At 38.5% G+C, this 125,194-nt stretch overlaps 1 protein-coding gene across 1 annotated transcript; it reads right to left on the bottom strand.

Moving 5' to 3' along the window:
* Positions 1–9,407: 9,407 nt before the first annotated feature.
* Positions 9,408–103,212, bottom strand: LOC139690769 (uncharacterized). The gene is made up of 13 exons (XM_071588316.1): positions 103,045–103,212; positions 80,484–80,606; positions 67,036–67,197; positions 54,853–55,276; positions 47,597–47,836; positions 47,377–47,397; positions 39,677–39,713; positions 39,389–39,505; positions 27,760–27,913; positions 19,519–19,658; positions 16,150–16,286; positions 15,859–15,966; positions 9,408–9,664 (listed from the first exon to the last, which is right to left on the bottom strand). The coding sequence occupies exons 1-12, from the start codon at positions 103,210–103,212 to the stop codon at positions 15,860–15,862; spliced, it is 1,830 nt and encodes a 609-aa protein (XP_071444417.1). The 3' UTR covers positions 9,408–9,664; position 15,859.
* Positions 103,213–125,194: the final 21,982 nt, after the last annotated feature.

The following is a 125,194-nucleotide window of genomic DNA, read 5'->3' as shown; positions in this document are numbered from 1 at the left end:
TTTAGTAGATAATATAAATAATAAAACATCTTATCTCATTAGGTGAAACCAGTGTTTTGATTAGCAAAAGAGATGTTTTTGTAAATGAGAGAAAACACCTATTGTTAAAAGTTAGAATCTTGAAGAGCTAAAACAATTCTTATAGTAATTTGACTGACATCACCATGGGTTCTTAGAAATATGGTTCTTTTATATATATATATGTATTTAATTTTCATTACAAGTTTTTTATGCCATTAAGGTAAACTGGGACTATTCACTTTGATGCATTAGAGCTAAATTATCGATTAAAAGTCAATTAAAAAGTAGGGTACATTCGCTATGTAAGTATATGATAGGGTAGGAAGGCTGTATGTGTTTCAACCAATAATTATGGATCACTTGAAATAATGTGCTTGACGTGAGATCTTTTAAAGTTTTCCAGAACCATAAACATAAAATGCATGACTTGATGACTGTGTATGTTGACTGGAGGTAAACTATAAGTTTTAGATGTATTAGATTTTACGACATGTATTCAATATATTTGGTACCATATATGAAAGGTTTGTAAATAAACCATTCAAATCACTTGGGATATGCAATGTTCACCGAGGGATTCAAAGAAACAAATAGGTATGTGAACGTAATTTATTCTTCAAAACTTTCTCAATGAACAAATGTCACGCATGCCATATATGTGAGTTAAAATTTGTGAATAACATGCATCATGCATGTGCAATTTGAATTGTAGAGGAATCTACCGATAACATTTTGGTGTACTGTAAAACTGAAGAGGTAGTGTAGGTTTACCGACTGGATGGATAACAATCAAGAGTGACTTGCTAGTAACTATTAATTTCATAAAATGAGTCTATTCCAATTTAACTCAGACAAAAATCAAAACTGAAATTCTTTGCAAATGAGAGAATGAATCGAGCTTATTTTGAAATCAAAAATGGGAAAGAAACTGGATACTAGATGCATTGGAGGATTCACTTCATATTATTTTGGGGTGATGTCCATAACAATTGTAGATCACATTTTCACAGAGAAAAAAAAAATCTGCTTTAGAAATTTCGCATTAGTATACTCCTAGAAACTTGGCCTAGGATGATAATTTTCAATACATAATTAGGAGTATACATTATTATCTATGTTGCAAAACTTTCAATCCTTCATAACAAAACTGTAACCTTGCTCCTGTTCTGAAAAAGGAACAATTGCAAAAGCACAGGTTTGGCTACACCTTTTAAGCACAATTTCCACCTCTAAATATTGAAACATTTAAAAATCAGATCAAATGACAGTACATTAAATAGATATTAATGAATGCAGAAGTAGCTGTCATGCAATAATTCTTTTTGTTTTAAAAAATGAATAGTGCATTGAGGTGACATTCATTTATGCATTTACTTGGTTATTAAAACTGTTGTCATGTTGAAACAAATGTTGTAAAATGGTATTTCATAAGAAATTTTGGAAGCATTAAGGACAAGGATGACAGCGGTGAAAAGGTATACTCAAGATCTTTTTTACATAATTTCCTTTTTTATCTTATCCATGGAAATAATAGCAAGAGCATTGGCTTCATGCCAACAACTAAAATTTGAAATTTCAACAGCAATAACTATTGTGAGGTCCTTGGAAAATGTTTTCAATCTTTTTATGATGCTAGTATTATTGACATAGGTAGTAGCTGTATGCATGTGTGATCATTTAAATCATTAATATGCACTTTTAACATAGAAAGTAAGCATCAGATTTCTCTCAAATAGAACAGTTGAGGATTACTTTATTGATTACTTTATTGGCAGCAATCAGACTGTAAGCAGTTGGTATTCCCTTTGATATTTCATTTTTCAAAATACTTAGATAATTTTAGTTTTTGAAAATATTTCTGTTTGTTTGGTAGATTGCAAAGTCAGCCACTAGTATTATATTTTACTCTTTCATTATATAAGCTTAGATCTTTATGGCTTGAAGTATGTATAAGAATTTTTTATTGTAGAGGCATGCTTCTCTTGCATTTCCATATCTTGGACTACAGAATATTTATTCTGATTAGTTTTTAAAATACCTCAATCATTCAGCAGAATTTCCATATTTGTATTAACAATGCAATAATCTCTCGTAAAACTGATGAAACAGACTTTTTATTAAAACTGACCCAAGCAAACAATAGAAAAGCATATAAATTTTAAATGGAGGACTTTATGTAGGGTCACATCAGATCTTTGATTGCTTGGATTCCCTCTGCTCTTTTCATGTAATTATAAAAACATATTAATGATTTAAGGAGGAGTTGTGAACTGCTTATTTTCAATTCATATGTTTGAGTACAAGCAATTTATATAATTAGAATGAAAATGACATAAAATCATACTTTCAATCATCAAAAACAATGCAGAATAGACAGTTCCATGATACATTTGATGACATCTATAATTTTAGGAATTCTTATCTACACCATGACATTCTCATCTGTACCCTCATGGGTGTGTTATACCAGATTGAGAAGCATGGTTTAAAACCATTTCCTGTTTTGCTAACCATTTAAAGCCATGATTACTTAATATAATCCTCTCATTATTTTCTTCCAGCTTTATATCTGGGGCTCACAGATTATTGCTGGGGAGAAATTGGAGGGTCTAATAGCTTCTACTTCAGCTACACTACAATTTACTTACGGCTGCATACAAACTACTTATATATTACATTATTCTTATTATCATCACATTAATAAATATGCATCATGGATCTGTTATATTTAAACCACAAACACTCACTCCATTTAAGAAGGGATTGAATACTTTTGTAAATACCAAATATTAATTCATGTTCCACTAGGTCTTACGTTGAACTAGTGCCACTTTTGAGGGGTTAAACATATAATTGAGATGCAATTAAGTAAAGAAGTGAATAAGGTTGACAATTTTGGTAGATTCCAGAGTGAGGGGTCCAAATGTGAAGCTGGTACCAGCCACTGAATGCTGTGATTGCTCAAAACAACAAAATCATCTCTCTTGGAAGAACTCCTCCAATACATTTGACCCATTTCCATGTTTACTAACTTAAGAACCTTAATGATGACAAATAAGAAAACATTACTGCATATTTCTTCTTAAGCCATTGAGAAAAAGTTTAATTTCTTAGTTCCGAGAGTACTTAATGCATCATGGAATAATGGATTGAATTTTTTAGTATTCAATACCATTAATATATTATATTTTAGAAATTCCTTTGCAGTATAGTCCATAAGCTTAGAGATTATTAGCTTTGCTTTCTATTTTAGCTTATTATTCAATTAACATTGAGAAACAAGGTATTAAGGTTGGGTAGTTTCTCCACATTGCAAAAACAAGAGCTGTACATTCTTAGATCAACTAAACTGCACTTACAACAACTGCAATATTCAAAGTTGAGAATAATAAGTTGAGAGGAATTTTATGTTGTGAGCACAGGTGATTTAATTACTCACAATCAAGCAAATAATTTATTATCCATATGTTAAAAATTAAAAGATAAATCTCTGAAATCTATGTGGTAAGGGAAATTTTAATGATGACTAAAGGTTAGATAAATTTTATCACAGATATTTTTCCGAGATTGAAATTTAGATCAATGTGTATTCTGATGCCACTTCATAGGTACCTCTAAAATGGTCACTTTTGGTAACCGTGGTGGGTTACAAATGATATATTTTTGTTAATTGACAGACAAGTATGTTCATCATGCGTTTAAAGACATATATCATTAGATTGAATCAATGTTGATGAAAAATTCATTTTCCAAGCTCAATACTCTCTAAACTCATGGTGCAAAAACTACTGATTATTTTTCTATGAGTATTGTTAGTCAATTGAGCCACACAAGTATTAGCTTCAAATTTTACTTTGAATTTGCAGTGTTACTGCTACAGTATTTCTGCAGAGTCCCAATTAAGACTGTGATAAAATCACAGCAAGTGATATATACCTAATATCCAAAACATTCTCTTTAATTGACATATTATTAAACCAGTCTTGACTTGAAAACAAGGCAAAATATTAAAAAGGCTAAAAGCATCAGTGCATTTAAATAATTTTTTACTGCATGGGTATCCTATGAAGAATAAATGAAGAATTACGATATGGATGCTTTATGGAGCTTATACAATGAAGCCTCTATAGCACTCAATGTTTTAAATATATATATGAATATACAACTGAACTGATGTTGGAAAAATGAATACCTACTTAATATAGGAACCATTAATTTTGAAAAAAATAAATTCCACTTAAGCTCTATTTTAAAAATCTGCAAAACATTCTTGTGTCATAATTTCTTCTGAATAACTCGAAAAGAACACCTTATTCAAAATTTTGCTGAAGATATCAAGGCTCTAATCATAAATATTGCGTGAACTATATACAGATATGGATGAAAATGAAAGAAACTTTTCTAAAAGGCACCACAATGTGGGTAAAATAAAAAAATATCTATGAATTTATGATAATGCAATTATTTACCATTACTATCATTAACATGTAAAGAAGAATGTGGCGATTTTTTATTCTAAGAAAATATGTAAATCTTAAAAATTCTGCAATCAGTCAAAAACAGAGACACGGTTTTTATAGCTGCTCTTGAAGGGCTATCGTAAAAATGATTTTATGGGTATCACATAAGCATTTCCAAGTTTTCCATCATTAGCACTGCATCATTACTTGTTAGAAGTGCTTTTTGGCCTGGCTAAATGTTAAGAATTTCAATTTTGTAAACCTCAGCAAAGAGATTCTTTATTATGCAGGCAACATGAAATGTATTTAATTCAATAAACATATTCCAAGGCTTGTGAGTGTTTACAAAAATGACTGTGGTCTTTTATATTATTTCATACCTAAATGACCTAATACAATAATGATAAAATTTCGAGTCACATTTCACTTTCATTATATCACTAGGATAAATATTTTGTACATTAAGAATAAGTTCACAATGGAAAATATCTATTTAACATTAATTATAACGTGTAAATACTTTGGCTAAAGTCTGAAAAGAAAATGGTGGCTTCTTCAAAAAAATCATTTGACAGAAATTTGGATTGTTGGAATGCATATGTGTCCTCCCAACTTAGGTCGCTGAATTCCTTATCAGGTAGGTAATCCATCCATTCAATCATAAAAGGTATAACGTTGCTAGGGTCTCAGTTTCATATGCATGCACAGATGAGATGGACTATAGTAAGTGGGGTTATTCAGGGTCGTCATCAAAGAAAATATGTTTTAGTAAAATAATCCATCTAGAAATCATCCCTTATCCAGCTCTAGTTTGAGGATAAAAATTATATCAGAAAAAACATCAACAAAGGTATAGTAACTAAACATTATAATTGTATGCTTAAATTCAGCAAGTTCTTGATTCAAGTCACCCTGATTTGTATCACCTTGATATAATGAAAATCTTCAAAGCACTAAAATGTGTGTCAAAATTACAATTTCAATTAAATCCAGCTTAGGGTTTATTCTTAGGTGTACAAGTTGAGCCTCTCAGGAGGCTATGCTCATTATGAATCAAGAATTCAGTTTATGATGGAATTTTTTTCTTACATTAAAACCAGAATGTATTTTAGGTGAAAATAGTAAAAAATACATGTATAAATTATCATGCATTAAAATTTAACACTGAATTTTTGGGACTTATATACTATGAATCAAATACCTTGATCCACTTTAGTAAGGAATTGGGAGAGAGTAGAGTCATCTTCCTCTCAGAAAAATATAAAGGAAGGTGTAATGATTCGATAATGTACACATGTGTTATATAATATACATATGTCTTTTACCCATTTCTTTGGAAAGAATATCCATTTCCTTAAAAGTTATAGTGCATTTTTTTCTTTGGTTCCTTGTAATTCCCATGCCAAGGCTCGCAGCATAAAAGTAACTTTGAAATCATAAGATAATTCTCTCAAGTTCTGGTGGCTATGATAACACAATGGTTAAGAGGAGTTAGTTAGGTGTACTGTGTTGAAAATAATCTCAATTGTTTCCATTGATATCAGTAGATTATTAAATATTTTTAATTAGTCAACATTGGAAAAATAAAAAAATGAATCTTTGTGTTTGTTCCTCTGTTTACCTACTTCATTTTTAGAGATTCTACAGCCTCTTAATTCCTTAAGACCCCTTTCGGCAGCAACTGCTGTGCAAATTTTGCTTATTTGTGCAATAATGCAAGAAATGTAAAATTGGAAATCAAAAGGTATAGTGCCAACAATTTTTACTCCACAAATCACTTTATCCTGCTTTAAGGACATCATTATCTTCGTCTTTATCATTTACCTACAGGACAAATATCTCTTACTAATGGCCTACTTAAATCGTTTTATATTTATGCCATGTGGAAGATATCAGACCTTGATGCTTCTTAATGTTCATTTCAATATATTTACACACATTCATAAATATGACTATTGAACCAACAACTATATTTTATTTTTTAAACAATAAATAGAATTGACCATTTGTAAAGGACACCATGGCATCTCGGATAGTTTTTATTTTTAACTTTTAGTTAAATTTAACCATCCATAAGGCTCATTTGTGGAAAAAATAAAGTATGTACATATATTAACTTTCAAATAATTATAAAAACTGATGAGAGATTTGGTTGAAAATATTTTGCAAAAAGTTTTTTTTTGATTACTCTAGGCTTCTATAATAGAATTACAATATGAAAAATACATTAATATCATGTTGAGTAATGCTTAATGAATTAATTATTTAATATCATGGAACATCTAAAAAATTAAATATTAATCCTTTCACCTCTCTTCACCCAGAAGAAGTGGCTAAAAAATAAGATCAAAATATAATTAGTGCTAAAAATATTACGGGGGATTTTCTCCTACAAGGGGATTGCAATGAGTGGCTCTATTTTGGAAGAGTAATTAAACCTATACTTATGCAATAATGACATAGGGAAATTAAAGTTCACAACAATTGTATACATGTGAATCATCCTCTATGACAGGAGATTGTCACAATTATGAGTGTCACTTAAATTTGAATCAGTGTTGCATAGAGTCACATTGGACGGGGTTCACTGTACTTGCCATATCTTAGTACACCTACTTTAAACCATTTCCTCCAAATTCATTTTTCATCATGTCTAATGTCACCCTTATTGTCCACAGTTATGTATAAGTTGCAGGGTTATATGTTTACTGGAAAAACTATGGTATTATTAAGCAAAATACCTCATAACTTTAGGCATTATCAATAGACATTAACCTCAGAAATTTAAGCTTGGGAAAGAGACAACAACATAGAATGACCAGTCAATGGAAGGAAATACTTTAATTCAAGCTCTTCCTTGTGATTATGAACAATATTTCCTAAAACAAATATCTTTTTACAAATAACTATTTTATATAATAATTGACAACCAGGACTTGTCATTAATGTCAAAGACAGTATCAAAATTGATGAATTGATGTCAGCACAGGAGGAAACTCTATGAAAGCACTAATAAAGACACAATTATGGTTTACTCCTTATGAATGTAGCCACTTAACTAATTTACACAATTTTCCAAATTTCTTTTGCCAATTTTGAGGAGGGAACTTTAGAGGGAAGACTTTATCAAAAATTTCTGGAAGCATGTAAAATTTTAATGAACTGACTCACCCCTAATATACTGAATCAGACGTGGGATAGATATAAGTGAATCATATGATTATATTTGATGTTACACTGAGTGCATAATATACATATGCTGTAGAATAAAAATCAAATGAACTTACAATTTTTAGCAATGAGCAACAGTATCTGATTTCTTAATAATCAAGACTGGACCTAGACATCACTAAAGATGGTATTCTCCTCTCGATTTAACAACATAACCAAGATGGGAAATTTTATGTATCATGTGTAAATTCAAAAATCAAAATTTTATGCATAGTGATGTGAATTAGGATGATATCTTTTTATTTCATTTTTATCTATCATCAATTATTTTTAGAGAAATGGAGATAGTTAAAGTTAGATGATAGGTATATATTCTTTAACATGACAGTTGACAAGAACATGTTATGAAAATAGACTTCAAAAATGATCAAAGTATGTGTAACACTGGCACCAGATATACATATATGTTTTTTATGTATGTATGTATATATATATATATATATATATATATATATATATATATATATATATATATATATATATATATATATATATATATATATATATATATACCCACACACACATACACACAAGCCCATTGAGAATTGAATGTCCCTATCAAAACAATGTTCAATAGCTATATATGCATTCTATTGTGACAAGAGATAGCCATTAATTACAAGGTTGATTTAAATATTAAGCCTGGAAGTGTGGACAGTGATGACATTTTGTGTAACAGTCACTGAATGAAGGCATTAAAAGTAAAACTCTATGCATATTGACAGTAAATTTTATTACTATGGCATACACATGCAAAAATGCTTTGGTGAGTTATTAAATGCTGAATGCATGTTTGTACTAAAGAAAGGGTAATCAGGAATCACTACTACCACATCTCCAAGAAAAATAGACCACCATTAACATCGGTATGGTAATTTTCTTACCAAGGAGCCACATTGCATTTTAGGGACTGCTAAGCATCAAAAGTCCCAAATTTAAAATACTGGGTACACTTAAGCATGCATGCACGAGAATTTTATTGACTTTTCAAATGTCATCATATCTTATACTTCAGTCCTTCTCGAATTTGGGCACATTAAATGTAACTGTGAACAGAATCCCTGCAATGTTAGCTGCTATGGACTTTAATTTAATGCCACCATTTTGTCACTGACCATTTTCATGAAATGGTATTGGTCCTTATTTCATTCAATGAGTGGTTGATCTTGAAGAGAAATAAGCAAAAGAAGAAACTTCAAGGCTGTTACAATGAAGTGGGTTGGGAAAATTGGCAGGTAATGGTTCAAATGTGTAATTAAATTTTATGATATCTCATTATAGTAAAAAGGCAAGTGTATTGGACATCATTATCTAATGATTGACATAACTTCAAATGGATAAAACAATTATGAGATTAGTTTCAATTGTTTTGTATTTTATTTGCTTTAGAAAAGCTTAGGTATATAAAAATTGTGCTCATAAAAAGGCAGAGACATACTCCAAAGTGTTGATGTAGTATTGAATGCAATATATGAAGATGTTGTTGATTAGCAAAACATACATTAAAGAGATGGAGTTGGTCCCAAGACAGAGGAAGATTTGCATTGATAAAAAAGAGAAAATATAGGGTGGATTCATATTACTTCAATGTACACTTTCAATGCTATTTTCCAAGCTCAATGTACAAGAAGTACCTAACAGAATAAGACATAATTAAAATCTGCACAAAATGATTACACATATGTACAAGTCTTTTATGAGTTACCGAAATTGCTCGGATTTAGCTAAGAAGTCAACTTTCTTGATCTTGCCTTTTGGTGTTGACTCTTCTGTGGAGTTCAGCTTGAAAGCATCATTTTTCTTTGCTTTTGATTCATCTTGAAAGAGCATACTTCCAATGCCGCTTCGCTCACTACTTCCTGCTCCTTTCCCAGTATGGATGTGTCCCAGAGAGGCAAATGAGCACACTAAGGCTGCTAACCTGGATAGCAGTTCACGAAGCGGATTCCGGCCTAAAAACAAAATGCTTGTGTGGAGTTATAATTGAAAGTTGGTCCATATTCACTTATTCACAAGTCATGCCATTTTTGCATGCAAAAAATTTCCCTGAATATGCTATACATATGAATTTAAAGGTATGACTATGGTTTATTTTAGCAGATTACCCTACTTTATGTACATTTTTTTGGCTATTAAATTGAGGAGCCATGAATAAGTTACTTTGTGTAAAAGCAGTTCATCTCAGCATATAAACCATAAGCACAGTAATTAACCTGAAGGTCAGTTTGGTAGGCGATGGAGTAGTAGATGGAATGTAGATTGCCCAGTACCAAGCCCGACAGCATGTATTCAATTTATGCATCAGGGTAGAAAGGCCAGTTTCTTTCCCTGTGCTAGCTATGGCTTCCCAGGAAGATCTGGTATCTGAAAAATCACACAGCTTGGGTGGAGCTGAAGGTGCTCAAAGACTTGCCAGGGAATTGAACCCAGACCCTCCGGTCAGTAGTCCAATACTCTACCCCTGAACTACTGCGACCCACTCTAAGCAAACGCAACACAAAAAAGTTTGATTAAGATTATTTTGGAATTATTTATTTCTGGCAATGATGAAGAGTATGCTAATCTATTGTTTTTCAATGATGAGAAATCAGTTGAGGGAAATACCCCCTTTCCAATCAACCTCAGTCTTTTATGAGGGCACATTTGTGGTCTGTCTCAAAACTAAATAGAAAAAATCTGGGGAAAAAAAATGTATTGCAGATCACATTTCAAATCAATAAAATTCTTCAAAATAGCACCAATGTGAATAGACACACTGATGCCAGCACCTTTGCCACTTTTGGTATATTTATTGAATGGCCTCAACAGGAACCTATTTCAGGCACCTCATCACAGCCTTATGACATTATCCAGCATTCCAAAATGGGTACGTTTCAAGCTACTTTTTATTCTTGAGAACAAATAGAAGTTCAGCAGGGCCATATTGGGACTATATGTCACTTTCATAGTGGTCCAAGAGGTCACATGAGATTGTCATATGAGAAAGCCCTCTGATCTTGTAACAGCACCTTGGGGATCATCTTGGCATGCACCTTTTTCATGGCTAAACCTTCAGTAAGAATATGATGGACTGTGGTTTTCAGAATCTTGCAATCATCTGAAAACATTATTACACTAAGGTATCAATTGGGATAGAGCATGTCTCTTACTTTTTCCACATTTTTGTTGCATTGTTTTTTTGATAGACGTCCAGAGCATTCTTTGTTGTCAACCTCCTCTCTACCCTTCTGGAACACCTTGTGCCAGCAGAAAACCATTCCTTGGGACATTGCTTCATCTCTGTAAGCATCCTTAACCATACTCATAGTCTTTCAAAGTAATTTTCTGAGCTTGACACAAAATTTTATTGAGTATTGTTGGTCCATGGAGTTTAGCATTGTACATTCATGATATGAGCCTCAAACAGGGGTCCAGTCTAGGAGCCATCTGTACGCTGTAACAACTAACTGCTGATATAGGTTTCATTGCTTTCCCAAGACCTCCCATTACCTTTCCTGCCACAAATTCTCCACTCCAGATATCCTTGTTGGCAGGAAAATAATCATTTTACTTACAACGTTAGGTACAGGCCCTGTCCCTAAGGTTGCATCTTTGAACCAATTAAAATTAGTAGGTAGCCTTTTTGCTGGTATCATGTCCATAGATGACTTTTGATGTTAATGAACTTTTCATATTAAAGTATAAACTCATTGTTTCTAAGCTCTCTGGGTTTTATATAACTCTTCCAAAGAGTCAACATGCTTATGATAAAGTTTAATTTACCATTGACTTGAAAATAGCTTGTCCATACTTGCCTCTGATGATAGCTTGTCTATAGATAGATTGCTTCCTCTGGCAAAAGATTTTACTAGGAATTTTGTCATAAAATAGAGTTATTCTTTATTTCTCACACCTATTAGCATTGAGGAATAAATAGAACCATCTTATTTACAGAGAAAATTATTTTTATCCTGTTTTACATAGATATGTATGAATGTGGCATGATATTGATAGCTGCTGTGAGTTTTCAGTTCTTCGTAGTGAGAAAAAGCAATTCTGGGAGATTTAAATATGAAAGTAAAGCCAGCAGTGAGATCATTGTCCAGTAATTTTGCTTCACAAAACTATTTTATACGGTTTACTACACACATTCCTTTTTTAACATGACAAAAATTCTATGATTTTATTTAAAAAAAGATTACTTTGTTTTAATGGAGATATGTCTCCATTGACAAAAGGCATCCACTGATATAAAGGTTAGTTTTACATATGAGAGGGTGAATTAATTTCTAAAATAACAATACAATACCAAGGCATGGTTAATATTGCATTAACCATACCTTGGCAAAGTTCCTGAACACATGATAAGTTACATATAAATTGTGGACACAATATGTAAGGAAATATTACAGTATTGTCTGACATGTATGTGCTACAATTTTCGATCCCATTACACCTTCTGCAGTTTACCACCTTACTGGAACTCAATGCCACTATATCACACTGTACCACAGTTTTTAATATTGATGAAAATTCAGCAATTGATGTTTTTAACTGATGGGAGCCATCACACTGGTTAGTTTTTTTTGAACTAGGTACGTCTCATTGGATTCAAATTGAATGTAATTAGAATGAGAAAACATTTGACTGAAATCCTCAATACAATAAATACTCTTCAAGTAGATATTAAGAGCCATGCAGCTAAAAAAATATAGTTAGTTGAAAATTAATATTGAGCATAATTTACTTAAATACTGAATTTTTGTAACTTAATACTTGAAAAGAGTATTGTGAATAATTCAAGAGTGTCATATCGATTTTTAGTAACAATATTTATCTGATGTTATAACTGGTGTCATAATATAAATTGATATAGTGAATGAGGGAGGATCAGTGAATTTATTGCAGAAAATAAGAGTAGATTGGAGGGATGGGAGACTTATCTGCAAGCTGCATATACCTCAGACTGCTCAGGGGTGAGTGGCAGAAGGAGAGTCTAGATGGGAAGTGTTGGGAAGAAGAATAAGACAGGGGTGTCTATTATCACCTGTGCTTTTCAATGTACATGTAGAGGAAATGGTGAAAGAGGCACCAAGAAAACTGGAGATCAGAATGAAAGCTGGTGGGGAATTCATACAATCAATTAAGTTTGCTGATGATCAAGCTTTAGTTTATCAGCCAGTCAATAGATTGCAAAGTATTGCTGATTGCATTGGAAAGCCAGTGAGATAGGAATGGGATGAGAATAAATGTGAATAAAATGAATTTTATGCAGTTTTCCAGAAAGGGAAAGGCTAAGTTAAACATCAAAATAAGAGTTCATAAACTAGCACAGGCAAAACAATCAACTTATCCCAGAAGTGTCCTGGACAAAAATAGTCAAAATAGTAGGGGGGACCATAATAGTATAGAAAAATTTCGTTTGGCTGAGAAGCTAACACGAGGAGAGAAATCATGACAGGACTATTGAGTTATGATGCTAAGGAAAGGTTCGTTAAAACTTAGATGTGAAACATGGTTTTGTATGGCATGGAGACATCATCATTGAAGTAAGACGATAGGCATAGTTTGAATTGTGGGTATGGAGACATATGGAAAAGATGAAATGAAAAATGAAAAGAAAGGAAAACAAATGAGGATGTGCATGGTGGGGAAGAGAGTGGATTGTCAGGAGAAATCCAAAGAAGGCAAGAAAGAGGGATGTTGAGTAATTTGATTGGCAATGGGATGTTGAAGACTGTGCTAGAGGGGAGAATGTAAGGTAAACAAGGAAGAGGCAGGAATAGGATAGGGATTTCGGATGGAATGAAGGGAGGAAGGAAATATGCAGAATTGAAGAACCGTTTAGCAGCTTGTGTCCATCCAAGACCTATCTTAACTAGTAGATTACCGATATTAATAATATATTCATGCTGAGAACAGTAATCATTACCATAAGTAATAATGAACCCTTGCCTTATCAGAAAAAGTGTTTATATGGCCTCATGCTTACCATGAAAGTATTTCAAATAATTAATTATGCTTTTCATCAAAAATATCTTAATAAATTTATCTATGTAAGTACAATTTCAGTAAATTTATATATAGATCAGAATGAAGAATATGCACCCCTATACATATATGTAATATATATATATATATATATATATATGTATATGTATATGTATATATATATATATATATATATATATATATATATATATATATATATATATATATATATATATATATATATGTGTGTGTATATGTATATATATATATATGTATATATATGTGTATATATATATGTGTATATATATATATATATATATATATATGTGTGTGTGTGTGTGTGTGTGTATGTATATATACATATATGTATGTTTCTACATATATACACATATATATACACACACACACACAACACTCCCTTTGATAAATAATATAGTGTATCCATCTTAGCATCCCTCCCACCCTCTGACCCTCCACTGAAACTCAAAACAATGGAACAGGCATTCATCTGGCTACTGGATTACTGGCATTGCCCGGGTTTTTTTATTAGACATTAATTACCCCGATCTTCACATATTTTCATCTTCCCTCTGCCCCCAACACCTTCCATATTATCCCCATCTTCTAAAAATCCCCCTCCTAACTCTTCCCCTCCCAACTTTTTCCCACACAAACCTTTCCCTAACTTCCCTTTTCATCCAGCATTTCCAGCCCTTTATATACCTCAGTTCTGTCCTTCTCGTCCTTGGTAAAGGAGGCGCGGACCACAGAAAGTTTGAAACCTAGTGAGTTTATTTTCTTTTTTTGTGCGTTTTTGTGTTTTTATCTTGGTTCACTGGTGCTAACTTCATATAAATTATTATTCACGTCCTTGAGACTTTCATAAAAGTGTTACATATATGATATACACACAGGTACATGTATATGTCGTTTAGTGATGTAGCAAAATGTGTAAACACATGAGGTCATGTGTAATGGTCTTTCTCTCCATTCTAAGACCAAGAAGAGCTTCAATAAATATCATTCAACTTTTAGCAAGTTAAGTTATATTATCATCTATTTGTAGCCGAAAGTTGTTTCCCTTAAGAATTTTCAATTTCCCCAAATGTTTCAGGTTAACTTGGTGGGAATGCAAAAATTTACTATTTCTTTTAGATAAAAATCCTCAGAATAGTTTCGTGCTTGGCAGAGTAAGAGCCTTATAGTTTTTGGAAATGATTATGTACAAAAAATATCTTGTAGTTAGGCATTATTAGCACATTTTGTATCATTTATACTTTTTTAAATGTAAATAATTTATTGACAAAATTTAAAAATGTATGCAACAAATGTATATAATTAAATTTTTTGGCAAATTTTACATTAATGACTACTTATTCCATTGAATTTTCTCTCTTATATTATCACAACTATTGTTTTCTCTTTTAATTGTACCATGTGTTTTGTCGCTTATTATATTGTTGTACCCTCATAAAATGTGCCATATATTTTTGAGCAAGGTGAGTGTACACTTAAATTCGGTCTAAGGTGGCTGATAATATTAACTACTGTATGAAAAGAATATTATGTACCATGTTATACATGATATACGAATAACGTAATACATAACATTATGTATTATGTTTTACATATTATTCAAAGCTATTTTCATCGAATTAATTGTTATTTATGGTAATGTCTGGAGAGTTATGATAAATATTTCTATTCATGAGGATTGCTCTTTGAAGCACAGTTTACAGGTTTACGTTAACTCTCCATTCCCAGTTCAAACTCATATTTTCAGGAGGAAGTATGAGTATTTGTCACAATTTTACACTTACGTGCAAGTTTTGGAGAATGATATGTGCACCACTCTGCGCGGGTCATTTTTTGGTGCTGGAGTTGAGCACGCTCCTATACTCTGTTGCATACTATTAGAGTGCGCCTTTTACGGTAGTTGTCATTTGCCACAGTTGCATTTAAATAATACATGCCCCATCATTCTAGATGGCGTAATAACCTGCTCTCGTATTTCTAGAATGAATCCTTATGTTTCAAGGTAAAGGGGGCGGATTTTGTCATCTATTTGCTAGATTTCACCGCGTCTATGCGTGCCTTATTATTTATTACCAGTTTCATCCTCTCCCACCATGCGAGGTTCTCATGACGGGAGGGGGGGGGGGCGAGAGTGCCTCACCTCATGCGTACTCCGTGTCAGTGGAGAGGGAGCGGTCACCGAGGGAGTAGGCCCGGCCTCCGCCACCCCCTTCCTCGTCGTAATACTCCTCGTCGTCGTCCTCTTCGCCTTCCAGAGGGCCCACCCCACCGCCTCCACCCTCTCCGCCGCACAACCGCCTCCTCCGGCTCCGATGGCTCCGGGATCTCCCGCCGCCCATCATACTGCCGCCACCTCCCACACCAATCCCTCCACCCCCGCCTCCTCCGTTGCCCTCCTCGCCCTCGCCCACGCCGCGGCGCGCGTAGTCGCCCAACTCCTGCGACGGCGAGGCCAGCTCGTCTGGATATGAGGAGCCCCTCGAGTGCGCGTATGCGATGCTCTTCTGATAGCTGAACAGTTGACGCTCGAGGCTGTAGTTTTCAGCCTGCAGGGCGCTGATCTCCCGCCTGTCGGGATCGGATATTTAAGTTAGACCAGATACCCGTCTGCCTAAACGCGCTGGCTGACACGCCGTTCTCCTTTACCACGAGCATTAAATGCAGGTATCGTAAAAGTTGGCAATGGGAACGATGGTTAGCACCGAAGTAGGAAACTTGAAATGGTGAGGGTAAAATTTTTGACTGTGACCATAAGAGGAATATAAACAAAGAAATGCAAAAAAATCTGTCGAAAATAGATAAAAGAGAGAAATTCCAATATTTTCGAAACAAAGACACTAGTGAAGTTCCCAAAATTATGATGATAGTATTTATCTAATATGAACACGGATAAAAGTTTTTTGCTAGTTAATATTTGCATAGCTAGCATTCAGTGAACAAAATGGCATCAAAATTTAGTGAAAATAAAGGTGTCGTTATACTGCACAAGCAAAAGATTAAGGTCATTTCACTATCTTAATTTATATTTTCTTTGTAGAAACTGAATGTGACGCCTCGAAGGGCGAAGACAAGTTAGTTATAAGGCGATTTAAATGAATGAACATTTGTGATTTGGATGTGAAAATAGTTACAAAGGAAATGAAATTTGATGGTTATACTCTGAGTCAATTCCTGCATTGAAAACCTCCATGCTCTCAAAATTTCACTTCTACAATACTTGGTCTGAAATCCATCTTCAATGACCCATGGGGGTATGTATGCCATATTTATGTAGGTGTTTCTTCAGGACTCCAGTCAAAAAAACTTCTTGCTTATCATAAATCCGTCTTCATTTGGACGAATTACGCATCACCTATGGTAAATGCAGAATATAAAAAAATCGAAAATTAAATTTTCGCGGAAAAGCGATATATTAGAAAGTAAACTGGATGGCTAATGATCTGAGAGTTTTCCGTGTTTCCGGTTCTCTCCCTAATTCGTATTCTAAAAGTCTGATATTCTTAACACTAACATTAGTTTCCTGAAACATTTGCAATACAGCACTACACATATGACTTACAGCAATGCATAGCTTTCAGGATATGAGCGCAGCTGCTTTCACGGGATTCATTTGTCCCAATGCATTTTAAGGATCACGAGATTTTAATCACAAGCCCATCGACTTGAAGCTTGTTTTATTCTACACGGCACAATATTAAAGTGAGATTTTAATATGATTAACAATTCATGAGATTTGAGAGTTAAAAAGTCGAACCAATTTTTGGGCATCGGGACTACAGTCTTGTTTTTGCCGAACTGTGATTTAAGAATTACGGTTACGTGGTTTTGAGTAGTAGTAGTTTTTAGGGGAGGCGACCGACTGCTGAGGTCATTTGCGCCATAGGGGATGGACAGGAAAAAATGAAGGGCGGAGAGAAACCCGGCGTCGGCAGTCGGACGGCGTACTCACTCGAAGTGCCCCCCACAAAGCACCTCAAGTAGGGATCGAGATATCTCTGAAAAATATTCAACACCGCCGGGATTTGAACCCGGGCACTCTGGGTGGGAAGCCAGTACATTAGCCCCCGCACCATCTCGATCCCCAGTGGTTTTGATGCGAAGAATATGCATCAATCTCAATGTGTGTTAATATACGTCGTTAGTAGCACCCAAGGATTCTACCTCGAACTAGATAACGTTAAGAAACTTGAGATTGCATGAAATATTTTATTTTGGATTTCATAAATCCTGAAATAATTACAGGATAAGAACTCTTTCATTTTAGACTGCTTACTAAATTTAGTTCTGTTTATAGGAATAGCCTTGATAGATCCCAAATTATGAAAAAATATCCGTTTCTTTCTCTGGTTAAGATTACATCGGCCACAGTTTTTCGCGTCACTATATTATTATTTAGATTACACATTAATAATTGTAAGTTTGCAGAACTTCAACGATGAAAGTATAGACTAAATATTCCGAATTTAATGCGAAGCTGGTGTAACCCTCTGAAGGAAAAATCAAACCCGATTAATACGTTGTTTCTTCCAAAAATCTATTCCCATAGCAAATCCTTACTCAATATCTCTCTTGAACACGATTTACGATCGCAATAAAAAATAAATCTCATGTTTAAAAGAGGCTACCAATATTTGAAGCGTAGATGCACAGCCACGCTGATTATATCAATTTCCAAGTTAAATAATAAAATGAGTTTGAGGAGGTATAATACGAGCTGTCTCTTAGTTGTAACTACTTAAAGTGGATTGGAAAGTGTGTGTTGGACGCTAGGACAACAGTATTTCATCACGTTGCATTCCGGTGAGAGAGTATTGAGATTCCATATAGAGAGAATGGCACATATAAGCTTTAGAGATGACTTACCAAGTTCTGCACCACGTCCGTCTGAACATGAAGGGGGAGGAGAAGAGTGAAAAATTCAGCCCACTCAATGACGAGGGGATTTTAGTAAATCCAAAGTTAATTGCTTAAAGCTTTGGTGGAGTGATCGAGGCTAACGAGAGAGGTTTCCTAAAAAAGACAGATGAACTTTTCGTTGCATTTTGCTTCCACGCTGTAAACTCCCTCAACTCCCGAACTCGACACTAAATTTGTCATTTTGCCTCGTCGGTGATTGATGACTGCCGCAGGGGGAAAGTTCGTGCATTCTGCGCTCCTAACTGTGGAATATGCGCAGCAACTTATCATTTAACTTCCAATCGAAGCAAATTAATGGCGCCAATATGTGACAATCTGGTTTTATGAACGTTATTCTAATTTAGTTTAGTTGCCAGTTTGGGTTTAGCGCCTTCATCAACGTGGCGTTAAATAAATTTACGGACAGAGAGGTTAGGAAGTTTCCGGCATATTTCAAGTTCACACAAACAAGGATGAAAATGGAACTATATCAGGGATACTTACGAGTTAAAATAAACTAAGTATGGTTATTGAAACAAATAATGTTTCCATATTTTATTTAGATCTAATTTCTATACAGAATTTCCTCAAGACTTATTTATTTCTTCAGAAAGTTTGGTGAAAGAGTTATTATGAACTCCACGGGGGGTAATACTTTCTTTTCATCTCGAAAATGGAAAATGTATGACTATTTGCAAGATATTGGGAGCTAAAAAAATTCTAATTTTATAGAGCTTCAATCCCAGTTAGGAGAAAATTATACACTTGAATGAAAAGCTATTTTATTACTAGCCATTCAGAGATATGATGGGGCTCATCGAAGAAAACCGAAGTTCTTAAACTCCGGGCCCGTGCCGGAAGGCAAAAGGAGGGCACTGGTGCATGACCACCTTCCTCTACTTGCCTCATTTGGTGGTTGTGGATTCGGGAGACGTCGTCGTACTTGTGATATGTCGCCTGGAACAGCAGGTGGCACTCGCCCCACTCCACCCGCACCCTCACCTGCCCCTTCTCCGTCAAGTAAGGGCAGTCTGGCTCGCGCATCTGTTTTTGGAAAGGGAAGATAATTAGACTTTCGAATTAGGAATTTTAACTTTTCGACGCAAATTAAGACCTGTACTGGATGTTTATTTGACAAGAGTTATTTTTTATGTTTCAATACTTGCAATAATATTTAAAATGTATGTCATTATGGTTGGATGATATTGACTATAAGAACAACGCGAGAGATGTACCTTGATTGAGAGTTGTGCGTGGGGACGGATACGTCCGCGTTTCACCTTGGTTACTTAATTAAACGCTAAATACGACTTTTGTACATCTTTTAAGCCGAGCTTAAGTTGCTCAATCATGAAGGAGAGCGAGCTTCTATTCTATTCAAAATGCGATATAGTTAAGAAAAACCACAATAATCAATCCGAAGGTTAAATCTGAACTTAGGGTTGACCTCATCCCATATTAAGCCCGACAGTGTGTTGGATTTACACGTAAGGGAAGGAGAGGAGGTTTCTATACCTGTGTCGCCTGTGCTTTCCCAAAAAGAACCGTTAACATAAAGTTATTTGTCTGGTGAAGCTGAGGTTTTCCAGTACTACCCGGGTTTGAACCCAGGCCATTAGACAGACAAATAGATAGGTTATACCACGAAAGGCATAAGGTAGTGGATAGTAATAGAAAGATAATATTATGCTCTGTAGGTGATAAAGTATTTTCTCTGTGTTAACAACACATTGAGACAATTTATGTGTATGTAATAATTTAAGGTTAACTCGTTTGATGCTAGCACCACTCTTTCTTTGATATCAAATAATGCATCCAGAGATATTCTCAATTACGAAAGTCTTCCGGAGCGAGTTTTAATACAGTACATCTGCCGGTAAAACGTCTTTGGGGAAGGCACCTCACTCAGCTTTATTACCAGAAGATGACAGCCATTGAGCCGAGACAAAATGCATCTCATCAAGCCCAGCCAGGCTCCAACAAACCGGCCATTCCGAGCGAGAGAGTGTCGGTTGACAACGAAAGTTTTTGTGGACACGGATATCCGAGAGCGCCGTGCCAAGTTATCGCGGAACCTAGGGTCTTTTGGAACACTTTGAACCCGCGAGAGATAACGCTCACGCTCCCCATAATGCCTCAACACGGGTATTTGCAGAAGGATTTCAGGTGCGCGGAATACTCAACCCACACGGGAAGAAGGCGAAGTTGAGATGCAAATGGTGGCGGCCACAACTTCGTTCGCTCCGCAGATGGTGATACCCTTTAATGTCAATCCGTGCTTCAAAAAAAAAAGCAACTCTTCTCCCCATCCCTCGACCGAATCACTTCCCCACTCATCCCCACAGGACCCCATCCCTCTCCCCTCCTCACTTCGCCCATCCCGTGCCTCCCTGAGGGCACTTCAGGAACCTTTCTTCTCCGACCCTTCCACCCCTCGCCCGCTCCCTGACCCTGAGGGACGATCCCCGGGCCCTCCACCTACGGCTTCCCTCCCTCCCTAAACCCTCCTCCCCCCAACTGACCACCTACCGTTCCTTTTCGACTAAAACCCTCCTGCTGCCGCCCTTTGCCGACCGGCGCCGACCTCCATCCTATCTCTCTCTCTCACCTTCCGTGAGAGAGAGAGATAGAGAGAGGGAGTGAGAGGGAATGAAAGAGAGAGGGAGAGAGAAAAGAGATCCTCCTCGTCGGCATCCTCCGTTTGTATGAGGTGGCGAGGAGAGGGGAGTGCGAAGGAGGGAATCGGGAGATGTGAGAGGTTGATGGAATGGCGGTGGCAAGAAGGGACGGACGGGCGGGTGCGATCGGCTGTGATCTCCCGAGCAGAGCAATGGCGGGAGGATTTCTCCTGAATAAAAATAAATTGGAATTGTGGGGACAAGGAGGGGATGGGGGGGGGAGAGAAAGGATTAGGAGCCTTGAAGCGATGCCTTGAGGAGAGGGAGGTAACACGGGCTCCTCCCGCAAACATCGGGGCGCACACGTGTGGGCGCGCGCGCCGACCAGCCGAGATGGCGAAGGACGCTCGACGCTTGGGGGGATGGGGGCGCATAATCGAAATCGAGTGATGCGTATCTCTCCATCTCGGACAAGGGGGGAGGGAGGAGATGGGTCCGTCTCTATTTTTGGCGGGAGGAAAGTCAAACAAAGGGCAGCGGGGTCGACTAAAATTAACCGCCCTGCCCGATTTGAAGCAAGTGCTCTCGCCATGCTTTAGGAGGGGACCCGCGGAAGAGCCGTGCCCTTCAGAGCTCAATATTTGCGGGTTTGACTCTCTGGCTTTTTTTCCGAGGCCGTCTCCGTCTTGCGTGGCCTGGGACCGTTATTGATGTAAATAATATTGAGTTAAGAACGAAATGAGGTGCTAGGGACGGCAGCAAGAAGACGAGCAGAGTGAAGAGGAATAACACAAATCTCGGTTTTATCGCGAATTAAAATCATTACAGAACTTGTGGTTATTAAAAATGAAAATCCACAACTTTATTTGAGCCGTTTTCATGTGGTCGCGATGATATTTTTGCTGATCCGATTAAAACAATTATTGAATGGAAAATTAAGAAGATAAGCCAATCAAACAAAACTGACTGCGTATTTTGTGAATTAAATCATTTAATTATTAATTCTGATCAAATTACATCAGCATAATGAGAATTAAACCAAATTTTTGTGGGATGCGCATGAGCATAGCATTTAAATGTTATCACCTTAAAATACAAATATAACACAAGAGGGGATTTTAAAATGTTAGCCAGTGGTTGACCATTAACTGTGCGACGTAATTTGGGAAGATTTTGGACTCTCCGAAGTGATGTTCCACTACATATCCTAAATTGATTTACGTTAGCCTCTCCTATCATAAGGTTTTCACCACAAACGACCCGGTGAAAATCTAATGATAAGAGGGACGAATGTGGGTAGTTTGCTAAGCAAATATACACTGCGAGACTGATCACTCTGCTGAGTTGGGCCATAGTGTTAAATTTATGAGCGGTAGCTTAACTCTTGACCTTTCCCCCGGGAAATTGTTTCATTCAGCTTGAATAATGTTAGGTGCTAACTTTAAGATATTATATGTACTGCTTTACCATTGGGTAGCGTAATTTGGTGACATATAAGTATATTATGGGTTCATTAATGACAATGAATGAGGAATTGAAAAGCAGATTAACGTAGTTTGTTAAATATTACGTGATAATAGGGCAATACGCCTATCTAATATATTTATATATGCAATTGATATTACATTTAAACTACATAATCGCGCGACAAAAGGAATGATGCTTTATCCCGTGCATTTTGAAGGCATCCGAATAAATTCGAAAGTCAAATTGTTGGAATCTACGGAAAAATGCGTTGCTGTCAAAAGAAGCATTAAAAAGGAGAAATATCGGGGAAAAATATCATTATTGACGGGAATCTCGTTTGGTTCCGGTTATAACGAACGCTTTTGAAGTGGGAGTCGGGGTTTTAACAAGATATTCGAAATGGGGAACCCCGAGGAAAAGTATTGGAAACATTTTGATGGAGGTGATTGCATCCGGGATGCTATAACTGCGGCTGTCCCCTCAGGCTTCTTAGATATGCAAATCAAAGGATTTCAAAACCGAGCGCACGAGGGAAATCATCCCGGGGAAAATGCCAAAATCGATGGAAAACGGGAGTAAATCAAAAACTCTGTGTGGCCAAGGAATAAAAAATTATGATGAAGGTAATACCCAGTCGTTCAGGAGACAGAGGAGATGCATTGCTCCCTTAGAAGCACCTCGACCAGCGATTTGTGACGGTGGGACGTGAAAAAAAGGACGCTAAGTCTCCTCCCTCTTGGAGATAGACAAAGAGAGGAGTGGGAGAAGGGTGGGAAAGAAATATTGCTCTTCGGCATCGGGAAGAAGAACGGCGGAAGTATGAAACTTCCTCTCGTGCCGCAGATAAGAGGAATGTTTTCGAAAGAAAAAGTACTCCCCCCAACTACCCCCTTGCCCACGCCCAAACCCTCTTCCTTCAACCAACCCCCACCTGAAAAGTTTGGCGTCCCGGTCAGTCTTTCGGGGGCGGGCAAGCATGTTGGGAGGGGGGTGCGAGAGGCAGAGGATATCATCCACGGACCCAGAGCACCTGGCACCTGTTCGGAGAAAGGAGGAGGGGGTTAGGGTGGAGAGTTTGCGATCAGAGAACAGGGTTGGGGGAGGCGCGAGAGAGGTGGGGTCGTGGCCGCGGCTTCAAAGTCTCTCGTATAGGACTTGCAAGCGAAAGAGAGAGAGAGACGGGGAGATTCGATCAGGGGGAAAAGGAGGGAGGAGGGGGGAAGGTTGGGTGGATTGAGTGGATGGTTGGTGGAACTCCATATTTTTGTGAATCAAATCACATCCCGAATCATCGATCTGGTTCGAGGGAGAGGGGGAGAGAGAGAGAGAAAAAGGGGGGATCCCGAAACTTGGCCGAGACTTTCTCTCTCTCCCATATCTCTTCTCTCTTCATCCTACGTCCGTGATCCTCTTCACCCGCTCAGACACTCCCCCCTCAAAACTAACCCCCACTCCCTACTTCTCCCCTTTCATCCATCCGCATTCCCTCGAGCCGATGCAACGAACCAATCCTCCTTACCCCTTCACCTAACTCCCGCTTCCCCCTTCCTCCCCCCGCGACCCCCACGTTCTACTTTATACGCGTCTAATCTCTTTCTTTCTACCCCCCACCCATTCTCTCTCTCCCACCGTCTTCTCGTTTCACGGGGATTTTGGGAAGTGATCGCGGTGATGTCTGCGTTGTTTTTCCTAAAGGGGACGATACTCCACTCCTCCTTCCCTTTTCCCTTCACTCCACTTTGCTTCCCCTCCCGCCCCCATCCAGAGGGCTCACCCTTCACCTGTTCCCGTGCAAACCGCCGCCGTCCGAAAGATCCAAAGACACCCAAGAAAGATTCTTCGATACACGTTACATCCATGCTTTCAAGATGGGAACATTTCTGAAAAATTCGATGCTGTCTGAAGGTGAATGGCCGCGGTAATTGGAGTACTCAATTGTTCTCTGATTTGGAGAGGTTAGGAGTAGGGATAGGCTTAACAGGAAATATCTCATTCTTGATACGGTCCCAATAATGACTGAAGTGCTGAGTACTGAAGTACCATGGTGGTATAAAATATCCCCTTCCCGAGCATCTCTTCTCTAGATCTTGGCTTTAATTATGTGGCAAAATATCACCTCTGCAAGTGCTTGTACACATAGGATATGAATTTAATTTGTTGTATTTAATACATTTTTAATTACTTGCAAACTACACAATAAATGGAAGTAACAATGGTACAAATAGATATTATGAATCTTATTTGAAATACCAAATCAGGAATAATTGTGTCCCAGGGAATTCAAAAACTATCCTTTGAAGTTTTCTCCTTAGGTGCGTTCGGAGTTTTATTCCATGGTGTGACGGAAATGCATTTTATAGGTACAATTGAAATATATTTAAATTGCTTTAGAATATAATGGGCTACGTATGCCATCATACGTACTTCATCACCGTCACACGCATTATAATTCATTTCCTTGTAACTCTAAGATACTACTTTCATCAAATTATTAGCCAGTAGAATAACTTCATCTGGCCATAGAACATGCTTGATGAAAAGCAACCCACCATGAAAATTCACGGTGCCTTTGAAGGTCCCTTTTTTGCTCAGGTTTTCCTTCTACTCCTGGTAAAAGCTCGAGCGTTTTAGAAGAAAGGGAGCGAGAATATTTACCGAAAAAACTATAAAAATGGCTTTCTGCCGTCTACACGTTTTCTCGCGGAGGCGTTCCTCTGTGGGTGCATCGTTTTTGCACTGTGAGGGGGCTGCTTCCTCCAAGCTTCCGAGAGATGCCCCAAAAACGTAAAAAAGTTTAAAAATGAAATTTGCCGAGCCTGCCAGGCTCACAGAGGCGATCACCTACGAGTGCACACTGGAATCATCGCACGAAGCGAGAAGTTGTGCGGGAATTCGTTCCGAGGCGAGGAGGGCCCGGGGGAAGACGGTGCCGAGGCGGACCACTTGGGTCGGCCTGACCCACCACGTGGCTCTCTCTCTTCGACCGCCGTCGCCACGGAACATCAAAGGGAATCTTTGTTATCCCTTCAAGAGGGTGGTGGAGTGGTGTGTGATGGGAGATGCGGGTGGGGGGGTAACCACGATTGGGGTACCGGACGAGCGATTTGAAGGGGAAGGGGGTCTCAAAGTGATAGTACCCACCACCCCTTGCGTCCCCTTCCATTACAACCCGCCACCTATGGAAGAAAATCAGAAAATATACGGAAGACGAAAGAGAAGGTAGGGGTCGTGAAAAATGTGGAAAACTCGAAAGGCCTTCCTCGGGTGAATACAGATGTATCTGCGTGGGTGGAGGTGGAGAAGGAGGAGCATATTAATCTCCGAGGGATGGAAGGACTTGAAAGCGAGAATTATCCACGGGCGGACGATTAGCGTGGTGGATCTGCAGGACGTAAGCTCTGCTCACTTCGTTTAACGTATTATGAGGGACTGGTCATCCGGGCATCTCCACTCCTCACCGACGGCGTGGTTCCTAGGGGGTGGGACGGAGGCTAAGGATGGGTGGGTTTCTGGGTAGAAGCCACGTCGGACCCTACGGGAATGGGCGGTTGGGTGGGTGTTTGGGGGGGCGCGGTTGTAGGGGGAGAGGCTGAGGAAGGTCGGCCGGGCGTTGCGGCACCATTCCCATATCCACTCACCGTGGAGAGACTCACAGCAGGGGTTTCTTGAAGTCGTGGGAGGGGGGTAAGGGTTACTCGGGAGGGAGGTGTGAAACAGCGTGCTTGGGCAGAGGGAAACTTCCCGGGGCAAAAACACAGTTATTTACGCCCGGAGGAATGAGCGGCAGGGAGGAGGTCAGCGTGGAATCTTTAATGTTCCATCTCTGAATCCACCGGCTTCCGATGAAAGTTTAAGCCAGATCAAAACCGGGCAACGCGAAAGCGGGCATGTTTTTGTTTAGTTCACTCATGAATGGAAACTCTCCGGATGTAAGGGAGCGCTAGAACAAAGCGTGCCTCGTCATTTCCCAGAAGCGGGCGAACGCGAGCTATTATTGATGTAGAACATGAAGAGCCCAAATCAACTCTCCCATTAAAGTTTTTATCGAAAAATCAGGGGAGCAAACTGTGGTGTAGTGCAGGAGGTTTTTTTGTTCCCTCAGGAAAAGATGAAGACTTTTTTTTACCTATTATGGGTGGGGCGTAAAATATATGTGCAATAAATTGAAGTAATTAATGCATACTGCGTGCGGCGTCAGAAATAGAGCATGGAATGGTAGAGACATAAAATAAACTCGCAAAAGACGCAGTTTTTCCCATTAAAAAGTAGTTTTTAATCTACTTTGGACGGTATATAAATATCAATGCAGCCCATAGAGTAGTTACCTGAGGGGAAAAAAATCATATATATATATATATATATATATATATATATATATATATCATGAATTATAAAACGTGAATAATACGTCAGGAAAGCGGAACCTGCACGTAAAAAACTAACACCGAACAAATTACTAGCCATTTATTAAACATTCATGCAAGTTTTCTTCAGTTGGAATATTATAGTTCGTAACGTATTAAAATTCAGGGACAATTAAGTGTTACCTGCGAAGGGGGATAAAACATTTAAAACAATGACCAGCGAAAGTACTTTTACCAAAACACGGAACGTGAATGGGCATAAATTAAATGCTTCCCGTTGAATTTTTCCCGAACTTTACGGCGTGCACGAGTATGTGGGTGTGTGTGTGCTTACAAAAACGGGAAACGAAAAGTTTTCGGTTTGATCCCCCTTTGGCGTGTCCGGAATTTTTCACCGGAAGCAGGGGGATTACTAGAGTTTTAATGGGGAGAAGAGTGCAGGGGTCCCTCGGATGAACGGGCGGAGGCCTGCCCAGGTGTGGCGCCGAATGCCCCCCACCCCCACACGATTGCAACAGGGGAATGGAGGGTCGTGGGGTGTCATTCCCACCAATCCTCCTTCCCCACGACCAAGTCCCAAACTTCCCCTTGCCCCTCGCGATCGACCTCTCCCCCCCACCCACCCTACCCTGCCCTTACCCCAATTTCACGACATACACACACACACGCGCGCGCGCGCACGAGGAAGTGCCTTACCTCTTTCACCGGAATGTCGGTCTCCATAATTATCCCCTCGTCGGACACGTCCTGCGCGTAGTAGTGGCTGAATGGACCGCCTGGAAGAGCCACAGGTTCAACCATCCCCGATTTGTGGTGTAATCGGAGCAAGTACGCCGTCCAGCAAACGTATCTGTTGGGAGAAAAAGCTTCGTATCATTCACGAGCCGACGTGACTCTCGTGCGAGCGGGGAACGACACTCCCGCCTCCTTCACAGAGTGCACGCGATACATATGATATCATGCATCTAACAAAATGAGCTGTGATAACTTCCCTTGGGCTGGCCAACTCTATGCCATCGCCTATTATGTGTCCTGCCTACGCGTCGCGGAGGCATTTCTAATTTATTGGAATAAAAATAACGCAAATATTACATATACTTGAATTTTTCTTGAAATAATGAAAAGACCAGAAATATAAAAAAATATTGTGGCCATAAAAAAGAACGTTTGAAAAGTGTTTAAAGAAGAATGGTCAATAATAGGAATAGAATTTTTCCACTCACTCTGTGCAAATAAATGAAGCTTATTACGAATAATAATAAATGCAACGTCAAGTATGAATACCATGGTTTCAGGCTTCACCTCATGGAAGTTTTATTTATACATAATAATAGAAGGAACCATACATATTTTACTGGAAATTTAATAACAGAACTTCTGTGAGAATATGCTTTATTCCTCTTATTTTTATGGATTAAATATATTTTAGTCAAGAGAAACTACACAAATAATCATCTTTTATAATATTCACCGATGAATTAAGACATGCAACTTGTTTCGTATCAATTATTACTGCAGGATAACAAACTTATAACAGTTGGTACATTCAAACGTTTTATCATTTAAAATTTAAAGTAATACATTTAATTTCAATATAATATCTTTGACTGAATGTTATGTTGTATTAAATATTTGATAAATAAAAACCTTTAAATCTTCAAGTGTCAGTTTAGTCTGCTGGCGCTTGTATGATACAAAAACAAAGCACTCACGGAAAAAGTTTTCCCTTAATAGAAGTCGTATGTGCCCCTCCATAAACAAAACGAAAATGCTTTCATTGGAATAGACCCTGAAACATTCACCGATAAAACCACACACTAGACGATACAAAAAAGGTTCAGTGGAAATATTGATGCAAATGCTTGTACAACGGCTTGATGCACCTGATCTTTATTCTATCCGGACGCGAAAATGGCTACACATTTTTTACAACACGGCAAGGAACACCACATCGTTACTTTGATAGACGACCCAGTTTCAAGCACATAACAGGAGCCTAGGCATATGAACCCCGAGCATAAGGCTATATCCTATTAATTTTTTCATGAGGTCCGGCGCAACGTCGGTATTCGGCGTAAAAAAAAAGTTTTGCGATAAACACGGCAGTGAGGAAGGGAGAGAGGAAGCAGCTGAGAGATGGGAGTGGAAATTGTTTGCGACGGAGAAAGATATACATTTACGTACATAGTATACATTAAAATCACTATTAAACATACACAAATAAAAAATTTCCTATATTATATAAATAAAAATAAAATAAATAAATAAATATATATATATGTATATATATATATCATATATATAGTATATGCACATACACACGTGTATATATACATAAATACACATACATAGATTTTGTGACATGATTCTGATTCTTCGTTCGACTAAGACGCACGACCGTCGAAAATGTAGGGTAAAATTATGTATGCATGTATATTAGCGTCCCTTTTAGTTGTGTTTATGCTTTAATTGTGATCATAATACGCATACTATATGCATAGGTTTTCAATGAGGTGTTCACGCCCGATAATGTCCAGAGCTGAAATTACGATAACAAAAAATCAGGTAGAATTGAATCATAAATTATTTTTTTTTCAATTAGACCTTGTTTATTTTACAAACAATTCATCCTGAGAAAGTGCACAGTTTGTAACGAAACAAATAGTTGGAAATACCAAAGTTCATATTTGATAATACCGTAATGTGAATAACTGTAAGCGACGCATTAAGCTGGTGCACCAACTATTCAAAGGGATGAAAATACAAACCCCTCAACGTGCGCACAATACCCGTGCACACAATAGACTTGCATTTAGACAAACACTCCGTTCTTAAGCGCTCCATTGTTTCAAAATATAGATCAGGAAGACAGCTGTAAAATTCAAAGTTGCCAAATTTATCTGTTCTCAAAAAAAAACTTGAGAGACTTTTATTCCCGTTTCTACTGGATACCAGCAGCTTTGTACATTATTATAATATGACCTTGTCTTTTTATACCTTAACCTCTGACCACCCAACCACATCCAATAGGGTTACGTAAAACCAGGGTTCATAACATGATCGTCTATATACAATAAAGAACACTTCGATGATAACGGCACTATGAAAATGGAACTATCGCAGAAGTAGAAGGGTAAACTTTTCTATACAATTAGAGAACAGTACACGAGTCACTTTAAAAGGGTTTCATTCACTCTAAGCTATTTGTAGTGACATTTTTAGGTTGACATGGCGTGAAGCAAATTAATTGTAATGCCAAAACCAGCTCCACATGTAAGATTTACCTAAGTTCTTTATCATGTACCTACTCTCTTTCCGTTTAGTTTAAATGCTTGCATCTATTTACAGTGCATTTAAATAACTTCTCAACTTTAAGAAGACCAGTTCCCTATATCTGGATTAGGCATTAGCCTATTTCACATAAATACCGGGATTATATGAAATCATCTATGTTATTTTTATTCAGTTTTTTAAAATATTAATATATTTTTAATCTCTCGATAACCTTTCCTACTTGCTGCAAAAAATGTAGCTCTGATAATTTTTTCCAGGATCCAGATAAGACTTACCTGAATTTAGGATTTATTATTATCACTACGATTAGAAGTCACCCTGACACCCGCATCGACGTGGATCATTGAAAAGGTTGAATCGTATACTTTTTATGAATCCATGGGTCAATGAGTTACTCTTTCCTCCCGCCTCTCCTAATTTTTAATGCCCGGGATTGCCTTGGTTCACCCGATGACCGTGGTGCTGGTGGTATGGTGGCTGCCCAAAAAAAGCCTTGACGGGGATTTTAGTGTGTCCCAACGATCAATTTACTGCACGGCAATGAAAAAAAAACTCGCCATGGAAGTTGGAATGGGTTTCCTCTTTCCAGGAATCGTTTATCGTATTTCACAACGTTTAGGGCCAGCAGGGACACGAACGACTTGAGACATATGACGGAGTGACGCAAAGAGAACATATTTCTCGAGATTCTCCGCCCCTAATAAACGAGATTATTTCCTCTGGAGGAGAATGCTCTGGGGTTTATTTTCTCACCGTATGCCTTTTTCTCATAAAAAAATTACAATTACGAAGTCTGGAGTGAAAACACAACACAGTAGTTTACACCCACACGTAGGGAGATCTGCTCGTAACTTTGAAATCCATCGACAAATACACCGCGTTAGAATCACTCTGGAAGGGGTATTTACTACATACAATAAATAAAACTTAAGGAAAGAAGACTAACCTTTTGACATTAACTTTAATTTTAAGTCGAAAAGAACGTCTTCAAAATAACGTGGCCCATTTTGATCGCAAGAATAATTCCCTCCTCAGAGTTAAGTTCGGATTTCCACCACTGGGCAGTTTCTTTTGAGAGCCCACATTCACATTGATCATCGCTGGAATGACATGCTGACAGCAGACATAAAAAAAATATTTAACAGATTCTGTCTTCCGCTTTTCGCCTAAGGATTTTGCGACGTAACGTAAATTTCCAGAAGGATTTTCTTGTCTCATACACGAGGAGGACGACAGAGCATTTGACGTTTTCAATCCTCGGGAGTTCGGTCCTGGTGGTAAGGAAGTAAGCCAAGAGGCTCCGAAGACGCACTCTGTTTGCATGATGAAGTGGCAAGTTGCCAAGGGATAATCTAGGAATGAGTGGAATGGACTCGTTTGCAAGAGCGTGCATGGAAAACAGCGCTGCTTAGAGGCGCGCAGCCAAGAGGGGGAGGAGCGGGCGAGGAGGGAGAAGACGCTCTCACCCTCGGATCCATGAAACTTGCCCGGCATTCTAAGACCATTTCTGTGCCAACGAAATTTGAGAAAAATCATTATTTTGTAAAAGTCGTCGGACGTTTTGCAGCCAAGCCATCGCTCACCACGTGAAAACAGTCATTTTTTTCGTGCAGACTATAACGTAACTTTCTAAAGGTCAATGACCGGCCCAAAATTCGTTCGTCAGCCTCGTCTGAACCTTACCGCGCCTCCGAGATGCGGATCGCGGATTTTATAAGTTCACGTTCACGTAAATAGCTACTCTGGAGCACAGTTTTCTGACCGGTGCTCGGCAAAAAATGAATAACTTAATCAATTTTCTTAATTATTCCGATAAAAATAGATATCGAATTTGAGTAAAAGCTTGCGAAAAGATGAGCAAAAGTATTTGCTATGAGGATAATTATATTTCTGAACGGTGAACAGTGATTGACACTTAAACGGCAAACTGTGATAAACTTGTACTTCGAATCATCGGTATTCAAACTCAAAGATTTATTCTTGCAGCCCTACACTCATCATCCTTCATCATTTCAACTCCCTAATAGGTCTTTTGACCGGGATCCCCTCTTTACTTTGCCCAGGAATTTGTCTCTTGACCTTTCTCGTGGGGCCTTCCCTTGTATTACGGCCCTCGCAAATCCATTATTTCTCAAGCTACCCTCAGACAATATGGCTGGTTCTTCTTTTCCCCGCAGTAAAACCCGCATGCACGCATTTAGGTATTTGTCCTGATGCTTCCACGAGTCATGGATTTTCACCAGAGACCAAAAATCTGCTCGAGGAGTGTTTCCACGCCGTTATTTCCGTTTTTTATTTTCCTCCACGGAAAAGTGTTTACGAACTGAAGAGCCTTTTTTTTTAGAGTGTGAGCACAACTTTAGCGCCGCAGTCATTATTGGCCGTCCCGCAGTCGCATTATGTTCTCCATCGTTACGGTGTTTGCGTAAAATCTCCGAGCGGCCGGGGAAAACTTAAAACCCATAGGTAATCGTCCAATGCACGTGTCTCTCCTCGTTTCCCATCCACCCCCCTCTCTACCGCCAGGAATGATAAACATGCGCTCCGCATTCCCAAAGTTTGGTGTAATTCCGCATCAAATCTTCCTGCCTTCCGCAGAAGACTCGGCAACCCCTATCGATTTTTGCTAGTCGGGTCCGAAACTCACGGAAAATCACCTGCACTTTGGAAAGTAAAAAAAAATCATTTTTAAGCAAAAGATGCAGATGGGGAAAGGGTGGAACTGATGGTCAGAACTCCGGGAGCAGACGTAAAAAAATAGAATTGTTGACACTGATAAGGCGCGTGGTACTTTCTGCCCGGGTAGGAAACTTGGTCTTTGAGGGAAGAAGTGCGTATGGACTGATGAGTTTTGAGATGGAAGAAAAACAAATAGTTATTCGCAGGGACTGAGAAAATGAGAAAGTTTGTTGAGGAGATTATAATAAGACAGAATGAGGAGACACTGAGAGGGATTTGAATCCTGTTCTGGCAGCGTATATCACGTAACCTTGGCAGCGGAAAGAAATAAATCCCTATGCAGGTTTTCGGACAGAATGTAGAGGATGCTGACTCCTAGGAGGAAATAATACTGGTAGTGGTAGCATATGACAAAAGATTCTCACTTTATGGAAGAATTCAATAAGCTCAAAAGGCAGGGGATATTGTTTTCTGGAACCGTGGGCGCTTAATGTAAATAGACTGAGGAACGTGGTTAGATAAACTCCAGAGGATAAAGAAAATGCTAATGGCCATTTGAGGAAAATTCTTCCAATGGCATCCTCTGCTGTCGGCTGTGCGAGGGGCCCAACGCGTTGAATTCTCTAGCCTCATCTCATGAACGTTTCACGAGGTCAATTTCTCCTCCTCCCCTTGAAGGGCTTTTTTCGCCGGATATGAAACGGCTCAGCGAGCCAGCCGGCTGGAGCCCTCATTTCGGTGGAGGCTCAAAGCGTGAGAATGGACTTTACTCACCCCGACCCTCCTCCTCATTCTCTATGCCTCCTTTTCTTTCGCAAAATTTTCCTCAGCCGGAAGATTCTTTTTTCGGCGGGATCGCGAAATTACTCGAGTAATGGCCGTATATCCATTTTTTTCCTACCGAGAAATGGGCGCGCGAAAATCTCCGCGATTACCTGGGTTAATGCGGCGTGTGTGCTCTCCATTGGGATTTCCCGAAGCCTCGTGGATGCGCGTTTAAACTGCTCCTACAACGATCTCACACCGGGGGGGACCATATCGCGTACATGTGCCTGTCCCCCAGATTCCCAATGGGCTCTCGAAAACCAGATGTCTCCGGTTAAATTTAGTCCAAACGATTAGCGCCGCCTTTTTATCATTTTAGAGCGTAGCTCCAGTCGTGTTCAAGCGCGGATCGATGAAAAATATCTGTGCTATCGGCTATCTCGACCCATCGTCGTCGTCAAATACCACCATTAGAATCAGCGCCACTATGTAATGTCAGACCTGCTAAATTGGCAATAAGCGTCTCGTACCAAGTACTATTTGCCCTGATAGGCACGATTAGTATAATCTATAGTGGGACTTAAGAGCCAAGAATTATCTATAAGAAAATTGATTTCGAAATATATGAAGGTCTAAATATTTGAATGAGGGAGGGAAGAACAGGAGTGGGGCAAAGATCGGTCTTAAGAAAATAGAAAAAATTCCAAAAGACTCGGAGGATTCCTAATCCATCGAACTTAACTGATAATCAATACGTAATCGAAATATCATTTACTAATTAGATCATTATTATAATCCATAATTGTCATTTTATTTTTCCATATTTTAAGTGATTATCGATTACAAAATCCACGGATTTATTCTCTTGGAGCATGTCAAGTTGAACGGTATAATTTTCACTTTTAGTTAACCTACCAAAGTACATCATTTAAGCAGTGTACCACCCAAGATCCTTGATTGAAAGTAAAAGGTTTTTCCAAATTTGCATTCATATATTCTGATCTGCACATCAACCGTTTGGAAATAAAACTTCTATCCTATCGTTATGTAATAATTGTATACCTAATATGACTGATAAATATATTTTTTAATTTAAACATAACTCCCCAGTTTTTCTCATTCAGGTTATTAATTTACATCCTGAGTTATAATCGATTCCCGTTATTAAAAAACCTGAGCTGTTTGGAAATCCTAGGCCTATAGTAAACAGTTAAGTGCGGTGTAATGCAATATGGCGACTTTATTCAAAGAACTACGGGAGATGCCGAGACAGTTTCTTAATGGATTCATCCACTAATTTGCATCGAAATACAGGCATTTAACAGTGCAATAATCATTCACCTTGACCGGGAGTTGAACCCGCATACTCTCGATTTCTAGTCGATTGTTTTAAACAAATCGAGAGATTTGTGCTCGAACCCTGGTCAGTACAAGAGTGAACAGTTGAAACACAAAATACGAAAAGAAAAGGCAAGGATTAAATGGGAGATAATTAAGAAGTGAGAGGAGGAAACGGGCGAAAGAGATGGAAATAGAAGAACATACAAACGGTATCGACCAGAAGAGGTATGAAGTGAGAAAAGGTCGATGTTTTGAAGAAACGTACACGTATAGTAGAAAAAATGGCACTATACAAGAAGGAGAAATAACTATTAGAAGATAAAAATGGACCAAAAAACTATACGAACTCTAAGGGCTCATGCAAGAACGTTCGTAATGGGACCAAAAGAAATTCAGGGGGGGGGGGAGGTGAAAAAAGTACAGGAAAGAACCTCATGGTAAAGGAATTACACAAGTGATCTAAGATGGAGAGAGCAAATGTGCCCGGGATGAGAATATCTTTGGTCCCAGGACACTAGATGGCATGATAGAAAAGGCACCTTGGGAAATTAAGGGATACAAGGAGCTGGAAACGGTAATCTCCACAGAACTACTTAAGGGTTTGAAGGAAAATGGAGAGATGAGCTTTTTTCATACTTACTCGGAGAATTCATGAGTAAGGTGCCTGAGCTGAAAGCTCCATTTGGTAAGTTATAATCCATGATCCCGATCCCAAAAAAAGTAAAGCAGCTCTTTGTGGGGAGTGTAAGACCACAAATATAATTTCGCTCTCCGAAAAGATAGTAATCAGAATTATTTTCAATAAAGAGCAGGAAAATACTGCATTGATGAACATCAGTTTGAGTTGAATGGGGAAGGGGGACGCCTAATGTTATTAAATAAGAAGAACATTAATAGAAAGTGATAAAAAATGTTACAAAGGTGTCCTTGCTCGCTTATGGAGTTTGAGATGGGGGTTGACTAAGTAGAGTGGATAAAATAAATGAAAGAATTGAGGAATATAGAAGTAGAATGGAGGAAAAGGAGACTCATTCGAAACATCCATATTAATCAGACTACACGAGCAAGGGTCACAGACGGAGAATTGGAATGGATAGTGATAGGTAGGGGAATAAGGCAGGATTGCCAGGTATCACCCCTTATTTTCCTCTCACAGTCTCATGAAATTATGGAAGCCATGGAAAGAGCTTTAAATAAAGTTGAGTGCATGCAGGGAGCTTATTATGTCAGCCAAAGTTACGGATGATGGAGTTTAGTTAGCCCGTTATTCAGTGAATGTATCAGTTGTTGAGCACTTTAAAGCACCGATATTTGAAGTTAGAGGTGAAGATACAATTTTACAAAACAAAAACCAATGAGAAATACGATTCATTTTGGACGAGATGAATGGGAGAACATGTATATAAACACACATATGATTATATATACGTATATGTACAAGTATATATATATATATATGTGTGTGTATATATATGTATGTATGTATACATATGTATACCAAACATATGTATGTATGAATATATATATATATATATATATATATATATATATATATATATATATATATATATATATATATATGTATATATATTGATTATATGGAAACACTCACACGAGCAGTATAATTTTGGGACGGCACAATCGAACACCAATAAAATAGTAACACTTAAAAGGACACTCATACGGTAAATTGTTTAAGCTTTCGGCCTTCTCCGAGGTCTTCTTCAAGTAAGACTGAAAATATCTATAATTTCAGTCTTACTTGAAGAAGGCCTCTCAGAGGGCCGAAAGCTCAAACAATTTACCGTGTGAGTGTTCTTTTAAATGTTGCTATTCTTTTCTACTTGTGTTATATTGTGTCATCCCATTATATATATATATATATATATATATATATATATATATATATATATATATATATATATATATATATACACATACATTAACATACACATATATATCCATACATAATGTATATATATAATAATGGTGGAATATGGGTCAACTGATTTCAGGAATGAAGACTCTACGAGTATATAATATACTCTACGCATGTAACCTAATCTACGAGGTATCTCATAATAAGGAAATATAAGGCAAACGCAGTTCAGGCTGGGTGGAAGTGCTTTCTAAACCAAGAGAAACGAGTAATTAATGGTATAGCGATGGATTGTAAAACCCACTTTTAAACGGGAGCTTATGTATAATGACGCGGAATATACATGGAACGAAATTATGTAGGATTTTTGAAAAAATCTCTGGGCTTTTAGCCACTTATATGAGGACGCATTTTGAGAATTAACATGTATCCCTTTTAAATTTTAAATGGATAAAGGAAGAGGAAGAGATAGCGTGAGGTATGTTAACGTGAAAGGACCAGAAATCACTATAATAACAGTTATACTGCCCTGAACGAGAGATTTATATCCACCACCTAAACCTCAATTGTCACTTGACTTTGCAATGCTTCGGGATTTTTGGCCAAGGAATGCAGGATTCATATTTTTTGCATCGTAATGTAAGGTGAATTGATTAGTTTTCAAGATTGTACCCGGTGTGAAAAAATGTTCCTATTCGGATTAGAATTAGAATTATTACTATTACAAAACGAAAATTAATATTGTATTCATACATTTTTGAGTCCCCACCAACAACGGTAGTCATTTTTTCATGCCGCAGCGCAGGATGAAGCGGAAAAATAACACTCATATGAGAGCGTAGTTTTGATTTAAGGACACAAAAGTAGTGATCAAAAGCTGAAGAACAAGCTACATCAATGGATTTTGAAGTTTCAATTGGCGCTAATCTTGTACTTTCTATGTCAAACTATCTTGAAAAATGGCACGAGACTCAATAAAGTATGAAAGTGTATCACTGACAGCGATGAAAACATGCGAAAATAGAATGTTCTTTAAAAAACCAAGACGCAATTTTTAGACAGGCGCTGCAATTTGGTGGCGGTAATAACAATAGAGTTGAATTTACCGAATTGAAATAATTAATCTATAATAAATAACATCGAATATCTTCAAAACGCCCGCGTAATCAACTGCTATTTCATTGAACATATAATTTATTTGTTTTTCAAAGTGTATACCTGGGACACAATTTATATTTTAAAACATAAATTCATCTCTCTAGGTTTAATGGAGTAAATAATGTGATAAGTTGCCAAATTCCTCTTCAAATAAGTTACTATTGATGACAACACGGGAAATGGTTCACTTAGGGGTATCCATATTCCATTAAAAAAATTAAGTAGTGTAAATCTGTGGGGTAAAATATTTTATTAGGTGGGATAAATTTTAAATGTATTCGTTACTAAACTTTGGTTTAGTATTGATGACTGCAAAAATTGTAATTTTCCACTGAACAAAAGGATTTGTTTTAAAACGGGCTTTGATGTACTACATGAACTTCTGAGTTCAGGTTTCCATCGTTGACGGAACAGTGGAATAGTGAACTATTATTTGCCATGAATCGTTCAGGTCTCCTGACCTGAAGATGATTCAATACATCGAAACCTCGTCTGAAATAAACCGTTCAAAGAGTGAAAAATGTCATTTATTTTGCCCAATAATATATTCTTATTCCACCAAATCATGCATGGAACTACACAATTGTTCCCCAATACCACTCAATCCTGAAAGTCACGTCCAAAGAACAAAAAATGTTTAAATTGAACTGCTTTTGGGTTGCTTTGGCTCACTGATTTAAGCCTGCCACTCCACTTGGAGTCACGACAATAAAATTTCAGATCTGGAGCACGTGCAGAGGAGTTAGAGCGCTGCATGTAACCGTCGATCGGAGGGAGGATTTGCATAAAACATCATCTCCCCACATTAACCCACGTCATCCGGGGATCGAGTTGGTACGGTAACTGGTGTAACGGTTTTCCACCCCATGTGTCTGGGTTTATTTAACAGCGGTGGTAGGATTTTCAGAGGCATCTCCGACCCCTAATTCACTAGTGTCATATGGAAAACATTTAAAGTGGAGCACGGTGTCCGTTAAATAGAACGTTAAGTTGTGTGACCCCTTGAGGTCTATCGTTAAGAGTATGCGAATGCCGACACCCTAGGTTTCTCTCCACCCTTATCTGAAAATCTACCTCTACAATATTTCCCATCTGTCCCTAATGGCGCAAATGACCCCACCTGTCGGTCGCCTCCTCTATTAAAATATATATTCGCCCGAATATACTTTCCCTTCCCTATTTATATATATATTTTTCGCCCCCACTCACCTGAGGTGATTCCTGGGTACGTTCTGCACGTCCTTGAACACCATATGCAACCTCACCGTCTCCGAGTGGGTGTCCGTGCGGATGATCCACGCCTGCTTGTCCCGGTCGTAGCACTGGCTGGAGCAGGGGCCGGCAGAGGTCCCAGCGCCCCCGGGCGGTGAGTTGGCGTTGGAGAGGAGGCCGTGATGGGTGGCGGAGGGCGACGATGGGGAAGCGGCCCCCCCGAGGATCCCCGAGGGGGCACACGAGGTGAGCGGTGAGGCGGCGATCGAGTAGGACGACGCGGACGGGGAGACCGGCCTCAGGGTGTTGCCGATGGACGTGGCTGCGTGATGAGGAGAAGGAAGGAAGATAGTCATTGCGAGCAGAAACTATGGATTCAAAATGCCGCAAATTATTCGTTATCATTCTTAATTGTCTCCTGTGCATATATGCATTTTAATTCCGCTCCTCTGGGGTTTAGCTGCGAGTGACAGATTTCACCGGAATGCCTTAAAATGAAGGCGGATTAGAGCAGAAAGTTAAAGCCTTCCAACGGCGAAGTTCAACGCTGACCTAATTGACGAAACAATCAGAAACTCATTCTCTCCGAGAATTAAAATAAATAAACCATGTAATTATAATCCCTTTGCAGAAACTCCATCGACCTCCTGAATTGGTGGGATATCATCACGAATGTAAATCTTGTCAATCGTTTATTTCTCAAGAAAAAAAATAGGCCATCTCCTTCTTTCTAAATTAATTCTCTCTCTTCATTTTCTTCAGAAAGTAGTTGAATCATTTCTAAGAAGGACGATCGCAAAAACTCCCTTCTGCGGTGGCCCTACGTCGTCGATGGCACGAAAAAATTGCAAAGATACTTTACAAGATTACACAGCTTAAAATTAGGATGAGCGTCATTTAAATTAGGAAATTTCGATCATAGTGCGCAATAACTTTTGCCTTAACTTCTTTTACGATCAATTCAAATTAAATTTACTCGAACAGAAGAAAAATTGAGACATATTAGTTTTAGAATACATAATAGTTCAATGTTTCAAGTGTTTTGTAATAACTTTTTATATCTCATAAATCACTGTTCATCAAATTTACTCGTAAATATTGTTGAATGAAGACTAATTGCGACTGTATTCTCAGTAAGGTAAACGATAAAAGCCCTTGATCTGGGAATTATCAACTTCCGTTCAACAAATTTATGATCATACATTCGAAATATCCATTACTCGTTATTAAATCATGCACACATGTATTTAGTCATACCGGAGTATTTTTTATCCATGCCGCCAAGTCACTTGTTTGTCCATTTCTACTTCGAGTAATTCATTTCCAGATTGAAATGGATGGTTTCCGAACTTTCACTCTGAAAACGGTAGCATGAGATTTGTATGCCGCGATGGAACTACTGAAGCGTACGGATGTATGATTAATGAGATATGCAACCAGTGTTGTCATAACAACGCCTTTTGGCTTAAACCAAGCGCTTTTTCCTCAACCTAGCTCTTTAAACATGAACCTAGTAAAAATAGCTAGATGAGCAACTGATGCTTCAATATTGCAGCTACATCAAAACCTAGAAAGAGGATTACTCTTCGAACTTACTCTGTAGTGCACGTCTCCAATAGTGGACTGATCGAAACAATTTATCTTCAACATTCTTCCTCTAAGTTGAGAAATAAATGGAGGTAATATGTTAAGGGTAGACTTGGATTAACTGCGTTTAACTTGGATTAAAACGTTGCACGGTTTACACGGAATAGTAATGTTTTACTGTCAAAAACGTGATCCTGTATATCAGAAATTACTATTATTATTCTTGGTGTTCTATCGTTCATGGTAGGTTGAACAACGACTAATCTCTATACCTCTATTAATAAAATGCAACATGAAACTACAATACACCCTTCTCCAATTCCGCATACATATGTATTTCCTTACTTCCGTCTAATATGCCTATACTTTTCCTCCCCTTTCCCTACATTGCTAGAGTCCTCCCTTCTTTGACAGTCTTCAATATCTCACCACATTTAAAATGCTTCGCATCAACTCTTCCTAGCTCCTTTGAATTTCTACCAAAAATTTACTCTCATCCCAACTATGCATATCACTTTTTCCTTTGTTTTCTTTTCTATACATATTTAACCTTTACTATTCACACCCACATTTCAAAAGCCCCCAATCCACGCTTATCATCTTGAGTCAACAATCATGTTTCTGTATCGTTCAAAAACGCTGCATTCCAAAGTTTTAACGAGTCTATTCTTAACATCCTTACTCAACGTCCCTGTGATCAATTACTTCCTACTTGAGATAATTTCTTTCTCTAACATAGTTCTTCTCCTGATGCCCGTATTAGTTTTACCATCTCGTTCATAAGCTCTGCCAAGGTAACTAAACTGCTCCACATGCTCTAGTTTTTGCTCTTCCATTTTCACATTTAACTTCCTCTTTCTCGAAAGCCGCATAATATCTGCTTTGCATATATTAATATTCCTCCTGTACCTATCGTACTAATTTTCTAATGCGCTCAGCAATGCTTGTTATCCCTTGGCAGGCTGGCTAAATTATGCTTGGTCATCCTCAAAGCTAACTGATTTTACCAATTCCCCTCCAAATTTAATTCCAATCACCAGTTCATATTGTGCTATTATAACTATTTCCTCCACATGTAAGTCGAATAGCTCGGGTAATAATGAGCCCCTATCTTAGCCCTTTTCCTAAAGCTATTTACCGTTCGTACCTGAGCAGTTTAAAACATCTACAACTTGCGGATAAGTCGCCTACCCCTCCAATACCCCTTGTAATCCTATTTTCCGCAATACATTAATTAATTCTACTCAATATACTAAATGAAATGCCTTATTCTCGGAGTATAAGAAAAACACTAGTACAAACTGATTGCAGCGAGGCTATAAAGTATGAAAGTAATAATCACATAGGGTCATGGTATCATGTTATTTGGCACTTATCATTAATTGGTAAAAGTTAGGTATGTATTATTGTTATAAAATTATTTGTAATTATATATTAAATTATTATATTATTAAAAAATTATAATGTAAATAAAAAATAGGTTATTATTAAAATCTCACGAAATTTATTAAAATATCATTTATATAAGACATTAAAAAATACTTCAGTCGTAATGACAGTTTTAAGGTAAAGGTATTTAATATGATATTATTGAGAAAAAAAACCATCAGGAGTTGAGGTGATAACATAAAATAACACACAAATATGGATCCACTGAAAATGTAGTAAACGTTTGAAATAAAACAGACAATGGTTTCCCTTGAAGATTAATTTTAACTCTTCGTCCAAAATATAGTTCACGCTCTCGGGAGTAATTTAGCGCAAGCTCTATTCACTTCAGCCACTTTTGGCACCCGTTCAATTGAAAAAATATGCTCCATTGCCCTTTGAATGAATTTATGTAAAACAAAAAATGGCATATGACCAAAAAAGAGCTTAAATAAAAACATTCTATCGTTTGAATATATTTGATGAACTGAATACGTGAAAATCAAGACTTGCTCGCTTCACAAGATAAAATGTATGAGTGGTTTGGCTTCAAATACGCCCAGTTGTAAACAAAGGTGCGTGGTTGTCAGTTTCCCCTTATCTAGCAGAAAGAAGAATGAACGACTCGGGGACGTGGAAGAAATCGGTCAAATGCAATGGCCGCTTCAGGTGAAATGGCCCACGCTCACAGAGTGCACACTGACGGGAAAGTAACAATATTGTTTTTTTTCCACTTCTCGCGAAAGGAAACGTATTTCCAAAGAAAGAATTTCGCTCCAACAGCTTTGCTTTGTTTCAAATGTTGTTCTTTAATCAAAGAGATTACTACGTACGGAACGTCAAGGTACTACTAAAAGAATGACTGAGTATTCAATCCTAGATAGTAAATGTTCTTTGTTCGTAATGAACCACGGCTGTCATTATCAGACAGCGGACGGAAAAAAGGGTAGGATGGGCGAGAAAAAGACGCAAAAAAAAGATAATCTTGAAGGCTGTGAAACGAATGCGCAGCTAAGCTCTCCGAGAATTTTAAAATGTCAATTGAAACGCTTCCAGTTTGGATAAATGTTTTCATGGGTTTAGTTACCCTATCTCAAAGAAGGTGCCAGGAAATAGGAATCATTATTTCGTTGGAATGTTTCTTCAAGGATACTGAAAAATTTGTTTTTGGTGTGATAAATGGGCTGATGACCGATTTGAGCTTGAAAATTGTATTGATAGCATTAAAATGCCCATAAAGTTATTATACTGACCTCATTGAACAATCACATCCTCAGGAAAATTTTTACCATTAAGACCGGGAATTTGATAATGATTAATTATAATTATTGCTGAATGTTATTCAGTTTATTATAGTACCTAGTAATCTAACGGCTTAGGGTAGATTTTTCATGGACACTGGGTATACACACTGCTGTAGTCTTAAGCTCAAACTAACCAAGCCTGCCGTTCTTAGACCCCAAATATTACAGCTACTCATTTTTTAGCTGTGCATACATTCTATCTCCCTTAGTTCCATCCAGAATGCCAATTTTTTTACTCCCTCTACTTCTCTTTTCCAGCATTCTACCCTCTTTTACCATCTTTTATCAGCATCCCATTGCCTCACAGTATCAAATCATTACGAAATAAGTCTGATAACTGGACTGAGATTTTAATAAATAAAAGAATACTTATAAAGAATAGGGTAGAGATCGAGTTTTTATGAGATCGCATTACACTATTTATTTATTTTGCATTAGCCCGAAAATAGCACTTCGGCCTTTTCATCTGACTTTGAATAATGATATAACAACTAGACAATTACTTATATCCAAGCCGTAAGAGGAAAGGAAAAACCTCCTAGGCGGGAATCAAACGCGCGACCTCTGGGTAGGTAGATGAGGACATTACCCCGCCGCCACCGGGGTCGGCGAGGTATTAACTTATATAAAACAAATCAAGTTCACGTGTAAATGCAACCCCAATGCCTGAAAAGGTGAAGGACCCGTTGTCTTCGTGTTGGCCATAGAACGCGATACCCATAGAGGAAATATATTTGGCTCTTATGACGTTATGTAAATTTGACTAAAAATAATTTCACTATGACTGCGTTCAACATCATTCACAGTGAAATATTAAAATGAACTGCGGCATTGCAATTTTCCACTGCAAAAGTAATTGGTAACTAACCGATTTCCAGCTTTAACCTTGAAATATCTAGGATCAACAAAATTTACATTTTTTACTTGAATAAAATGAATATTGGGGAAATGTGACGAAAAGGTTAAAGAGTAATGTTATCTTTCACTGAATAGGCCTCGTTTGGAATAGTTGCATGCTTTTAGTACATGGGATTCTCATAAAATTGGATTGATTGCCCAATGACAAGTAGATCGCGTGCAGCGTAGAGGAGCTAGATTTGTAAAACGTTGTCATGATAAACTTAGTACCGTATCAAAATTATTAGTGGAGCTAGGTTGGGATTCACTCACGGAGTGGAAGTTAAATTAAGAACTAAATCTTTTGAATTAATCGGAAGAATGTCTCTTTAGAAAATGTTATTAACCCGATCGTATTTGGGTAGAAGAGATCATGTAATGAAATTAGAAAGGTTAAGTGTAGGACAGATAAATTTAAGATATCATTTTCGTACGAACGATAAGGGATCAGAATAACGATATCCGACCGCACCAGGGGGAAAAATTATTGTGTCAAAAGTAGTCTGGTCGTTTATCACCCCTTTCCACACATCCAAGTGGTGGTACCATGACAGTAGGTATACATGTAATACAACCATGGGTATCTGCGGAAATCATCTCTGCTGTCCAATAAACTGTTGACTAGAAAACTACAAATTCACTCCTTATTTTAACCTGGGACGTTTCTACAAAATATGGTAGTGGATATTATATTTTTACTCAGCAATAAAACTCGTAAAACGATCTATCTCACTCTAACAATGAAAAGAGCGGGAATTTGGTTCCAGGAAAGGACAGATATTCAAGTTTGTTACCCGCCGGAATATTCGTGTTGTTCGCTAAGGACGAATCATTTACGCAATATTGTACGCGCGCTCTTCCACCAAATTCGCTCTTTGCCTGGAAATTTTGAACCACAGCACACGATATAAAATTTTTATTTCTGAAACTGCTAAAAATGAAATACTTGCCAAGTGTTCGTTATAGAAATTTCGAGTCACTAGCGGCAATTTTTCGCTCTGTGGTTCTTTACGTGGGTGGATTTCCGACCGAGCACCCACAGGCAGGAGGGGTCCAGGTGCATGGTCTCTTTCAAGTGGGCTAGAGGGGGGGGGACGAGGATTGACGAATCATTTTATTTCATCCTTCCAACTTCAAACGCGCTAGTGAATGCGCCGAAATACCTAAAAATCCGTCTAGACTATTTGAATACCCGAAAAATTCTAAAAACGCTTCGCAGTTTATTTCTCTCTTTGAATTCGCCGTGGGTAAATATTTTGATAGGTCAAAATGATCAAATACAGTTCTGATAGCAGTGTACATGCTTAGCTCATCGTAGATTTTATATAATAAAATTTCTGAATTTGTTTGCCTCTGAGGTTCAGAAATATTTTGAATTTCCGGAAATCATGCAGTCGGATGGTAAATAAAAATAATTACCACGAAAGCTGATACATATTAATTTTGCCTTATACGTCATACTAACATTTGGTAACCATAACACATAATATGGGATGCACCCGAGAGAGCTACCAAAGTGTGCATTGAGGGAATTGAAAAGAATACCTCCATCCATGATTGATGGGAAGTTAAAGGGACGAGAAAGTACGGTGAGGTGGGCATCACAACTGCAGTAAACATTACGGCTCCTGCGTTCGTGAAAATATTGAAATGAGGTGAACATTAAGATGAGGAATGAATGTCAGAAAAAAAATGCATCATTAGTTCTGAGCTTATACGTAGTCTGTACAATAAATTCGCGAACTGGTGCAGTCTGGCGGCCATGACGTGGACTATAGCCCCACCCACTAGCGGCGCTAGTTGCCTGAGACCCAATGAGCCGTCTTTGCTTGGCGGATCGTCGAGCTGTGCGCATCGACGAATCAACATCACGTTTTTTGGTGAATTGGGGTAAAAGTTATGTTGACATTACTGAAGTGTTAACAGCTGTTTACGGTGATAATGCTCTGAAGAATGCTCTCGTACGTGATTTAATTCATCTAACTTCGAAAAGAATGATTATTTGAATTTTTACGAGTCTTTAATTCATATTGAGTGGTCGCACTTGGAGATTATCTTGGTAATGCACAAGGAAGAATCAAATAACTTTGCAATCCCACAGGATAGCATTTTCTCTCTTCAGGATGAAAAGACGAGGTACGGGAGGCGGATGTCTTTCATTCTCTTAAAATTCAACTTGCTCTCATAAATCCTCTAAACTTTTCATAAGCTTTATTACCCATAGATGTTGTATCACTAATTCTTATTTCTTCAGCGCAGCCTCCATTCCAAGTTACTATGCTTAAAAAATACTGAAATTATTCCTCTTGCTCAACAGTTTTCCTCGTTTGGAAATGTTGAATGTTGCTTCACCTAATATCTTTTTGTCTTCCCCACATTTATGTTGATACCGAATTCTTGCAATACCCTTACAATACTCAAATGAATAAATATTTAGTTTAACCAATAAGAAATGAGCACACGAGACATGAAATACATAGCTTAAACTTTAAGCAAGCATTTCACAAGGACGCACGTAATTACAACAGGAATCAAGAACAGGTAAAACAAATATCATCATTATTCACTACGGTGTAAACAATTAGGTACTAATTGCAAGAGTAGTCTGTTGATTGAGGATATTAATTATGATTAAGGAGCCTTTGAGTAAACCTGGCCCTTCGATACGGTTTACACACGATAACTAGGTTAAGACTCAAATCTATTGACAAAATGCAATATTTATGAGGGTCCCAGTTTCTTGACTCCCAAAAATCATCAAACCTTTACAATAGATTGTTTGAGCCTGAGCTCATCAGAATATTTTGCTTGATGATATAGTTATTGTATGCTTAAACTGATTGGATGATTGATTGATGGTACCACGAAAGGACTACCGTTCGCCACGAGGAACGGCTCCTTTCCTCCCCCCCCCCTTCCCTCCAGAACTCGATCGGGGGTGTGGGTGGACACTCACGTATTCCGGGCGAGAGCAGCCCTCCGGAGAGACCGGCCGCAGCGATCGCCACCTCGCTCAGCGTCCTCGCCTCTATCATCTCGAGGCGTACCCTCAGGAGAGCTCCACCGCCTCCACCGCGGCGGGACACGAGGTCGGAGATTCGGGCCCTGGGGTGCCAGCCCAGGCCGCGGCCCTCCGCGTCCGAGTGATCCTCCACGGGCCCCGAGTCAAGCCGCCGGTCCCCCTCCCCCAGGGACAAGCTGTAGCGGAGGCGGCATTGGTGGTCGAAGCCTGAGGGGATGAGGGAAGGAAATATAAGGAGATATTACCACCCTCCCCTTGAGGAGTAGCCGACGAACTCGACTCGAACGATGGGATCACTTCGGTGATGGGTATTTCATCACTATTTTCAAGAAGATTTTCACGAATTTGTTATTTCAAGGATCGTCCAAAGCTTGAGTGAAGACGATATTATGGGTTAAAGAATACTTCTGTGTGAACAGGAAGCATTGAATTAAAAAAATATCAATAAAAATCTCTCAAATACGAATTTTTAATGATCATAAAAATCCAATGAGTCCACAAACTATTACCAACTCTTTTAATGTCATAACTCAAAAAACAATTCTTAAATATAAATGGTCACCAATAAGTTAACAAAATTTCCCAAAAAACCTTAAAAAATTCAATTTTTTACGTTTAGAACCTCTTTTTTTCATGGCTTACAGGAAAGCATAGGTCATATAGATATTGTAGTTATCCGTGGAATGCACTAAACACATCTCACCCAATCTTTGGCAAATTTCTCATAGAACATTTAACTATCTTCCTGGAATAACCCTGTAAGTTTGTGGATTATTTAACTTACATGGGCATATGGAAGACCTGTTCAGAAGTTTTCCTACCAAATTTCATGCTTACATTAGTGTGATTTTCAAAAAATAGACTCTCGCAAAAATGCATGCTCAAGAGATATTAAGGGCATTTTGAGAAACTCAAGTATCTAAAAAAGCACAATATGAAAGGCCAAACTTCGCACTTATATCCATTTGTTGCCTTAAAATTTGCTTCTTGATTACAACCGGAAGTTAGCAGAGCTATTTATTTCTTCAATTCTCAAAGATACTACCGTTGCATTAATTTATATAAAAACACATATATCTTTACAAATGAATTCCTCTCATATCTCCGATTTCCTTGTCACTTTGTTCTTGTGAATGAGAGCATCACATTCCAAAGTGAAATCAGTTTAACCTTTCTGGTAGATTTGAATTTGAGCCTCGTCCGAAATTAGATTTCAACTACGAAATAACTGAGGCCGTAGACGTATGGCACATTGGACTCGAGAAATGACCCTTTGGCCACTTATTACCGCACGGAACTGATCGGTGCAAAGCACATTGTAAGGTCAGATATGCTATTGGTTCGCGATCAACGAGAGAGACAAATTTCGCAATGATTCCAGATGCTATGCCCATTTGTGTTGAGGCTCTGATGTCATTTTGAGTAGCCGGCTGCGAGCACTATCCACGTTACCTTGTCTGTCTTTTCCGAATGTCTCTTTGCTTCAGATGGGTTGCAATTTCACCGTACTTGGCCTACATTTTTCGACAGAGAAAACGGAAAGATTGCTGTTGAGGACGTTTTCAATAGCATCGAAACATATGTATTTCTTCCCCGGACTAAACGATAATTCGTTTAACTAAAATTAATGGAATTTCGCAACTCTCATTTAGGCTTCCTAAAGGGGGATTTTTGCAATATTATAACAGTTTTTAACGCTCTAGGAATCAATGAAATGGAGTAAAACCTACCCAAGACTGAATTTATCTCCCATGGTGTTGACCGGCGTAATCGTATCTATGTGGAATTCGAATTCAAAGTATTTAATTTGCTTTTTACATTAAAATATACATCTTTGCTGCGTTTATAATCGGCAATAGTATCTTCGGGGAGCTGGTGCGTAGGTAAAATTCTTTCTAAAAGAGAAAAACTTGATCAAAGTATTATGTCGTTAAAGTCATTTATATCGAGTTTGATTATTTTTACTGAAAAATGATTTGTCTTTCTGGAGATCCTTTACTGTATTATTTTGGAAATTGGAAACCTAAATTGAAAAAGTTTGATCAGCTGTGAAATAAGTGATACTCTTGGTTACTTTCTATGAACGGTTGAAGGAGTACCAAATCTAGTGGGGCGGGGGGGATAATATCAAGAAATTATTTTATGTATCTCATGTGGATTTTTGAACCGCATAGAAATCACTAAATTTATGAAATTACCGGGTAAGATACCGGGGTCATATGCAGTTACACCATGCGCTTCTAAAAGAACTTTGGACTCCATTAGTTTGGAAAAGGATTTCTGTCAAAGTTGCTAAGAATATCCAACGTAAAAGCATAGAGGGTAGCAATAAGGAAGACTCGGAAAAGTCATTTTCTATAGCTTCCGGACTCGAAGAAATTGGTGCAAGCAGATTGAACAGGGTATCAAAGGAATCAATCCCGTCTGACACACACTATTGTGGCTCGCGGGGGCAGAAGGGGAATTGATGGAAAAATTAAATTGAAAGCTCTCGTTTCCAGTTGCGCCTTCCTGACGTCCCCCTTTTGATAGATACACGACCGCCCGAGTAAGTGATCGGAGAAGAGAAATTCAGTCAAAGAACGTGGTCCGGGATCAAGGAAATAGCCTTATAACGAGGTAAGATTACGATATCCGACCTTACTGCTTTAGTACATCAATGACGAGTCTTGCATATCTCGATAACGTAGTAGAAAGAACAATAACGGAGGCATTACGAGAGTACACGGTCGGTTTTAGTTATCAAATGATTCATTTCTTGAGTTATTATTTTTAAGGTCCAAACTATTATAAACAGAGTCAAAATGTATTGAAGTTGACCAATTTTTTTAGAAAATACGATTGGAATAGCCACTCTGCGTTGGGTATCATCGCTCCCACGAATTGAAACACCTGTAAAAATATTCCTCTTGAATCAGTGGGGTCGATGCGTGCCAAACAAGCTTTCAGAATGGTATTATATATAACAAGATGTAGATACGACATTGCATAATTCTAGGTAACGAGCTCCAAAAGACAGCATTTAATTAAACAAAATCATACAAAAGAATATTTTATTTATTATTAGGAATAACGCGCAGGCCCAGTCAGGTGTTATTAAGATGTACATACGGACATTCCAGAGCGCGAATGTGATTCCCATAGATGTAGATTGTATTTATGGCGTTTTTTTTTAAATGAAATTTTACAGCGACGCCGTTGCGGCTAAAGTGATTCGCATTTACAGTCCTACCCCGCCCCTACCCAAAAAATGGACAAAAAGAAACAGGGACAAAAGAGAAGGGAGTGAAAACGGACTTCAGTTTGCTCGCACCGTGGCTGTCACGGCGTTTCACCCTCCCCCCTTAACGCGGCCCGCTCCTCTCGTTTTCGAATGAAAGGAAAATGGTAGGGAAGAGGTGTGGGGGGAGGGGTGGAGGAAGGGGATGTGTGCTAACTTTCCACCTTCCCCCAATCCTCCATCCCCGCGGCAGTCCAACAGTCCAACCCTGGGAACCCTTCAATCCCCTTTCCGAAGGGAAAACCTGAGGTCCAGCCCGGGCTTCACTTCCCCCCCTCCCTCGTCCATTAGTCTTTCTCTCCATTTATTACGGCTATCATTTATCGCTCCGTCAAACCCGCGTCGACTCACAAGGGAGAGAAGAATGGGACGGGGTGTGTATGAGAGCGAGGGAGTGTGAGAGGGACGATGATGTCACATTCCTGGAACAGTGGAACAAAAACATCATGTTTTTCCCAATATCGGGAGCTGTGTTTACATCGATGTCAGACTCGATACAAAAGAAGGGCGGGAGAAAAACCACCGACGCGATTGATTCAACCGTGCTCACCGTGAGTCGTTCCCTGTTCCTCGCTCGCTTCCCTGCCTCCCTTTCCCAACCCATCCGCCGCGGTGCTTTGTTGATTCTCGAGAAATACATGAAACTTGAAATATCTATTGAGCGCGTCGGGGCAATTGACAGTGGGTTGATTTATTGGGAGAAAGTAGCTCAGTCCTTGAAATATTAAATTCCTTGCTTTCCCTTCTCGGAGGAAGGAGGTGAAAAAAACACATTTGCGGAGTCTGCGGAGGGGCACTTAAAGGAAGTTGAATTTTATTTATTGAATGGCTGCCGATACCTCCTGAAACACTTGTGGCAAAGATTAAATTTTTTTGGCTTCCACGATTCAACTTTCCCACGTCACCTAGCACACGAAGGGCTACCATTGGCCGCCGAAGATTTACAATTCCCCAGGACACGGAAATTACAGCATTCCTTCGAATAAATTCTCATGGGTGACAGAAAAGAGATCTTATAACGGCATAGAACAGCACTAATGCCAACCGATTTACTTAAACGTGATTTATAGAATGGAAGCATATGCTCAAAAAGTATTCTTTTATAATAAGGTTTTTTTTAAGGCACAATTGACCTCAGTGGAACGAAATGAAATGGCATGTTTGACATTCTGACCTTTAAATGGCCGTCGTACTATTAAGAATCGTTAGGTGAAATAATTTTTGAATTCAAGGCTCTACTTTAATTTGTTATCATGACTATAAATCCCATTATAAGTTAAAAGGAGCATACATGCGTACACACCAAATTACTCAGTGTAAGTTAAGAGATACTGCATGTGAAAATTAATAAAAGCAGCGCGGAAACCGAGAAATGTGAAAATCGAGGCGTTGTTTGGAATTGGAAGAAAAATAAATATCTGAAAAATCTTTAAATTTTTATGAATTTGTTTATGATAATAGTTCTGAAACGAAAGAGGTAAAGCTACAATTTTACAGTCTCCTAGCATCAATAATTGTAGACCAATACAAATATATCAGCAATGATACGACTGGCGGAGTCTAAAATAGATTTAAGAAATCTGGTCTCAATTTTTTTTTGCAATTAGGAAAAATGAAAATAAAGGAAAGTGAACTCTGATAATATCCTTGATGAGAAAGGAAAACATGAAAAGTTAACATAAGTTAAAGTGTAAATAAAATTAACGATTGTTTTATTATTGATATTCATTCTTATATGTCACCATCCAACTTGAAATGATTCCTTAGATTAAAAAGAATTATTATTTCGTTCATGAAGTGGCATACTTGAACATCCATGTGATAAATTCAGTAAGGGAATGCTATATTACAATTGATCTATGAATAAATTTTGGAAGTGATAGTGATACAGTTATTGATTTTTCATTTAGAATGATAGCATGTTCGTAAAAATTCACGTCTTCCATATCCTAACAAAATTTTCATTTCCACGATTTCGGGACGTATTCGTCCTCCGTTTCTCTAATCTCATATCCACTGAACGTTCGCGGCGAATAGAAGACAAGAGAATTAAGGATTCCTGCAGAGGAAGGATTCTATTAATGGAGGAATTTTAGCCGCAGCGCGAGAAAAATATTTAAATCATAAATAATGAGAATGGAACCAAAAAATCAAGTGTTCGCGGTGATCTCTTAACCCGCCTGGTGGGGAACGGTGAGGGAAAGGGAGGGGCGGGTTTTGTCCATCCATCTTTGCGGGCAGATTGGAGACCAAAACTAAAAGGCACCATTTCAGTGAGTATAAATCAAGGGCCAAAATGAAGGGATAATGATCATGACACGAGTTTGAAGACACGCCTACTCGAAAATTTTGTGAAAATATGCCCAAAATAAGTCAAGCCTTCGAGGCATTTACCCGTCCTCGTATTTCTATGGAATTTGGACGGGGTTGAACCAGGCCTCTCAAATAAAATGTTATAAATATTCATTTTACTTCACGGGTTTGGTGGAAGGATAGCTGATCAGAAGCTCGTGGTTTTAATCCCGTCGTGGGATAGGATGTAGAATTGTGATCTATTCTAATATGCTGCACGGTAATTAAAGTGGGAAGTGTTCCATAATTCCAAGGCTGCAATCAAAATACCACTGCCCACCGCTGCCTCGAGTATACTATACTAGGCAAAGTCGGACTTCAATTTCAACTTGCACTGAGTTGCATTTTTTAATTCGCAAAGTAAATCTCGTCCCTAATACATGGAGATTAGGGAAAATTAATTTACTTTGAAGTACGGCCATTTAAGAAATTACTGTGGAGGGGTAGGAAGTGCTTTTGGATTTCAATCATATCACGCCCCGAAAATGTAACTCTTTCACCGCTGGATTTAATCTGCACACTCTAACCTACGTTGAGAGAAAATGGGTAAATTGCATTCGAATTCCCAAATAAAATGCACTGGGAAACTTTTGGCATGCATATGACGGTGACGGTTATAATCTCTTTTTTAGAAATCACAAAAACTGTTTGCACACAAAAAAAGATTCTTAGTGGCAATTTTCAGTGTTTGCCTCTCATATTTCACGAATTTGTTTTTGGTCCAAATGAGATGATACTTTCGAAAGAGCTACCGGAATTTAGTTTTATGAATACAGAGCCGAATAAAACAAAATTCATCAATTACTCATCACGTCCAAATCTGCATTTCATTGAAATGATTCCCATTTCCTTGGAAAATAAAATTCGTCCTTGTTTTTTTATGACAGGCGAACTTTTACTGTGCTGAATTTTATTGAACTAACTAACGTGAGGAGAAGATAAAACCGCCAGCAAAGTGGAGAACTTATCACTTTTTTTATATTCATCCGACTGACAATTTGAATCACTTGAGATGAGCTAATTTTTTAAAAAAGTTGGCTTTAAAATACATAATTATTTATAAATGGGAATTCAGGCCACGTTAATAAATAATATCTTTGGCTTTAAGGTATCTCATTGGCCTCATGGGGCTTATTTTGTTGGAATTATCAATTAAAAATGCATGTTAATTGCCGCTATTGCACCTGTCGTTTATAGTTACAGCCCTCGACGAGTGACATCAAGAGTCACAAAAAAATACTAGAAAGCTTATGACATGGAGTTAGTTGGTGGGGGGGAGGGAAATAGTAAATGAAAGTTTTAATATTAGCTGTAGTCGAACTTTGTAAATATTTCATTCGCGCTGAACACTGTGAAACACCGCTGAAAAATTAACTGAAGGCGCCAATTATATTGCCTAAAATACGCACCGTAATAACTAAAAAAACTTCAGCGCTTTGAGGTCAGGGAAAAACGTGTAAACATATTTATTCGGAACGTGCGACAAATTTAAGTAAGAAAACATTTATCACGACCGGCTTGTCTCCCACCCGCACTGAGTTCACGACGAGAGAATCGCGCCGTTCGATAAAAGTGCAAGTCCTTCTCTCACCGGTGAGTCTGTTGAGGTAGACGGACATCCTTCCGGAGGAGGACCCGCCCCTCCGTCGCCCGCTCGTGCCGCGGCCCTCCTCGGCAGCCGGCGACCCATCCCCCGTCGGATACACGCACACGTTCCAGTCGAAGCCGCCGAACGTGAAATGGGCCGTCTCGTACTTAGTGAGCGACTGCTTCTTCCCGCGGCCCGCAGTTGTTTCCTCCCCAGACACGCCATCCGACGCCGAGCTGTTCTGGCCCGAACGGCGTGGCGAACTGTGACGGGACGAAGACCCCGGGCGGCCGCTCTCTGGCTGTGACGCCTGCTGCTGCTGGTGCTTGTGGTGCCTCTGGTGCTTGTGGTGGTGGTGGTTGGTGTGCTGGTTGGCCTCCGTGTCACTCTTGTTGCCGCCTCCGACGCCGAGGCCGAAGAACAGCGTCTGAGAGGAGAGACAACTTTAGGTACCCCCCTCTTTTGATGCTTCGTTAATTTTAAATGAAAGCATAGCGTAATGATGCCCGTGATTTATTCGAAAGAAACACAGCGAAAATATATACAGGGTTTAAAAAAATAAAACAATGGAATTAGTTGTTAATTATTTATTGAAAAAAAATATATATATATTTTTTTTCAATAAATATAAAGTATAAATAAAAAGTAAAATATAGGGTATATTGTAAAGTCTAAAGTTTATTAAAAAATATACAAATATTTTGAATCATAATTTCAATTAAAATTTTACTAATAGTATTCAAGATTTGACCGGGTAAATAGAGCTCTTTCTCTCTTGCTAAGCCAATTACCCGGGGTTCGAGCACCTTTAAAGTGGTCTGCAGTTCAAAGGCCCACAGAAGCTGATTTAAAGATAGGTATACGCATCCTCATGTCTGCAAAATAGTCAATATCAAATACATGCCCATATTCAACTCTCAAATCTGTACTGATTTCCGTTAAACCCACACAAAAGACAGCAATTATATGTCTCGTAATGAATTATATTTTTGATTGTCACCACAACACGATTTTCTACCGATTTGCATCATTTGATGGTTTTAAAAATAGCGGAAATATTAGCATTTACCGTTGTAATGATAAGCACATAAAGTAAAAGAGACAGAAAACTCCATTACGACACTTCAATGTTTTAGTCCCATGATTTTACCTCACTAAAAGCTATTTTATGTAGCGGAGCAATACGTGCACTCGCATCGCCTGGAAATGGAAAATGAAATTGGTGTCGTTTACATGACCCGTTGTTTATTTGATTACCATAATAACAATTAGAGTGAAACAATTACGATATTTAATTATTGTGTCTGTAGTGATTTCGTGAGCGTACCTATCACGTACACATGGTGTCTGAATTGACCAATAAATGGGCACAAAAAACGGCATTATGAAATAGCTCATGGAACTCCATGAGGTCATTTGGTAGAAAAAAGTAGAGTAAGTAAGTATTTATCATGAAAATGGCTTGATATTTCGTATTCTGTCCTACAAATTGGAACTTGCAGGTCTTTTTCCTTTTATTTATTTAGTAAACATATTTATTCCCTTTTATCAAGAATGTATTCAAGGTACAACGCGTATAACAATGCGCCTAAGAAATTCAATATTCCTATTCATAAAAATTTAAAAAGTTTCTCATCAAATAAAAGCAAATAACAATTGAATGTTTTAACGGAATTTAATTATAACTAAAGAATTCGTAATTTATCTGCCTAAATTACATTTCATCTAAAAATATCGTACTTTATTAGAAATCAATTCTTGGCAGCTTCGGAAATCTGCTTACCCTCGACTGGAAAAAATAACATGAGAAGCTTTATTGAATGTGAGACCATTACAATTAGGTGGTTACAATACCAGTACACGAGTAACATTTGGGCCAAAGTTCGTTTGTACATATTTCAATTACTAGAGAATACTTTGGTTATATAGTTCAGGGGAGGCGAATATTGGAAATGTCAGGAGAAGGAGAAGGCTCGATATGGGCTGAACTCTGGATAAGTTCAGAACCCGGCGCTTTGGCCACTTGCCTGCTTTTCAGGGATCATGAGAATAGCATCCGCCCCAAAGGGGAAACGGGGCGGGGCCGCATCGGCTTCCACGACGCATTATTTCGGGACGCTGCGTCACACGACGCTGCATGACGTTATCAACGTCCGGGTCAGGGTCCCATTTGCACTCATCGAGGGGCACCCCGGAATTGATGACATGGCGAGGAGTAAAACTACATGAATTCATTTCCACTCGCCTGAGCGAATCACTTACTCCTTCTTCCTTCTGGCGCCGCTCGGGTACGACTCCGGCACACGGGCGTTCTTTTCCGCAAATCCTCTCATTGGCCGTCCTCGGAGGGATTTCCACGGCAGTGCGGCGTAGCGTGGGGGTGCTAAGAGTCCACGGTGTCGTCAAACGGAAGGCTTCGTAATGGAGTGTGGAGGATAAACGAAGTTACTTCAAGGCGTAAAACGCGCGCTCTCGACCGTGTTGACGCGTCAAAGTGCGACACCCCTCCCCAAGGACCCCGATCCCCTCCCTGATCCCATTCCCCCTCCGTTCCTAGCTGGAAAACTTGACTCACGAACGGATTTGCGAGCGAGGGAGGGGGGGGGGAAGGTGGGCGACTGCTAATGGAGTAATGCACGAACCCGCCACCCTCGCCATTCCTGAATACTGAATAACATACCTTTTAAATCTCATCTCTCGCGTTGACGGTGCCGAATTTATAAGAACATTAGTCGCAACCAGCATGCAATAATTTCAGTCGTCGTCCATTAGCACCATACCGCCATATACTTTCAAAATGAGATACATAGCCGATGACAAAATGCGGAAATTTGTAAAAGTAACTTGTGTGGATATTTCAATTTCCACACTGAAAACGAAATGTCTTTTTTTATCGCCTCTTAGACACACTCGACACAAAGGTAACCGCACGCACTTCTCATTTATTTCTATCTCTTATTGTTATAATAAAATATAAACTATGAATACCATCGGTGTATATCAAATAATAATTTGATCATTTAATTTTAAATTTAAATATAAATTATTAACTTAACATTTAATTGTAAATTCATATATTACATCGATTGGATGAGTAACATCATACTATAGACCTTTCACCCAAACACTCTCGCTATTCATTATACGAATACTCATATACATACCTCAGCCACTCCCTCTATGAATTCCTTATCCTCACTCCAATCCTTTCTCTCGTAACTTCACTCTCCCTGCGACGTAGTCATATGAACTGGAGTCATGGAATTCCATTTTTGGTGCTAAACGATTTGGGGTCTAACTCATCCTAGGGATCACTGTACTAATATGGGGACCCTTACAGAAATGAAATATAGAATATGTCAACTTTGGGAACGGAAAATGGCGGATCGTTTTGCCCAATAATTTTTTAAAGCGGAGAATATTTTTATACTTATCCATAAGATGAATTGGTATCTAGCAAAATGGCATACCCTGCTGTCACACTCCACTTAGGCGAATTCTGGGCAATTTCTTTCTCTGATCAAAGGCCTTGAGGCACGAAATTTGGTAGGGTAACCGCCTTCCCATTCACAAGTAATAGATCGTAAAGTTTCTTAGTAGGCGCCAAGCAATGACTTATTTCCTAAGTTCTCGAAACATGTGACTCGGATAAAAATAAACCTGTGATCACAGCGTACATTTTTCCCGTCAAGAAAATCGATGAGAGTCAGATATTGATTTATGATGCAAATATTCCGGACTCGAAACGCAGGCACTGCGATGAGGGATTAAGGCCCGGACACGGAGTTGATCATAACGTACGTAATTAACTTACGGATCAATGAGATAAACTTATTTAAAAATAACGAGCAACAAGCAGAATGGGCCATCACCATTACATCTTGGAGACACGATAGAATACTAAAATCAACTATGCAAATGATACCAGTTAGAGAAAATGGGCATCTAAAAAATTAACTAACCTTTGAGATGTGTTTAAATAGAGCGAAATTGAAAATCCATCAAAGGAAATATGGAAGGCCACAAAGAATTTTTCTTGAACTTATTTTTTATTGTGTTAAAATTGTTTTTTTATCATATACAATTGAACATTTGAACACAAAAGAAATTTACAGATGATTTATATCACGGTCCATAGTAGTAAAAATGGAATATTATAAGTTGAGTACTCATTATGGCTCTATTTTAGAATACAAAAGTTAATCACGCTTTACCGAAGCTGAATTTTGGGAAGTGGTTGAACTGGGGAATAACAGTAAAACCACAAAACTTATCGAAAAAATAACTCTTGAAACTCGATCACTAACAAAATAATATGGAATTACATAAAATAGAATTTGAAGATGAATGGATCAATTTTTTATAAACCTAAGTCAAATATACTCTGCCTTACAAAGACATTGAAGGAAGGCGCCAAGCAATCTTAAGGGTATTTAGTTTGAGGGGTTGCGACTCCGGCAATAAAAAATGAGAGAAAGAAGACTGCAAAAGTAAGACTTGTTCTAAAGCAGTATTGATTCCATTTTTTACGAATAGTTTGCGAATTATGCAAGGCAAAAACAAATCTTTGAACTTCTTGTTCGTCATTTATATTTTTATTATATTACGGGACTTTGATTATTTCCTCGATAGTCAGGTGAAATTGCACGACTGATATATTTACACTCCAGCGTTGAGCCTTGTAATCCATGGTTGAGCCCTCCTCAGTCTCCAAGAGCTCCCATTCCAGGTTACGTAGTGATTGTCTGACGCCTTGGATTCTTTTATAACAGCATTTTACTAAGAGGAAAATTTTATTCTGAATTTCGGATCTGGATCCCATATTCCCAATATAAATTCGATGAAAGTTCAAACTAACGAAGTGAACTTTTGCCATCGCGTCAAAATTTTCAACCATGAGTTTAACTTACGTTATCTTTCTCAAGGTGTCACAGCGTTAGATTTGTTGACGAGCATGTGATTGTGAAACCTAAGCAATTTACATGGTCAGTAAGACGTATTCGAGAGTACGTGGTATTCTGAGTCTGTTGAGCGGGTGTATTGGCGCTATTTCACATAAAACTATAGACTATATTGTGTTTATGATTTCATTCTAGATCCCTTAGAGAGCATAATTTGTGAATGGAAAATACGCTAACTTGAGAGTAGTATTCGCAATACTTAAAGTCATCTACTTTTCTTAAAAGTCATACATCAATTGCGTTATGGTAATGATACAATGGGCACTACATAATACAATCCACATCAACTGGAATTATTTTATACAGTACAAATGGCCATCTACACAAGCAACGGGTTTAGAAATATTGTTTAAGCTTCCTTTTCTTGTTTGAACACCAAAATTGTTGGTGAATGAGATCGACAGTAATTTAACAGAAAATTCTTTGCAATCTCAATAAGTGCATTTGCCATGATGTTAGCTCATCCGAAAAGTGGAAAGCCACGTTTATTCTCGTAAATTTCCGTTTTATGCTGGCATATTGGCTTAGCATGACTCACCTTCTTCGATTCCCCATTTCCACTATCGCAGAGCATGCGTAGGAATTCTTGGTCATGAATCTGAAGTCCTGGAAATGAATTCCAGGCTTAAGGATCACTATAAAACAGATTTATTTCCTTTACGCTCCATTTAAAAAACGAGTGAAAAATATCGACGGTTCTATCATGTTCTTTCCGAGGTTACTGCTTGAAATATTTGTGATTTTGATACTCTAATTCTTTTAATAGATTTTTATCCTTTGCAAGCATGCAGGCAAATCGATTCTCGTAGTGACAAATTCCTAGTGGTGACGAACAAGAACTTAAAGATTGATATGGCAAACAGTGGTAATTCTAGAATTATCTATAACAATCGATTTGTTTAATTTTCGAAGGAAAAATAGTACGTTTAGATAAAACAAAAAATTGATTTTAAAACAACTTTGAGGGATAGTAAAAATGGCTATTTCTATGGCTCTACTTCTACAGCTCTAACTTTAATCGCAAGCAAGTTTTACCTCCAAAAATTTCTTTCCGTCTCATTTATTCCGCGTTTCCTTATACTTGACTATCAAGGCCCACATTATTCAACTTTGAATAGTAAGGAAATCACTTTTTCACCAAAAAATTTGAATTAAAAGCCAAATCATTATTGTCTTCCATACGCGGTTAAGCCATTAAAGGCGCGAAAGCCATGAATTTCAAAACTGTTAATACACAAGAACGGGTGAAATGGATTACGTCTTATTGAAAATAGAATGCCCAACCTCTAGTAGCTGAAGATTCGTCAAAAAATTCCAAAATCAATTGTTTATTAAATTTCGGGCGACTGATTTTTTTCACAGCGAAATAAGCAAATAATTACAATTTTTCTTCGATATGTTCGCGTTTTACTGTTCAGAACACCAGCGCTCCAATACGGCTAAGAACCCAAAGAGAGTAAAAAAAAGACGAACTTTATTTTCGTTTCCCATTCGATTCCACCCTTCACAGGCATCCTTTCCGTTCATGAGATATGATTTCGTTCCCGCTGAAGTGAACTGTACAATAACACTCTCCTTTTGAAAGCTTGCCTTTGAATGGTGCAAATAAAAAAAAAAGTTCGATGAATTCGCCGCATTAACGAATTTCCTCCGAATTCACTCCGGGAATCCTTTGGAGGGAAAACAGAAAGGGGGGAGGGTGGGGAGGAGGGGGGAGGAAGTAGGAGAGCCGAAGGTGAGAGCTGATGTGGGAGAGAGGAAAAGAATAATTCGAGGCGATTCCCGCACTCCATCGCGTTCCATTAATCTACACCCTTCACTGAGAGCAATCGAAGGGGACATCCATAATGGAGTACATCATTTGAGGGGTGAAGCATGCAAGTGGATGGGGTGGGGGAGCGTGTGCGTGTGAAATATGGATGGAGCAATACCAGCTCCTTGATGAATCCAGTGAAGGTGAAAAGCGAGCGACAATAAATACGCAACACCCTGACTGTGGCTCTGAAAGCCGATTGTCTCATGACTCGGCGCTCCACATCGATCGGGAAGCAACAATGTGGGAGAGTGGCGGCGATAGTTAGGGGCCGAAAGACGGTCACACTAAACGCAAACCGATATCACACCATTAGGAATAAGTAGAATAATTGAGCGGAAGCGAACGCATTTAAAAAAAAGTTAACATGGCGAACAATTTAATGATAAACAAACAAATGGAAAATTTTATGATAATCATAGAAATAAAAGTGTAATTAATCAACAAAAATATTAATGTGCATCGAATTGAACGGCGATTACCAAGCCATTTAAAGCCATACTTGCTTTAGCCTGACGATAAAGGGCGATCTGCTCATGCATTCTGAATACAGAAATAGGACTATACAGGCTGAGGATACATTGCTTACACTAAAAATTCATTTAGATAGTTTGCTATTTAAAAGTTAAATACCGTTTGATGATGAGTCAAGAGTTACATAGCATAAAATTATTTTGGCCAGATTCAATTGCTTTCTCCTGAATTGGTTACTGGGCGGTAATTTTTTTGGGAGAATTGGGTGCATATGTGTTGAAGTTTTTTTCTTCAAAAATTTTCTTTTCTAAATTGAAAAATTGTTGAGTGGAACACCTTACCTGCAAAAATATTCGAGCCCTTTCCTAACAGAGTGTATAGTATACTTTTAAGAATAGATGTAAGGTATATATGTAAAAATTTGATTTATGTGTGGTGTATGGTATTATATGTTATAGCTTAATTTTTTTATGTATCTTTTTTTTCGTGCTGATTAATGGTTGTAAATGGGATGAGGATTCACTTGTTTTGTTAAAGAGATTTGTGTTTGTCTGGTTTTATGTATTATCTTTTGCAATTATTTGGGACTTGTGTGCCACCTGACAATTTCTATTAGCACATGTGTATTTATAATAATAATAATAAAAAGTAACTTTGGAATTACATATTTTTCGAAAAGGTATACGAAGACAAATTCACAAACAAATTTTTCTCCGAATCGTATGATGTTACAGTAGAAATTTTGAAAGTAAAGAGTAATGCTAGTAGAGAATAATGTTATGAACAAATAAGTATTTAAAAATTCCTGGGAAGAACAATGTCTAAAATCATTGCACTTTTTAATATGATAATAAAATCTGAGGTTTTAATCGGAAAAATCGATTAATAACATATATTACAACAAACAATAACAAATTGCTACCACCGTAGGATATATTTCGGTCACAATAAAAACATATTTTTTATCTTAATAAAATTACGAAATGAGGCTTTTCTTGGCCATCAGATCAATCATTCTCAATATTTCCCACTAGACCACTGCGACGCCATCGGGGAGATTAGTAAAACGAGATTGGGGGAAGCCATTTTTAAAGATTTAATATCCATTTGAAATCCTATAGTTGATTCATTTCAGGAATACAACACTTTTCCATCTTAGGTGCAAGGCGATAATTATAATGATACGTTAATCGGAAGATGTCAAGAAAACAAAACTGCATGTATGATGTCCCTTTTGTTTTCGCTTAATAAACAATAGGCGAAACAATGAGAAAATTTGTGGCTATGAAAGGAAAAAAAATAATAGAACAAAAAAAAACAAAAATAATCTTTTTTTGAATTCATGCCGAGTTAAAATTTATTTTCAACAATTACAGCCTTTCCATGACGTACCGATTCTTTTTGGTTTTTCAATCAAACATTTTCGAAAATATTACATGGCGTGGTCGGGATTGCTTAAACAAAAAATAGGTTTTCAAGCATGCATGAGTTGGAGCGAAAAAGTTTTAATTCGCCAATAATGACAAATTACGTCGAAATGCATTAATATAACTGCGAGACTACTATATTTACATTGATGATACCTATTCTTATGTCCTTATCATGCAAAATAATAAACCTCATCACCATTTCAAAGTGACTTCTATCTCCAAATTGGCGTCAAGAAGCAAGGACTTTGGTCCACAGCGTGATGAAGACTGGGCTATGAAAATAAGCTCACGAGGCACTTGCTTATCAATGATGTATTCTGTTCCTCTACATTGAACATGTGTTAGTTGCGGCTTCCCGAGGGAACAAATGAGTTGACTCTCGATTAAACGGAAGCTTTCCGAGCCATTGGGGCATCAAAGAATTGATGTCGAAACAAAATTTCTGCTTTTGGACGGCGGCCAAAGGTTTCAACGAAACGATAAATATGCAGAGAAACATTAAGCGAACAGATTTAAAGGGCACGGAAATGTATTTCCTTGACATTTTGCCTCATTATTGGTTGGAGTGAAAGCTACTGTCACCAGCTTTTGGTGAAAATAGACATTCTGGTTAAGGAACTATTTTAAGCGGTTGCAGAAAAATTCAATTCGAATGAATTGGATATCACATAAGGGGTCTATGGCAGAGGTCATTATTAACGAAAATAAGAATTAATATTTCCCTATCGTATGCATACTTCTATAATATCAACAGTATATTATAAATTAAATTATATATATATATATATATATATATATATATATATATATATATATATATATATATATATATATATATATATATATATATAGAGAGAGAGAGAGCCCAAATTATGTATTTATATTAATAAACAAATAATTAATCAGGAAGCTGTGCCCCTATCTACATACGGTGATCCTATCCTACCTTCTTTTGTGTTTCTCTTTCATAGTACAGTAGGTAAAGAGCTCCATGCTAAAGAAGGCAAAAATGCTTTTATCATAAATAATAAGAGTACGTGATCTAAAGAACTTCTTTCCAGACAACACTTTCTCTAATTTATTGACATTTGGTTATGTAATACTTGATTGAGTACTCTACTGCTGCCCATGACTAAGGAAACGTATATTGATGCATCGAGAATTTTACACATAATTTAAGCTTTAAATTTAACTTTCACACTGAAATTACAACTAAAAGTGCTGATTGAGTAATTTAAGATTTAATAATGTAAAATGAAATCCAAATAAGAAATTTCACTGCTGTAAAATGTCGGCTTAGGTTATAAATAAATAATTTGGTAATTAAATAAATCCTAAACGATTTCTTCAATCATTCCTTTGGATTTATTTCCTACTTCCTGTCTTATAACAATTATCGAGTTCGTGGTACCATTATTTGTAATTTAATTTTGCAAACTTAATAAAGCCTTAAAGCCGTAAAAATTAACTTTGTATAAAATTTTTGCAGAATCTAATATGAATGATATAGAGTTGAAACTGAGATTTTAGGAATGCACAAAGTAGTTTTTACCTGCGGAGTGGAAATATTTAAAATGGTTCTTGAGAAAAACTGAGTGTTGCAGAAAAACCGAATTAAACCACAGTTTTATGCTTTTATTTATTGTAGTATATGATAGAATTGGTATATCACCTATTAGCTAATGCACCAAAAATTTTTAACATTATTCTATTTATTGTAGAAAAAGTAAGGAGTCGTTCTCGTCGACTGTTTTGATTGGGGATTTCTTGTAAACAGGAGCCACTAGTTTATTTAAAATTCTTTTGAGTTCTTATTTCTTTAAAGAGAAGAATTAAGTCTAGAAAGAGCAACACTGAAAAATATACAAGAGACTACTAAAACACTTTCGAAACTTTTGAAATTTATAACTTATAGAGGATATTCTTGAAAAGATAAATATTTTTGCAAGAGATCTTTTCACACATTCTAAAATATGAAGCTCAGCGGGAACAAGGTAGCATAATTTCAGTGTTAAAAAACTGAAAACGCGCGAACAAATTCTTGAAAACTTCAAAAATACCATTTATTCTTTCGAATTTTATTTCAAAATTCTCTGAAACGACGCCTAGAAGATGAAAAATCCTTCGCCAAGAGAATTTTGTGCATAAATCCACGTAAGCGCATCACGAAAACGGCGAAATAATTAATTTTTGAGAGAGCAGTTCACTTAACTTAAAACGGTGTCGGAGGGACTGGCCATGAGTCGGAAGGAGGGTTTGAAGCCAATTTAGTGGGTTACGTGACAAAAATGGACCTCGCTGTGGACGGGCCCCGTGAAAAAAGACGAGAGGGGAAACTGACGAGGAGGAGGGATACAACTTGCGAAGCGGAATGGGAACGATGAACATGTCAATAAAAGTATTTGGCGTTGCGGTGGCTCGGAGCCTGAATCGCCACGTCTGATTCGCCTGAAACCCGCCACAAAATTACAATCGCCTAGCCTGCTCTTTCGTCTATTTTTTCTGGTTTTGAAAATCGAAGAGCCAAATCATATTTGTTCTCATTTCCTGTTTCAATAACTGTGTTAAACCCGAAAAATGGTTGCTAGGAGATTATTCACAGGTTATCAAACGTCAGTCTCACCGCAAAATTTAATTTCCCTTTTCATTATTTAATCACGAATAATTTGAAACTAAATATCGTATTTTAAACAAAATATTTAGCGATTTTTAAAGAACTACGTAAAAGTATGCTGCAATACCAGTTACATTTGTGGGATCAGAGAAGAGGTAGTTTTTGAGTACCATAATTTTATAATGAATTTTTGTTGAATCCAATCGTTTATTTGAATAATTCAAACCGAAATCAGCAAAAGTACTACCATCAAGTGTGAGCTTTGATGCCTATTCCATTTGTCAATAATTCACAAGCCGCCTAGGAGTGGAGGAGATTTTCATATTTATCATGCAAATATCATCATTCTCTACTTTAAATGAAATGTTTCTTTCGTGGAATCCTCGCTCATTCCGTCACTCTTTTCGTCTATAAACACGCTCATTGACACACTTTCCAAACGGTAGCGATTTGTTTGAGTTTTAGTCACATCGAATTGAATATTTCTACGTGAATCCTAAACATACACACTCTGCGGATAGGGCAAATCCGAAACGTCATTTCGAGTCTTACCGTGACGGAAGTGAGCAAACTTACGGCTTAATTTATTTCCGTTAACGATGGTTGAAAACGACGCAGATGTCCAGTTAGGCCAACTTGCGAGTGGTTCAAAAAAGAAACCTTGATGATCCCTGCATCCGTTCTTGCCCTTCAACGACTAATATCATGATCTATTTCCGCGCTGGTGTTATTTTTCCTTCCGTGTGATGAGATTCGTCATGAGACTTCGACCAGCGCTGGACCGAACCACCTTTGGTGCCTGTGCACTAGACCCGGGCGTTTGGTAAATATATTCCCCCCCCCCCCAGTCGAGAGTACCTGGGGGAGGATGTTGAGGGGGTGAGGGTAGCATACCTGCTGGGTCCTTATGTGACTATCAAAGAGAGTCCGCACGTTCCCGATGCTCAGTTCCAGTTGAAACTCGCCGTGAGAATCCGTGAAGTTCCTCCCGTAGAGATCGTTCACGGGTATGTAGTTTCGGTTGCCCTGGGCCGGGCAGCCAGCCGTGAATTTTACCTGCGAGAAGATAAACAAGCGAGCGTAAGTGGGATTCGGTGGTGAAGAAACACCGGGGGGGGGGGGAGGAAGGGAAAGCGGGGTGTTTGCTGTGTCCAACTCTCCCCTGAATTTGTCTTCCCTTCCATCCCTAAATTGCAGGCCGAGCTCGGATAATATTGAGTGGGGGTGAGAGAGAAAAAGATGGAGGCGAGAATGTTTCATCAGGCCGTCCAAGAATTTTGCTCGATGGTCAGTTTTCTTCTTTTCTGGAAGAAGGGGGGGACGTCTGTGGGAGGGAATAAGGAGGAAGACGGAGGAGAGGACTTTTCATAAAAAACCTTTCATTTCACTTGGTTCACTCTCGTGGGAGGATTGTTGCAATTCCTACTGGAATGTGCCCGCTTTTTACGAAGGGCGGATTTCTTTTCGGCGACTTGTTTTATTTCCCTCTCTCGAGAGTGCGAATTCCGTCGCTGCCTCTTTATTTTATTCCTCCTCCCCCTCCCTTGTGAATTCCTGGGCCCCTGCATTTAAAAGAAAAAATAAATGCTGAGTGTTTCGAGTTTTTCACTCGATTATAACCTGGGGGGGCTGGGGGGGCTCACGTGTCAGCTGCTATGCGCTGGCTTGCTTCACTTCCGGGAGGACTTCTCTAGGCTAAGTTGCTGAAATACAGACCAAAAGTTATCGCCGTTACAGTGAAAGAATTCGTATGGAACATGCGATGGTTTACCACACAGGAGTACATATTAATAAATGTCAAAATAGCTATTAAGAAGCATGTGTTCACGAGATAATACGATAATTTATATCTAGCTATTTGCTTGAAGGTAAATTAACGAGTGCCAAACAACGCAAGATGAATCCAATGGTTTCAGGATCTGCTTTCAGAAAATTTATGATCACAAAGGTTATCTAATGATGCCACCTATACGCCAAAAACGTTAGTATTGAAATAAAGTACAAGTATATTATAAAAAAGTACACTTTACCTATTCAGTGAAAACTTCAGGCATCTGTTTTTAGGAATGTTTTAAAATTGAACCTATAGCACACGAGTACAAAATTCATCTACCTATTACATTTTATCATGTTACCGATTAGGCACAAAATTTTAATCCCTCGAGAAATATGAAGATAAGTTATTACCATCTGCTATTAATGGCATTGTGGAGAGATACACTAAAAAAATAAATGAAATATTCGCGAAATGATTTCTTTAATTTGAGAGAGTTTAAAAAAATAAATTATTAGCCGTTTCAATTACCAAAATAACGCGGATTCAGTTTTGATTTTCCGAGTACTTATAGCATAAGCAAAACCAAGGTAGGGCAATTAAGCTTTTAATTTCTCATCATATGAATTTAAATAATTCATCTCTAGCTAAACCGTCCGGACTACAAGTCAAAAATACGAAAGTTATGAAAAGAAGATAATTGGAGTGAAAACGTGGTGTTTTTGAAAATAACATATCAAATCTATAAAATGCCATTGAAAAAATTACATCCGCCCATATATTTTGGAAGCGTTATCAGAGTATGAGGTCTATATGTTTAATTTATGAAGAGACAGAATTTATTGATGCAATCTCATTTGCAACACCATGAGGGTCAGAACGAAATGATTTTGAAAAGCTCCCATCAGAGGAAATAAAATAATTACCTTCTACATAAAACTGGATATTTTCTAAACTTGATTCAACAAGAATAAAGCTAATAAAAAAGGTGACTCATCAAAAAAACAGCCATTTTTTTAGGCAAGAAAATATTGCAATATAGATTTTACCGTGTTTAGCACTTACGAGGTGTGCTCAATATATAATGGGAATTTGACCAATTTGGAAAGACTTTTCTTTATTCGTCTCTATCGATGTTATCTCCTTCGAATTAGTCCTCATAAGATTATATACACTAATTTAAGCGCTTTTTCCAATCCTTGAAACACTTCTCGAACTCAATCTTTGGCATAGCTTTTAGCTCTCTAAGCGATGCGTTTTAATCTCATCTCTGCGTGCAAAACGACTACCCTTTAGGGTTATATTTATTTTTGGCACAAAAAAGTCACATGAGACCAATCTGGCAAATATTGTAGCTGGTACCTCATTACAGTGCTATTTTTGCCAAAAATTAACGAAAAAACAGTGGGCAGTGTAAAAAGGTGCATTATTATGGTAGAATATCCATAAATTTTTTCGTCACAAAGACGGAAGTTTCTTCGTATTGATTCACGCAAACGGCGTCGAATTTGTACGGAGTAACTTTTGTTGATCCCTTTACCTAGTGGTATGAACTCATGGCGCACTATGCCTTGCACCATGAGTGGTGCTTGCTCTATGCGAAATTAAATGGTTCTCGTTACTTTAGAACAAACCTCGAATTGTACATATTTGCCATTAAGATTTTACAATATAGTATGTTGCATACATAAATTTATTAATAATCCCTGTAGTCGGTTACATGATCCGAGCCAAATATAGGTTAAAACTAATTTTTTAAAAGTTTTTTAAAAATTTCTTCGCAAGAAAGAACGTAATTTTTGTTTGAACGGTTAGTTACGAAAAATTGAAATATCAAGAAATTAAGAATTTGGGTCTAAAAAAAATAGATAATATACGAAAAATACAAGGCAAAGGCTGTACATGTATTTTTTTTAGATAACAATATTAAAATATAAGACAAATATACTCATAGGAGAGTGAGTGAATGAAAATACAAGCCTGGGGTAGAAAAAATAATTACGCTGCTATTATCTTTTATATTTATTGCATAAAAGGATAAACAGTTCCATTATACAATAAGGAAACTTTCAATATATTTATTTTATTTTGAAGATATTATGGAACGGGAACATCGATTTAAAGGTGGCGCTGAACGTTGATAAAGAGTTAATTTCGGAATAAAAAGTAAATTTCAGACCTATTTTCCTTGAAACACTCTTGGTGAATGAATGCTGACATTTTCTGATCGAAGATGCTGTGATTTAGAGAAATATAACATTAATTCTGTCTCAGGAAAAAAATACTTTTTTGCAAGATTTGCATTTTTTTTTGGAAGATGGTTTACGTGCACCTTAGTGGAAAGGAGCTATGATACACACTTCACTTTGATTTCAATGAAAAACATTTATCTTACTCGTAATGTTACCACTATTGAGAAATTTTCACTACGTCATTATTCTGGATATGAATTCGCGTTTAAGTCGAATAAAAAGCCGAAATCTGAAATCGATGAATGTATACGATTGCTTTCTCTACCATGGTTGATATTTTGGACGGCTGAAACTTTTTTTTGTGACGACAGACGTAGGTCACAGAATGTCAGAGCGGATGTGTTCGGAAATCGTCTTTCAAAAGACTTAACCTCCATGATGAATCTAGGAAATTATGATTACGAGAAGAGAAGCAGAAGATCCGGGATAGCTTAATTAACTCCGCAATCCATTACTTGCACCCATCTTAGGCCGGAAATGGGGACCGAAGGATTTCATTAAAAGGCGAGTTTTTCGATTCGCCAGGGATTCAGCAATATCGATGGTCGAACGAATCTCTTCATCCCCATCTTTTACTTATTCAGCCATCTCCTGCTCTATTGAGTCATCAAATAACTTTCCTATACTTTAATTCTCCTTTCCTTTTCGACATTTTAGTTTTACCCCTTAAACTGATATTAGTGCTAACCTGAGTATCTTCCAATGTCCCCTCTCCCTTGATAGAAGGGAAACCGTTTTAATATCCCTTACAGTGAAGAGTAAATAATGCCTCTTCATTTCACCTAAAAACAATTTCTGCTTTCTCTTTATCCCAAACTATTCAAAGGTTCACGTGGCATACCGCAATGATCCCTTTATCGAAAGTCGAACACCTTAGTAGTATCCAAGTGTTAGGATTACTACACAGGTCTCCCAAACTACCTTGAAAATGAGGAAAGGGAAATAATTTACTATTTAAGTATTTCATTTTCACTCTCAGTGGGAAATAAGTTCATGGTTCTAATTCCAAATAAACTGCATGGAGAAACGAAATGTACTTTGCAGCAACAGAAATTATGTATTGAATTGAGAGTTGAGACAAAAATAGATGGGAAATAGTTGAATAGAGCGAGGGCAGAAAATGACGTAAAAAAAGATACATGGTAGTTGGCACGAGGAATATCTTTTCACGACAAAAGCTACAGGTAATCAACTACTCGTACATTAGGATGCGGCCAATCAACTTCATCAATATCTTTTCGCAGTAAAGAGAAAAAATGTACTAATCTGAAATATACGTTGCTTATTTGTAAATGGCTAAACATTTCTAATGCATTAGGCACGATGCAAACTTTTTCATGCCACAAAAAAACTACCTACAATCAGGAATTTTGAAAAATAATCGTTTCTATGAATAAACTAAATAAGTAATCTACGGATAAGAACTCACTATAACTCACAAGTAATGGTGTAGAAGGACACTTAAATTGTCCATGGGCGATTTGAAAGGTTGCGTTTCCTTCCATCTACTGAGTAGTAATCGACATTACCTAGATGTTTATGCACGCTTACGTATATAATATAATAATTCCGGAATTGAATGTGAATACCAGTTAGAGCGTGAAAAAATTACAACGCGCCTTCATGAGGAACGATTAGGGACGAACCTCTCCCGTTCCAAAGAGGAAGGAAGGATGAAAATGCAGGGTAGGCAAAGGGGAGAAGATTGATGAATAGAAGCACAGAAGGGGATCAGAACAAAGTTAAAGCCACGGAACAAAATAGAAATGTTCCCAGATCGCAGGCCAGCTACCAAAACGTATCCCCTCGCACTTCATCCTTAAAATTGATACAGAGGCACAGGGAGGTGAGACGCTATTGCAAAAGTCTTTTGGGTTCGTTCCTAGCGGAATGGTTCCTCTTATGGCCCGGAGGGAGAGCCAAAATACCCGTCTAACGGCGTCCGGCGAACATCTGCCGATTGGATTCCTTCCTGGGCCTCAATTTGTCCCGATATTGCTTCCTCCCCTCCTCCCTCCTACTCCCTCCGTCCCCTTTAACGCCCAGATAGGTTTGTCCCGATCTATTTCTTGCTCTATCCTCTTCTCTGTCTTCCTTTTCACTTTCGCCCCTCCCCTCCCTCAGCCTTCCTCTCTCCGGGGCCCCTCACTGCCCCTCCTCCGCCCGGAATTCTCGACGTCTCTCCACCCAACTTCATATGACCACCCACTCTTTTGTCACCGCTTCCTCTTCTGTAGCTTTTATTTCGTCAGCTCTTCATTTACCACCCTCTCGACTGCTCCTCGGCGGCAGGTGCGCTTGCTCTATCGCATTATCTTCCCTTCGACGCGTTTTTGTTCTCTTATCAAGCATTTTATTTGCCTCGTAAATATCGTTTCATTTCTTTGCTATGGTCAATTACTTCAGCATCTCGGCCGATACGTTAGCAACGTGAAGCAATCGTGGGGAAATGGCGCGGGGAGAAGGAATGAGTGCTAAAATTTCGAGTAATTTTTTTCCACCGTTAAAGATGAAAAGTTAATGAGACTCCCTTTTTGTCGTGACGTTGACATAATGGATCTGCTCGCTTTTTCTTGATTCCAAAAGATGAAATTAAAAACCTACTATATTTCCACGAGAATTCCTGCGTGAATTCTTCATCTTAAGTTCATGTGAACATCACATCAACTCACGTTTGCCTAGTCTAAATGTTAAAATTGCAAATGATTACTTAAATGAAAAGTTTTTAGCTTATTCCATTTTTTTAAACTTAAGTTCTGCATTTTCGTTTTCAGGCCTGGAGCGTTTAGGCATTTGAATTAGATAAAGAAAAAAGATACACCTAAAGCATCTGTTCAGTAAATGTCTACGTTGTCCCATCATTTATTGGAAGAAATCATGAAGTATTTATGCAACGAAACAGTAATAGTATTCTTATTAAAAAAATGAAAGCAGTAAAGATCGAGGCATAGGCAGAATATACCCAGCATTCATGATTATAAAAAAATATTCACAATGAAAAGTTACTACGGCAAATATTTTTTGGGTCAAAGAAAAATGACGATTTGAGTATAATTCTTTTCTGATTTAGTATAATTTGACCAAATTTTAAGATAGTTCACTCAAGATCAGTCTCAAAATCTCTTCTTTTCTTCTCATTCAGAAATATTATGCCGGCATGTATCATCTCCATGTACTGACTGCAGCACGCTGTGCTGAACGCTCATTAAAATTTATGGAACGTGCCTTAAAATTGGAGGCAATTAAATATAAAAGTTTGCCTCAGAGAAAGGAATGAAGATAAACTACTCTTAAGAGGTCTCACAAATCACTCGCCACCACTCTTAGCGAGTGAAGTTCATTTCCAAAATATCTTGGACTTGGGTTGTGTAGGAAAACTTATTCTAAAGTTTCAACATAATGGACGTAAATTACCTCCAATTAGGATATCGCAAGAGTTTCTATAAGAATTTACAGCAAAATAAAATTGTAAACTTTAGGCGCTACATGTAAACATGGGCAAAATCAATAGAGGGCTTCTCTAGTAGGAGTCAATAAGATTGAAATAATGCATTCAAAGTTGAACAGGTATTTGTCTTGTGCGAGCGGTGAAGAAGTTCATTCAAATCAGTAAATTATCCATCTTTTCCATATAATTTTGTCAAGAATGATTCTTACTTACTAAAGGATCGCCATGCATAAGATCAACCTATCATTATTATCATCATACTTAAAAGGTCTCCATTCTTTCCTGGTTTACTTTTTCAATGTTCCATATCCGACTCGTAAAGTGCCCATCTCTATACAAACATTTTGTTGAACTGCTTTCTTTTTCGAAACCTCGGATTCTTCATGAACGCCTGCTTACTTTGAGCTATTCTTTGATTGATATTGGTCGAACTTCTAGCATCCCAAGTTATACTGCTGCCCACACAGAAGAAGGATTCCATTTGTCCTAGTGTCATTCCTCAAATTGTAATATTAGGTCTTCAGCTTTTCTTTTTCGCACTCAAGAATTTTAGTTTTTTTCCCGTTGATACACATATACTATATGTATTGTATTCCCGAAGTATTACGTCCATTTAGAGTTGCTCGCAGGCCATCTCGCGTCTCTGCAACTACTGAGATGCCGTCTGCGAACCAGAATATGCTAAATTCTTCGCAATTCACTTTGACACCTTGGATGTCGAATTATTTTGATTATTTTATTGCCTGTACGTATCTGGATGTAGGAGGATTGTATATCTAGAAGAAAATATAATCGTATCGTACGCTGATTAGTGCTGGCGAGATGTTACATTCTAGTCTAATCTACTTCGTATAGTTTGGCTTCTATTTTCGTTCCACTTTTTATTTGCATGATTATTTCCAGATTCTAGCTGAGGTATAAGAATCGGTCATGTGGAACATTCAAAATACTTCTAGCATCTTAAACATCGTGTTCCATATGACTTTGTCGAAGACTTTCTCAATAACCAGAAATGGCACACGAATGGCTTCTTCATGCGTATCATTTTTTTCGGCAGTACCCACAAGATGAGCATTATCTCTTTTGTTCTACGGTTTTTCTAGAATCTGAATCAGGTTTTCTTAAGGCTTAATCCTATTCCTTCTTCTTTTCTTCGGCTAATTATCTGAATAACTATTTTCGGTGCGTGACACATCAGCATTCATGGTCTGTTTTCTCAAAATTAATTAATATATTCTTTGTTTCTACGGTATTGCTATCATCACACTCTTCTCGAAGTCCTCTTGTAGTTTTTTATTGTCGTACCTATCATTGAACTTGCTTTGACCCGGAGTTCCTTGATTATTTCTCCGTTTATGTCGTCAACTCCTGGTATCTTCTTGTTTACTTAGCTCGCAACTCACTTCTCGATATCTACGGACCCCTCTTCCTCCCTCTATCAGGTTTTATTCTTTAATTAAGTAAATTTAAATTATTTTGGGCTCTTGGAGGAGTTTTATTTCAATATATGTGTATTCCTTCCAAATCTTTTCCATATCTTCATGAGCATCTTTCCATTAGCGTTTCGGAAGTTGTGGGATTTTGTTTTTCTTCCCCAAAATTGTCTCTTCACCAGTTTGTATACCTTTTCACTGTCTTTGTCATTAATTTCCTCGCAGCAAGGTTGTGTTAACTCTTTATTGGTCTTCTTGCTCTCTCGTATGATTTGATTCCGCAAATTCTTATCAAGGGTTTCCTCAGTTTTATTTCTTAGATTCTTGTATTTTATTTTTTCTTTTACGAGGTCTTTCTTTGAGCTGTTACCTATGGTCCCTTTGATTTTTTTCGGCCTTATGAGTTGCCCATATGCTACTTTAGTTACGATTTCCTTTATTTCCTACCATTTTCTTTCTATGCTGGCATCATTTATTTCTTCTATCTTTATGTCAACGGTCACGGTGAACTTTTCTCTTGCTTGCTTTCCTACAGTATCTCTGTGTTCCATCTGCGTTCCTGTGTCAATTTATTTATATTTTTATGTAGCAGTCGGCTTCCTCCATATGTTACATACACCAGGTTGTGATGGCTATTTGTATCTGCACTGGTTTAGTTCATTCATTACTCAACTCCGTTGTTGCATCTTGTTCTGACAAGGATATAAGAAATTGGGTATCTTGCCCTGTCCCCCGGTATCTACCATGTGAATCTTCTTCTCCGATTTTTCTGAACAGGGTGTTTCCTCATAACACGTTTTCCTAGTTACAAAATCGTATGTCTTTATCTCACGGAATTACGTTGTAATAATTCGAATCGCCCAACGCTGCTTCCTTCCCGGCCTTCTTAAACCACGACGTTTTATTAATCCATCAAGATCAGGTTCTCCTATCCTTTCACTGCTCCTTTAAACGCTTCAAATTGTTCATACCCGTCTTCTACTTCCTCTTCTGAATGATTGGACGTTGGCATGCACATCTGCACTAGAACTGTATCCATAGGATTTAACTTATCATCAGAATCCTCCCATTGAATTGTCGCAACGATTTGTTTCTCCTTTTCCATTCCTTATTAAGTATGATTCTGACTCCTGCAACCCTCTGCGGGTCTCCTGAATACATCACCATGTACCCGTCGCTCCAGAAGTGGTCAGCCACGGTCCACTTAATCACGCTCACCTTCACGATGCTACCTCGGCCAATCTCCACTTAAGCATTTTCCAACTTTTCGGTCACTGCTAATGACCAAAGGTTCCATATCCCTATTCAGCATTTGATCACCTTCCCCTGCCAGTAGTATCCACCAGGAGACCCAGTTGGGGAAATATTTTGAAAGATTTTACCGGGCGGAATACCGTGACGTCATATTTCAATACAAGGCTGCTTCTTATATGGAGATACATTTGGCTGCTTCCCGTTGTCTCCCACATAGATATCAGGTCCTTCTGGTGGTGCTGCGACCAATTCCGTGACTTTCATTCTCGGCCACAGCTATGACAGTTAATGCCTGACCGATCATCTTGATCAATTTCATATCAGGGCTTTACCAACAAAAATACCCGCGGTATTAATTGCGAACACTGCAAAATTTTTACCTGCCCTTGTAAAACATTAAACATATTTTCCCAACTGGGAAAAGCTCAAAACGGAACGGTATAAGTTTATAATCTGACAATTTAATGATATTTGGGAACACGGTCATTCTGCAAATGGCCATCACAATTTAAATTCACTGCGAAAATTTGTTCGCTCGCAGGTCACGTAAACTTCTGCCCAAGACAAGACGCATTAAGATCTTAAAACGCTCCGATCCAATAGTTTTGGCAGAATGGCATGTCATACTGTACTTACTCTTTGATTTGACTCTAATCTCATTCCGTGCGCGGAGTGCATGGACATAAACTTACAAAAGGAAAGAGCACACGATAAATTAAAACCTTGAATGATTCATTGAATTTAACCAATCCACGCCATTAATCACCCCCATCCATGAGAGAATCTAAGAAAAAAGTTTGCGGTCAAGTAAATAGGCTCTCAGTTTCAAGCCGTTTGGCAAGGGGAGCGACCAAATCTTTAATAACAAGAGAAAAAAAGCACCCCTGGGCCTTTTATTGCTCCTGCTCATAGCCGGAGAACCCTCACCCGCGCCCTGACCGACCCTTTTCTAATTATACGAATCGAATCCGGCGTCCCAAGATTACGGACGCCGCCCATTGGAATGGCGCCACGAGCATTATTCTTCTTCTCCCCCCGTTCCCCTCCAGAAAGGGTGGGCCGTCGTGGCGTGCGGGTGGCCGAGGGAGAGGGTGCGAAGGGACGAGGAGAGCGACGTGGGGGAAAAATAATCCCAGGTCCTTATTCTTGGTCATTCTTAAAGGAGCGAAATAGTACAAATATATAAATAAATATATGTATATATTTATCTATATATATATATATATATATATATATATATATATACACACATATATACACACTCACACATGTTTATTCCGGGCGTCGCCTTCCTGAAGGCGTACGAGGGGTGGGAACCCCACTGGCAACGTTGTAAGGCCGTACAACAAGGGTGCTCATTTGAAGACTTTTGAGTAAATGTATTCACTATGGCAATACAGTTTTTTAACCAACTCTCTCCTACTACTCATGGGACACATCTTATATAACAATTCTCATCACTCTGGCCTCATCCAAGTGGCTTGTTGAAGCAAAGTGATCGTTCTCATGGAAACGGAAACTACGACCCGTGCGAACCAAAAATCCTAAACCACCTGGGCAATTGCACCTAAGGTCAACGATCCAAGATACAATGCGATAGAGGACGTAATCGTTAATATTAAAAAAAAAGTTTTCCCAACACGATGAAATAGGTGTTTCGACTGTTTTTTGCGGTTTTTCCGATTGCTCTTGCGCGAAATCCCTTAGCGGATCGTGCTGTGCCTAAGAAGTGAATGGATGGCCAAGGGTGAAACCGTTGGACGATTTGAAAAATCATAGTCCCTCAGGCCTTTTTTTTATACAGGTATTCCGACCTATAAATTTCACTGGACCAGAAAAATAATGATTTTAAAAGGATTGTTACAATTTGAAACACCAAACATTTAAATTAATTGGAGTAGAGGAATAGCATACCAGTATTAGCTACTTAATTATGGCATATATCAAATATATTCTTCCATGCTATAAAATCAAATTAACAAATCCACCTTCGTCATAAAATAAGCGCTCCCCTTATTAACATAGATTAAACATAAATTTCGACAAATTTAATCTATGTCCTTTAAATAAAGCAATTTACTTGCGAAATCGTAATGCAGAAGAAATATTTTTTAGGTTTAAAAGATGCAACTATTGCAACTATAGGCACATATATACATATGAAAGCCCTCGATATTTGTTCAGATAAAACATCAAATTAGCTTTCATGACCTCCTTTTATGATCTTCCATTATCTTCTCATGAGATCAACGTAGTTAGTCTAGCATTGGAAATAACACTTTAATGTTACCATGGGATGAAAGACACAAGATGGCAAGAGCTTCCTAGGATTGATTTATTCAGCCGGATTTCAAAATTGTTTCTTTTTTTAAAAAAAATATCCTTTTATGAATTTTCAACACTTTATTAATAATTTATACAATTTGGTAAATTTAAATTTGAGGTAGACTGGAAATGACATGTTTTAAGTAAATGCTTCCAGAGATTCCAGCAATGAAATTAAAAGTTGAATTTGAAAAACGTGTACATGCTAATACACTGCTTGCATATACATTATTAATTGTTTTTTTAATCTCTTTTTTCTTAAATTAATTCATAGTCACATTCATGCGCATGCACGTGTATTCAAATATATCCATTATACGCATATTCACATAACTAATTACCAATAGCCTGGCGATTTGGTGATTGAATTTCGAGGTAATTCACCACAAAAAAGGGGCTTCATCCAATACCTAAATAAGCGAGTGAGTAGAACTCAGTTTATAATGTTTAACATAAGGCACTGAAAGTTGGAGAATAACTTCCCTCTGCCTTTTCTGTGGTCCTACACGGTTTTCTTGTGAGATAATAAAAATCAGCTTAATGGGCAAAATTAATTTGGCAAGCATACGGAGATTCAATCGATCTGGCACCTTCCGATCTGGATCCGAACTCTGCCAGCAATAAACCAGGTTATTATGAATAGCGTGTTCCTCAAGCATAAAATAATTTCTTGCCCTTCAATAGAATACGAATTATGAAAACAGGTAAGTCGCTGTAATACATGAAAAATAATGAATACGAAAGTAATAAAAAGTACTTAAGTTTAATAACTATTCGAGGCATACTCAAGTAGTAAGTATGCCCAATATTAATTACTAAAATCCAATTGTAAACGGTTTTACAGAATAAAAAATACCAAAAAATAATTTAAATCCAGTTGCGACTCAAATATAGGAGTCCAATGGGAAGAATAGATTTCCTTCATTTTTGCTATCCGTTTTATTTATAATACTCATAGGCTCCTGTGGTCAAGAACACTTGGGACCCGCTGAACCCGACCACCTCACCCACCACGGCACTCCAAATAGGTGGGAAGCTTTTATCTTCCCTTGGTATAAGCTCACTTAAGGTCAATTTTCCCATCATAATTTTGTCGCAATCATATCGTCAAGATATCCAATGTACGCAGACACATTGAGTGAGGCAGAAAAATCCACGTTGTGTACTGTGGATTGATAATGAAACAGCTTTTACGAGTGGCGAAAAGCATGATTATGCAGTGTAGAGCGCACGCAGAGGGGAAATGAGAGGGAAGAGGAAGGCCAACATAGGACCTTTAATAATAATTAAAATTAAGTAAATCAGACGAGTGGTTGATTATTCTTTCGTTGGAAGTGGGAGGATCAGGCAGTTTGCGATGTCTGGAGTGATAATGATGATGAACACGCCATTAGAATGTTAGTTTTAACACTCACAACATCCACTGACCGAAATAAACACAAAAAAATTGCAAATTATTGTCGAAAGATGAATGGTTAAAATATTCATTCATGAAGAAACTATGTGTTTCGGCTCATGATTATCTTCATACTACTTCAGTTGATGAGCAGAAAGTATAAACCTAAAAGTAATACCCTATTATTACGGTAATTGGCGTAGTTTTTCTAATTATCAACTTGGTTAAGAATGCGGAGCTCAACTAATATAGTGCTATTGATAAACATAAAGAACTGGCTACAATAACCGGTAGACGGCAAGGAAATGTTAAAAAACAAATAAACAACAAACTGCGAATCTTAATTTTGCCCTTATTCGGAGAAATTTAGCGTCAGCTAAATTTCTTCGGAGGAACGTTTGGGACAAAGTTGTTCGCGGCCACGGCCGAGCGCAGCAGACTCTCGCGGTTGCCCCCTCACCTGTCTTCCGGAGAAGGCTTCGTTGGCGCTGAAGTGCTCCCGGTTTAGGAGGGTGAAGGCAAAGTCGGCGGACACCCTGATACCCTCGGACGCCGACCGCCACACCAAGTACACCCCCAGCACCTGCAAAGGGAGAGAAAACGAACGGCTGTAGATGAGAGGATTTGAAGTTTTTGAGGCGGGTGTGACTTTGTTGGTGAGAGAAGGGTGAAGGGCGAGAGGAGGGATGCTTCCCGCCGCCTCGGTGGTCAACGCAAATCCCATCATCACTCCCCGTCTTGGGGTCCTTGTCGCCGATTTCTTTCGCTCCTCTCTTTTTTCCTTCGCCCATTTTTCTCTCACGTGGAGAAGATGGAAGGGGTGACGCACACGTATCCCCGGTGTAGAAGGGGATGGATGGGAGGTCCGTTGAAATGGGGTCATGACCCACACCACGGTTACCGCCGCCGCCGTCTCGCCTCGGACCGCGCTAATTAGATCACATCAAAAGCAGGGTTCCCGGGAGTAGACTTTTTGAGGCGGCGGATGAACCCTCCGACGAGAACGGTTTCGTGTTTTTTTTAATAGAAGTGATTCTATTTGAATATTTTCCCCTGCATTCTTCACCCCATCCCATCTTCCCTCCCCTATATCCGACCGCGAGGTCATCCGTAAGGGTGACCGCTCATTAATTCGATGCGGGGGTTCCCCGAACAGTCTTGGCTTTGGCCACAGAGTGTCAAATGCCGAAAATTTTATCGAGTACGAGATAATATCGTCATTTAAATTTTGGATCGACGCTCGGCACATCCTCAACTATACATATTATTCGTGCGAACGAGTGTGTGCATGAATATGCAATCGGTTTATTCGCTATTCGAAAATGCTGAGGACTGAAACAGCAACGTCTAAGTTAATTGATGAAATTATGATAGAATTATTAAACGGATACATGTACGGTCAGTTACTGATTTTTATGCATGAGCACAATCTACGTTGAAAATTTGAAAATAACAGTGCGATCGAGGAAATTTTCATGTCAAACGTTTTTTTCTCCATTAGTCTATTAACTAATCAATTTGGTTATTCCTGCATAATCAAAATAAGTTATATTAACGATGAGAATAAGTTGTTCGCGAAACTGCGATTGACACGTACGTGAGCGAGTTTTTTCATCAAATAAAAACATTTGTTATCCTGGTACACCTGCAGAATTAATTAGATAGATTGTGTGTGCATGATGAATTGGCAATATACGAGGATGGACATCAAAACAATTCCGTGATACGTATCACTCCGTGACACAAATGCTAAACATTAAAGTATTGGATAAATATCTTAAAAACTAAATTGTAGACCATTAATCTGCCAAATGTAGTTAACATAATCGGATAGAAATTTCTTTTCTAATGAAAATAAATTTTATAGTGAGCATTAAATGATTTACCTTTTTAACGGTAAGGTATAAATGCGGTGTGGAACAAGAAGAAAGAAAATTTGCGATAGTTAGTGAGCGATACTTGATGCCTACTTACAGTTCTGAGGAATATTCCTTAGAGGTTTCTTGTCAGTGTAAATAAGTCAGCCAGTCATTACGTTGGCGGGGAAAGGGGGGATTAGATTAGCTGAAATTAGCCGCTAACGGACGATATTCCTCCCATTACGACCTTAATGGGTCTTTAGGCTGGAGAAGTCATCGTGATGCATTCATTTCAAAATGATGATTGACTTTATTCGCTGATGACTTTCCAGGCGAACATTAATAGGCGGCTACAAATCCAGTTTCATAAAAGAGTAATTACTCAGAAAGAGGTAGAATGAGAATAAGAGAGAGGATCCATTTAGCCATCATAATTGTAAAGCCATTAACAAAATTTCAGAATAATTGTACACAGAATTATTTTAGCTGTTCAATAAAAGGGTATATAGTATTATTACATCTGAAGTTCTTAGCTTGATGAATTTCCTGCCATGCTGTAGAGTGCCAAACATTTTAATGGCGACACTTTTATCGTTGGAGAAATCAACCTTGCTCACGTAGTAAAATTTTTCATTTTCATTTTATTCCACTTTTTTCACTTCTCCAAAATGCTCTTTATTTTCTTTAACTACGCTTGACATGCAATATATTTTGCGTATTGAATTTATAAAAGGAGACTTTCGTGTCAACTTTACGCACTAATTAAAGATAATAATGTACATATAAGATATCAAATGGATATGGAATCACTGTCATTGCCATTTATTAAGACATATATTCCCACATTGTAAATAAAATATATCACTTCAGTTTAGGAGTTCATTTTTTATTAGTAACTCGAAGATGTTGGGCTAAGAAATTATTTTCACCAACTTCCTCCTCCTTTTTATTCGTGCATACTCTGAATCGTGCAGCTCTAATATATTTACCATCAACATTATGGACTTATTCAAGCACGAACTTTTGGACATTGTGACACAGCTCCACAGCAGACAACGTCCGGTATGGCGCTCAGGTGGCACGTCATATCTCCCCGAAGTTGGACTCTTATCTCAGCCGTCTCCTCATGCAGAATGCAAGACTAGCCTTTTGAGAGAGTAAGCATGTTTTCTCAAGCAACATGCCTTCGGGTTGCTTGAAATCACTCAGAGAAAAAGATTGTAGTAAAAATTAATAGGCTACCTCGGAATGCTCGGGGACATGGAGCGGGGAGACGGGGATATTAAAAAATGCTTTCCGCCGCCACCGCCGTGCCTCGCCCGTCTTGGGAAAAAGGTCTCCCGCTCGGGAGCGCTCTTGTCAACGCATTTCGGTTTAGCCACCGTATTTACTCGTCCCGCCCCCTTTCCCCCCCACTATACCCCTCCCATCCACCCACCCACCGTCACATAAGCCGCCCCTTAGGCCCATGCCTTGCGACGTGAGCCCCGTTTTTCATAACACGTTCCCGTCGCCGGGAGGCGGCCCTCGGCACGCTAGCGAGAACAGCAATCAGATTTCCGCGTGGAGCTAGGCGACGTGGGAGATACAATGATGCCCTCGGGGGAGTTGATGCGCTGGCACCGAGGAATCCGCGCCCCCCTTCTCCTATCCTCTCCTCTACCCTCTAGCTGGAATCACGAAGGAAGATGCGAGCTTCAAAAGAGAGGAACGGAAGGAAAATGGCAGCCACCCTCGTCCTCCTAAGTCCCCTCGACCCCCCGTCTTCCTTCGAAATGAGGAAGCAAAGTGTTATGACGCGCTAATATTTCTCCTCTCCAAAATTTCCTTCTCCACCCGACTCTACTCTGACCTCCTCCGTTTCCCCCTCCAAAGCCCTGTTCTCTTTTTTAACGCACAAGGCTGGGGGAGAGGGAGAGAGAGACATGGGGAGCTCTCCGTGGCATTCCTCTCCATCTGGCGTGATTTTCTTCGCGATTCGCTGAAGCTAAATACTTTTGGGGACTGCTTTCGTCCGCAGCAGCTCGAGAAAGAGAGATATGGAGAGGAAGAGAGGGGTGGGAAGCTACTCCGCGGGATGGCATTGTATTCAGAAATGCCGCTGTCGAGACTGAATTTTTCAAGTTGACTCCACGGAATTCATCCACGGTCATCTGCCGCGTCGTCGGGGCTCGGTCCCGCAGCGAGGTGAATGCGGATGTGGGGGATGGGTTAGCGAGCCGGAAGGTGGGGAAGGGCAGAGGGAGAGAATATGAAATGTCACGGGTGACGGGGCGGAGGGATTTGAACACTGCGGACACTTTCCGCTCTCCACGATGTTTCCTCCAATACTGCAAACCTCTTCGCTCCCCACTTCCCACAGTGCATAATGCACGCGGGTCCATATATTAAAATGGGAGGAAAATAAAAAGAGAGAAGGCTAGAGAGAGGAGGAACACTAGGTAAGGTGGAATAATCAACGGAGAGTAGTGTGTGTGTGTGGGGGGGGAGTAGTACTTTTGTTTGCTCGCGGGGGCTCTTCGGACGAGGGGACGCAACTCCCGATAACGGAGAGATGCGCTCGCTCCGAAAAATTGGAAGATGAAAAGTGCGCGACGGGGAAAAGAAATGGGGGCGAGAGCGGCCACGACGACGGGGGAGAAAATCCCTGTTCACGAGGAGGCCCCACCCTTCTCCATGCAACTTTCCCTCCCTCCAATCTCTTTCACTTCCTCTGCGAGAGCGCGAACAACGGCATTGAGCGGTGTCGTAAGTGGGAGGCGTAGACTTGAGTCGGCTCCGCTCGCACACGAGAATGCTGGGAGCGGCAGAGAGGAGGAAGAGGGAAGGGAGGAGATGGGGGGGGGGGAGCACCGCTCTTTCCTCGAAGAAATTGCGTTCGACTCCTCCGCTCGGTTGACTGCGACGCTTGGCGATCACTCTGTTGCGGTCGTCCCCAGGCATATGGTCTGACGAGGCGTTGAGATTCGAATACGATATCGACGCGCGATTGCTGCGAAGTAGCTCAGTGAGGAGGAACAATGGGCGAAGGACTCGGATTCGATTCAAGGGGACACCTCTGAGAACTCCCAGGCCCTTACCGAGAGTCATTCCTACGAAGGGAGTCGGGAGAAGGCGCAGGTTAGAAGGATTTCAGTACGAGAGCCGCAAGGCTGTCTTTTTGGAAGGGAGCCTACGCGAAGAAAGCAAAAGTAAACAAAGGTCGACCCGGAGTTTTCTTAGGTTTGGCAGCTTAAACAAAGGAAGTTTTTGAATGCCAAAGGGGCTTTTTTCCCTCTCGGTACGAAGTAGGCACGATCACGGCAAACGAGTTCGAAGGCAACTTCAGATAGGTGACTCTCTTTGTGCTGGTCTAAGCTTTGCCCAAGCTAAGCAATTTTTTGTATAAACGATCCCCTTAAGAATACATAGGGGAAGAAACTGGTCCCATAACCCAGATGTGTGTCTTTCAAACGCAATATGGGGCAGTTATTATTTGCCAAGTAATAGTAATATTAGTCAAGCTCTACCCTCAGCAATCACATCATTCATCGGGTAGATTACACTAATGTTTTATCGGGGCTTGACCAAAGGTTCTAGACTTTCATTGGCAGCCAAAGAATCTAAAAATGAGGACTCCCTGTGTCACGATAATATATACTCTGAACGAACAACCTCTTTCATTAATTTTTGACCGTAGTAGGCCGTATTTAAATTAAATTGAATAATAGAGAAGATAAAAATGTTGATAACGACAAGTAGAATGAGAATATCGAGCACAAAACGAAGGAATAATGTATTATTCTCCTCTTTCATAAATACCGGGACTAAATCACTAGGGAAATGATAAAGCCGAGACCGTGAACTTGACTGACACTGGGTTAGTTTCAGGGGGTAGGTAAAAACAAGGTGACAGGTGAGAGGAAAATGGAAATCACACACACGGTCACTTGTGTATCTTTGGAAAACAGCGACCCTCGTGTACCTCAATCACGTACAAACAATGCAAATATGAATAAAGGAAATAGGCACAACCAGTCAATCACGAGGGTTTGTTAAGGAATAACAGCCACTCTCGTGAATCGCATTCACACACACACTCAGCGTTTGCAAGGATATATCCTATACCATGAACCCATTTATCTCACTAAGGAATGAAAATGATTAAAGAAAACTAAAAAATCAAAAAGACAAACTCCTAGTTAACTTTCGCAGTCATTTAATTACTCGGATAGTTTAGATCTTTGTGAATCGCACTGACTCACTCGCTCAGGGTTTACAAGGATTCCTCCTATACCACTTACCCATCGATCACAAAGAAGAATACAAAAATATGAAACGGGTGGAGACCAGTTCTCGCTCATTCACTCAACCACTCGGGTGTTTTCGGAAGCAGGGAGCTTTGTGAATCATGCGTACTCACATTTATGGGATGTATACGGATTTCTCATATGCCAGTGACGGGCCAATCATACAGAAAATGCAAATACGGAAAAGAAAGGACTTACGTTAGCGCTCAATAACATATTCACACGGGGGTGTAACACTTTGTCTAACACAGCCGTGCATAAAGTTAAATAAATAAGTATATATATACTATATTAAGTATATAAATAAAACAGCTCCCTGACGCCATCTCTTGGCCAAAGAATTGGGGCACATGGCTGCATAAACTACCCGCAGATTTACGTGTAAATTACGTTTCCTCGATAGCTCAAGTGATTAGAACATTAGCCCGGCAGGTCGAAGCATCCAGTGTTCAAGCCCCGGTCAAGGAAATACTTTTGCGCTTGTGATCTGCTCAATTCTGCCTTCCCCAACTCTCCTCTGTTCGTCCTCTCTATGTGTTCCTATCCCTTTTCCTTATTTCTACGTGAATGAGTATTTGTTCGCCATATGGCGGGTTTTCATGTTTGAAAGTGTGTGTGTGTATATATATATACATACATATACATATATATATATGTGTATATATATATATATATATATATTATATATATATATATATATATATATATATATATATATATATATACATATATATATGTAGCATAAACACAGTAATCAAGCCGAAGGTCTGTTTGGCAGGTGATGGTAGAGTTGACCCAGTACTATAGCCCGAAAATTCACACATCAGGTGGTGATTGATTTAATTGATTTTCTTCGTCAAATTTAAACAAAGACAAGATATAGAGATGAGTCTTATTTGCACTGCAGAGAGAAAAACCTGATGTCGAGGAACACTACGAATACTCAAGTAATTCTGACATCAGTCAGTCTTAAAGCACTGCTTGCACGTGATATACAATTCAATAATTATTACACTCCTACTTCACTAGAAGAATGAGTTTATCGAAAAACAAAACGAGACTGAAGTGAAAATCATGGTACCTTTCATATTAAGTATGACACACATCAGATGCAGCAAGAATATTTTCGATAATTCATTTACGTATCTATATTTAAGTTTTAAAAACAAAAAATAGACCTCGTTGAGTGAATTGCTCACAACAGATCTGTTTTTCATGGAAATGAGAATCTGGTTTACTACCCTTCAGGCACTGCCCACGAGTATGATCAAGTATCTGAATTTTCTTTGTAGTATATATGCAACAACTGTGGGTATTTATCACATGCAGTGAGTACCTTTAGCGCTATCAAATGTACAGGTACAAATGAGTGTTGACGGGCAGTAAAATTCGGAACCTGAATCCGGGAGAATGATACAGGTGATGGGAGATAATGAACTGCATAACTGAAGTCAGGGGGTGAAATACGCTCCATTGATAAACGGCCTTTCGCATATTAACGTCTGCCGAACGAAACCCATAGATGCGCGAAGTGCCAGAAATGTAGAGTTGCCAGACGTTTAACTGACGCATCATTGAATTCTTCAAGTGTTCTGACAGCGTCATCAGTGTTAAAATTGTAGCTTACTCTCAACGCTGATGCTCCGGAGCGAAATTTTCGGAGAGCCGAGTGAACTGTGCAAGCATCCTGGTCAATTCTGTCCCCAACTAGTTTTTTCGTTCATTTTTACGCCTGATATAAATGTTCATGCTCTCTAAATAGTAAAAGATCTCATATTAATAAAAATGTATTCAGATGAAATTTTTCCAGGATTCACCGGAAAGTGGTTTCAAGCAACAGACACTTTGATTTCTTACTCCTGCTATTCAGACGGTAAGCACGGTATACGTACTTTACAACAGAGAGCGCCTGTAGTATGTCTTTGAAATCAGCGTCGATGCTGCATTGTATGATGCATGGAAACTCAATAGTTTGCCACAAAGAAATCGGTGTCCGTTTAAAATTCAATGCCAATCCACGCAGTCGATCGTCTTGGCATTGAATTCGTTTATCGCCATGGTACTGAAAAATTCATTTGTAAACTGTCAAAGTCTAGGTAACTTTAAACGAACTCCCAAAATATTAATGCTATAAATACTTTTTTGTATCATTTATTAACCTCTGAACGTTAAATACGTGTAATTTTCATTCAGAAATGCTGTAGGCGAGACTGGATTTAAGTTAAATGGTTTGATAACTATGCTATCACTATGGAGCACTAAATGACAGCTTCAGGCGTAATATAATGGATATCCATAATGATGAAAGAAGACACTATACTTTTCCACATAGATATTTTTTATTAAGACCTAGGTTTCGTTATAGCGTACCATCTTCAGGTTCACCTGAAAGGTTCCATAAAGGTTCACATGAAGATGTTACACTGTAATAAAACCTAGGTCGTAATAACAAAAATTCTACGTGGAAAAGCAAAGTATCATTTTTCATCATTATGGAGCACTAGTTATTATACAAAGCCAATGATTAAATTCACTTAAAATTTCAAAAGTTTAAGTAGAAGATGTGCATCATTTTGCAAGAAGTGTTTATGTATACGTGAAGGAGCAATTCGAGTGAGCACTGTAAGCTATTTTTAATGATTATGAGGGGAAAAAATAAAGCGTTCGATTCCGGGTTTTATGGCAGGAACTCAAGAGATATTTAACCAAACGTGTTATCTGACGCTGAAATCGTGATACCTGAAAAGGTGAAAGCATGAAAAAGGTTCTAATAAAAAACAAAGCTCCCTGAAAATTTTCCTTAATTTTTTCAAGGGATTTCATCATTTGGCTTTCGGTCTGGCGAGGCCGCGTGCACGAGACGGGCGGACTAACTTTCAAATTACCCATAAATAAGATCATAAAGCTAGAGTAGTGAGCAATGGAATGGTACAAGAATTTCAAAACAATTTAGGAAATATTCAAAAGAATAAAGTAAAATTTAGTCGCTTAAAAAAAAAAAGTGGAACGACCATATAAAAGGAGAAATATTGGCTTAAATTATGAATGACTTTCAAATGGTAAATTTTACCGCGAACTTAATAAAAAATTCAAAGTTGTTCAGTTTTTCCCATTATTTGCCGGATCCATAGACAATAAGATATTTCAAAACATTTAGCCTCTCAGAGTGATGTCCACCTCAACCATATCTACCTCAATCCATTACAATCACACATCTCTGGAAGGTCAAAAATGCAAATGAACTACTACAATTGATGCCAGTTCATAAATGTAATGCTAATATTAAAAGTAACAAATTTTTTAAAAACAATGAGACGAAATCCAAATAAGGGTCGATCATAACCCTCTCTTGAGAGCTAATTCAATTTTTGCGTGAGTGAAGTTATTTTGGGATCATGCAGTAGTTTCTTTTAGTAGCAATGAGGATATGCAATAAAAAACTCTCAGGAATGTCTTTGCCACATTTTATGAGCCACAACACGAACAAAAGATAAAAAGATAAAATTATAAAACAATGACGCCATTTTAAGGACTAATTTTTTTCCTAAATTGAGCCCGAAAATCATCAAGAGAAATTCTACGGTGAACGTGAAATATACCTTCGTATTTTCTTATCCGGAGAAAGGTTAAAAATAATGTACTTGATTAAATGGCGATTAAGAAGATACCCCTGAGGCTTTTCCAGTCGCAAAACGCCTATTCCATCTAATTACTTGTTCTTCGCCTATACTGGGAACTGGTTTACTTATCCAAACGTGCGCATTCATGCACGCCTTAGAGCTTGACATGGAGTGAGCTATGCCCACATCTAAAAATGGTACTTAAGGTAATTTATTGTGAGCGTGGCCATACATAAGAAAGCTTGGCATGAGTACCAATTTATGAGGCCCCTTTGCTGGATAGAGATCGGGAGTCAAATATCATAAATCATTAGTTAGAAAAAGTGTTTGCTATCTGATGCTTCTTTAAAAACCTCGAAAAGCACTTGGAAATACATTTAGACTCATAAAGTTGCATTATACATGCGGTATCAAAAATTCAAAAAAATTTTACAGGCATGCGAATAATGTTTTATGATATGCGCAGGTTTTAGTTGGTGGTTTGTATTTTTATAAGTTTAAGAAATTTAACCTGTGCTATATATTTTATAATTAGACAAGACTAGTTGGAGGAATATTGTTGGCAAAATTGAAAGGTGCAATTAGCGAGATTTAATTAAAATACTGGATAAGGATTATAAATAAATTAAAAATCCGGCATTTTTATTAGAAATCGATAACTTTTTACAAAAATAAGCTAAAATATAAAAAGAAAGTACCGCAAGAAAGAATTTTATAGCTCCTTTGATACGGCAATGACTGCAGGTGTAATGCCGTAGCTTTAAAAATATAAATTGTAATAGAGATGAGAAATCTTAAAAGCCCATTCAGAGAGTCTCTCATGCATTTATTTTTGAACTGATTTCGCACAGGAAGGCCTTGCCAAGAATAGCCTAGAGATTTACGATGCGTCATCTGAGGTTTACAAAAATGCAGGCGAATACAAAAAGGGTCGCATAAATAGCAAAAACATACTGCAAAGCATTTAAGTCACATAAAGCGAGATTTAGACACGATGAGTGTTTGGACAGATGACACGCCAATGGTAGACTACGAGTACGCTAAGTATGAGGACCCTTAAATACAAGAGCTCTTTTGAGAAACGGCTCTCCGACGGAGGGCACATTATTCGGGTCAGCGGATGAATGCGCGCAGACCGAACCTGGATACCCACAGACAACTAAGCGCCTCTAAACGCAGCGATCCTGTAGGGGGCAACGTGAGGCCAGTCACGGAGGACCCCGCCCACTTGCCCAAAAACCCCTCGGTACTCTTGTCTCCTCGGTGCGCTTGGGCTACGACCCCTAGGGGAACAACCCTGGACGCACTTCAACGAAGGGGAAATATTTTCGAGCGTACCCCATAAATCACACTGGGACTCGTATTTTACTCCCGCAGATACCACTGACGATTCAATGAACCCTTTAGAGGTGGAGAAGCAAATCATGCTGGAGGCAAAAGAGAGGAGGAGAGAGAGGAGGGGGTTGGAGTCTACTACCCTATAGGTGGGCATATGGTCCCCGTGGGTGGTCAGAATGTCGGGGGGAGGGGTGGCAGAGAGAGAGAAAAACGGATGCCCGTCGAAAGGACCCTGGGCCGGGGCCTTCGCGTCGTTTTTCGTCACCCCCCACTCGTCCCTTCGTCCTCATTCTCCCCGGGACGGAGTCCTCGAAAACTCTCGGTGACCCCGAACGCTCGAAATTCCATTGCCGCACCCACTCGCCACACCTTTTTCCCCCTTTCGCCCCTCCTACCCGCCTCCTCCCATCCCTCTCCCTTGGTCTGTGTTAGCGCGTGAGAAGGGACGGCCCAGTCTCTCTCCTCCACCTCTCGAGGGGAAACATCCCTCCCTCCCCATTCTCCCGGCATAGTCCACCCTCCTCCCGAAAGGATCCGACGCGGACCAACCGTTTTGTGGATTTTGGAGTGGGATCCACAAACCATCGACCCCCTCCCCCCACCCATCCCGTCATCCCCATATTCCGTACCTCTTTGATATCTGCTTTCTGGTATGTCCCGCTGAGGGAAGGAATGGCATGGTGATTCCTCACTCGCACTCCCTACCCTTTTTTTAACCACGCGCGCTTTTTCATCGCTGCAGGGGGAGGTGAGGGACCACGTGTCTTGCTCGTATTCTTCTCCCCTACTGGGTGAAGGGGAGGGACGCGTGCGTGGAATATATCGAGAGACGGCGTGGGCGACGGAGCCGACCGTGGGTCTCCGTGGGCGGCGTCATTACCTGAATGAGTAATTAGGTCCTGTGGATCCGCGCGTAGACGGAGAGGGGCTTGGTAAATTGAGTTACTTTGGATTTGGCACGAGTCGATTTTTTTTCCTTCTCAACGCGCTCGTTAATGGAGAAGGATCGAAACTGTACCACGTAATTCCAAAAGGGACTGATCCGTCGGGATCTGCGCTATAAAACATACATTACAGCACTTCGAATACTTGAAGGCGTATCGAGGCACTACCAGAGTGGAAGATCGAGTTTTGTGCCGGTGGTTGATCAACATGGCACAATCATATTGCGCAACGCTCCAGTGGATTGTGGCATAATAATACTTCATTAGTGATTTCCGTTGACTTGAATGATAACGAACAAAATTAATGCAAAGTTAATTCGAAAGTTATTCATAACATAAGAAGTCAAAAGCGTTTATGGTAATTATGCTAATACTATATGTTGATTTAAATATATTTTAATATTATTCCAAAACTTTGCTAAAATATTGCTACATTTTCGTTATTTTGATTTAGTTTGGAGGGTTTTCCTCATCATTATTTAATACATTTAATACTTACTCAATTATTATATAAAGTCCAAAATACATACAACTAATTTGCGTATTATGCATTACCAGTATTTCCCGTACTTCATCGGGGCGTCTTTTTTTGAAGCTTTTTTTCCTATTTGACAGAAAGTTTTGCATAAAAAATATATTTAGTTATCAGGATATCGGAAAAGTAGTCAAAAACATTATATAATTTGAGAAAAATATAATAAAATATCTTATAATAATTTTTCCAGTCATAAAAAATCTACTAATATTTTATAATTGATGGCTAAATCAACAAATGCATGTTTTTTTGAGAACAGGTCGGTAATACCAGAAAGATTGACTAAATCAACCTCCCATATGAATAACAGCCATATCATCCCTAGCGTGTGATGAAATTTGCTGATTAGATAAAAATCAATAAAATAATTCCTGAGCGATATCAGAATTCGTTTGAGGTTAGCATTATCATGAAAAAATCTGAATATGATGATTAGAAGTCTTGTTTTTAATGAATACTGAAAGGAAGCATAAAGAAAAAAAGCTATTTATACTTAACAACTAAGGGTGGAATTATATCGAATGAAAATATGACGCTGCTAAATTTTTATTGGATAAGCTTACTCAGAAACAAGAAACCGTATTGTGACCATTTATTTAGTGACATATTTAGTTGAATGCAAAACTATTTGATATCAAATTTTTATGCAAAGATTATCAGCAATGTGCAATTTACTGAATATACTAAATTTAACATTTACTCTAGGGGATTTTATACATATTTAACAATAAAATTCAAGTAATGGTAAAACAAGCGAGAATATACATTTCTTAATAAAATGCCAGTGTTCTCTTTGAATTTGTTAAAAATCATGGATTGATACCACTAATGGATTGATAAAAGCTCTTTTGTAAAAACATTATTTTTTTAAATTATAAAATTAGTCTTTGAGTAGTTTTAAGGTAAACACTTCAGTATTTTAAACACACAATACTTGTTCTACTTAACATAAAATACAACTACTAATCACACAATCCTCACGACATAGGTACTTAGATCTGACTGTAGAAGAATTGAAATCTATTATTTTGCTGAATATCTGCTTATTAAATTTAATATATTACCGATCAATTCCAAAAACCTGATTACGAAACTGTTGTGGCAAAATGTTTCGAAACGAAAAAATAGTAACTTTGTGATTCCACCGAAAATTTATTTCGATGCGATCCGGGTTTCGACGTTTCTGAAGATGACGTTGAACGTCGTAACCCGGGTCGTATCGAAATAAATTTTCTGTTGAATCACAAAGATACTATATCTTCATTTCCCTCGTCTATTACATGAAAAGTGCATCTGATTGTAATACGAGAACATATTTTTAAGTTAAGTCCCAATGCCCAAAATGTCAGATGAATATTTAAAAGATATTTCTGATTAATTTTGAAAAACATTCAGGAATTCCATGGTAAATTAAAAAAAAAATATTGTTCAAATTCGGCATTGTTTTTTGTAGAAATGACCTAATCTTAAAATAATCGTACCTATTGTATTATTAGTATGTACATTGAAAATTTCAGCATAGAACCTAACACAATTGAATTAAATGGTTATCATTTAAATTTGCAAAACGCCTACAAAGGGTTGATGTCATTTTTATTAAATATCTCCCAATGTTGCCTAAGTTCCATGAAATCTATTTATAAAATAATTTACTCCACTCATTAAAATTGATTTGGTTTTTTCTGATTGAATCCAACAGAAAAATTCTCCCAAAAATGTTTTTGAATATTTATCATCAGCTGCTACCTCCACAATTAAGCTTATAAATATCTTTCACCATTCATCACAAATGTGAAGAAACGACTTTCACCTAATTATGAGAATACACTACCACATGGGAACTATTCGAATGACATTCATGTATTTCAAAACAATATTATCTCAAGGTAACATAGAATTTTACATTTACTACGTTACTATCATTTTATGCTGAAGCATGCAGTCTATGAAAGGAATAAGCAGTCAGCATTCACATTTATAAAAGAATTTTCTTTCCTAGTAAGCTCAACGTCACCGTAAAAATTTTATATTTTTTCAAGTGACGTCACACAACTCTACAGACCGACACTTCAGTAAATATACCTTAGGTTAATTATAAATTATTATTAAACACTTATCATAAGTTTGATCAATATTCAATCATACGTAATTATCTTCAAAGCATTGGCAGTGGAAACTTAAACGTAACACAACCATAGTGTCAACACGCTCAACAGTACCTTAATTTTTGCAATAATGTAAAAGCATACAATGAAAGTCACTAACTTACATATTAATGCATTCAACGGAAAAATAATGCGCTCAAGTTGAAACAACGGTTTTGGTTGGTATAGGAAAAAATTGGTATGGTAAAAAATCGCCTCTGAAATGCAAACATCAACACATACGTATTGATCATTGCAAACAAACGTTAAATATCCAAAAGCGTTCTAATAAATATGGAGGTATCGAATTTAAATATGTAGGACACGTGATTGCGATAGTATTATCAAGGCAGAAATATTTGAACATTATTACTTTTAAAATAAAAAATGCCTAATTACAAAAGAAAAAAATGATATTTTTGCACAAACGAGTGAACAACATTGTTAATTTACTTGATGAAAAAACTCACTTGGAGATCATGAAAGGCATTTAACAAACTACAAAGAGATTTCCAGCGATTTCAAAATCTTCTGATAGTGCAATTTAAGTAACCTGCTATTAACTACTTTCCCCCTATTATAACTTTAATGTCAAAAATTAAATATTATAATATTTAAGCGTCATTCTCCTAAGAACGTCGATTGGTTGATTTTTATTACACCGTGTTAAACCTCCTAAAGAGGACACATTCATATTCCTTAACTAACTTTCAGTTCAGTTAACTAAAAAAACTGTGTGTTTTATTGCATATGAGGCACTAAATGAGAATCATAACACATATTTTTTAAGAATACATGGTTGTTAAATTTTAACAGTGACTGTAACACAAAGTCATAATACCGGCCATAAATAAACTGAATCCAATAGTCAACGGGTATTTATTGACCGAATAACAATTAATATTTATGCAGGAAAATTTCAATGTCGTCGAAACTAAGTGTTACGTTTCCTCAAAGAAATTTCGTTCTACCAAGCATCAAACCGCATCCAAATCATATTCTGAACAAATTTATGATAAACTAAATTTGAAAGTCGTAGTAAAACAAAACCCAAAATTTTCCCGAGCTATAATTTCGCATTTATGCATTCTTCCTGGTTACCTTCGCATTTTCATACGTATCCATACTTAAAGCATTCACACTGTGTTCAACAACATGTCTATGTGGAAGCAAACGTAAACAATAACATGCGCACATGAATCTGTAACCAACATATTTCCTCCCTAATTTTGAAGCAAGCTTTGCCAGCAAGCCGCATGTGTTTTATTTTTTATCCCCAGTTTGTGCGTGTGAATGATTGATGGCCGCTGTCGCATCCATATGCGTGGATGAGGGTGTCACTGACGTTGGGGGGTGGAGGCGGGAAGGTAACCCCCCTCGGTGGTTTGAATTTGAATTTGAAAACTTCTACCATACCCTTTGCTTTTAATTCTTAATCATTTTTTTACATTTAATTAATTATTATGGAATTTGTTCGCACACCGTGAAAATGTATGCGACTCTTTTGTATAGCCTTTCTATTGTTTACTAGCGCAGACTTACGCATATTGCCAAGCGCTCGGCTTGGATGTCCAAAATAATAAGTTCTTTTAAGCCCCTTCCACGGAGTGCCATACTGTTGGAAGGCAACCGCGAGTGTCCCAGAATGAGAAGTATAGAAATATGACGTGCTTTTAGTAAACAATCTGGAACTTGCTTTCCTTTGTTGGGTAATATTTCTTTTAATATTTATATCCCTGCAATAATTCATACATCTAATAAGTTAGTAGGACAATCAATCTCATAAACGTATACGAACAATACTGCTTCAGTACTCTCGGAGAAAGATGATCAATTGCACACTCAGCGCGAAGTAATTCTCGAGTACTTTACCACTAAAGTTACCGCTTGAGTATTTTACTGCTTCATACATAGACTAGGTAGGGGATCTTTGACTTCAATTGGTGCATTATCAAATGCTCTTTTCATTAATTAATTCAGGTACTTTTTTCCTGCCGAATATCCAATTAGAGCCGTCAATGTAATCAATTGCGTATACATTTTATTGTTACCCATTTTAATGTAGTAAATATTCAGATTCAAAAAACAGATAAATAAAAATAGTACGATAGTATTAATTCTCTATAAAACTCGTAATTGTTGACAGCTAATGTAAGATAAATTCAAGGTTAACTATGTGCACGTCTTCAAGCGTTAGAAACGTTGACTAATTGAGATTTTTTACCATTTTGCGGTGAACGGAATTCTTTTAGGTTTTCTTTGAACGATAAATTAACGAGTTTCAAGAGTCATTAGGGATTCGATAATATTATCAGCCTGGACGTAAACGTTACCAAAGAAATGTAGTTCCAATTTTGTAAAAAAGTCTTCAGTAATCAAAACGTAGAGTTCATCCCATAATAAGAAAAAATACTTAAGCGGGTGATCTAAGTAAATACAATGATAAAAAAATGTACACATCAAGGTAGAACTATGCTTATAAAAAATATTAAATGGAGATGTCACTCTTGGAGCAAATAGCAACTATCACGAAGAGCCTCACCGTCTCAAATATGATTGTCTTTTTACGTGTTTCCTATGATTATCATTGAGTTCTATTGTGCCATCCAAGTGTTACATTGATCTCGTGAGTTCTTCTACATCATCGATATATATACGATGTATATATGTATATATATGTCATATACACACAACACACACACACATATATATACATATATATATATATATATATATATATATATATATATATATATATATATATATATATATATACACACACATATAAATCCATTCAAATACGAAAACCCGCCACATGGCAAACAAACATTCTTTCACATGGAAATAGGTATAAGGAAAAAGGAATTGGAACAGTTACAAAATACGAATACAAGAGAGATGAGGAAGGCGGAATCGAGCAGATCGCAAGTGCAAAACTATTCCCTTAACCGGGACTTGAACCACAGATCTTTCGACTTGCCAGGCTAATGCTCTAACCACTTGAGCTATCGAGGAAATGTAAATTTTATTGAAATCTGCGGGGGATTAATGCAACCAATTACCCCAATTCCTTAGCCAGGAGATGGCGTTGGGGATCTGTTGCATTCACCAAAGAAGAAATGGACGACACAAGAGGCAAGGACAGTAGGTAAAGAAATCATGCAATGCGATACACGATGTTCTATATACAGGACTGTATACACAAGGACTGTCAAGAAAGTAACTTACGTTTCGGGCTAGCGTGGCGGTGAGTTGGGCCAGAGCCACCATCTTAGTGTCTAAACGTCCCTACACTCAGTACTTATCATGCTGCTGTGGTAGTGCGCAGACCCTGGTTCTTCTACTGTACTAACTGCAAACTATTACAGTGTGCGCTGTAAAAGAACACTCCGCGAGCAGTGAAGTTCAATCTATGATTAGTTTTTACTGCCAAAAAACCACAAACCAGATGAAATCCATAGGTAAATATGGAAAGCGAACGGAGACGGAATAATAACAGAAGGCGGAGTGAGGCAGTGGCACATTAAGTTTAAAAATACCCACACTAATGTTTGCAACGAGGACTGCAGTGGCCGGCCTGCCTTATGACAGATGAACTGACGGATTGCAAGTTCTTGGATATCATAAACATTTGCCCGTTCACTATTAAACTTACAACACCACTGGCACAAAAACACTAAATTATCACTTAGTCGGTGTACAGCGCACATTTCCTGATGAATGTCAGCAGATTCTAAGTTTATTGCCATTGAAAAGTTATCCAAAAACGGATTTTACGTAGGACAGGATTTCCAACTTTTGTTCATTTTGACTAACTGCTCTAAACAAACTTTAAAAGATGCGGACTTCCAAACAAACACTACAGCTCGAGGCGTAGTACTCTAGCGTATGTGTCAATACGGCAAATATTTGGCTCCCACCCACTACTTTGCTCGCTACACGCGAAAATAAGTTACTTTCTGGTCAACCCTCGCATGCACACGCACGTACGCGCGCACACACACCTGTGTAGATGTGGAAGTCCATGGGTAGGAGGAGGGCATACTACCTATTGGGGAAAGTTCAGACTCGGGTCCGAGCAAGCTCCCAGGAGCCAAATGCACGCCGCCTCGAAAGTATTTAGCCTAAATGGTGAATCTGAGCGGATGGGAGAAAATAATTGTTATATTGCGAGGCATGGCGCATCGTACAACAATCATAAAAGACAAGTGTAAAGAGGCGTGTTTGGGAACGGGTAGCAATGCTGAAGAAGGTTTGCTAGAGGCGGGGTGATAGTTTATGCGGATATCAAGAGGTGTGGCTCATTGGTCTATTTAGGAGGAACAAAGTTTGCTATTTAGTTGGTAAATTATATTTCGGGTTGCGCATGAGAAGGTACTGGGATATTGAATAGAATTTATCAATTGAGATGAAAGGCAAGGAGTGGTGTGGAACATGTTATACACTTAGGTCTACGTATTGCATGGTATCGATGTAGATTTGTGAATGACGGAGGATTCTGACAAGGGCTTACTGGATTTAAAAAATCGGGTAAATTAGCGGGTTGTTTAAAGTGAAGGAAGGGAATTTACGCTTGGCGTTAATTTATGGTCGGTCACAATAGAGTAGACATATTTGAGACATTAGTAGACATGTTTAAGGGACTGATATCCTGGGGAGTGTGTTGTGAAAATGGAGAGGGTGTCCGAGTTTTTGGAAGGTTTGGGCGCGTGGAAGTTTCGGAGAAAATTTTTATTTAGAAGGTACTCGTGGAATCCGCGGAGTAGGAGCGCGTAATGTAAACTGGTTAGACATTTTTCGAGGGAGTTCGATATATATGTATATATATATATATATTTTTTTTTTGTTTAAAAATATATTTATATATATATATATATATATATATATATATATATATATATATATATATATATATTTTTTTTAAATATATTTATATATATTATATTTATGTTTATACTATATATTTACATATATTTTTTATTAAAAACACACGCACATGCAAACACATATATAAGCATGTGCACATGTACACTTCTTCTGTACACACTCGTACACGTGCATAAATATCGCAATGAGGTAAACGAATGGATAAGAAAAATTAATATCGCGCACAAATGAAGCCCTTAGGCATTAAAGCAAACACAATCAGCCATGAGAGTGAAGAGATAGTGATTTCAGGAATATTGATGCGAGATTTCTTTCGGTGGAGAAGACTGCCTCTGAACACAATGTGATGCGGGGAAAACGCTAAAAGATAACGGAAGAAGGGAATAATCCGAAAAAGTTCATCATCACTCATAAAAGCGAAAACTTAACGCGAACGGAGCTCATTACGTTTTGCTTCGTTGCACTTGGAACTCTAGGTCGTAAAGTGGGGAGAGGGTTTGGGAAGACTTTAAAATCCTTCGGTGCACCGTTGCGGCCGTAAAAACGAAACAGCCAGCGTTTACCCCTACATGCACCCGTGTCCTCGTCCGGATTGAATCGAAAATTTATCTTTTGCAAACCACCAACAACCGACAAGTGCCTTATCACATTAAAAAATTGTTTCACTTCCTTTATCACGGCGTTTCATGCGTTGGAAGTTCATTTCTCAGTTGCATAGAGAGTGGGATGGGTATTTTGCATTTTAATATTAAACGTGATGCCCTCGGGCAACAGCATATCGCCGGTTAATCAATATTCACTCACTTCGAGGATCAACTTTGACGTGCCCCGGCATAACAATGTCAGCTTTGCTTTAGATACTCATTCATTTTGTTCCCGGATTAGATGTCACCCATGGGGTTTCTTCTAGCGCTAATCGGTTCACTTTTATGCACGGTCGTCCCTTATATTATCCGTAAGAGTCTCACTTTATGACCTAACAGAGGAACTGGTAACGATACACGGCCTAATTCATGTGATTATGGAACCTTTCATATTAATGAATCTAATAAATCTCAAAATTTATCGATGAACATTGGCTGTGTTTTTTTATTGAATTTCAACTTAGAGATTATAATTTAATATATTAGGGTATAAACGAAAGCTTATAAAACGCTTGACTATTTTGGCTATCCTCACTTTATGGACATTCGACATTTAAAATATGAGACATCTTCTCCTGGAAGCTCGTTTCATAGATTTAAAGTATTTTTCATTTAATCATCAACAGGGAGATGAATAGTTTTCACTTCATTTTATTTCTCCATGCAGCATTTTTTCACTCCTTTAACAAGAAAAACAGGCTTCACAAACTTTCCGAACAAATTAATTCGAATTGCTATAACTAAAGTAGCATCACTGGACCTTTAGGATCTGCAATATCTAAATCTATCGCACGCAGTAAATATTTGAAAAGGTATTTTACAACACAAAAAACTATATACACTAGATGTGAGGATTAAATGGCGACTTTATGGAACCTATTTCTATTGCGAAAAATATATATCTTTTAAATTATATACTAAAAGAAGCCTTGTCACACAATGTAGCAACAAAATAATGACAGAATTTTTGTCTAATAATCAATTTATGGCATTTACTTTTCATAGATGTAATTATTGAATACCTAATTAACGGTATAGAACAGTAAATATATTGTTTTACATTAAATAAACTGATACACGATTAAATATCAATAGATATTTCACATTGAAATTGTTGACTCACATTTTTCATTTCATATTCAATGCTTGTGTGTATCTGATATTAGAGAACGGGATAGCAAGCTATACATTTGGAATATCAATGATTGGAAAATAGGTAAACATCACTGCTGTCATATCAATTTTAATGGACGTACGATAATTTAAGTCGGGCCCTAATAACATCCATGCAGAGCGGGTCTACGGAATTAACAAGGAGAAATAATGGAAGATATTGCCACGGATATTAATTTTCATTATAATTCATTTTACAAATCCAGTTATCTACGTGAAATCGTTGTTCAATTGCTCACCAAATCTACATTTCTGCTTTCTCATTAGCGTCCCTGAGCGAACGGCTTACACATGCTAATAGCCATCCATTTTGGATTCAACTAATTCTGACAGCAAAAGTGAAATGAAAATATTTGCTAAAAATACCCAATATATTTTTCCCCTCCTGCAACATGACTGAAAAATATGAGTACAAGTTAAGACAAAAAGATGAAAAGCTAAATTTTCTCCAAACAAAATTTTATACTTAAATGGTAGATTGCACTCGCGCAATTAAAATGTATTCATGCTGCATACTTCAAAGTATTTTGGGAGTAACAACTCACCTAAAACGATATACGATATATCTTTAGTTAAACGCAAAGAGTAAAGACTGAAATTCCGCCAACGTTTAAAAATTCATATCTGGATGTGAGTTATTAATACGGACTTCGGGAAAAATGGAATCTTCTGACCTGCGTACGTTAACCAAAGATAATTTATCTAACGCAAATTCGGTTGGTAAGCTCTAGTACGATAAATATGAAGGATTATTACATTTAAATATTTGATAAAAAGGGGAAAAAAAGTACTTATGTAAAATGAAAGTGGCTGCTGATGCAATTAACTTCATGAAATCTAAGTTAACGAGTTGATTGAATTATATTACGGTGGAACCGATTGAGGATATCGCCTTAAGTTTACGAGACCCAAGATACGTAAACATATGCAGGCATACTTATCTAACCCAGAGGTCACAAAAAATGAAACGGCGCGAATAAGATCTTATAGATAATAATCTGATTTCATATTAATGTTTCAATTGATTCAACATATTCATTTTGCGATAATAAAGCCGTTTTTTTAAAACGTTAAGAAGTCCATTAGACAGAGTACAATTTTTCACAAACGCATGACAGTGGGAGAAATATAATAATACTAACAATCAGGAAAATCGGTCAGTATTACTAATATTTTATGATAAAATATGAGCATCGAGATTTTTCATAACGATGATGCAAATCATACGATGTGATTCTTGACGTTTTTATTCCCTGAAGTAATTAGAGCATTTCAATCGGGTAACGAAAAACATAAATTCTCAGGAAACGCAGGCGATTAGTCCTATTTCAGTTTGGCTGAAAACAATCTCTTTCAATGATTAATTTTTATCAAATTTATACATTTGGAACCTAACCAAGAAGAAAATCGAATATAAGAAGAGGATTCTTAGGTCTCGAAGGTTTATTTACGAATTTAGACTCTTAGGACAAAAATAATTCATGTCGCTGGGTGAGACTAGCACTCAGGGAACTTGAGATATTGCATCGGACGGTCATCGAATAAAAAAAAAATAAAGAGAAGAAACAAAGTGACTCCCATCACTCACCTTGTCGTTCCGAGAAAATGTGATGGCCCATCTGTGATGCCCAGCCGTGAACTCTTTGGACGTAACATCACGTTCAAGATCGCGCGTGACGGATCGAGTCACGACGAACGTGAATACGTGCGTGTCAGCTCGATCCTGGAGCTTCGTGAATCTATAGAGAAGTGACATTTTGGGGTCACAGCCACCTCCTTCGTCTCTGTACCGCGTCAGTCAGCACAACGCTGCACGGTTGAGGCGAAACCGTTTGCGGCCCGCCGGTTCGCGGCCCACGGAGCCACTGCAGCCGGCGAAGGTCTTGGGGCGGGGGTAATCATGGCCTTCTAATCCTTGGCATGGACACCCTTAAAAGGAAATGGGAGAATGAAGAGGCAACAAGAATTAAGTGGTCTGATTATATCGATTAAAAGTGCACCACTAATGCTCAATGCCAAGAGATAAGAGCATTAAAAACCTCCCTATCTCATGCTCTCAGATAGTCTTCTTAAATGGGGGTTATTTGCGCTCATTATTTTCCATTTCTTGAATACAAACGCTTGGAATCGATTGATAAATTTATAAGGTCAGACTTATTAAGCCTAAAGATTGGCAAGATTTCAAGAATTTATTTAATGAAAAAAAACGTTTCGCAAGCCAATCCCAGATAAAAGATAAAGAAGTCCGGGATTAATTAAAAAGAAATAAAGCATGAGTTTTTATTATTAGCAAATTAAGTAAGATATAAATAGTATAGATGAGAAGATCTGGAGAAATATTTAGCCCAAGGAGAAAGAACAATGCATTGCTAAATTTCTTGTTTTGCATTCTTTAAATAAAATATCAATAAATCTGGAATTAAAATTCTGCTTCCTCTATCTATTTTCTGGTAGAATAAATTAAAAGTAGCAAAAATAGCTCAGGTGAGACAACATTTTAAATGATTTATTTCTTCATTGATACCGTACAATAGAAAATTTCAACCTAAAATGTATTTACAGACTCTGTTCATCATGTTTGAGAGAGTGACAAATCCAATACTCTTTCGGGTCCCGCTAAGCCAGTCAGTTCTGGCTCGACAGCGAGTGCCACAAAGACAAAAAAAGATAGCTATAAAATGTTGCAATTATAAAGTTACATTTACAAGGTTTGTAAAAAAAGTATCGGTAACAATTTTTCCTGACGTGTAAGCGAAGTGCAAAATTCATACCGTTGGTTAAGTGTGGACATGATTGCAAATCATATTAATATTGATACAATGACAATGCACACCATTATCACTGAAAATTTGGCGATGCGAAAGATCGGCACTAAAATCGTCCCGATGGTCTTGCAGAGTCGAGCGGCTGCTTGCAAAGACCTTCTGCAACGGCATCGTGACGATTGCCCAACCCCCTTATAGTCCTCACTTGGCACCCGTAGACTATTTCCCATACCAGAAGTGATACCCTCCCTCAAAGGAAACCACCATTGGACTCTGAGTGCCGTCAAAGAAGCTTGCACGCGTGCCCTTAAATACCTTCCGGAATCTGCCTACCAGGGATCCTTAGAGTCGTGGAAAATCCGCCAGTAAAAGTGTGTCGACGTTCAAAGGATGCACTTTGCAGAATTTTGAGGAGTTGTAGCAATATCTGATATTAATCTGTTTTACCGAATTTTTTTCCCGATACTTTTAATAAAAACCATGTATTCTGTCACACATTTTGTTCCAAACCCTAGTCCTTCTATGCAATAACCAATATTTAATTTTCGTTTTCACGGCATTTACTGGCTGTGATATCCTTGAAAGTATTACACTAAAAATTAGTGGTAGAGTTACCTTCAATTTTCTCCTACCTTAATTTGTATGATTTTTGCTTTGTACTTAATTGCCCCTTAATTGCATTTCCTTTATTTGCGCATCACGTGCTTTATATCTGTTATTAAAATAGTTTCCTATGACACAGCGTCACAGCCTGTTAACAGGTAGAATTTCCTGTTGTTAAAATTGGAAATTCTACCTGTGGACACTTATTGACAGACACAGATATCCCATCTAGAATATTTGTATTTTTTTATCTAGCCTCAGACATTCTCTCTAGGATATTTTTCTGCTTATTTTTATTATGTTAATTTTTTGTAGAACCAGTGGATCCCCATACTGTTATACAATATCTTAAAATACTCTCCACCAGTGCAAAATACATATCTCTGAAGTGTTTTGCACTAAAATGGACAAAGTAGTAGGGGCGTAAGGAGAAGAATTACGCTAGGCAACGAGGCTTTCACAAGGAGGAGGGAGTTGATGAGAGGGACGTTGAGTAAGGATGTTAAGAATAGGCTCATGAAAACTTCGAAATGGAGCGTAGTTATGTGTGGCGCGGAAACACGGTCACTGAAGCAGGGAGAATGTTAGAAAAACGAGGAAAAGGCAGGAATAGGATAGGGATGTCATACGGTGATGAAGAGGGGCTTGTTTTAGAGTAGAAGGTTGGGTTGTATTTTTTGTTAGGAGAAACGAGATATTTATTTTGTAGTTGTGCCCATCCAAAACCTACCTTAACCGGTAGGTTACCTAATAATAATATATATATATATATATATATATATATATATATATATATATATATATATATACACACTAGGCCTGTTCAAAAGGTTCCAGGACTTGATGAATAGCGCGCCTGCAGTTGGTTATTTTTGAATCTCCTTGAGAGCATTTTTTTGCAAAAACTTCCCAAATAACCGCCTTTAACTACTTGGATATCTTGTTTTGTTGATCAGTTACGGCCGTTCATGTGAAGGGGTTGTCGTGAAGTTCAGCGAAAAATCAAGCTCCTTGAGGGAGCAGCGGTTCTCTGTGAAATTCTGCGTGAAACTCTGCAATTCCTTCATGAGAACTTTTGAGTTAATGACCAAGGCTACTTGTGGGGATTTTAAGAAACGCACTGCGTGTTACGAGTAGTTTGCCAGGTTCAAAAGGGGGCGGAAATCTGTGGAAGAAGGCGAACGTTCCGGAAGGCCATCAAGGTTAATTTGATGACCTCACATCGAGAAATTGAAATATCTCGTTCTTGCAAATCGACGTTTGACTGACAGAAAACATGCAGAAGAGTGTGGCATTTCAATTGGTTCTTACTATGATAACCTGACGGTAAAATTAAGGATGCATCGAATCACCGACAAAATCGTTCCTCGCCTGATGATAGCAGATCAGAAAAAACATCGAGTTCAAGTTTGTCAGGAACTGTTTGATCGAGCTGATGAGGATGAAACATTCTTGTCCATGATCATAACAGGTAAAGTCATGCGCTCATGGATATGAAATCGAAACAAAAGTGCAATCTTTTACAATGGATTGGCAAAACACGCCCCGCCGCAAAAAAAGCTCGACGAATTCGTTCGAGTGTCAAAAAATGCGGACTGTTTTTTCGATATAAAGGGAATTGCGCATCACAAAACCTACCCTAAGGGCAGACATTCAACACGGAGTACTACCTGGGGGGTATAAAACGCCTAAGATAGAGAATCAGGCAAAAATGGCCCGAACATTGGAGGAGTGCCGAGTGATTTTTCACCACGACAACGCCCTGGCTCATTTGTCTCTCAAAACTTGTAAATTTTTAGCCAAAACAAAACCGATGTGCTTTCATCCCCACGCTATTAACCAGACCTAGCTCTATATAACTTTTTCCTCTTCCCTAAACTAAAAACTCTCCTGAAAGGAAAAAAAATCGTCACCGTGTCAAAAATAGAGAACAATTAGACGGGAGAGCTTATAAACATTCCGGAAGAAGTGTTTCAGGAGTGTTTCAAAAAGTGGAAACACCATTGAGATAAGTCTACGCGTTGGGGAGAAGACTAAGGGAACCCTGATCAAAAATTTGTTGGAAGTATTTTTGAAATAAAAATTTCTGAAAGTTTTTGAACATACATCGTATGTGTATACACACACACATATACATATACATATACATATACATATACATATACATATACATATACATATATATATATATATATATATATATATATATAAACACACATTTTTATACGCAAACAAGGGAGGAGTCTTATTGATTGTTTTACTCGTATCAAAGGTGTCTCGTTAATAAAGAAAAAATACGAAATTTGAGCGGTCCATTAATTTGGTTTTATTTTCTATTGCAGACTGATGATAACGCTTGAACAGAGATTGACCCTCTAATGTTTCCTTTAAGTTGAATTAAAACATCATTTATGCATAAATCGCATGGATTCGATTTTATGAGTTACAAAGGAATAAAAAAATGAACTACGAGGGTCATCCGGAAAGTAGTACCCGTTCGTGAAATAAAGACACAAAAGTAAATATTAACAAACATAAAAAATTTTATTTGAAAGAGGATACTTTAAACTACTTCTCAACATAATCTCCAAGCAAATTAAGGCATTTGTCATAACGTGTGACAAGTTTCTGTATTCCTGCTGCATAGTCCTTCGCCGCCAGCTCATTGAGATACGCGAGGGACCCATCTTGCACAAATTTTTGCATAATGCAGATGGTGTTTAACAATTTCATGAACAATTGTTCGAGAAACATTGGGAAAATGCTCACAGATGTCATCAATTGTGACGCGCCGATCGTTCCTCACGAATTCGTCAACTGAGCTCACCAGTTGGTCTGTAATGACAGACGGTCTCCCCGAACGCTCATCGTCGTGTGTGTTCCCCCTCCCCATGTTGAAGTTGCGACACCACCGCCGAACAGACGACTCGTCCATTACATTGTCTCCATACACCTCCTTTAATTGGCGATGAATATCACATGGGCGAACGTTTCTTGCATTGAGGAATTTAATCACTGCCCTCACTTCACAACTGGCGGCGTTCTCAATTTTTTTAAACATTGTAAACAATCACAGAAACAACACAGGCAATGCTAGCGTCACGCAACTTGGCTCAGAGAAGGCAGACAAGCCACTGAAGCTATCTGACCTCGTCCAGCGGCTACTCGCGTCGTCAGCACTTCATGCGGCACGAACGGGTACTACTTTCCGGATGACCCTCGTAAATAGCGAGAATAAAATATGGGCTTTTTTGTATTTTTCTTTTCCTTTTAAGTATTAACGGTGTTTCTACAAAAAATGATAAAAAATCATTCAGAGTTAACATTTTAAAATGGAGATATTTTAATAAATGAAGCAACATTTTTTAAAACGTCTGTTTTTACCGTTCTCTTTTTGATGGCAAATATTGCTGCGTCCTTTTACAACCTTACGAATTTCATCAATTTTAAATATCTTCAGACTTATTTAAATGAATATAATATGGCCATTATCACATCTTCATGGAAGAATTATGGATTTTAAAGGGGGCATATCAGGTGATGGATTTCATTACTTTAATACATCACAAGCGTTCAATGATTTACCAAGTCCCTTAAGAGGAAGGGCACACACAGTTTTATGTGTATATAGAGGAGAGGAATATTTAAATTCTACAAAGTTATTCAAATTGTCGATCATTCAAAGTTTGTTGCTACAAAACGGAAAAAAAATTGTATTTAAATCAAAATCAGGGTAAGAAAGCGGAATTCTAATTCTGCAAATTACTCATAATAAGCCCAATAATACCGCGTCATCGGTAGATACTGAGAGCCAATTCGCATAATCAGCATATATATATATATTTTATATATATATATATATATATATATATATATATATATATATATATATATATAATATATATATATAATATATATATATATATATATATATATATATATATATTATATATATATATATATATATATATATATATATATATATATATATTCCTACCTTGATTCCTAATGTAAAGTCATTACTTTACTGAATAGTCAGCAGCAATAAAATTCAGCATCATAATACTCACAATGAAGTTCCATAGAGTGACGCCAGAGAACACTCGTTATCTGAAAGAGGCAAATTCTTTGTTGAAACTGAGTGGGTTAAAAATAACCGAATCCGTAGCCGGGCGGTTTCGTGACGCCGTGCACGGGCGGTTCCCGGCAGGCGCATGGGCGCCGGATCCCACGTCCGCACTGGCGGGCCCGACGACGATGGCCCCCAATCAGAATATTCATGCGCGTGGACGTGCGGAATGAAGACAGCGGAGAGATTACAGGCGGCCGTGGGGTACCGGAGAGTGCGGGCTCCCGGAGAGCCACGGGAAGTGCGTCAAGGGGAATTGGAGGAAGTGAAGGGGCGGGTGGAAGAGAGGACGGGTCGGGGGTCAGCGAACGGATTTCTCGCACATTGCCCCAGGGACGGTCGCCAATTCGGACCTCGATCGGCCCATCAGTGTGCGCCTGTCGGTCAATTCCCGACTCAAGTATGATGCAGGCTCATAAATAAATCAACCCGAGAGAAACTCACAAATGATTCCATTTATTAGAGCGATAGATTGAGGAAGAAGCCAAACCGGAATAACGTCACAGGAAGGAATACAAGTATGATGAATTAAACACATAATAGAATACGTAATATGAAGACGTTGAAGTCCGAAAATATGAAAGTGAGAATTGATTAATCGACGGGAGATTTATGCTGACAGCCGTGACCGATCATTTAAAGGGTTGTTTACCACTGTATTAAATATGCTATAATTATTAAATTTAATACTAAGTTCGTATGAAAACATAACGGAAAGAGCTATAATCATTTAAAAGTCATTTAGAAATAGTCGTGCACATTAAGAGAAATCATATTCCTACGCAATCTTTGGGAAAATTGACCCATTTTGGAGTGCATGCATCTATCACAAGTTGGTAACCTCTTCTCAAGGTGTTGATGAGGTCCACTACGATACAAACTTATTCGATTAGAGAGAATTCCAATCGTGTGGACAGGGAAAGGAAAGAGTTCGGCTCCTAGCTACCTTTTCTCCCCCCTCATTCCCTCCGCCACCGATCGTATCCCAATACTCGGGGCGGGGTTGAGGGCTGGGTGCGGTGGCGGGTAGAGTCAGGGTGGTGGTGGCGAAGGGAGGCTTTGGCCCGGCGGCATCCCCCTCACGTTCCTTCCCCGCCTTGCACCAACCCGTTGCGAAGACGTGACGTGCCACTGAGAAATTGCGATTAGGTTCCAACCGTTCTTTATGGCATAAAAACCCAGCGTAACGAGGAATTAAGTCCCGTGGACACGCGCGAGGCCTTTTCGTCCATGAAAATGATGGAGAGAATGAAATGGAGTGAACTTTTAGTGCGGAATAATTTAGTTGCCTAAAAAAACGTGATTCCCCTCTGCGAGAAGGAGATTAAGCCGAAATGTCAAACGTGCTTGCATAAGCTGAATGCAAAAGCGACAGATAATCAAGATTCCTCTAATTTTATAGGCGTTTTTATTAGATCTTTTTATATAAAATGTAATAATGAATTCAGGCATGTGATTATCTCTTTTGATTTTTTTGGTCCATATATGCATTATTAATTAACGAAATTATTTAATTACCCATAAAAAGCGTTTGATGTGATGTGAAGGACAAAACATTTTCAAAATCGTTTATGATAAAATTAATGCTAACTTGTTACTTTCCCAAAATATTCCTTAATCTTTGCTTGTTAAAACTATTAGAGTAAGGATATTAGCCACTAAGACCGGAAACTGAGAAACTTAAAATAGCAAAACAATTACATATTAAACAAATGTGATCAAGACTAGTTGTCTAATGATAGCTTTTATGAAGAGACTGATGTATAAGAAAGTTTATAACTCCTCATTACCTCTCTTATCTCGATCCAGAATACCTACCCTCTACCTCGTTCACCCAACATTCCCCCCCTTGTCGCGATTACTGTTATCCAATTGTTACTAAATATGTTCCACATCCAACGATTTTTCTTTATTTAAATTCCTCCAAACAACTTCTCTTGCCCTACTAAGATCATTTCCTCGTTCGTTTTCCACTCTGTTTTATTAATTTTTTCCATTTTTCTCCACAATCACGACATTAATGATACAATCAAAACATAAATCTTTTATCAACGACAAAGTTCCAGAGTCCAAAGAAAACTACGTTCCGTATTAGAGTTTAGCTACTCTTCTTTATGAGTACTTGATCCTTGCATCATCTCCCTTCTCTTTGCTAAAGTTTTTCTGACAAATCCAATGTTTCTTTTAATATTCGGCCATTATATTTGGAAACACTCAATAAATAAATGGCGTTTCACCTGCATCTATTTATGCCTAGCAGTGTTAATGTTGAAATTCGTCTCCCTATTTCTTGAAAATTTTTATTTCTTCATTTTCTCGTAATTGATTTCTATCACATACCTATGATAGTGGTTCCGTAGCGGGCTCAGAAATGGAAATATTGCTTCGCCTGGCCTACTAACGAAAGCTTGATTGACTGAAATTATGTCTGACTTGGTCAATTTGTCACTTACATTCACTTCTGCTTCCAACCTTTCCCATACCTCTATTACAATTTTTCTGTACACGTTTAAAAACAGACGATGTGGACAGGCCGGTCCTAACCCCTCTACCTAACACCACATATCTTGATTTATCATTTGCTAACCGCACAAGCGCACTTGTGTAATATAAAATGCTTCGGTTTTAGATAAATAAATAAATAAATATATATATATATATATATATTTTTATATATCTGGCTTTTCAATTCCTTTTCTCCCTTGAGAAATTTGGTTTGCCACCGAAAATGCGAAATACGTTTTCATGAAATGCGAGTTTCATTTTTCTATGTTTCTCCGTGTTTTTGTTCGCTAGCGCTATCTTGGTTTACATTATTTTTCACATCCATGAGAGTTTCCTTCAAGTTATGTACATAACTTGAAGGAAACTACTTCATTACTTCTGTAACTCTGTCCTGAGGACAGAACTCTGTCCTCAGGACAGAGTTCTGTCCCTCTCTTCCTTGATAAAGGTGGCAACGACCACCGAAAATTCGAAAAATAGTGAGTCTCTTTTTTTGCGTTTTTCTGTGTTTTTGTCTGTGTCCACTAGTGCTAAGTGTTATACATTATATATATATATATATATATATATATATATAACGGTCGTGGGTCGCGGTAGTCCAGGGGGTAGAGCGTTGGACTGCTGAGCAGAGGTTCCCGGGTTCGATTCCCGGGCAAGGCACTCTGCAGCTCCACCCAAGCTAAAGTGATTTTTCGGGTACCAGGTCTTCCTGGGAAACCATAACCGGCACAGGGAAAGAAACTAGCCCCCCTACCCTGATGTGTGAGTTTTCACACGCCGTATAGTACTGGGTGATCATCACCTAGTAAACCGACCTTCGGGTTGATTACTGTCTTTATGATTATATAATGTTCCTCAGCTGCCTCGTCGCTTTCTTTTTTATCTCGTCAATGCCAAGAATTTCGTGATACATTATCAGGGGACTTTCTCCAAGCTGCAAACGATGACCCAGATTTTCTGCAAGAGATCACAACTGGAGATGAGTCATGGGTCTACAGTAATAACCCTGATATAAAGCCTAGTTTTCCCAACAGTTGGTTCATGAGATAAAGGATAATGCGTCGATGCAGCTGATTACCATTCCGTAAAAGGACTTTGCCGATTGTTTTGGAAATTAGAAGAGACACTGGGATAAGGGTATGAGGTCCCAAGGGGAGTACTTCGAAGGGGACGGAGTCTTAATTGGAGTCCATAGACTTCATCTAGAGTACTATATCTTAATATGGTAACCTAAATTCTCATATACGCGATATTTCTTCAATGTATCCTTTCCATCTTTTCTGAATACAGTGTGATATTTTTCCTATTCTGTATCTGATTACGTCCATGACTCTTCCTCTCCTTCTTACTGACAATGCTTTTATCTTTCTATGCAGTGCACCCCTTTTACACTGCCAGTATAATATGAGGATGTCAATATTCTCGCACTGCTCCTTCCACCTCACCACTTTTTCATTAGCTATTCCATGACCTCCGAATGACAATATAGCAGTTCAACAATTCAGTGAGCTGTCAATAATACAAAGCAAGATTAAAAATTGGCATATGATATTAATTGCTGTTTTTTAGTCTTATAAAAAGACTTTAAATTTGATTAATGAGTGTTTGCATTTTTATTGATCTTATAAGGTAGCTCTTTGATGGAAGGGATCATCCGGTATTTCATAAAAGGGCAGAAATTGTAATTGAAGATTTTTTAAACATTTTTCTATTAGCATAGTGAAAGCTGCGGTTAGTTAATAGGCTCCCTCAAAATTCCTAGTCCACCAAACGGAATCAGCGAGTACAAGATGGGATGAAACGCTCTCACTGCTGATATATAATAATAATGGTTCAAATCTGATTTATTTAAAGGCACCATATTAGTCTCGTCAAATTTCTGATTAATTTTTTTTTAAATTAAATTTTATATCGTAATAATCTTATTGGTGGGAGAATACATATGTATATATATATATATATAAAATATCTTCGAAATGGAACGCTCATCGGCGACACACAAATATATAAAAACACAGATGTAGATTTTTAGAATATAGAGACACAAAGAAAGGACACCGAATGCACGACCGCACTTTCCCTCCGCATGAATAACCACCGTTATTCCACCAAATCCCCCACCTTTCTTAATTATCCCATCCCTACTCACACCGCTTCCCACAACCAATCTTTTGACGACTGCTTCTCTGTTTCGGTGATTGAAATCCTTCCCAAATCTGCGAGTATAATAGAGGTGAGAACCCGCGAGATGGCGCATATCTGGGTGGCCCAATCATTCAAACCGCCCGGGCTGAACCAAGCCCACTGAATGCATCAATTGGCTGCCTACATATCCCCCCCACCCCCTTGTTCATTTCCTATTGGTCCCTTTACCTCTCCTTCCCCCACCTCTCCCCCGCACACCCTCTCCGCTCTTCCCCGAGAACGCCATTCTGAAGACGACAGCCGTGCTGTCGAAACGTAAAATAACAAATTGTGAGTGTCCTTTCTTTGTGTCTCTATATTCTAAAAATCTACATCTGTGTTTTTATATATTTGTATATATATATATATATATATATATATATATATATATATATATATATATATATATATATATATATATATATATATATTCAATTGATATCGTATTTCACTAATGGCTAATACCTGAAGAGGTTTAACCCAAAAGACGTTAATGAGAAGCAACACAACACCCACATTTAAAAACTAATACTTCACTCATATTTCCCACTGATCTTTTGAACACAAACATATACGGCCAATTACTATTTTAAAACAATTTCAAGGCAATCTAATGATATACTTTTCCACCATTTGCTACGAGATTGGTCAAAGTTACAACACGATTTATGGTGAAGATTATCTATTGGCACGCTTGATTGACTTAAAATGAAGGTTCAAACACAGTACAGCTACGCTAAGTGCACTCACAGTTTAATTTCCACTTCGCTTGGATCAGAGGAAATTAAAAATATCATGGATCAATCAGTCGCGAATTGTAATCGATCATGGACGATTGAAAACGACTTTTTCACTTCTTTGGAGAGGAATATATATTTCCGCGGCACTGAGTTCAGGTGCAACTTCAAATTGCATGGATCAAAAGTGAATCCTTGCAATGAAACACAGAGGTTATTTTTAACTCGTCCACATTGCGGCCACCAACATCGAGGGGAAGCTGAAGGAGGCGGGAGTGTGGTAGTGCGAGTGACTGGCCAACGGGCCTTCAATCTGTACCGACCACAGATTTTCCAATTAATAATACAAGAGTGTACCGAGGCACCATGCCGGTCGGCTTCCCCATTCCCCCACGGCATAATTCAAACGGCCTCCCCTCGACCGTATCCAGTTGCTCTCCTCTTCTCGGGTAAATATCGCCTCGTCTTATTTTGTTTCCCATATCTCTCTCTCTCTCTGAAACGGGCAGTGCCCCATTCCCAGACACACGAGACAACTTTATTTTTTTTCCTCTTTTCGGAGAATGCCACCTGAAATTGGCCTAAATCCTCAGGGCCCGGAGGGCAAGCAAAGAATTCTCTGTCTGAAAATCCGAGAGCACCATGAGAGAGAGAGGCGCCTTTCGAAGCCGACTAATACTTTCAGTCCGATAGTTTTCCTTGAAAAACATAAATCTTTGGAATTTAAACGAGACTATGACGACTATATTTGATTCCACTAATTCATACGTCAACAAAGATTTGCCTTTTTTTCAGACGTTCAGGAGTCCCGAATGGGTTGTTCGTATTGTTTTTCGATTTTCCACCCGCGAGTCTTTCCTTTTACATCATCTTTCAATGTTCAAATAAAGATGTAACGATAAAAAAACGAATATGCTTATTGTTTAGGTAGGATGAATTTGAAAAGGAAAGGAAACACATTAGCTTTGATAATAAATCATTATGCCACTGAGTAAACTAATGCTTCTTTCCACAAACCTAAGAGTACGGATGTCTCGTGCAACTTGTTCAGTCAAATAATTTCATGGGAAATGAAGTAGAGATGACGAGGAGCTCATTGAGAGAATCTTGCAGTTAAAGTTAAAAGTTTAATTGAATACTGGTCAATATTCTCGGTGGAAAAAATATTTCTCCATGAGCTGTTTAGCGGGAAATGGCTCTATTCACTCATACAACAACATACTTAATTTTATCGACACCCGCCTCTTTAATGTCCTCAATGCCTTCTTATCAAGCAATAACTCATTCATTAATGCTTCATTGACAAATGGCAAAAGGTTGTCATTAGTTCGTACAAATAACCTCAGAAATCAACTCGGAATTAAATGTCCAACTGGCAGAATATCTGATTGGAAGTTGACAGATTCCGTATTAAACGTATCGACAGTTGAAATAATAATTGCAAGGAAAAGCCGTTGTAATTTTGACATAATACGTCGAAGACAACTGGCTGGAGATATTTACAAATTATTACATTCCCTTTTGCTATTAATCAAAAAACAAGTCTTGAATAATTAAAAAATTTTAACCCTTAATTATTAAAGAAAGTCAAACAGCTTTCGAACTCTCCTGGAGGAAATGGAAATTATACACTTTTAGGTATTGATTCTCAACTCTGAGAGTGGATTCGAGATTATTATCCGGAATAAGGTCTATAAGGGCAGCTATATTCGGTTGGCATTAAGTTAGTAGCCCAATAATTCACTAACGATCCACAGAGCTATTTCCAGTACCTATCCGTACGTGGATTATTAGAAGTAAACAAGACTAGGTCCCATTTGATGGTAATGCCAATGCTGGACAATTTGAAAGTCATTTTTAAACATAAATGGGAAGTTCAACAAGGAAGAAAATAGTAAATTATCTAGATTAAAATAAAAATTCAGTCATCGGAATGCTAATAAATAAATGAAATTTTCAATTGTTAAATGCCATTCCTCCCGTCTCCGAAAGTTAAAACGGGGGAGGATTTTTTTAACTTGGAGATTACGTTAGTGTTCCGTTGTGCCTGTCAAATCTAAAATTCGACCATTCACTCCCTTTGTAGAACTTGGAAGAAATATGGTTTTCAACTGAATAGTAGCATTAAAAAAAATCTTTCACGCTGTCCACTACGGAAGACTTATTCATCAACATCAACGAGGTTCCACACACGGTCTACCTTCAGCGTACAACGGCGATAATGGGAGTCGAAACATTTTGATTAATTGTTTCACACTGAGTATATGTGAGTGAAAAACAATCGCCAATATATCCGTCAGCGTTACGAGAAATGTTGCTAAAAAAGGATACGCACAAGAATGTGATACCACAATAAAATGAAACCTTAAAAATTACCAAATAAAGGAAATAAATGAAATAGTGAGTAAATTCATGTAATAAATTTTCAACGATATCTAAAGTGAATCTTAAAAATGCCTATCAACTAATACTTGTGCAGAAAATCGCTCACTTGGTTTTTCTATGCATATCTTAGTCCATGATTTTGCACTTGCATAAACCGTGCTCAGACGTGTAAAAATGAACCTACATACCTGTATTTAATGCATTACATATGTATTAACATTGAATTAGGTTGAATAAGAAGAAATAGTTGAATCGCTTACCTTGGTTTGACATCTACTACTCAGAATATGAATACGATTTTCAAATGATCTCTAATTTACGCAGCTCAGTGTTCAAGACAATTATAGTTTCCTGTGGGAGTAAACCTAAAGATACCACTTCGTAAAAGAACACATTATGAATTTTTTATTCCCATGAAAATAAGTCGTTCGTGTATTCAGGAAAATACAAAGTTCAAAGGCACAAATGTTTAAAATGCTATGAGCATCTCTTTATAAATAGATATGTAAACACTATGAAATGACCGGTGCAAGCTTTTGACAAGAGAAAAAAATACCAAATGACTTCATTCGCTATTGTTATATGGCAAGGTATCTTGAAGCGTTTAAGCTGGACTACACGCTACACTCTCAACTCGAAAACTTTAAGTACTCAAAAACAATGAAAACTGTGTAACTTGAGGTCTTTTGCCGTATCACTTCACTATAAACACCCATTTTGCTACACTATTAACGTTGAACTAGAGAAATCGGATGCCTAGGATATGAAAGATCGTAACGGATGATGTAGAAAGCCATAACAATATCATATATTTTATGAAGATTTTGAAATTGTTTACGAAATTATGTCACAAAAAAATCAAGAAACCTAAAAAGCATGTGGATAGGAAAGAAAACAGGATAAAATGACATAAATAATGTTTTCGGCAGGAAAATTGAGAATTGTAAAAACTTTTCCTGTATTAACATCTTTTACTCTTTTATTCATAACATCTCCTCGTTATTTTTTCCATTTAATAAAAATCAACAAAATATATCAACGAGTTTCACTCTCAAACCATTTGGCTCATGGCAGATAATGAAAACAGTCTAATTTGAAGACGGCTACGATGCATATGATACCGTACTATTTATCGTGGAAATTACTCCTCCAGAAGTATTTAAGCAAATTTAATTTGACATGCAATACTTGCGAAGAAAAGTTATTTTGCTTAATGTAACCAATACCAAGGGTCTGATTTCAATGGAAACTTGATCACCCGTCCGCTAATACAAAATGTCATTTTTCTGCAATCAATTTGGATGAAACGGGTCTCACGACGAGTGAATCAGCGTCCTCTTGGAAGTGATGAGGTTAGAAAAGAAGTGAGAAATGAATTTTTGCTGATTTATTCAATATTTCCTTTCACTTTTTTCTTGACTTTCAGCAAATATTGAATTAGGGCTAGCATGTGACTTGAAATAGGACGTGGCCGTTGGATAGACAACAACAGCAGTCTCAGAGAGAAGTGCCAAGGAAATTAATGAATTGCTCAAGACAAAATAAGGAAGGTGGAGGCTATTTCGTTGGAGTAATTCCTCAAGGATTGGAAGGTCTTGGATGAACGTGCCCCTTTTATCCCTAAAAAGTAGGCGGGAAGGGCGAAGGCACCAAGGCCTCGTTAAACTGTGCATCATCTTCAAGTGCTGACGTCTCTTGAAAATTTTATTGGGGTTATGTGTGGCAGTAAACGCCCGGGTCCTTAAATAAACGGGGAGGAGTTTAATACCCTCCCAGGCTTTTCGACCTTATATTTTTCAGAACTGTTTACCCGAAAACAGCTTCCTAACTTAGCCAGAAATAAAGTCAAGGATTTTGAGTCAATCCACCGCCCTTTCGCGGAATAAAAACAAGAATTTTAAAGAGACACGCGGAAGCCGTCAAGAGGAGGGGAGGCACTCAGAACGTGGAAGTTCGGCGGGAGAGCAACGGCAGTTACGAGCCACCCGCCCCGCAGCCATGACGATCTGCAGAAAAAGAAATCACTCTGCTCCCTATCGCGGCGGAGTTTTAGAATGACTAATTTTCGCACAACGAGACTCTCGTAAAATGCCCCTGGAGCACCGGCGGCAGCGTAAGTGATGCGGCCTAATGTCTATTCGGCGGGAATTGAGGAGGAGGACGCGAAGAGAAAAGGAAAGGGCCCAGTGAGGGTATGCGCGATCCTCGAGTTTATTAAGTCCATGAGCAAGTACGCTCTGGGAAGAAAACAGGAAGAATTAAAAAGAAGGTGGAAGTCCCTCCCCCCATAATCGAGGAGAAAATAATAGAGGAGAGAGAGTAAAATTGCGAGTAAGGAATAAGCAGAAAGGGAGCGAGATAGGAATAATGTAAAAACCTCGGAGCCCTGTCGCCGTGAATTTGTTATCATTAGGCACCCACCGCCCTCTCCCCCACCTTCCCCCGAACACTCTCGGTCCGCGTATTTCCCTGCGGCGACCACCTCACCCTCCGCCGCGTTCCACGGTGGTCTCGCGCACACCGACGCGCCCTCGCCGCGGGGGGATGTTTCCGAACGGGGGTGGTCGAGGAGGTGATGTTAGGGAGGGGTGGAGTGGGGAGCGTGGGTGGAACTATTTTTTCGGGCAAGACCTGAGGCAGTTTGTTTGGCAACATGTTTGGTTCGGGAAAAGAGGAGAGCGGAAGGGGTGGGTTGTTGCTCGTTCGGTCGGGACGTGTGCGTGAGGGAGAGGCGTATCGACGTTTATTCGTCCGGGAAACCACAAAAGGCTCAATCCCCCTCCTACAAGGCCTCCGGCCACCTCCTTCGTTCTCCCTGCCAGCCCTCTCCAGCACCCTCCCCCCACCCCCTTATGGCACACAGGGCTCTCGAACACGCTTAGTCACTCCAAGAGGGGGGGAAGGGAGGGGACCCATTGGGGCCTTCCTTCCCGCGCGTTCTCCCATTCGCCCGGTCCACTCCCTCACCGGCCTCTCCCCCGTTACTGCTCTCAACCTCACACACACACACATCCCAGGCCTCTCGACTTCCTCGGTGAAAGGGAAGTGGGGCAGAAAGGGTGAGGGGGAGGAAGGGGCGGGTCTCTCCGCTCATCAGAGAACCACTCGCCGCCGATGAGATGGCAATGGGGTCGGCGGCGGCAGCGGCGACGGTTTGTGGTTTACTGAGCATCGCGAGTCCGGGGAAGCGGGGAGGAGGCAGCGGTGAACGGGTGAGACGCGGGAATAAGGGATGCGAAACCAACCTCTTCCGCCCTCTCTCCTATCATATCCCCCCCCACCAACCCTCCCGTTTCGAGCGCAGAGCTATCGGTGGAGGGGTGTCGATTGCGAGAGTCGATGCCCACCGAGCGTCGATGCGTCAAGCGACGGTGCGGAGACGCCCGCTGCGGTGTACTTTCCTCACGGCAAGACACCTTTTGCGTCAACGTGACCCTTTTGAACAGACCGTCGCTGAACCCTATTTTGTGGCTTCAGTTCCGCTGTGTTGCAGGGAGAGGATTAGGGTTGTGGTCTCGAGCTAAAATCATGCTGTGGCGATGGGATGGAGTGGATGCAACGGACGGTTCAGTATCATTCCTTCAGTCAACTTACTCTTTTACGCTAAATAAAATCTTGCGTCTAATCGGCTGTTAGACCACTTGTTAAAGTTGGGAAAACTCATCACATAATTTAAAAATTTAACGCCCGCCGAAACAGTAAATATAAAAAACACAAGTACACACATTTTAAGCTTACTCCCTGGTGATAATCATGTTGTACATACTAATTGACATTTCTATGTCTTGCATCGTATATAAATTTTAAAATTAACTACAGCAATATACGCTGACTAAAAATACCCATCGCGTATCCTGAATTTAGATGGCAGTGTTTAGCGCATGGAGGCAGTACAAATTGACTTTTTAAGCGGAGGGATTATAGGAGCACGAAATATCTTTTTACCTCATGCAGGTTTATCGCTAATTCCAAAAGTTGACATTCCCGAGAATTGATTGAATTCTATTTTCATTTCAATGAGTACGTAGAGAACTATATGTTAGGAATGCAAGTTTAGCATACCGGAAGGTGCAGGAGTCCTACATTGTGAAGATTTGCAAATTGCCTTATGCTGGAAGAATTGTATTCATCTCTATCCTCCTATCCATTTATCTTCTCCAAAGCATCCAATTATTAAAAATTTCTTAAATATTATTTTCTCTGGACTTGCCTCCTCTTCATGATAACCCTCATTAGACGAATGAGGGAGGTATAGGTGTGTTGGTTTGCATTTGAGATCCGTGTCGTTAGAAACTATCCGAATTTCACAAAGGTTTTCTCATGCAAAAATGAATCAAAGGTTTCATTTCAAAAAATGAAAATAATACATTGAAACACGGTTACTATTTGCTTCAGGATGATATTTGAAATAATAAAATATTTAATATTCCGCTAAGGTGCAAAATACTTCTTCTGTGCGGATCCAGCATCGCGTTACCGTAGGACTAGAGCGAACTCCTCCATTACAGAACTCGAATCTTCTTTTTAAATTCGATCGATAATTGCCATTAATTTTGAAAGACAGAATAAAGTTACGACATGCGGTGGACCAAATTAGAAACACTGCGAAATATTCTAAATGAGTTAAAAGCAGCCAAATACTAACAACATCAAGCTTCTAGTGTTTCCCAAAAGTTCCTTTTTTATTAAACTCTCGCAATTTTTTGCATTATCTTTGAATTTGGGAGTACTTTCTCTCACAAGTTTTCATAGAAATAGTAGTTTTGATGGGAGGCGACCAACAGCTAAGGTCATTTGCGCCATTAGGGACGGATGGGAAAGGAAGGGAGGAGAGAACCTGGCGTCGGCATTAGCCTACACTTGTCCAAAGGCGCCAAGGGGTCCGCAGTTTAACGTCCCATCCAACGGACGTCATATTCACTCCTAGTGCTCTCCAAAAAGCACCTCAAGTAGGGATTGAGATACCTCTGAAAAATATTCAACACCGCCGGGATTTGACTCCCGGCTCTCTGGGTGGGAAGCCAGTACGATAGGCCACCGCAACCGATAGCCACCGCAACATCTCGATCCCCCTTCTTTATTTACGTATGGGCCAGTCTAAAATCCGGGATACCACTAAAAAATATTTGTCGTCCCCAGAATTTGAACCCGGACCCTCTCGGTGGGAAGCCTGTAGGTTAGTCACCGCACCATCCTGATCCTCTTTTATGGAAGGATAGCCCAATACACTGTGATTAGTGCCTGTTCGACTCCAATCCGAGAAATCCCACTATCTCTTTTCAATCATCTCCGATGTGGTGCGTATCACCGCCGGGAGATCTGTCTCGCCGCGTCCATCGAGATTAATTCGTCCATCAGGGACCGAAATGAAGCCGATGAACTTAAAATGGAAATTTTATCGATGCGTCGCCCATACACCTATCTGGTTGTCACGTGCTTATTTCATTACCCACTGTCGCAATAAAATATTCTCGTTCGGTGGCTTGCGTAAGCGACTGCGCTCTGATTTCATCGCCTCGTATTTTTTTTACAAAGTATGTACTTGTGTGTATGCCTGCATGTTTTTATAGACACGCACACACAAAGCACACGAACAGGGGAACGCATTCCTCATCATCTGCGATATTTCAAAGACCCAACCGAAGAGGAGTGGAGAGAAAAAAATCTTTCACCGCGAAATCTTCGTCGATCAATCAAATTCAGCCCTGGCTCCTGATCGATCTAATCATCAAACCACAAAGATTTCTCTGCAGAGGGAAAGAGAGAGAGAGAGAGAGAGAGAGAGAGAGAGAGAGAGAGAGAGAGAGAGAGAGAGAGAGAGAGAGAGAGAGAGGGAGAGAGAGAGAGAGAAAGAGAGAGAGAGAGAGAATGAGAGGGGAGATAGAGAGAGTGACAGAGAAAGAGGGGATGGGGAATATATGGGAACAGGAGGCAAGAAAAACGATCAGCCGTTGACAAAAGCCTCGCGAATGAAATTTGGAAACGGAGGTGGAAGGGAGAACCGAGCAGATTCACTTAAATGGTGATATCATTGTAAAAGCCCTGCTTGCCTTCGGTTCACCTCATTTGCTTCGCGTGTACCGCTCCGTTGGGGAACTTTGACCTAAGAGACGTCGGAGCAAAACCTTGCGGAGCAAAAACTTGGTTCTGCTGTCTCAGGTCCTAAACCTGTTGTTTTCATCCCTGGGAGCAATCCGGTGAGCACACTTGTGTCGTTCCAGACAAGTGGGACTTAATTTATGACCTTCATTCACTATGCTTGCCGGGTAAACATACCGTATATTATCAGCATAGCAAATAGGTGCCTTCATTACTTCATACCGAGGATTTGTGTTGTCTTGCTGTACTTGACAGCATGCCTTCGTCTAGGCCATACATTTTCGTGGTAGTCTTTCATGTGAAAACAAATAACAGACTATAAAAAAGTAGGATATTACCAAAACTGATATTAATAGTGAATAAAATATTTTTAAAATTTGAATTTTAATTGTGAATAGCAAGAATCAATTAAAACCGATAGATACGCAAGAATCTCTAGCCTGCAAGGTAATTCATAATGTTATGGTCGGTTTTATTCTTATAAGAGGCAACTATTATTTCAAAGAGTCATCATTATTATTAGTCATTTTCATTTAAATTGAAATATTTTCTGAAAGAAAGTGTTTCGGAATGTGAGGATTAAGTGTGTATTTAGGCAATAACGCATAAAACCACTTGGCATGTGGTATGGTATGAAATCAAAGTCATAGAGCTGGGACAAATGTCATTCCGTATTTACAATGAAGATTCATTCATTAAAAAGTTACCCTGAAGTGATCATCAAATAGATAGCTTCGAATAAAAATAACGAAGACCCCGTGTTTTCCTAATAAACTTGATTATCGGCATCCGTACGCTATTTACACCATGTTCGCGAAAGTTTACGAAATGGGGGTATAATTGAGATAGAAAGCTACTCTTCCTGTCATGTTCTGCAGAGAAGGTAACTGCCGCAGTTTTACTTGCCAAGGTAATTGAAATTATGACCCTTAAAATGGCTCCAAAGGACTGACTGGCACTCTCACTCACCGATGCCGCAAATGAAAACATTCGAGTTCACCCCAGCTGCGGATCATTTCTAAAATTGCGGCCTTCGCGGGCGACTGCTGCACTCAGTGAGGCGGAAGAAACTGAAATAATAAAATGACGCCATCACAAACAATCGCTCCAATTCTCCCCCCCCCCCTAACAGGTCACTGCTCTCTTCCAGCCGCCCGCACGCTCCAGCACCCCCAATGTGTCCCCACTGCGCACCCATTAGACCCATTCCCGCCTACTCTTTCCCTCCTCGCTCACTGCTCTACCCTCCATATTTCCTTCTTCCATCCATACTCCCAGCCCGACAGTATACCGCCGCACTCAACAGTATAATGGGGCCGAATGGCTGGGTCGCTGAATTAATATCACTCGGGCACAAAATTACATTTTTATCTGTACCCGAAATCATTGGCTCCCATTAATTTTACGAATACGCGCGATTCTTGGAGGACGGAGGAACGCGCGCGCAATAATGGAGCATCAATCTCCCAACGTGATTAAGCTCCGCATTTGTCTCTCGTGGAAAGTCCCCTGGTTGTTGTCATTATGTCTTTCGGGAGGTCGAATGGACGTGGAGATCGTTTTGTTCGTGTTTCGTTACTCAGTGGCGTCGAGTAAGTAACCTTCGCAGCCCTCGCTACCTTCTGGTCGTAAAGAATACACAATTTCTCCTGTTGTACCCAGTCCCAATCCACATGCCTCCGGCAAATGAAGCTCAGAACGTTCAAATGAATTTAAGTACCTTGGTGGAATTATGGCTATGAAAATGGCGATTTTAAGAGAGCTCACAGAAATATCAGAAGTAAGAAGCTTGGTAAACCAATGATAGAAGACAATTAATTTAATGACTTTGCATGGAATAAAAGGAGGTTAAATAGTGTGAAAATAAAAAAAAAACTAGCATCATAATTTATGTCGATTTTTTTGGTATTCATCCATTTTTGAGCATTAGTCCTGAATGTAAAGCAATACACATTTTTGTAACTATTTACTTCTGTGTACTTAGATACGCAATTTTGGAGCTGTGACTTCATTTTCATTTTTAAGTGTTTAAATTAAGTTGATAAAATTCAAAAAATCAAATTTCAGGGAAAATATTTACCGACAAAATCATTTCCTAAGTAAATTTTGTTCAATGAAAAAAATAAAAAACAATTCATAACTATGACTCCTACAAAATGTAAATGCATCGCAATTTGCGATTGGGCACAAGTTTACAGGGTTCGTCCGGAAAATAAGTGTACTGAGCTCAGGAAAAAAAATTTATTACACTTTTACATATCTTAAGCTAATATTCCTCAAAATAGGACCCTCGTGAGTCGGTACACTTGTTCCAGCGGCGTTCCCATTCCT

This window comes from Hetaerina americana, unplaced genomic scaffold, assembly GCF_022747635.1.
Source record: "Hetaerina americana unplaced genomic scaffold, ioHetAmer1.1.p SCAF_3, whole genome shotgun sequence".
NCBI classification, from domain to species: Eukaryota; Metazoa; Arthropoda; class Insecta; order Odonata; family Calopterygidae; genus Hetaerina; species Hetaerina americana.
The sequence above is the reverse complement of the archived record's forward strand: the minus strand, read 5'-3'. Positions and strand labels throughout refer to the sequence as shown.

Coding starts and splice junctions, on each gene's coding strand:
- LOC139690769 (XM_071588316.1), bottom strand. CDS start 103,212: ATGTCACTTCTCTATAGATTCACGAAGCTCCAGGATCGAGCTGACACG. Junction 80,607..103,044: donor CATTTTCTCGGAACGACAAG/GTGAGTGATGGG, acceptor CTCCCTTTGCAG/GTGCTGGGGGTGTACTTGGT. Junction 19,659..27,759: donor CCGACATTCCGGTGAAAGAG/GTAAGGCACTTC, acceptor TTCCAAAAACAG/ATGCGCGAGCCAGACTGCCC.